General features: G+C 40.5%; 3 protein-coding genes across 4 annotated transcripts; 2 read left to right on the top strand and 1 right to left on the bottom strand.

Moving 5' to 3' along the window:
- Window positions 1-25,474: 25,474 nt before the first annotated feature.
- Window positions 25,475-54,290, top strand: map2 (microtubule-associated protein 2; the record flags this gene model as incomplete). Its single annotated transcript, XM_083908469.1, is given in 17 exon segments — window positions 25,475-25,685; window positions 32,001-32,090; window positions 32,831-32,905; window positions 34,671-34,886; window positions 36,630-36,950; window positions 38,057-39,969; window positions 40,522-41,110; window positions 41,454-41,696; window positions 41,879-42,010; window positions 42,760-42,821; window positions 43,882-44,023; window positions 44,389-44,445; window positions 44,616-44,917; window positions 52,233-52,314; window positions 52,676-52,767; window positions 52,769-52,789; window positions 54,069-54,290. Coding segments are annotated over 17 exon segments (4,770 nt in total).
- Window positions 54,291-56,011: 1,721 nt separating this feature from the next.
- On the bottom strand, window positions 56,012-60,677 carry myl1 (myosin, light chain 1, alkali; skeletal, fast). The gene is made up of 6 exons (XM_083908864.1): window positions 60,444-60,677; window positions 59,681-59,708; window positions 57,943-58,086; window positions 57,010-57,183; window positions 56,842-56,919; window positions 56,012-56,542 (listed from the first exon to the last, which is right to left on the bottom strand). Exons 1-6 carry the CDS (start codon window positions 60,579-60,581, stop codon window positions 56,514-56,516), a joined length of 591 nt encoding a protein of 196 aa, XP_083764990.1. The 5' UTR covers window positions 60,582-60,677; the 3' UTR covers window positions 56,012-56,513.
- Window positions 60,678-69,183: 8,506 nt separating this feature from the next.
- Window positions 69,184-107,342, top strand: cps1 (carbamoyl-phosphate synthase 1, mitochondrial). Of its 2 annotated transcripts, XM_083908929.1 has the most exons (38): window positions 69,184-69,401; window positions 70,308-70,417; window positions 71,104-71,248; window positions 72,017-72,106; window positions 72,205-72,261; window positions 72,355-72,447; window positions 72,556-72,645; window positions 73,317-73,445; window positions 73,725-73,831; window positions 74,047-74,188; window positions 74,433-74,510; window positions 76,494-76,592; window positions 76,820-76,915; window positions 77,470-77,659; window positions 77,818-77,975; window positions 78,122-78,250; window positions 79,394-79,538; window positions 79,658-79,868; window positions 80,240-80,438; window positions 80,549-80,725; window positions 82,457-82,575; window positions 86,425-86,566; window positions 86,880-86,945; window positions 87,167-87,230; window positions 87,331-87,512; window positions 89,931-90,125; window positions 91,266-91,333; window positions 93,485-93,560; window positions 94,802-94,879; window positions 97,204-97,311; window positions 97,457-97,546; window positions 97,707-97,877; window positions 102,261-102,335; window positions 102,446-102,544; window positions 104,134-104,193; window positions 104,281-104,393; window positions 106,469-106,598; window positions 106,701-107,342. In XM_083908929.1, the coding sequence occupies exons 1-38, from the start codon at window positions 69,279-69,281 to the stop codon at window positions 106,812-106,814; spliced, it is 4,518 nt and encodes a 1,505-aa protein (XP_083765055.1). In that variant the 5' UTR covers window positions 69,184-69,278; the 3' UTR covers window positions 106,815-107,342. The 2 variants fall into 2 exon arrangements, with proteins under 2 accessions (XP_083765055.1, XP_083765056.1); XM_083908930.1 differs by lacking the exons at window positions 106,469-106,598; window positions 106,701-107,342 and adding an exon at window positions 104,471-104,535.
- Window positions 107,343-144,179: the final 36,837 nt, after the last annotated feature.

Here is a 144,179-nt window from a genome sequence, read left to right as displayed (position 1 = left end):
GACGACTCCATCCACACTATATAGTGATGGAAAACGTCTTGCCTGGTACTCAAACCGTGTAGATTTGAGTTGTGCCAAGCTGAGTTGTGCTCATACTGTATAGTGGAAAAGTGCTATTAGTTGGTGTTGCTTTGCTCAAGAGAACAGACGTTTTCTGACATCAGGGTTTGGTTTCCTTGGTATTGTTGCATCAGTGATGTCTCTGTGCTGAATTATTTCATAAGTTGTTGTACTTCTGTCTTTTTACCATGTTGGGTAGTTCATAGAAGGATTTTATACCTATTCATATAGGAAAGAAAGGAGACGAGAACCTCTCTCTGATCTCCCGAAAAAACAATGCTCAGATATAATGGGTGAAGCAAAGGTTCGTCAGGAAACTACGGCTTGTGCAGTACAACAATACCTTTCATATGATGTATTTTTAGCCTTTTGTGCTCCAAATAGCTCTTTACAGCATCTGTTTTGTTTGGTGGACAGTGTGTTTTCCCCTGTGGTACGAGTGCAGACGGGGAATCTAGCAGAAGGCAACAGGAGAAAAGAGCGTTATGCACAAAGACAAAACAAGGAGCTCATACCTGAAACTGCAGATACATTTTGTCACGTTGATGTGGTTTGGACAGTCTAGCTGGAACCAGAAAACTAACCTTTCAAGAGTCATGTCGAACGGTACGGACAGAATCCACAGAGGAGAGCTACAACGGTACAAGTGGAGCGCTCAAAACATAAACTACACTCGCGCGTTAAAAGAGGCTTTAGCCTGCGGCACAACATATGGCTGAGCATCAACAAAGATGGAAGGATGTAACTGCTGTTGTGGCAAATTACATCTGCAAAAACATGGCCCCAATTTACACAGTCAGGAAAAGGTAGGAGAAACAATGTTAGAAGTTAATTTCTACTGCATAGGCTACATGTTCGACCTCGAGTTTCATCCATAAGCAGGTTTAACAACGGAAAGTGTTGATCCAATTTCACTTTTTGTGTTCATTACAGTCATAACAGGTAGTAGACCAAGTTATTTCCCTTTTTTGGGAACAGTTCAGGTGTCTGACCTCGCCTCATCTTAACTGAAGTCGACGTAAAGCATCTCTAGGAGACACATTAGCTCAAGTTCGCTGGTCTTTAGTTTGTAGGAGGCTGTGATCAGTCGAGTCTGACAGACTTCTTTGTTCAGATAGAATTATTATTAGCCTGTTGCTTTTAGTCTGCATGAGGTTTTGGCTTGCTGTACCTGATGATAAACTGACAACTGAGTTTGATTATTCAGGCGTGAAAGTGTTTTGTGCTTTGGACGACGCCGTGGACATTAGGGTGGAAAAACTCTCGCTTAATGTGTGCTTTCTTTGCTTTATAGGTATAGGAGTAAGACGGTTATAAAAGGAAACCTTAAGATAATTGGGTTTGTCTGTCATTTAGGGGAAAAAAAGTACAAGAAAAACATTTAGCAGTAAAGAAAGGAAAGTAGTTTCATAATAATGAGCAAGTTGAATTTTGACTGTTATTTTCATTTGCTACCATTCTGATTTCATATATATATATGTATATATAGAATGAAGTGAACCATACACTCATCATGCAAATACAGTTCCACACAGATAATTAATACATATGATGGCCACCTCTTCTCATCACTCAGTCTGTGTGTGGGTATAATTGACAGTTTAATGTGATTGTGTCAGGTACTTTGAGATCTCATGACTTGTGATATAATGCCATAATCCAGTTTCTTTAAGCCTTCAGGTACTTTGTGTTATTTCTATATTTTGTAAAGTGGGCATAGCAATTTCATTAAATGGCTATAGAAACACACATTGCGTAGGATACATGTCTGTTTCTTGAGTTGAAGCACTATACTGTCACTATACTGACAAAGATTTGTCAGTATAGTTAAGCAATAATGTTTCAAGGAAGTAAATAGATTCATTTTAGAAAAAAGTTTAAAATAAAAAAGCATTTCTCACTAGGAAATGAAGAAATTAAGACAATTCACCAGTCAAACCTTCCACAATATCTTTTCAGCATATGAACGTTGCGAGACCTTGGGCCTACCAGGCTCATTATCCAGTTGTCAAACCCCCTGAGATGAACCAAATATAATCTAGGACGGCATCTTCCTACCACACTGCCACAATCCATCACATTCCACCCACCCAACACTTCTGTGTCCAAGAGCTTAAAAAAACGACTGAAACAGTCAAACATCGGAAATACCACCAATACGACTGACTCGGTATCTTCATGCACTGGTAACCGGCTGCAACAGCACAAGTCTGCTATCTGACAACTTCTGTCAATCAAGTATTCATTTATAGCTCGACTTTGGTGATGTCTACATAACTACATATATCACAGGAGGCGAGCAGAAAATCATCTGAAAACATGGGCTGTTACTGTTGGCCACCTGTCCTGCATGATGAAGAGTGCAGATCTGGAATCTATGAAATCACAAAAGTTGTCCAACGTCTGATTTAACAGTGTCAATTTGGAAATGCTGTGACTTGCTTTTCACATTTTCATAATTCTTTCAAAAGTCTGTTCAATAAATGTTCCATCATTTATAATTTCCTGGAATATTTCACTGGAAACCAAGAAAAAACAAAAATCTAAATCCTTTGGAATGAAAAGAGGCGATTCTTGAGTAGTGCCGTAGTGATTCAAAGTTGGCCATCCACCAAGCATTTGCCTGCACGCCTGTTGTTGCGCATGTTGGTTGTGTTGCCTAGTATTTTAGTTTCGTTTCACACAGCGTATATCGTGAGTCTTTTGTCCAGCTCGCGTACTTCATTGAAACCAAACCAAATTTACCAAGGTATTATGTTCTCATGTATAGAATAGAATCCATTCCTGACAGCATGAGCTTACATAATACAGCCTCAGTCTGCATAATTGCATCTCACGTCACTTTACTTTTGAAATGTGTTAATATTGCTACTCCGTCTTCCATTCTGCTACTCCTAATGGCTTTTCTTGATGGAGCCATAGAGGTTGTGACGCCCCCTTTTAAGGTTTGCGACACAGACCAGTCTGTGAAGTGACGGTGCTCCTGCAGACAAATAGCTTCCGTTTTCTCTCTTCACTCCAGAAAACAGATGAGAGAGCACTCGGGTGAATAGCACAATATGACCTTTGCACCGACAGTAACACCCTTCTTGGATAATGGCACTGTATTCAGAAAAAAATGCAAATCAGGTTTAAGGTGTGTTACGCTTCTTAAACAGATGTGTGTGTGTTTTTTAAAAGTCCATTTATTTGCATCAGGGATTGTCAGAGATGCATTTAATCACATTAACAACAACAGGGAGTTAATGACATGTCGGGCTTTATTTAGCTTTGGAACAAGCAGAATAAGAATCGTGTTGTAAATTAGAGAAAGCAATTTCTTCAGAAATTGCAGATGTGATTGCTGCCTTTTGCCAGAGCTGAAGTCATTCTGGCTCGCTGCATTGAAGTGGTATGAATGAGGAGTTGAAATTATGAATTGAAGTTTCTAATTGAATGTCTGAATGTAGATAAAGTTGAACAGTGGGGTTCGCCCTGGAGAGCAGGGCCAACATACAGCCATTCACTCACACACGCACCTTACAGGCAATTTAGAGTGTGCAATTAACCCACTATGACTAATAATCTGTTGGAGGAACACTCCATCCATCCATCTTCTACAGCTTTATATTCCACATCAGGGTCACTGGTGCCAATTGCAGCTGACATAGTGAGAAAGTCGGGGTACACCCTGGACAGGTTGCCAGTCCATTACAGGGCCACATAGAGAAAACTCACACCTACGGTCAATTTAGAGTGTCCAATTTGCCTAATCTCTTATCCCCAGGTTTTTGGTCTGTGGGAGGAAACCAGAGAACCCTGAGAAAAACCACACAGAGGCTAGAACATACCAACTCCATGCAGAAAAGGCCCTTGTATTCTTGCTGCAAAGGCAAGTCATAACTTCACCAAGTCGTTTAGTGACTTACTCGCAGAAAGTCAATGTCATAGAAGCCTCACAGCCACTGTTGTACAATTACAATAAAGGAGGAGAATATTAGAAAGGAGAGACGTTGAGGGAAAAAAAGAACTTAAATGAGCTAAATATTCGCTGGCACTGCATGCAGTCTAATCTGTTGATTTGAATCAGCCGTATGGCAGTTTGTGGTTGCTGTAGCGATGGCACCTTGTGTAAGTCGACTAAGAATTCACACCACTAAAGCACCTTTGGAGCAATTCATTGCCCAAAGACCCTAATATAGGTCTTGTCAAAAATGGCTGAGAAATGGCAATTTTGAAATTGGGGACTTTTGTGTTTTTGCCCAAAAGTGGCAGAGGTCAGTTAATATTGCTCTCTGTGGGGAAGCTGGATGGTTCTCCTAACACAGTTTAAACTCAATTCAAGTCACTGTGGTCACATTGTGTGAAAGGAAAACCATTGAAGGAATAGCACAATCTCTTAACGCTGACTAAATGCTGATTCATCCTTTGGAGACAGCTGATGTTTGATTTTTGTTTTTCATCGCCTGGCAATCCCAGTAGTTTTTTTTTTTTCCCCACTCCAGGGTTTTTTGGAAGTGTCGGCAGACATTTTGTTGTGTGTGATCTGTGATTGTGAACTCGCTGGAAACCTCTGGGAATCCCGCGCATAAACGCTTACAAGTTAGACATGAGAACACGAATTATTCTGTTGTTGTTTTTGAAGTGTTGAGTTTCATCTTTTTAAACAGTGTTTTGGGAAGCCAGTCATCCCTATTCCAGTTATGTAATAAATACCCATGCCTACACATACGCAGACCCACTCACAAGTTGCAAAACAGATGCACACGTTCACACACACACTCACACATAAAGGAAACGAGTACAAACACAATCTGAGTTTCACTGGATGTCATGTGGCAGACCTGTCTTCTTGACGGAGGCCGCCCCTTCGCATAACTTCCGCACGACTGTCACCAAGACCACGATTCACACAAACCCTTCAACACAAAACTTGTGAAGCTTTATTCTGAGACATCTATCAAAGTGACACTGTCAAGGATTACATGTGTGTCTGTGCTTCCTTCTCTAAAACAACCTGTGAGTTGAATCTTCAGGACGTGGGGTAAAGCAGCTGCCCTCCTTCAGCGTTAATCTTCTACCATCTGCTCTGCACAAACACTGTTTTAATCACACCTTATACAGTACTGCAGCTCACTGTACTGCGCACTACAGAGTATCTAAGGCAGATGAAAGGTGTGCATACATGACTAAATTATGACTTTGTGTTTGTCAGATTTTAAACTCGAGTATATCTCAGTGAGCTAGAAAGCTTCCTCCTCCTGCTGATGGAAATTGTAATATATGATGAGGATAAAAGAACATATACAAATACTCAAATCAATTATTTATCGATTACTAAATTAATCATCAACTAATACAGTAGATTTTTCTGCTTCTTATATGTGAAGATTTTCTGGTCTTTTAGGTGTGAGCTGATACAATACTGTACTGGCCAAAATCACTGGATCGGATATTGGACGGATCAAAATGTAACATCCGATAAAATCCTATGTATCGCATGTGTCACTCCACTCTTAGAAATAAGGCTTCCAAAAGTGTTCTTCTACAAGGGCTGAGGTTCTACCTGGAACCATTTGTTTTTCCAAGGGTTCTTGGTCACGCTACTGGTTCCAGTAAGAAACATTTTGATCCAGAGAACCCTTTAAAACCCCTTTGCTGAATTAGGGTTTTTAAATTGGGTTCTTGGTTACACTAAGGAACCAAAAAGGGTTCTCCTATGAGGACAAGCCGAAGAACCTTATATGGTTCTACTTAGCAATTTTATTTCTCAGAGTGTATGCGCCAGACAAGAATATCTGTTACGCATTTTGAGAATTATGTTTTTAAAATAGCTTGAAATGACTCGGCACAAATGTGTTGTTAAAAGCTTCAGTTTAGTTTAAAAATGTTTAAAATGACTGTATCGGACTGATATTGGTATTGGTGGAGTTTGTGATATTGGTATCAGACATGATGAGTGGTAAAGTGCTGTCCCTATTTTTTGTTTATTTTTTTCTCTATTTATAATCATTTTGGTTTGTGGATATCTATCGAGTCTATCTATTATGTAGCATATCATCGCCCAGGCCTGCACTCTTAGTGCCAACTAGAACCATATAAGGTTCTTCGGCTTGTCTTCATAGGAGAACCCTTTTTTGCTCCAGGTAGAACCTTTTTATAATGGTTCCACCTGGAACCCTTTTAAAATCCTTTATTCAGGAAATGGGTTTTAAAGGGTTCTCTGGATCAAAATGGTTCTTACTGGAACCATTATTTACCAAGAAGCCTTGAAAAACCCTTTCTTCGGGAAAGGGATTTTCAAAAGCAAATCCAGGTAGAACATCAGCCCTTAAAGAAGGACCATTTTGGAACACTTATTTCTGAGAGTGTAGTAACTATTGATGCATAAGTCAATAGTATGATGCTTTGAAATAGCAGATGTGGTGCTCACGCATCCAGTTTCTTTTGTCAGCATCATTAATCAGCTCATGATAGATCCTGAATAATACAGAGAGCCGTTTTACTTGACCTCAGTGCAATATTAAGTACCTTCCAACATACACTCGCTTCGCTTTTATCAACGATCTTTTATCTTCGCTTTTCTATGATTTGATCGTTCCCAGTGTCCTCCCCATGTTGCAGCACATGGGTTTATGAGCCTGCGTGTCTCTTGTTTGAAGCAGCAGGGGCTGCAAGGGATGGCAGAGCGGCTGAAGGAATCATGGAGAGGGAGATGTTGGAACACTGCCATTTTTTCTTCTTCATATACACACTGTGGTGCTGCTTCCAGGGGACACACTTGTAATTGTAAATATGGATCAGCATGATCACACTTCTCATTCCACTGACGCTCTCCTCCTCGGCTTGTTTTCCCGTAAGCCATGTTTGCTCAGCTGCACCTTTTGCTTCCATGGCAACCCAGCACTATTAATCCAATTGTGATCTGGAGATGACATTCATAATCATTGCTCACTATTGGATGTTTTTTTTTTTCTTTTTTCATATGAACATGGAGAACTCGATAGGAAAGCAGGCTCACAGGTTGTTGACCATTCCAAGACATCAGCTTTCTGTTGTGGTGTTTAGAGCCAATCATAAATTCCATTGCTCTTGACACAGCTGGGTTGGCTCTGTATAGCAAATATCGTATTTTTTTACAGTAAGGCGGAAAACGTTTTTCTTTCTATCAACACATTTTTCCACGTGGTTTCAGGTTGACTAAATAAATCCTTTTGGCATGATTTATATTGGCTTTGATGGACTTTATTATATATTTTTTTATAGCCGTCTCACTTCCCTACTCCACAGCCCAGGAGTACAGTATACAGTATATATACAGTTTTGTGATTACATGCGAGGAGTGACCAGTATCTGCCAGACGTTGCTGTAGCTACCTCAGTGTTGTCTCTTAATAGGCTCCCGATATTCCTTCATCCTCTCATTAAGTTTAGATGGATGTTCTTATCTTTGCAGCGTGTCTGTAGTGCCATTAGCCTTTATTGGGTATTTGTTTAAGCTGCTCTACAGTGCAATTCCCCTTAATATTCTTATACAATTCTGTGTTGATTGCTGCTTTTCCACAATTACATTTCAATTACATGTCTTTGGCCATTCTTAACTCACTCATGGCTCTTCTTGGATTTCTATTCATTAAAAGGTTGTATGCAGGGCTGTAAATAAGGATTCTTTTCAAAATGGATTTATAAGTCAACTAACTTGCATTCCATCGCAATACTTTTTGCGTTCGCCAAAATATTGTGAGGAATCACCAGGTTATTGTCTTTTATTACTGTATTTTATTCTATTTTTATATTGCAATTGTGTGTTTTGTTTGTATGGCTACCTTGAGTGTCTGAAAGGCGGCAAACAAATAAAATGCATTATTATTATTATTGTTATTTGAAGGCAGGTTATATTGTGAGGCAATGCAAAATTACCTCTAAAAATATTTCCCACCATGACCGTATCCAGACTCCGTAATTAAATGTAAGAAAATGCAGAAAAAAATTGATTTATTTTGTTATGTGGTGCAAAGAATCTAGAAAATATTCTATTTTAAGGAGCTGAAAAATCAGAAAACTTGTTTTAATTATGAAAAAACCCACTAAAACTTTGGTTATCGAAATATTTCACGATCAGTTTAGTAGTCGGTTAATTGTTGCAACCCTAATTGTATGCCTAGATAACATCTGACCTAGTGTTGCCATTATTTCTTTACATGTTAAAAACCTGCTATTTCATGCATTTTTCTGGAATATTGTTAATATTGACCCTATTTTATAGGATTTAAGGACAGAAACACTCAAGCCAACAATGACACAGCGCTAACATAATCATATACACACTGCACATGGGGCTGGTTATAGTAAACCTGCTTAAATTCTAGTTTCACATGAGACCAAAGAGACATTTTTACACTTAATTCCCGGAAATGTCATCCAGTGGCTTCAGCCGCCATCTTTTGAAACAAACAAAACAAAACCAAAAAAAAAAAAATCCAGTTCCATTTGCTGTTTTTGAACCTTCGCTTGCACAGAATGAGCTAATGCCGTTATCAGTTGCCATGGAGACTGACTGAGTTAGTGTTGCCGTGGAAACAGAGAGGCTGCTCATTACCACCCACAGCAGCCCTCCTCCCCCCCTCCCCTCCCCTCCCCGCTCCCTCGAGTCAACCATTCGTATAAAAAGAACACTCACCTATAAACGCACACACAGATGCAGTTAAACCCGTCCAAATGTGTGTGTTTTCCTGGTGTTTCAGTTATTAAGCAAACAGATGTGATTTTTTTTGCATTCCGATACAAATGAGCTGTTAAGCAGTGAGGCCTAAATTGATTTCGAGACGGGGAGGAGGATGATTCATTGGTCGGCATGACGACATGTATTGTTGCTCTCATCCCAAACTGTTACTACACTTATAGTTTCAATGAAAAGTGCAATAATTATTTATATTGTATACGTATGTGCTACACTTGTGTGTGTGTGTGTGTGTGTGTGTGTGTGTGTGCTCATGGCTGCTTTAACCCTTTAACACCGAGCGTATCGCAGACGCCGCGTTTGCGTAACTGTAATTACGCGACAGTTTGTGCTATCGGAAGAATTCCAAGGGTTCCTGAAAGCTCTGAATTCACACGTCAACGCCGATACGTGGTTATCGTGGCAATTTTACTCGCGCTGTTTAAGGAAGGAGTCTTAGTCACCCGAGAGGTAACTTTAAATATATTGTATAATGTTCAAATTGCAAATTTAACACTCAAAAGCTGGTGTTCATGTACTACAGTGTTTCTACAGTGCTTCATTTTAAATTGTTAAAACAGTATTGAAAGTTATTGTGGAAAAATGGTGTAAAAGCACTTTACATTTAGTTATATGGGCATTTTCTGGCCCTTTTATGGTTAAAATAATAAGAAAAGAAACATACTGATGCTTGGGTGTTAGGTGTTATATATGCAGTTAGTTTATCGTGGTTATTTATATAAATTGGCGGTGATTGCACAGGCTAAACAGTGCGCTGAACGCAACATAACAATAATTAATGATAATTACTGTTTTTGTTAATGTTCGTCATTCGCTTGTGCAATAAATCCTGATTTAGCGAGTTAAGTGTGTGATGTTGGTGAGAATGATACGTCTTGTCTGTCAGTGTTGAGCACAGCAGTATCACTGGTGACTCGTGACTCATCTTGAAAAAAACAACAACACAATATGAAGGCCGCTCTTGACAAACTGGAGTCTACAATGGCAGTGAAAGCTGCATCCACCTACACACGAAACATCAGTGGGGATCACAGCCATAAGCTGTCCTTGTGTCTTTGTGCGCGTGTGTGTGTGTGTGTGCACTGGTGATCACACACACACACCGGGGGAGTGTTCATCAGCTTGTTGGGCAATATAAGTGAGTGCTGCTGTTTATACGGACGCCCATGTAAACTAATAAAGAATGTGTGAAAACACAGCCGCTGCAGATCCACAGCGTCTGAAACATCCGATGCCATGAGGGCGAGTTTGTTTCGTGTGTTCAGAGACGTATTTGTCACTGTTGAGAAACAAAATAGAGGAATATAATGAGGCAAAATGGGGAAGAGTGAGAGAGAATGTGAAAAAACAGTCACTATGACTTTATTCTCAAAATTCTGACTTGAATTTTAGAATTCATTCGTTATTATTAGGGCCATGCCAGGGCCAACTCCATTTTTCTCCGTTGCGCTCAATTTTGAGGGGGTTAACATGCATAAAAACTCTTGACATTTAGCATGGAGGTCGGGTAGGCAAAAATTGCGATAGTGGCATATGGCCCCAACCTGTGCCTAGCCCCAGGGCTCTATAGCGCCCCCAGAAGTCGGGCTGTGGGCAGACAAAAGTAGTCCGAACTGGATGAAATTTGGTGAGTGTGTGTAGAGGCTTAGTCCAAATGTTTAATTTTTTCTTTTGCGCATAAGTCACACATAGTTGGTACCGTTGTTGCGCTCATGATTCCAAACAAATTTCTAATGTACTTCCATTAGCTCCGCCCACCCAGAAGTCAGCCATTTTGGAAAAAGTCTAGTCTATGCATTTGAAGGAACTGAAATTAGGGCTTTTTTTGTCACACAGCTTCAGCAGGATGTTTCCAGTCACTATTTCTCTTCCGACATATTGTTTATACCGTATCTCTAAATTGTTTCCATTTATTGGAATCGAATGTCATTACTTGATATAAAAACCCAGAGGAGTCGGCGTCAGCCAACCATTCGATACCAACCATTCAAGTCTTGCTTCATTTAATAATAGGGATTTAATAGACTTTTATCTATTTCCTGTTAGTTTCGCGATTAAATACTTTTCCACTCACTTAACACTTTAACCCCTCCATTATAGCATTTCCCAGTTCTTTAGTGGTAAAGTGATGACCATGCTCTTTTACTATCTCTGTCTCAGCTATCTACAGTATTTCTGATTACCCCTGACGGAGTCATTTCGTAAAAGGAAAGCGGCATGTTAATGGCCTGTGACCATAAATACACTATATTGTTTAAATCCCTCCTCCATTCTGTATTTTACAGGTTTGAAGCCAGTGTTGTAGCAGCACAGTGAAAAAGGTTGTCAATAAACACAAATAAGATGCAGTTTAAACATAGAGATGGTGTACATTTGGGAATAGATGATTACTATGAGTTGGTTTTTGTCTAATTAGTCTGCATTTGGATGGCGTGTCAGTAAAACACACTGTCTTAGTGATGTTTGAAAGTAATGATGTGTGTTTTCCTAACCTCACCCAAGAGTAGAGCAACTTATGTGGGTTCAGAAATGACCACAGCCTGCAAATCTGGGAATATTCATGTTGAAAAAGTCATATACAATCATGTCAAACTGCCATATCTGTGCTTTAGCAGCTCCCAGTGTGCTTGTTTAATTCTCCTGTGCTCAGAGTGTTAGTTTTCAACCATTTTTTTATCTCCACAAAACAAAGTCCATCAATCAATTGACTGGAACGCTAGACTTTATGAGTCCCAATCGCATCGCCCTAACAGTGTATAATATGCATGATCTCAGGTTTCAAAAGGTGACAAAGTTCTGTTTGCTGAATATTAGCGAATGTTTTCATGTGGTTGTGTTTTTCTGGCAGATTTTTCCTCTTACTCGACAAAGCTGTAGGGTAAAAAACAGGCGTCTGGGTCAACAAAAGTCAGTGTGTCATCACTGGAAGCTAAAATAGTTAGAAAAGGTTCCTCCAAAGTCACAGGTGATGTAGTGTGTTGGGATATTACATTGCCATGTGTTCTAATATTTACATTTTGTCATGCCTGCCTGTCTTTCTTTTGCCATTTCAAGGATTTTCTCAAACCCACTAACATGTTTATTTTTTATTTCCTTTTTTTTTAGAGAGTAAACCTGTTCAAACTAAGTGAGTAAGTTGTAATTGTGGTTGCACTAGTAGAGTCACTGTGAAGTTATTGTGCCGTTTCTCAGTCATGAAGTCACTATAACACACATTCACACTTATATGTTTTTTGGTTACCGTTTCCTCTAAGTCTCTCTGGGTATACGGCAATGACCGTAAATCAGTTTTGCAGCTGAAAGATCACAGAATTGTAACGTAATCATGTAGCGACAGACTTGATCTACATTCTACATAGAGGACTACACCAAAATAATACTTAGAGTTAATGTAATGTGTCAGGTGGTCACACTTCTTGTCAAAACAGAAGTTAATGCAGAGATGGTGTGATCGCTGTATGGTTACATATCTTGTGTCACATGGTTCTCTCCATATTTATCTATATATTTATTTTATTTTTCTAAATGAAGCGTTGTGTTGTATTCGGCGTCTCTGCTTAAGCACCAACAGCCGGGACGGTTCTTGTGAATGAGAGCAGAGCAGAGCAGCCCGCTGAGGTGTCTGCGAGAGTGTTAAGTTCCCATTCATCGGGAGAAGACTGTGGTGCTTTTAGGTAATGAGAGCGACTGCCACCTGTATCGCTAAAAAAGTTGTGTGAATGTTGTACCAAGAGAAACACCGTCAACGGTCCTTTAACAGCTAAACTAAACAGGAGATCAGATTGACACGCTTTTTTTCTTACAGTTGATTTGTCAAATGATGCAGGAAAGAGGTTGAATTCCAGTCATGAGGAAAAAAGGTTCAGTAACTCATGTCTCTCTGCAAATGATGACAGAGATTCTGACAGTTTATGGTGCAACGCCTCACAATTTTTTCTTTTGTGAGTGGCTGTCTGTCGATCAGCTGCAGAGTGGCATTTGTTTATGAGCACGGACGATAAATGAATTAATTAATGAATAGATGCATGACAGATTGACTTAGTAGCTCATAGTGTGTTGATAATTATGGGTAAATGAGACGCTATACTAGACTCTAAGAAATAAGGGTTCCAAAAGGGTTCTTCTACAAGGGCTGAGGTTCTACCTGGAAACAGTTGCTTCTGAAAAACTCTTGCCCTAAGAAAGGGTTTTAAAGGGTTCTTGGTGGAACCATTCAAAAGGATTCCATGTGGAACCTTTATAAAAAGTTTCTACCTGTAGCCAAAAAGGGTTCTCCTATGAGGACAAGCTGAAGAACCTTTTATGGTTCTACTTAGCACTTTTATTTCTAAGAGTGTATGTCTTCCTCAGGCTTTTGATAATTGAACAAATTGGTATGAACGCAAGCTTCTGGGGTTGACCTGATTAAGCCTAAGTGATCTAGAATGCATTGTTTAGTTTAAAAATAGTAATGTGTTGAAACAAATATCTGTAACATGATATTCAATTAATGACAAAAGCCGCTTAGGACAAGTCCTTTATTGTTTTTTTTGTAGAGTAAGTATTTTATTTTTTTCACCCTCGCATCCTTTCCGAGTTATATATTTACCCTCTCAGAGGTCATTTTCATTTATGCTCCTTGTAGCTCTCCTTAGGAGGTGTGACATCATCTCAGCCTTGACACTGAAGGCTATTTTGCCATTCAGTTTCAAGTATGAACACTGTTATTTATGTACAGTATATATAGTACAGGCACCTCAGGATATTATGACACAGCATCTTGAGAGGAGAATATTAGACATTTGATATGGGGTATTGCATCTTTTGAATTGAATTTGTGAAGGCGATGAAGGTGGCTCAGGTTCTTCCTGTGTGCCCTAAATCTTTGTATTGATTGTACAAAAAAAGTTTCCTCAATGGTTTGTCTGAGTGAATGGTTTTGGCACCTTTGCCGGTTTTACAGTTTCAGGATAATGGAAATGCTATTGATCTTCTTATTATGAGGATCCAGGAAGCTTATAGGCACATAATATCATCATGACATGAGCTGCTCTCTGAAAACATTCTCCATGTGGGGGACGCTGGTGCCAATCCTGGCTCATATAGGGTCAATTTAGAATGTCCAATTTGCCTATTCCACAACTCTGCATGTTTTTGGACTATGGGAGGAAACACAGGGAGAAAATGCAAACTCCAAACAGAAAGGTCCTTGTCCTTCGATGTTCTATGCACCAACCGTGTGGCCTAAAATGGTCAAAATTGTCTTCAAATTGTTATCAAAATGGGAAGGAAATGAACAGAAATGCATGCAGTGGACTCCTTTGACGTTGATTTATGCGTTCTTCGTCTTGTCGTGAACTCATTGCCCTCTTGCTGAGATGCTCTGTGTTTACATTTCACCAGTATGTTCAGACTGTGGTGGTTGGACTACAGCCAGTTAGTGTGTTTCAGCTCTTGTTTTTGACTGTGTGTGTGTGTGTGAGAGATAAATGGAGCTCAGGAGCTGCATGGTTGGGTTTACCCTTTCATGAGGTGTTTCATTGTGTGTGTGTGTGTGTGTGTGTGTGTGTGTGTGTGTGTGTGTGTGTGTGTGTGTGTGTGTGTGTAGGAGAGCGAGAGCTACTGCATGTGGAAGTCAATGCTGTGCATGTGGCTTTTAATGAGGTACACACACACACTGTTGTTTTATCATGTCGTTTAGCTTCACAATTGATCGACCACACAAGCTTCTTAGCACATGCTGTAAGATATAGTGAAGGTGTGTCTCTGTGTTTGTGTGTGTGTTCACTACTAGCAACTAAATCTAATCTCTTTCCCCCCTCGCCCTGTCTCCCACTCTCAGGTCTCAGATGTTATCCTTTTTTTTTCTGAGGCACAGACAACATCCCATCTAGTCAGGTAAGTGTCTCAATCTCTGTACAACCCCTCCTTTTTTTCCCTTTTCTCTCCCTCTTTGTTCCCCCCCCCCCCCGACACTCTTTGTGTCTCACTCTCTCAGTTGTGCTGCAAATGCCTTTGGGTGCTGCTGCTGCTGCAAAGATGCTGCGTCACTGTGCCACTTTCACATTGACACTTTTGCAATTTGACTGGAGGACAGAAATAGCAAAAATACTATAGTAGACATAAAAATAGACATACTCTTTTGTCCTGTCTCTCTTTCTTTTTTTCTCTCTGGGTGTGTGTGTGTGTGTGTGTGTGTGTTTGTCGGGACATGTCTAGACACTCCCAGACCAGTCATTGTGTTTCATAATTCAGGTGCAGAGCAGAGCAACACTGTAAACACAGTGAATCTACGGCGTCTCAATTCGTGTCCCCACTAAATTGAGACGCCGTAGATTTACTCCGTTTACTTCGTCACTTCTCGGGCCAAGTGGAAGTGATGCATCAAAAAAAAGGGGGTGAACTAAAGGAAAAAAAAGATGATAATATATTGCCTTGTCATGTCTGTCTGTATTTGGAGTTTACAGATCTCCTCGCAGGCGTTTAACACTTAGTTAGAACTGATAGATGAGTTCACACCAAAGAAAACACTCTTTTACTTGAAGTTGTCACTGACACGTTGACGTCTAACGAGCTTTTGTATTCAAGTGAATCAGACAAATATAATACGAGTTGTTTTTAAGTCATATATATATTGATTACTGAAGTTAATATCCTATAATAACACTGGGGCATCACAGTAGTTTGAGCCAATATGGTTTTTAATCCTTTAAAAAATAATACATTATAGACATATGAGTTGGCCAAAGAAAAGACTGCAAGTACAGTAAATATTGTATCACCAATATCATCACACAATATTAAATTAAAATAGTAAAATAACTAATTATTCTGTCATTACTCACTATAACTGCTGTGTTCCTGTTACTGTAACTATATAATGAAGGCTTGGTGGTTTCCTGAGAAGCCAAAGGGCAGAATAGAGTTCTCCAATACAGAGACTCCCTGGGATAAGCAGCTTCCATTATTCCTGTATTATTCAATTCACATTTTAAGTGATTATAACAGACAATTCAGAGTTTTTTTTCCCCTCCCATCATATGCATACATTATCTAACAATGTGTGCATGTGCTCTGCTACCCCTGCCCTCCATTCCAACCTGGTGTTTTAGAGCCCGATTGATAAATTATAAATCACAGCGCCAAATAAGTAGTGGGGAGAGGAGGTTAATGAGCAGAGCGGTGATAAATGAGATAAAGAATAATCACTTTTTTCGCCTTAAACTCTGAGAAAATGATATTGAATAGCTCATATTTTTTCATTTTAGGTTATGTGTCATGCAGTTATTACTGTTCTTTTGCCTTGTGACTTAAAATTCTCCTCTCATGCAATTTCTCTTTTTCTTTCTTCAAGAGATGTTAAAGGTTCTCACTTGAATAATATAGTTTTAGTTAGTGTCTTGTCCTCTGCCGTTTAAAAAATAAACCAACATCTCTAGCGATGCACCGGCACTGTGGAGTTTACCTTGCTATCACGTTGTGTTGCACGTCGCACAGGCAACAGAGCATTAAATATTAAAGCTTTACATAACCATATGATTCAGAATCAAAGCCGCGTGCTGAATACATTTCACACTCTTACTTCATAATCCCAAACTTCAAAGTTTTTTCCATGAAAAGACCTGGAGGACTGACACGCACAGAGTATACTGTTGTTCGAACTCCTCACACGCCGTAGATCCAGTCACACTGCAAATGAATACTTTCCTTTATTTTTCAAAGCAGAGGAAAACTAGTGAGGGAAATGTACTCGGTAAAAAAAAAAAGTCAATACAGATTATGGCAGAGTGATATAAAGTTATCAGAGTAAACTCTGACTTCCCTGTGTGTTGCTGTGGGATAAAGAAGTGAGGTTATATTTCTTACAGTGTGGAAGAAAGACAAATAAAAACACTGGATGAGTCATTTTTTTTATTACCAAAACACCTGCTCTACAAGTGCTATTTTTTTTTTTTTACAGTAATTAAGAGAGTGTCACAATTAATGAGAACAGTTTAGATGTTTATTTAAATGTATTTTGCAACTGTAAACTTGTCTGTAAGATGTCTTTGTGTGTATGTATATATATGTATGCATATATGTATATGTGTATATATATGTTTATATATATATATATGTATATGTGTATATGTATGTATATGTGTATATGTATGTATATGTATGTATATGTATGTATATATGTATGTATATATGTATGTGTATATGTGTATATATATATATATGTATGGTAAGATCACACTGGAGTAAATTGTTAAGTGTGGCTGCCAGACACTGATCATGGCTCCAGAGTTTCACCTGACCTTGTTTCTGGTTTTCTCTCTGCTGCGTCAGCACAATTTTAATTTGTATCGACTGAAGCCGTCCAACAAAGACATTTCATTCTCATGTCGAGTCATTTCAATTCAAAGGCGTTTGCTTTAACATCCGTTTTTACCTATAGCTGCTAATTCTCTTGTCACATTATGTCCACAGTCCCCCACAAACCCCAACTTTATGCACTTTTCAATTTGACAACGTTTGCTCCTATGGATGGGTCAGCACATGTGAGGTGTTGTGAGATAACCTAAGCTGCAGAGATGTGCTCTCTGCCTGAGGTGATTTGTTACCTGTTATGCATAAACCATCACACACACACACACAAACTCCTTTCAAAGGTCCTTGTCTAATGACTCACTGCTGTTTCTTTGAGGCAAAACACAAAAACAAGCGTTTTTCTATTTTTCTATCAAAGCTCTTTCAGTTCAGGCCTGTCCCTCTGTTCTATAAGTCCTGTATAATTCTGTAAAGGTATAGTTATACATGCAGTATGTGCTGCTGATTACTGAGATGCTATAACCTGCTGTCACTGTTGACAGAAATGTTAGAGGAGGGTGAAATAATATGTTCCATATCTGCCAAATATGCACTTGAATGTGCATAGCTAATTGGATAAGCAAAGGAAAAATCATTAAATTATATTTTTACTTAATACATCTGCAACATCTTACTGCACAGCCCCACGTCTGCAGCTTCAAATCACCCACATCTTCAATTTATTCAGTGATTTCACAGAGAAATTAACTCGCAGTTCACTGTGATTATCGACGTGCCGCTTCATTTTCAAGTAATACGAGAGCCCCAGGTGTGCAGGCATCATCGTCTTCTTCTTGCTTCACTCATCCAAAACTCCCACTTTCCTTTTTTTTTTAATTCAGTGGGACTTAAGAGCGTAACTCCACTTTTGTTATATGGTACAGAAAAGATTTATGCTGCTGCTGCTGCTGCTGCTGACTCACTCAGCTTTGAAACCTTGTCAGCAAAGCATAACAGACTCTGCTTTTAAAGATGTGAGGAGTATCTTTTTTAAATGTTACCTTTTTTTTGGGCTGTTTGAGACATTAGGGCTCGTACGAGTATATACATCTTCAAGTTATATCACTCAGTTTCTCTTTTCCCTCCGTTGCCGAATAATAATAACAAAAGATGACTGTATTAATGTTTCGATTTGCTCCAGAAACTACAGAAATACATCGCTTTATCCTCCACAAGAGGGCTGCTGGTGCTAATCCCAGCTGACATAGGGAGAAAGGCTTGGCACCTGGTCCATCGCACAGAGACATGGTTGTTGGTCTCTGTGTGTCCAATTAACCTCTGCATGTTTCTGGACTGTGGGAGGAAGAAAACCCACACACACACACGCGGGGGAGAACATGCAAACTCTGTGCGTGCTCTTTTTGCTGCAAACCATCAACGCTAACCACTACACTGCCCATGTGTGGCCCGTCTAATATATGTAATTCAAACGTTTTAAAGCAATATGTATTGATCTTGTTTTTTTTTTAATATATAATTAACAGGTGCAACTACAAGGCTACCCACTCTTGGTTTTCAGTGACAATCTTGACGTCAACCCTGTGAGATTTGGAGAGAGGACTGCTCGTCTCATCGTCCACAGACCCAGACCAACTGAGCAGGTCAGTTTTGCTGCTTGTGTTTATCAGATTTGATTGTGCTTTTCAAGCTAAATCACAGAAAAAAGCATTTCATCTTTAAACCCTTTCACAAGTCTTTCTTGTGTATTTTAACCATAAAAGGGCCAGAAAACGCCCCATGACTAAGTGCTTTTGCCCAGTTTTCTAGAATCTCTGGCAGTTTGGCCCAATTTACTAGGTTACTATGTCAAAATGGTGTATTAACAATTTGAAATGAAGAAAAACAAAACGTTATATTGAGATGAAAGTGCTGCAGTGTTAAATTTTAAATTTGAACAGTTTAAAATAACATTTGTTTGAGTTTCAATGTTCGAAAACAGGCCACAAAATCAAAACTATGTACAGGCATTTTTCCAACTCTCTCGTCTCTGGTGACAAAAATGCTAATTCACCGGCTTCCTGCAACAGCAGGAGTGAAATTAACGTAATAACGACATGTTGAGGGCCCACGTTTGGTGTTGTGGTTAGCACTCTCGCCTTTGCAGCAAGAAGACCCTGGTTCCCTGGGTTCGAGCCCTAGTTGGAGCAAGGGCCTTTCTGCATGGAGTTTGCATGTTCTCCCCGTGTGTGTGTGGGTTTTCTCCGGGTTCTACGGCTTTCTCCCACAGTCCAAAAACATGCAGATTTGGGGATTAGGTGAATTGGTCACTCTAAATTGACCGTAGTTGTGAGAGTGTGAGTGAATGGTTGTTTGTCTCTATATGTGGCCCTGCGATGAATTGTGATAATGCAAAGTTTGCCATTGGCTCGGTGTTGAAGTGTTAAAATTGTAATAATGTTATGGCACAATGACATCACATATTTGCTCGAACTAAGAAATCTATTGTCTATTTCTAACCTGAGGCACATGTAGCAGTGTTTATTAGCTATATCCCAAAACTACGACTTCATAAAATACACATCTGTATATTTGAGGCGTTCTATCAAGGTGAAATCATTTTACCATAGAAGCATTAAAATTATTCACAGTATGATGACGTGAGTAAAGCATTATTATGAACCGGGTGGCTGTGGGTGGACATCCATACCTAAATGAATGATGCCAAAACCTCATCAAATGTCAGTGCTGCTGAGCCTGTACAGAACCACATTCATTTATCTGAAACATTTGAGATGTGGTGAATATGTGTCAGAGAGAGAGAGAGAAAGAAAACATTTACAACAAGAGACTAAAAGTACCTTCACAGATGAAATGGCTGTGTGGGTGGATGTACATGTGAGTGCAGGCTGCTGGGAGCTGTGAGTGGGAGGTGGGTATTGAGTGGGACAAGAGGAGCTGCTTTAGTGAGACAATCATCACCAAGGTCCACTGAAAGGCAGTCGTGCTTTCATGGCTTCTCTTTTGTTTTCTGCACTGGCACAAAGACAGAGTGCAGGTAGAGAGGTTAGTTAAGTATTATCTGTAAAATTAAGGTCAGTAGCTATAGTGTTGCCTTCTATTATGTTCATGCAGAATCGCAGTGTGTGTCGCTGCAAGACTGGATAGTACTGTACATGATGGTCAGACCATGTTACACCTATATTTTGACCATTCTTTCTTAAAAAACAGTGTGAAAATAAGTAACAACAGTGCTGTTTCCCTCTGCTTTAGTTTAAAATGTAAGTATTGTGGAAAATATCAATTCATATCACTTTATTTAAAGGTGCATTATGTAATAAATCTAAAGCAACTGGGCATAAAATCCTCCTAACATGTCACAGAGACTCAGGAATAATGTTCATATAACAAACTGAACTCACCAACAACAACAGTACAGACATAATATTTGCATTAAAAAAAATATTTTGCAGACTGCAAATCATGTTTGTGTTTTGAAATCATGTTTTGGCATGTCTACCAATCATTGCGGTCAGTAGAGTCTCAGCTGCCGAGCAACCACGGGTTGCCAGTTACGTCAAAAAAAGAAACCTAAAAGACCTCGGTATTTTGAATTTGAATAACTGTTTTTGGCCACTTTCTTACATATGGCACCTTTAAGTAATTATAGAATTACTTTGTTGGCCTCAGGACTTTCCTACTCCATGTTTTATAACCTGATCATTTGGGAAATGCATTTATTTACTCTCCAGTCATGAGTTAAAGGTAAAAATGTTGTGTTTGATAGATCAATATGTGCAGTAGGTGGAAGCGCTTGGGAAAGGGAGGGAGATCAAACAAGATACCATCAAAATATTACCTTTAACAATGCAATGCAATGATAAGAACATGGATATAAATAGTTTCCAGCAAGTGTGTATTACACTTTTAAAATTGCCCTAGAAGATGGAACAATAATTAAGTTACAGCCTTTGTGATTTGCTAAATTGTGTTGTTTCAAAGTGGGATTTTGACTTAAAAAAACGATGAGTCATTCAGCTCTAGACAGATAATACACTAGCTAAAAGTGTTTGGTATTGCAACATCTGGATGGATATGAGTCCAATGACCAAACAAGAGGAGGAGGAGGAGGAGGAGGTCGGTGTTTGGAGATGTGGGCATGCAGACACAGGCTCAGAACATCCTGGCTCAAGAAAGTCAACACCATGATAGATGATGCTCTGCGAGCAGATAGCCAGAAGAAAGATGACCTAGAAAAGCTGCTCATTCAGGGCAAGATGCCGAACAGGGGCAGACCACCTCAAACCAGGCTCACCAACTGGACACAGCAGAACATCAAGACCCTAACCCTAACCCGTTTAATCCATTCAAAATCATGACCATCAGTAGTTTCCAGACAGTTCAGTTTGTAAATGTTTCTTGTCTTTATACTCAGCTGTCGTGTCCAGTTTCATATTTACCATGAGTGGTATTGATTGAGTTAGATTCTTGGCAAGAAAGCTAAGAGATTTTAGTAAAGTATTTAGCAAAATGTCACACACACACACACACACACACACACACACACACACACACACACACACACACACACACACACACACACACACACACACACACACACACACACACACGCACACACTCGAGCATGCATCTTGCTTCCTTGAGTTCCTCTCCTGGTCTCTGGCTGGAAGCAGAGCCCTGCAATGCAGCATCTGTGTGACTCACATACACACACACAATGGGAAACGGTGGCTCGTGAAAGCGCTCAGAACGTAGGAGGGAGATGAGGGGAGAGAGAAAGAGAGAGCAGAGCAGAGCGAGGGGAAAGATGAAGCCTTTTGAGAGGTGATGGAGGAGGAGGAGGAGGAGGAGGAGGACTGAGTAGGAGGAGAAACGGCGATGGGAGGAGGTGGAGGAAGGCGAAGAGAGGGAAGAAGAAATAACAGGTGGGAGGAAGATTTAAAAGGTGAGAGGATGCTAACAAAATAATTGGAAGATGGTGATTAACAGCCATGTAAAATGCCTTCTTCTTTTCCCTCCCTGCACCTCAAAGTGAGCCACTCAAACTAGTTAAAGCTGAACTTAAAACGACAGAAATCTCCTAGGGCTGTAGCAGTTATGGTATTTTCACTCACTCACACGTACACACACAGAGAATAGCTGCAGAGATCGATCTTGTTGCATATTGGAAGTCCTTTTTTTTCCCTCTCCTTCCATCCTCACTCTAATATCTCCTCCTTCAGTTTGACATTGTGCAACAGTGGCTGCTGTGGTCACAGTTGTCTTTGACTGAGAGGGAATGGAGAGGCCATCACTGCCAGGCTATGACCATCATATGTGTAACACAGTGAGTTAGTGAGAGTGTCACTTAAAGGCCGATGAGGGATGTTATGAAAGCGGGTGTTTGTCCGGTGCACTGATGATCGCAGTCGTTAAAAATAGCTACATTATCCACGTTGCAGAAAGTGGAAGCAACAAATGCATCGTTTACAAAGTCGAAATTTACACTTTTACTCCATCTTGGACTGTACCGATGTCTATGCCAGACAGACCACCTGCTATTTTGAGGCCATTTTATTTCAGTGGGTGTGAGAGACCGCAGTCCTTTAAATGTTATTGATCGCGGAAGTTCAAATCTGTGAATATATTTCTAACTTATGAAGGATTTTTCCTGCGTGGTCATGTCTTACCCTCTTAATTCCAGCAAGAAGTTGATTTGCAGACGGTTTCATCGTTACTTTCTGGTTTTGCATCCTTTGGGTCAAAATCCCCACAATTTGAATCCTGATATTTCAGTTTAAAGGTGAAGTAAGTAGTTTATAGTGACATCTAGAGGAGAGGCTGAAATTTACAACAACGAACACAAGGAGCACTTAATATGTATAAAAAAGTGGATTTTGGGTTATATAATATATTATAAACCCATAAATACTACGCAGTCTCCCTTTAAGTCTTCCAAAGTGCATGCTCCTTTTGTAAATGTCCAGTCACAGCTGTGTCTAGCTTTCCTCACTATTCAATTCCAGTCTTCACTTGCACAGGGAGAATGAAATTAACGCTAACATCCCTCTGGTAAAGTACCACAGGCTCAGTGTCGAGTGCAACAGTCGATCTATGTCACAACACCATCTCATACAGTCTCACTCCCTGTTGGATTTCAATGCCTTGACAACAATCTATCATCTGGAGAATATATACTGTATATATTGCTTTGTGATCCACACTCAAGGCCACTTTATTATGTTACACCGCAGTGGTTCAGTGCATTCGGCCATGTAGACGTGGTTAATGTGATCTGCTAAACATAGCATCAGAATGCTAATTAAAGTGACACTGACATGGCTGTTGGTGTCAGACAGTCTGGTCTGAATGTTTCAAGAAACTGTGAATTGGATTTTCTCAAGACCCAGCATGCACTTTTGTTATCTTTATTCTTTCAGGCTTCGACCCAGCAGGTGGTGCTGTTTAATTCCCCCCCCCGTGCAACATTCCCTTGCTCACAAACAAACACAACACGATATTTTATCTTAAAACATTGTCATCAGTCGCTCAACAGGTCTCCAGGAGGCCAGGGACCACATTTCCTCTCTTCCTCATGCACCACCACTGACATTCAGTGTGGTCTCGATTGGGTCTGGATATCCTCCACAGAGCAAAGTGACCTTCATCATCATCATCGGAGTGATACCACAGAACGGCGGGCTCATCTCTTTATTTTATGGCTTTTACCGTTGGGAGTGGAGCTGAGCAGGGGGAGGGACACAGTGGCTGAACAAGAAACAAGGAGAGACGATGACAGCGGTGTAAAATATATACGGCCGGGGCTTCGTGGACGGAGACGTAATGAGTATTATGTCCGGCGTCTGTTCAGTGTTGTGTGCCGTGTGAAATCTCTCAGGCTTCATTCACACTGATGTTCCCTTTCAGTCTGAGTCATGCGAAGCTTCGTTGACCCCAGATTTTGATCCATTCAGGCTGTAAGGGTTTACAGCCCCCACATATTGCACTGTTCTATTTCTCCTGTCTGCTGTTTAATGCAGTGTGCAGACGGTGAGGAGACTGTATAGAAAATGTAGTGCCCACCAGTGCTCATTGTAACACTGACTTGGTTCTAGGCTGCAGTTATTGACTCCTATTTTCACCCTTTTTTTTTAGCCCTTGGGTCTGATGTGAACTGCTTTCTGTCACATTCTCTTATACACAACCACATACAGTAGGCTGCTACTGCCCTCCTGCAGAAAATACACCCCACAGTCAATGCTTGCCACTGGGATCGCTCATCCCTTTGATTGTCTCTGTTAATCTGAGGGTTTGAAAACCGTCTTTGATGCTGACACGGGTAAATCTGCACTGTTGATGTGACATTAATCGCGGAAAATATCTCGCTGAAAAGCGTCTGGAAAACGTAGCAAAATATAATGTTTCGCAGGAGGCGGACACTTTGGTGTATTGAGAGCGTTCAATGAAAAATGATGATGTATAGGAAGTCACGACTCGAGACCTGGCACTCTCTGGGGGGGGGGGGGGTTCTGCTCCAGAAGAGATAAGAAGAAGAAGAAGTGGCAGCAGGCGAAAATGTCCGAATGGCAACATTTTGTGAAATGATGTCACTGTCACTAAGCTTTCCATCATCTTAATACTAGTACATTCGTGTGATTGGCAGCCTCTTCTTCTTCTGCAGTGGCAACAATGGCATCGGACTGGAAAAATACCACCCACGGCGTATTAAAATCAAGCATCTTCAACGTTTATGATAGGTTTGGAAACGTGTGGTTTTGCAATTTGTGATTATCAGGTGAAATTATACACAACATGCGTCTCATTTTCTAACCAGCATCTGAAATTGAACTGGCTCTTACCAGATTGATCAGAATCCACCTTTTTTTTTAGCTGCTGGCATCAGAACCGCTACCTCGTCCTTCACTTTCCATAACCTCTCTTTTCTTCTCTTGATCAGAGCCCACCTTATATATTCCTGCAACTCTCTGTCTGACAAACTCAAAGTCTGCTTCTATCTTTTTTTTTTTTGACCAGTCACGATGACCACCTGGGCCACTGGCTATACTTTACTGTATGAATAATCAATCGGATTCCATCTAGTGAGCTGTCACCTGTCTGCCAACATCCAAAAAGACAGTGTTTCACACAGTCACCTACACACAAACTCCCACGAGCACAGATGTTCGAGCTCAGTGGAGCTGCAGCACTGATGATGGTGACTTTACAGAAAGAGATCCGTGAGCATGATTGATGCAGCATGTCTTGCAGCCTCCTCTGGTCTGCACAGTGAGGGATTCTCCTTGATATTACAGTTAGTACGATTAACATTCTGAGCTTTGTGTCACCTTCTCTCCTCCTTCCTCCTGTCTCTTTATCCAGAAGGAGCAGCCCCTTCCATTGCCCACCCTCCCCTGCTGCTAGGACCAGCATGGCAGACAGCCGTAAGCCAGAAGATTGTGCCCCCCAGTGGGACCCATCAGGAGGGCAGGAGCCCACCGGCACTCAAGGAGCCAATGGCTACTCTTCATCAGCGTACCGGACTTGTCAGACTGGTGGAGCACACATGGCCACGGCCGCCTACACTGCCAGGGAAAATGGCTTCAATGGGGAGTTCACTGGCGCCCACGCTATAACTGCAGGTAAGAAGACCTTTTTCTGTTGTATGTATCATCACTGCCTTATTTGGCACAAATGATCCACCGCTCAAATGCTGAGAAGTGATTAGTGCGTGCTTTACATTGCAATCACTGTAGAATAGGTGGGGAGTTGCCAGAGGACACAACTTGACTTAGACTTGACACTCATGACTTCAGACTTGAGTAAAATGACTGGAAATGACTTGACTTTTGGAGTAATTACACATTCACAGCCTTTCCGTAACCAACCTGGCAACCGAGCGACACCAACGGCGCTATGTGAAATTTCATTTGAAACTGACGGTAGTTAATGTCTTGTTGGGTCAAAAACTGGTTATGATAAGTGCATGAAACGTGCCGCTTTATTTAGCTTCATATTTGAAGCTAATGGTTTAATGTAGGCCTCATGTCAGGGTTCTTTAAATTTTAGGTTCTGTAGTTGTATTGTTAATTATATAGAAAACACTAGCAGTTTAAAATGACTGTCTTTTTTTTTTATTTTTTTTTTTAAAGCATATTTGAATGTGAAACATCATCTTCATCTTCCATATTCATATAATTTGACTTGCTTGCAAGAATGGCTTCAGACTTACTTCCATCTCTGGTAGTTGCACATACTGTATAAGACAAAACCACAAAATCTTGCCTCATGTTGACTTAAAATCTATTTCAGAGATATTTGACAGGGAACAATATACAATACAGTAATGTCCCTGGAAAAGCACATGCGAGCTACATGTGGTCTGTGCCTGCTGCATTAAAGCCCTATACCACCATAATACTCTTACATGTGCCTCTGTGTGGGTCCATCAGTGTAAAATACACCAACAGTTGGCACCTTGTGTTGCACCGGCATCCCTATCAAAGTAAAGGGTGAATTTGTGAATGAGCTTTGTCGCATGATTCTGCAGAAATAGCTGCTGTCACTCATGGAAAACCACATGTGTGTGTGTGTGTGTGTGCGTGTGTGTGTGCGCGCGGGCATGTACATATATGTATTTGTGTGCCGTTTCCTTGCAATATGCTGAGTCCTCACTGCAATCACGTACTGTTATTAGCAATGCTCTAATTAACACATAAAATCCGTCTCCCTGCCCCTTAGCTCTCCACCATGTCCTCACTTGCGACATGGAGAAGAGAATTATAATTTACCAATGGTGTAACCATGGAAACAACTCCCCTACAATTTGCTTTGCCATGGTTTTTGTTCTTTTTTTTTGCCTGTAGCTTGCGACCGACAATTAACCACCCATATTCTTCATTATTAGGGTTCAACCAATGCTAGTTTTGAAGATTGATAACAGTATTTTTCTGTGTAGCTGCCAATCAATATATTTTTTTCCTGCCTCAGTGTCCATCCATTGTTATTCGTAAAATACAGTCAGGGACCAAAAGCAGAGATGATAATTACATCTTTTTTAAAGGAACATTTCACTTTTTGAGTTAAAAGTTGAGTTAAAAGTGTCAGATCTGTGTATTACAGTACGATTACAGAATTTCAAATCGAGGCTGGTATAATAATTATATCAGCGACTGGGCCAATTAACTGCCAGTCATTGTTAAACAGGATAAGTGGTAGAGAACTAATGAATGAAAGAATGAATTAATGGTGTTTCTTTTTCGTGGAGTTCATGTTGTGAATGTGACATTTACTGCCGTACAAGTGTCAAAGTGAAGGCATGCTGCGACGGCCTTCATTTGAACAACATGCATCATTGATTCCTTCGAGTCATTCTGTCGCTAAGAAAACTGTATTTCAGAGCTGAACTGACTCCAGTGATGAAAAGGATTGTCTAATCGTGGTGCCTGCGCGTCTACATTTTATCAAAGCCCCCTTTTTTCCACCAACATTTCCAGCAAAATGTATTCAAATCTGTTGTGGTCCTTCAGCTTCTTAGAGTCCTCTTTAAGTTTCTCTAATTTTTACCCGGACTTGTTTCTTGTTTAGCTCCACCAGCCTGTCTGCTATTCAGGTATAAACTTGGTTGTTTCTCGGCACGGACTCAAAGTCCTGCTGAAACTCCTCCAAGAGCAAATACACACAAAAGAGCTTGGACCTTGTCGTGCGTCGTCTTGTTGTAGGTCCTTCTTTTTTGCTCCACATTTTTAAATCATCCTTATAAAGGTCTTGTTTAAATGTGGGTTCCTTGTCACGAGTAGGTACTTCTTTTACCTGGGGAAATTTAGGTGGAAACGGGCTGAGGTTGTTCAAAACCCTGGGTAAAGAAATCTCTGACAGAACCAGCCACAAAGATGTGTGGCCATCTGCCTCGACCGGTTGGGGTGAAAGGAAAATGGTGGACAGAGGAGAGGTGGGGGAGAGAAAGGACAAGAGGGAGGTGAGATAGAGATAGAAGACCAGAGAGTCAGTTGTGATGTATTTATAGTACTACAATGTCATTTATACAAGCAGCAGCAGTATATCCATTAATAACAATGTAGAAACGGTGATAAATATAAAATAATCTGTTAAAGTCACCTCTGAAGAAGGCTGTAGAAAAAGGTTGAACTGGTATGTGTTGGCGGCTGTCTGAAATATCGAGCATGTGTCCAATCAAAGCGTTCTCGTGAGTGTGGCTGACAGGTCAGACCTAATCTCACAGCAGGAGCACAGTACTGGACTGCACAGTATTGATCCGCTGCACTAGATTGACATTTAAGTACAGGAATGTATACATGAAGGCTCTTCCTTTTAAAGTCTTATATGTACCGTGTGTTGGTTTTTTTTTTTTTTTTAAAGGTGTGTTTTAAATATGGCTCGATGACACGACACAAAAACCCTCAGCGTGCTTTATCAGCGTGTTTAACCTTTCACTTGTGAGTAATTGCACCTTTTTCCTCCTTCCCTTGGCTGCAAAAACACACAGAAAAAGCTCTGCCACTTTAGTTAGAATTCCTAAAGATGAAAACAGAGAAGAGCTGTGAGGCTACCACTGAAAGAGAGGAAAATGGAGAAAGAGGGAGGAGGAGCTGCAGCTAAACCAGCCCTCTGTTTGTGCATTGTGTTTTTAATCGACAATAAAACATGATGAAAATGTCACTTATATCTACATTTATGTGCATTTACGTTATTATTTTGTGCAAACATGGCAACATTTAAGAAGTGAATAGACCAAAATATGTGAGTGGCAGTGAATTAGGAACAGATAACACACATTCACGCAGCATCTATATTCTGTAAAAAATAACAACACAACAAAAAACCTTACAAACAGCATAGACCAGTATATGTGTGTAAGTGTGAATTTTACATGATTTGAAACCACATTTTTGAACACCCTTTTAACCTAACCTTAGTGCTCTATATGGACATCCTGGGTGTGTGTGTTTATAGGTCACATCTTCAGGCTTGACAAAATGCATTTTATTCCGTCTTCTATAATGTGTTGTTGAGTCAAATTGAGCGACTACTGTGCAAAAGTCACAAAATAGAGCATTTTTTGTCGGTTTTACTGGGGTAAAACAGGATATAAGGTACTCTATATTGCACATTCTTATCACCTCTGTATATGTTTTAACATATTAATTTGTAAAAATGTGTACCACTTACAGGGATTATAATACCCTACTCATACTCTAATACTAGTAAAAATGAAAGTATTTTGTTGTATTTTCTCGCAGATGAAAAATCTGCACCAGTACGTATGTTATAAAGTCTGAGACCTCTTCAGAGTGAGATGCTGAAACAGCTTTGGCACATTATTCTGTCTGCAGAACTGCATATGGACGATGGAAGTCAGTGGCCACCACCAGTCTGTTGGTATGGCAACCAATTGCTGTACACATTTTGGTTGCTGGCTGGTATCATACCACTGACACTCCCCTTCTCTCCATGCCCTCTCAGTCCTGCTGTGTGTGTGTGTGTGTGTGTGTGTGTGTGTGTGTGTGTGTGTGTGTGTGTGTGTGTGTGTGTGTGTGTGTGTTTGTGTGTGTGTGTGTGTGCCTTACAGCCTTGGCTGTATGTTGTGTTGGTTTTGGGCTTTCAGTCGTAGCCTCTGCTCAGAGAGAGTGTTCTCTCAGCTCCAGTCTTTCTGATCAGGTAATACACATTCTAATTTTAATGGGACAGAATTCCTGATTATGATGTGACCTTTGATTGTTGATGTACAGATTGTGTAGATTACACGTATACAGCCTGTGTGCATGTGTCCATTTGTGAATGTCTGTTGCCGCTGTCAAGTGAGATCGTTCTTTTCCAGACAAGCAGTCTCCAGGTTTGTCTCCAGCTTTGTGGCTGAGACAAGGGCATTTTTTTTTTTACAGCGTTGAGAGAAAGAGAGTAAACAAGCGGTGACGTCTGAAGGCAGTGACCTTGATTTTGCTTCTGATGTCACTTTATGTTCGCGTCTGAAATCGATTACGTGTTTTGTTTTTAATGCCTCCAAAAATAGAAACCTGGAGATCTCAGCGAGCATTGTCGCTCTTTTTTTTGGTGACGCACACTTTCCTCATTCTCCACCTCTAATACTGCACTTCTTCACCCCGTGCTATTGGTGTTTAAGTTTGAATAATCAAGCTTTAGCGTCACTATTTTGGTTTGTTATAGCGTTGATACATTACACAAACACTGAAACTCATACTAAAATCTAAAAAACTATATTTGGGCACTGTTGCACAATATCCACTACTTATATTGCACTACTAGAAGAAGTGGTAACTAAGCTGTACACATTTTTATACACGGAAAATAGGAAATGGCTGCTTTGAGTTGGTGAGTGGGCTGTGTTAAGTGGTCTCTGAAGAGGTGTGCATGTGTGTGTGTGTGTGTGTGTGTGTGTGTGTGTCTAACAAAATAGCCTTAAAAGAAGTAAAAACATTATGCAAATGTGTCGTGTCATGTTCCTTGCACCCCGGCAACATTTGAACTGATTTTTTTTTTTTTCAAACACTAAGATGAAAGACGAATGCTTGTTTCACACAAAGAGACCATTAGGCATGATTAGGAAATTGAATTGGTGAATAACATTGGTTAAAAAGATGCATTTATCACGTTAGAACACAGTTAAACAGAGTCATCTACTTTTTTTTCTTGTGGGGGATTTCAGTGTTGACAGCATCTTTCATATTTACTAGAGAAACACAAATGCTAAGGGAAATAAAATGACAGATTAGAATTATTCTTAATTCAGTGTGTAACACCAGTAATAAAAATTAGGCACTGATGGACAGTTTTATTCCCTTTATTGATGGTTAATATGTCATTTATAAGTTATTTTTAAATTACTCTTTCTGTAGCACAGATTATATTGTATATAAAGTATGGATGAGCTGATGCAAGACTCAGTATCGGTATTGGTCCGACACTGGATCGGATTCTGGACAGATACCATCCAAGCATCCTATGCTTCATGCATGCTTCAGTATGCACAGATAGACTGTAAAAATGTTAATTAAAATCAGCAACAGCATTTTAGCTGAGTCATGTTCATTTCTAATTTATGTGAGGATAATATTTAGTTACAAAGCTGGAGAATTGTGTCTTTGAAATAGCTTGAAATGGCACAAATGTGTTGTGAACATAGTTTAAAAGGCTCTGCAATGACAGACAGATATCAGTGTTGGCAGATACTTTGCATGATTTTGGACATTGGGAGGAAACTGGAGAAAACCCCAGTCTTCTTGCTGCAAAGGCAAGAGCCTGAAATACAGTAAACAATATTTTTTTAAGAGATGAAATGTCTCTCATCTTAAACACTTCACTCCTTTCTGATCCAGGCTTATTTTCAGTCTACACTTTTATCAAGGATGCTGGGTTTCCATGGCGACACTCACAGCCTTCAGAAGCCGCTCTTGCCTCCCTGCAGTCACTGGCTTTCAACTCGGGTGTTTGAGTGACATGATTAAGAAAAAAGTGAGGTGAAATGGACGGAAGATGAACGTTGAGAAACTTGAAATGTATTAACTAAGTTTGCAAGCCCACTCTTTCATCTCTATCAACTCAAAAGAAAGACTGGCGTGTTATTCAATATTATTATTCTCTCTTCCAACAACAACTTCAAATTATGTACACAGTTATTTGAAAGATACAAATCTGGAAGCTACATTACAGCTTATTAGCGCAACTAATAGCAGCCGATTAAAACTAAATAAAAGCCTCAAGGGAATTAATTTTGCGGCACATGCCCAAAGTTAGCATTAAGAGCTGTTTGTTTACAAATCAGGAAGACATGTTGGGATTTCAGCATCAATTTTTAACACTGGGTAATTTCAAACTATTGCAAAAAATAAACTTTTGTCTAGCAACCACCACGACCACCTGTGGCTCAGAAAACCTGTCGACTGTTTGACTGACGGTGTTTGTTGTCTGTGTATTGTCAGAGCAAGTGTCCGCACGGATTGTGCAAGAAGTAACGGCAGAGGCCGTGGCCGTGCTGAAAGGTGAACAGGAGACTCAGAGGCTGCCATCAGGTAAAAATTCACGCACACTCTCGTACACGGTATCGCGCTGCGGTCACAGGAGGCTGCAGCCTTTTACCGCTTGACCTCTGTTTTTCACACATCGTGTGTTTTACGAGGAATCGGATTATTATCCCAAAATGAACCTAGACTCACATCCTATGTATGTCAATGGGTGCAAAATGATACAGCGGGGTGTCTTTTTGAGCACTGCAGCAGCAGCATCTGCAGAAGCAGAAGCAGCAGCAGCAGGGCATTGTTAATTTGTCAAACCCTGCCCTATGTTAAACATTAAGCCACAGTGAGTCGTGTACATGTCATGTGAAATTGTCCCTGAGCAAACTGATGCAGTTACATTTGTTTTGCTTATCTGACTAAAAGGGTGTTTTGCTAAGGAGGATAGATGATGCAGGAAGAGAGGAAGAGACCTTCTTAATACAAATTAAAGATAGAGATAAAGATAAATCCTTTGTCTCTGGCTCCATTGTGATATCATCTGATAATTGTCTCTCTTGATGCCCTAAACCTCATTTCTACTTGCAACCAGCTGCTACAAGCATAGCTACTACACATTTCTAACTGGACTGTCAGCATTTAAGTTGCATTCTGGGTAATGCGGGTGCCAGGTTTGAAAGAAAGAATAGAAAAAAAAAAACCAAACATATCTCTGGCTGCAGATGCTCGAAGTCCTTTGCCGTATGTGACTGACATGACTTTATCCTTCATCCTCCACCCTGCTTCCCCATCTGCAGTTGAAGACACCACCAATTTGCCCCCCTCCCCTCCCCCCTCACCTGCCGCAGAGCACTTTGGCCCCCTGGAACAAGGTAGGACCAATGTGTTCGTCGGAGTGTGTCTCCAGTGGGGGGGGGCACACTCTGTAGCTTCTGGAGGTTTGTGATCGACACCACATTCGGGCCACTTTGTGTGGGGTTGGTCTCTGTGGGGATATACTTTCTAATCCCTCTCAGGACCCACATCTGAGGGGACAAACCACACATACTGTACACACACCATGAGATGATGCAAAAACGCAGGAACATGCATTTCCATTATTTCAGACATTCATTTCCTCTAAAAACCCTGCTTCCTCCTCATCGTACACGTGGTACGGACACAGTTTCTTCTTCATCTTCATTTTCATCGCCATTTATTTCTAAAAGACAGAAGGGCGATCACCTTGTTGGTCTTAATTTCCACCATCTCCTTTCATTTCCATTCCTTTATCTCCACTTACTGTCCACACACACTAATATGACAGCCACTTTAGGTAACCCTCCAACTTCCTGTTTCTGTCTCTTTTTTATTGTGTTTTTTGCATTCTGCATGCCCGGTCATTGTGTTGTGTTGTTCTCGTTCGCCGTCAGTCCTTTTGTTTGTCTGTGCCGTGGCTGTGGATCATAGCTGTATCTCTACAAACATTACTTACACAGCTAGCCCTCGCTGTAACTGAAGCCCAGTAAGAAACAGAATGTGTGGAAAGAGACTTAACAGAATACAGCAGAATTACACTGTGACGCATTTTGTACTCCCAGATTTTTAGATTTTCGTGCAGCTGCCTGCAGATGTTCAGCCTCACAATGACCTCTGTGTTTTAATGTGTGCTCAGTCTGCAGTAGCAGGGATGTAAGACGGGGGTTCTTTACAGTAGGTGGGCCAGCCCTGAATTAACACACATGTATTACAATAATCCAGAATGATTTTAGATGTTGGACATTTTCTTGTTCACAACAAAAAGTCTTTTTAAATGTGACTTATGGAGGTTTTCATTCGTGTCTGAGGGTGTCAGATTGGCGTCATTTATTCATATGTGAAGCAGTTTGTGTTCCATCCTTACCAAACTTAACTAGTCGATCTCAGAGTACGGCTGGCCCCCCCTTTCCCATAGCTTGGCCACCTCTGAGTTTGCCCGTCATTGTCTTTTTGTCAGTGTCATTATGTGTGTGTTCCGTTTCTCTCGACCTCACTCAGGCCTTACCTTCTTCTTGCATTCCCCTATTTGGTGACTCTGGTTTTTGTTGCCTATTTTACATTTGTATTGATTTAAGCTTTGTCTCCTCCTTTCACTGCAAACAATATCCACTGTAAAAGGTTGTTGAAAGATGTAGCAAGTAAAAAAAAAAAAGAAAAAAGTATGGATCAACTGAGCCCGGTTAAGCCAATGATTTAGAGTTGCCTCAATTTAGTTTACTTCAATATCTTTTTATAGCTATAGGCGAGCAGAAAAGCCATGACTGCTGCAAGAATCCTATTTATTTTTTGATGATGATGCAAATATACAGTGTAGGTTGTTAAATAGCTTTTTGGTAACACTGCCTCTGTGTTTAAAATTAACTTTTTTTGTGTTGTAACCTGTTTTTGACCAACATTTTAGAAAATTAACAAGAAGTAGCATTCTATTAATGTTTCCAAAGGCGCAATAGTGTGTTGCATCGCTTTTTACAGTGGATATTATTTGGCATGTTTCCCATTTTCTGCTGTTTTCTTCTTTCTTCTTTTTTTTATTTCTTATTCTTCCTCCTCACTCACTCTCTTTCAGTCTGTGTCCAGATTTCCCTGCAGTTCTTCTCCTTGTGTCTGTCTTGTTTGTAGATGTAGGGGACGAGGAGGAGGCGGGCCCTCTCCGCCGCTTCCAAAATTCTCGGGAGAGGTGCAAGTTCCTCGCCCCCTCCATCTCAGTATCCGTGCCTGAGGACGACCCCTACCACTCCGACGAGGAGTACTATGAGCACCCATTGTTCAGCCCAGAGTGGACGCACTCTGGCTCTCGCCCCACAGGGCAGGCCGTGGCCTTTAGACAGATTGAAGGTGAACCACGCATGGTTCCTTTTTGCCATTTCCCCCTCCATCTTGCTCTCTTTTCCTCCCTCCTCTTTTAAACACCAGTTTCCTCTTCTACTTCTGTGATTTGACTCCCCTTCATCCCTCCCTCCTTTCGTCCCTCCGTCTCTCGGTCCGTCCGTCCGTCTTTTCCGTCCGTCTTTTGTCTGTGTTTGTGTGTCCTTGTGATGTTTTGTGTGCTCAAAAACCTGAGCAATTCCATGTTTGTTTGACAGTCGCATTGCTTTAATTTCTAATTATTTTCACCCAAAGCTGTTGCTACCTGTGATTGCCACGCCATTAAGTCCCAACACATACGAGCGATGTCTGTAAGATAGGACTATGTTTCATCACGCTTCACTCAATGGACCTGATACACAACACTTACCATGACATCAGTCAACATGATTTAAGGCCCAACTGCCTTTTATAAGTATCTCACTGTGTGTGACTGACATTCTCTGTGCATTCATATTTCTACCAGTCATCACCCCGGGCTCTCTTTGGGTTCATTCCTCAGTATTTTCTCTCATTTCTTAAATGACCTGCAGTGTGTCACACCCTCTATTCTCATTCTTTTGTCACTATTCTCACAGTTTGACACTGAGGCAACAAGGAAGACTTTCAGCTCCACACACTCACACCGCATCTGCACCTTCATAAAACCTTAGAAAATTAATATTTTAATTGCATTTATCCTCTTCAGAGACTCACTATATTTTCCCTCAGCCCCAGAATAGAACTCATCTTTGCCTGCCTCTATTGTCATAAAAATAAATCTGAAAATTTGACTTCTCAGACTGCGTAATGCATTATCCGACTGTGTAACCACGGAGACCCCTCGACCCTTCATAGTTCTCCGTCGTGGTGCCGGATACGCACTGCAATTTCCCGCCTGATCAGTAGGGGTTGCTATGCAAGGTTGTTGTGCTTCTTGCTACAGTGAGCAATGGCGTCCGAGAGAGAAAGACTGTTGCAACTGAGTAACATTGAACACTGTGTACCGGAACGCAGTTTTAAGATCAGTTGAGGAGAGAAATTGGCCATTTAGAGTCTAAACATGTGGTTTGTGTATTAAAGGTGCCATATGTAAGAATGTGGCCAAAAACGGTTACTACTTTCAAATTCAAAATACCGAGGTCTTTTAGGTTTCGTTTTCTGACGTGGTTGCTCGGCAGCTGAGACTCTACTGACTGCAATGATTGATAGACGGCGGTAGGTGGCGCCACATGCCAAAACATGATTTCAAAACATAAACATCATTTGCAGTCTGCAAAATATTTTTTTTAAAGCAAATATTTTGGCTGTACTGTTGTTGTTGGTGAGTTCAGTTTGTTATATGAACATTATTCCTGAGTCTCTGTGACATATTGGGAGGATTTTATGGCCAGTTGCTTTAGATTTATTACATAATGGCCAGTGATTTCAGAAGTGCTGGATCTTGATTATATTGATAAAACAGACAGATATTTCATATAATTATGTAATAAAGTTATAAAAAAAGTAGATCATATGCGCCATATCTTTCCTTACATATCAAGTACAGGGTCAAGAAAATCCTCACATACAATATTTGACCACATGACTAACTCCAATATGTGTGAACAGATAAACGCTGAGTCATCTTTCCCAGAGCTGAAAGTGTCCCGTCATAAATTGTGTTCTCACATAACCCAAGTCTGTGTTGCCTGTAGTCTTAATGTGTCCCCCTCTCACCCTGTTTTTGAGAAGAAGAGACCATGGAGGCTCTTACAGCTGAATACGAGGAAGAGGTGGAAGAGGAGGAGGAGGAGGAGGAGGAGGATGAGGAGGAGGAGGAGGAGAGTGCAGAGGCAGCAGAGTCCGAGGCAGCTCTTGATGAGCAGCAATGGAGTGGGGAGGAGCCTGAGCTGGACAGCCCCCAAGCTGAAACCTTAGCGCAGGCAGGGGCCATAGACGAGGCTCAGGACGTAGACCTGGAGCCGTCCGAAGCAGTTAGTGCTGCTGCAGAAAGCTCTATGGACAGAGAGGAGGAGGAGGAGGAGGAGGAGCAAGCAGAGGGTGAGGCGACAGGTGTGTCCTGCCCTCTGCTCTCCCTGCCTGCATGTTACTGCATTGCCAACTGTATGAGAACACTGCAGATGTGTCAAAAGGATAAGCATAATATGATAAGTGTTATAAATTAGACGGAATGGCAAGTGACCCTCTCTGTGCTCTGCTGCGGCTGCGAGGCAACACAGGCTTGTTGGTGAAAAGAGCCACATTCTTTTAACTTGTGTGATATCTTTGCACTTTTGCATTTCCTTTTTTTTTCTTTTTCTTGTTGTGGTCTTTGGGCCGGGCTTTTCGTGTTGGTGTAATCAAATGCTATGAGCTTACAGGTTTCTCATTATGTCGTCACATGGCTTAAGTGCTTTTATGCTAGTGCTTTTGCACTTTTTGTAACCATTAATAGTCGTACTTACTAACCATAGATCACAATATTCAAAGTGCTCATAGTGTTATCCTGATTCGTTGTAAAGAATTTGCAGGGAAGTTTTTTGTTGGCTGTTTCATGTTCAGTGTGTTACAGTTGTTGGTAGTGGATCCATCACCTCATCAAATGCATTACATTCTTCATTTTATTTTTGTCACCGTTAGCTGGTGACAGCGTGCAGCATTTCTGTGCCATCAGCAGCGAGGTGCTTCTGTATCTGCGCTAACATTCTCTCGAGTTATGCATTTACATTTGGAAGTCATGATAAGTTGTCTGAATTGTCATTTAAAAAACAATGTGATGAATTGTTAATGGACAAAATCCCAGAACACCAAAGAATAACAGAAATGCTGTTTCTTTTCGTATCTGATGTTTTGAATATCTGCATGGATATCCATCCTATCTGTTATTGCTTGTTTTTTTGTTTTTTTCCATGAATCAGCATCACAGTTTCTTCATACCGGTTCCGTCATATATCATGCCATATTCTCATCCATCTGTGAATTGGTGGACCCCATACTCTCGCCGTACTTCTTCAGTGATGGCCGTATCATTGTGCTGTAAGTTTTTGAGGACAGCTTTGCCTGTTTCAGTAATAATGGCTTTTCCAGTCCCTGCCTCAATATTGTATCCTACTCGCAGCATGCCAGACCGTTTGCTTTCTATGTTGAACAAAACAGCCAACTTACAGATGTCGTTTCAGCTTTGAAGATGGACTCGGACAAGCAGGCCAGTGGGTCCATGAGTCCAGACAGCATTGGATCGGAAAAACGCCCAGAGGAGTTTTTTGAGCCCCAGATGCAAGGATTCTTTGCTGGTGAACGAGTCGTACCAGAGAGCCCCACCATGGATATGCCATCCTTTGTACCTCAAAACCAAGCCAAAGAATCTCCCAAATCACTCACACTTCAGCCTCTGTATGGCGAGCCAATCACAGTGTCGGAGAAGCAGCCGTCAGTGGAGGTGGTGGAGATCTGCAGCATAGGTGCACCATCTGATTTCTCTTCAATGGGAGTCAAAGATCAAGGAGGAGACTCGACGAAAGATGCAACAGACAGATCTGGCATGTCGGCGTATTTTGAAACGTCAGCCGCAGAGCCCGAGGAGGCGCTACAGTGTAAGGGAGAGGGTTATTACGAACTGAGCAGAGCTGGTGAAGAGAAGACTACAACCGAAGATAAGTCTGAAAATAAGAGTACAGCAGAAGCCACTGGAGCATTCCCACTTCCTGATAGGAGTAATGAATGCAGGCTTTCTCCAGGTAAACTGGCCCTAGAGCAGAGGAGTTACTCACTTAACATCACAATTGGAGCAATGGATCAGAGTGGCCAAGGTAGAACCAAGCACTTCTCCCCATTGGCTACAGATATAATGTCATATACTAGTGGTAGCCTCGATGAATCGGCAGACTACCTCCCAGTCACTACCCCCTCTGTGGATAAGCCTCCATCCTTCCCTCCCATGATCCTGGAGACTGCAGCTTCCGTCTGTTCAGATTCCTCATCTCCTCCGAGATCGACTGATGGAGTCTCGAAACCCAGCCCTGAACCAGAGTCGCCAGATTCACCTCAGCCCAATAATGGCACCTATAAAAACGGCACAGTCATGGCACAAGACTTGCCCGAGATGCTGGACCTTGCCGGTACCCGTTCGAGACTGGCATCAGAAAACACTGATCCAGAAATTACCCGTAGAAAATCCATTCAAATTGATGTTTCTGCTTTCGCTGATGACCCTCTGGCTAGCCTTATTTCAGGGGAACAAAGTCCCGGAGCCAGAAGAAGTGAAAGCCAGCTTGAGGAGATGGGCTATTGTGTATTCAGTGAATATTCGGGGCCAATGCCATCCCCTGCAGATGTGCTAAGCCCTACAAGCACGTCTACACAGGGGTTCACACACTCTGTTCTTGAGGAGAAAGTGGCTGCGCAGGCAAGGAAGTTAGCAGTCAGAGACTCATCTACGGAGGAAACGACACAGCTGTCAGGAGCTGCTGAGGTCACTGAAGAGAAAGATCAGACACAGGGAGACATTAAAGGTCCCGCTGAAGAAAAGAGCGAAGAGATTGTAGATGATCTATTAAATAAATCAGTAAATAAGGAGGAGGAGAAAGCACCTTCCCGTAGAAGTGAGTCATTTGTGACGCCAACCGTCACGGTGACTCTGGAGGAAGGCGGGAGGTCACTGGGCGAAACTGAACGACAAGGCAGCGGCGAAGGCTCGGCGTCGGAAACCGAGATCGCCGACTATGAGCGGCAAATCCGCAAATTGGAGATGGAGGACAGGCCTCTCAGTTTGGAAGAGGAGCGGGAATTACAGGAGCTCCGGGAGAAGGTGAAGCTGGTCCACCAGGAGGCTTACGAGGAAGTGGACGCTGAAGATGTGTACCAGCTGACTGGCGTGGCCAAAGACCGAATCGCCAGGCCCACCAAAACCTCACCCACTTCATCTGTGGAGAGTATTATCGATGATGACAAGCTGCTCTCTCCAGTGCTCTCACCTTCTAAGGTGAAAGAAAGGGATATTTATGGCTCACCCAAAAGAGCGCTTTCACCTGTGTTAGGAATAAACAAAGAGGAGAAAACTAAAGAGGAATCGGAACGAAAGTTGAGTGAAGACGCTGAGAAGAAAAAGGAAGACAAAGAAGAGTCGGAGACAAAAGAAAAGGAAATGAAAGCAGCAGAAGAGAGGGAAAGGAGAGAGAAAGAAGAGAGAGAAAAGGAAGAGGCAGAGAGGATAATGAGTGAAGAAAACGAAAGGAGGGAGAAAGAACAAAAAGAGCTTGAGATGAAAGAGAAACTGGAGAAGGAGAGAAAAGAGAAAGAGGAGCAAGAAAAGAAAGAAAGAGAAGTGAGGGAAAGGATCGAACAAGAGGAGAGAGAAAAGGAGGAAAAGGACAGAGTAGAGAAAGAATTAAGAGAGAAAGAGAAAATGGAGAGGGAGCTAAAACAGAAGGAAGAGAAAGAGAAAATTGAGAGAGAATTAAAAGAGAAGGAAGAGAAAGAGAAAATGGAGAGGGAGCTAAAAGAGAAGGAAGAGAGAGAGAGGGAATTAAAGGAAAAGGAAGAGAAAGAAAAAAGAGAGAGGGAATTAAAGGAGAAGGAAGAGAAAGAAAAGAGAGAGAGGGAATTAAAGGAGAAGGAAGAGAAAGAAAAGAGAGAGATGGAACTGAGGGAGAAGGAGGAAAAAGAAAAACTAGAAATGGAACAGAAACTGAAGGAAGAGAGGGAGAAAGTGGCAGAGATGGACAAAAATGTTCCAGACGACTCTGCAGATTTATCAAGACAAAGAGATGAAAAAGTGGCCTTGACACCTGCTGATCAGCAGCAAGAGGGAGGTGACGGAGACCTGGTGGAGAAAGCCGAGGCAGCGGCAATAAAGGAGATCTCTGAATCTCGAGCTGCCATCGAATCGGTGGTGACGGTCGAAGACGATTTCATCACCGTGGTCCAAACCATCGATGAAGCCGAGGAGCCCGGACACAGCATTCGTTTTTCGGCTCCTCCTGAGGTCGAGGCGCTTTGTGTCGGCGCTCACGAAGACTTAGAGGAGGAAGAGGAGGAATCTGTCGAGTTAGCCCAGGAGGCGGACATCGAGGCTGCCAGTCTCGATGAAATGGGTGATATCCCTGAGACGCCCGCGTCCCCTGAGAAGGAAGAGGCTCAAACCATCGAAACGGAAGAACAGACGGAAAGCTACGATAGAGATGAGACCACAATGGATGACTCCATCCTGGACAGCTCCTGGGTGGACACACAAGGTGAGATTATCAACTTCTTCCCATAGACTGTATATAAAAATGTTTCATTTGCAACTCCACTTTTGAAGCCCAGAAGTTCACAGACGTCACCTGCAACCAGGCATCTATTAGACGATAGCAGTTTCCTGTCATGTTGTTCTTCTCTATCATCTATTTTCCTCAGGTCCTGAAATTAACTTTATTAATGTTGACAATCAAGTGAGAAGTAGGCTCATTTTCTCATAGACTTCCATTCAAACAGTGTTCTGGTGGCCAATTGCAACTTCTGTTCTCCTTCCTTCTTATTATCTAATAAATGTTTTACTTGTCTTTTCTTTCCTTTCTTTTTTTCTAGAAATTGCAGATGATGATAAGAGTTTGCTAACAGAGCAATTTGAGCCTTTGCCCAAGGTGTCCAGCCCAGTCCAAATGACTGATGTGGTGGCAAACAAACAGACTCAACAGAAGAAGACGGACAAACCGGAGAAGCCAATCAAACCAAAGGCCAAGGGAGGCAGAGCTAGAGGTCGAATCTCCACACCGGAACGCAAACCTGCCCGCAAAGAACCTGTCTGCATCCCCAGAGAGGAAGTCAAGAAGAAAAAAGGTTCTTGTTATTTTGATTTCCTAATAATTTAGCTTGGTTTATTTTTACGCAGTAGAGTAAAAAAGTGGATTCACACCCACGGATTGTTTGGAATGTGAGATTGAATGGTAGTTCATCTGTGTATGTGAAGGATAATGCAGTAGACGCTTTCACCAATGGCCTTGTTTCCTCTGATAAAGCAGCTGTTTTACGGAAGACAGAGCTGACCAAAAAAATGGAGAATCAATCCCCGTCTAAGAGGACCGCGATGAAACCAGCTGTCCGCGAGACTCGCTCCACGCAGCACCACTCCTGCCCCAGAAGGAGACACACAGGTGAATCACATTGCTGTGGACTGTCCCACAGCTGGTGATTCAGAGGAAACCGTTTCCCTCTGCGTTTTACTTCCACCGTCTGCTTCCTTTTGGTTTTAGTGTCCATTTGGTTTTATTGGTAATTTGACTGAATGTGATTTCATTTGAATTATCTTAATGCAACGCGTGGCAAGTGTGGCCTCACAGATACACACGGTCTGAAAAACCCCTCCAAAAAAAGATCTTGAACCTTTCCGATCTCGATAAGAATTACATATCCACTCCACCGCAAGCTTATTTTAAACTAACTGTTGCCTGGCAACCAGTATCTATCTGTTTTTGTTTTGTGGAACTGCTACTGTAAAAGATGCTTGGTCTGTCCCAGAGGCGGTTTGCACTTCATACTCCCCTGGAGGATGGGATTCTGTGTCACTGATGATGAAAGCTCAGTGTGCTGCTGCACTCCTCCATTTAGATTATTATACCCAGAGTTCCATTATATAACACAGTATCCCCCATTCTGTGTGATATGTTGCCAAGTGTTTGCAGAACAGTGCTCTCATGGGGGACTCTCACAGATCATTGGATTTGTCATATGCCTAATTTTGCTCCTATCCTCTATAAACATATATATCTTTAAAGATAATCATTTGAAATCAATGACATTTACATTTTTTATTTACTTTACCCCAATGTATGAAGGTTAACACGTGTGTTCTCTTTGAGTATTTTGATTTCCCTGACATTCGGTTTCTCTGTCTGTCCCTCAGAGGCTCGGCCAGACTGTCGTCAGCCTCTCAGTGTTGCGCGACAGTCTCGTGACAGAGCATCGGTAAGTGTTCTCCATCGGTCCAACAGTGGCATATCATCTGGTGCCAGAACCTGTCAAAGCTTAAATTGCAAAAAGAGCCTGAATCCCTCATTAGGTTTGGACAAACTTCTATATCTTGCTTCCAATTAATTGCCAGTCAAATGAATCTGTGTATGATAACTGACACAGTTCACACCATAGAAACTGTGATCCATCAACATCTTAAGGTTTAGGAGCATTTTCTACTCCTAATCACGACAAGAAAAACAGTTCATTACGTTCTTGTATTTAATGAGAAAATGATTTATGTTTAATGGTTTTTTCTCGCTCAAGTAGATACAGATATACAGTAGCTTTTTGTTTTGTAACCGAGTGGGCGTCGAATCACCCTGTGACATTTCTCCAGCGGCTGTGGTCGTGACTCCGTTTAACTCCCTACCATGGTAATGACACTTACCGTGTCTGAAATAACCCGCTTTCTGCTTTTCTTAAATGTCACAGCGTGAAAACATACTGCAATTCTGTAATTTTGAGGCCCACACATGTTTTCACTTTTAATTGCAACTCTCCATTTACAGTTCCTACAGATGAGTTTAATTGGAATTCTTACATGAGCGTGTTGAATAATAATAATTATATGGTCCCCGTCTTTGAAAGGATGCACCAGACCTTTTTCATTTAAAATGCACATTGAACCACTGCTATTCTCACTTTAAATCCTGTATTTTGGTGCCTTGCTACTCACCTACATGGCTCTCGTCATTGTGCCATCTCTGTGCAGTGCCCATCATTTGGCACTAACAAAGATTTCCACCTACATATCCAGAGTGTCTCATTATATAGACCTCGGCAGAGCCTCCAGGCTCTCCAGCATTATGACTCATAAGTCAAGGTAGGTGGATGGTAGCGCGGCACCGATGCTGCAGGGCTTCTGCAAAGAGCATTGAAAAATATACCTCAGTTCCCGTAATTTTGAACATTTAAAACACTTGTTTCACAATGTGTTAAAAACAAATCAAAGCCATGTTACGCCCGAGGATCATCTCCCTTTATCCGGTGTGTGTGTGGTTTTATAAAACAGGACGGCGGATCAAGGAGCCCAGACAAGAAGTCCTCAGTGACGCGCCACGGCTCTATACTGAGTCGCCGTGGGTACCACGACCAAGAGGAGAGTTCCACCTCCATCACCAGCTCTGGCTCCACTGCTCCCCGCAGACCCACATGTAGGCTGACACTCATTAAACTCACTTTACAAAAGTAGCTGTGTTCAGTGTGAGTGAAAATAACACAGATTCATCACCATATAATATAACCTTTAGTTTGCCAATCAGACATACAGTACATTTGCCATTATAGTGTTTTTCTTTCGATTAAAACCACATTTACTACAGTCATTTTGTAGTAATTAGATAATGTTGTGTTTTTCCTTTTCATCCAGTGCTTTTCGCCATTTCCAATCCAGTATAGCTTAGTGTTTTTGATGTAGGTGGTTGCATGGTTGAATCTGACAGAGCTCCAAAATCTTTCAGGTTATCTTTTTCTGTTCTTGGAGCTAAATCGTAACCATTTTCTCTTTTGCCTTCTGTAGCATTTCACACTGAGATGAGGGCAGAGTACAGGACAGGACGAGCCCCTAGTATGACAGGTGAGATTGCAAAATATATGTATTTACAGGACTATTGCGTTGGGTGGTGTGAGATAAACTGGTACTCGGCTTTAACAGTATACTTGAAATAGTCTATACCTCATTCCAGTGTGGTCCTTCTCTTCAGCTGCAATATTAAACTGCAACTAACTTTTTTTTTTAAGTTACAGAATCAATACGCTCCCGTTCAGCTCGCAGCGGCCACTCCACCCCGCGCACTCCTGGCTCCACAGCCATCACACCGGGGACTCCTCCCAGCTACTCATCGTCATCAAGGACTCCTGGAACCCCTCGCTCCCTCAGCTTGATATCCCAGGACAGGAAGGTGGCCGTGGTCCGCACCCCGCCCAAGTCGCCTGCTACCACGCCCAAGCAGCTTCGCATCATTAGCGAGCCGCTGCCCGACTTCAAGAATATCAAGTCCAAGATCGGCTCCACGGAGAACATCAAGTACCAGCCCAAAGGAGGACAGGTGACACTTTTTTTCCCACACACAAAATGTTCACCTCTGCATGAAAAAACTATAAAACCACATTCTTTAGAAGTGGACTCATTTGGCCTTGATACAAACTGAATTGTAATAATGTGTTTTGTGCAGCATCTTTTGGCTTCTTCCTACAGCTTCTTTGTCTCCATGCTCACTGTTGGTGTCTCTTAGCTACTGCTAATCTACCAGTGCTACAGTCATCCTGCTGACTCACATGTGATCATTTATTTAAAACTTAAATAAATACAGTGTTTCTCCAGGCTTTTTAAATCCTTCAAAGGTTAAGAGAAGTATTTAAAGCCATAATTGTGATTTAAAGGTTGATTTAAATAGTAATAACACTGAAAGCCATTACCCATCTTTCTGCTGTTCTTTTGAAGGCTTCTCCTCCTTTCAAGCAGCAACTGAGGTCATTCACAGTAAATGCGATACCCTCTGCTTTCTGCACCAGATGAAAGCCAGATAAATTGGATGTAGTGTATACATCAAGAGCAACATTATTGCACCTCATAGTATATACACCATGGCTCTGTGACTGGGAATTTCAAATAGACTGTCTGCCCTCTTCTGGTCAGAAAATGTTCAAAACAACTTCATCTCCCAAATGTGTCTCAGAGCTGACATTTGGCCGTGTTGCATCCTGTGGATGAAAACTTACAGAATTTATTCTAAGAATAATAGTTGAGAAGATCTCAAGGACAAAAATATGGCCTGAACTGGAGACATAAAAAAAATCATGTTTTTTGACAAATACCTTACCGTAGCTCCATCATCAGCACATGACAGAGATTCAGCACTGCAACAGGAAGCACAGGAATGAAAACAGCGATGTGTCTGTAACCATCATTTCTTTTAAACCTCCCCTGATGACCTGATTACCGCTCTTGACATCTTTACGACTCGCCAGGTCTCCACTCTCTGCTCTGTGCAGCCAACCTCAAAATAGATGCTCCCTGCTCCCTGTCATCTGCAGGAGAAATGGCCTGGGCAGAGTTTTTCTGCATGTTTGCATGTGTGGGCTTTTGCAAGCATGCTTGCTGGGTCATAATCGATCAATGCACTACTAAAAACTTGCGATGTTGCATCTGTCAGGCAAATCTCTTTTTGGAGTAGAGCCGTGTGTTGAAGGTGAGACAAATTGGGGGTGGGTGGGATCAAGGCACATAGGTCAACTATGTGGAGCAAATTGAATCCTGATTGCAGTATCATTTAAAAACTATTGGCATAAAGATATAAACTGGAAGCAAGGGAGTTTATGTATAATCTTCTGGTTGTTTTTGATGCATCTCTGAGTTAGAAGTTTGAAGGCACACAAATGCATCTCTTGTGCTGCGTAGTGTCATGTCAGCTGTCATTTTCCTATGAAATAATGTAGCGGTTTACCCTTATGGCTTTTTATGATGGTGTAGTGGTTGAACGGTAATATGAATAATTTGTTCCAAGAGGTATTTGTCTCTTTTAAATAAAAAAAAAACTAAATATCTTGGAGGATAGTGAGATAGACACTTCATTAGGCGACTCGTGTTGGTTGTCTCTGTCCGTTTCAGCACTAACTTCCTGAAGCCAAACCATTTTCAGTGTTGTTGCATCAGTCCGTCATTTCCTTAGTGTGCTTGTGTGTCTTTTTCTTTCTTGGCAGCTGCATAGATAGAGGTGTTCAATAACTGCAAAAAAGACATCGCCTTTCTATCACACTTTTAAATATTTAAATATATAAAAAGACAGGTTCAGTCATGACTTTCTGGCCGTCTCATTTTGTCCCTTGTGATGGGAATACTGTATTTCCTGGTCTTGCTTTTGTCACAAAACAAGACATGTTCAACAAACAAGAAATGTAATCAGGTTTTTTGAGCTCAAGCCCCATTCACTTTATCAGTTGGGTTGTAGGTCATACACTGATGGTAAAATTCTCTCAATATGCAACTGGCGTGCAATAAAATAGGCCCATGTAAAAGTATCAGTAGGCATTTTCATATCACACTAATTTATTTCTCTCCTGACATTCGGATAACCACAATCAGCTCTAAGTGGTTTCTGTTTTAAAGCAGCAGAAGGACCAAAACATGCCGACACAGCGCAAACACAAGGCCACGCTTAGATGTGGAAGTCGGTGTTGCACCTCATCTCTGTTGCTCTGTATGTTCACCGTAACATTGTGTGGTTTTTAGAGCCTACATACGAGCGTGCCACTGTAAGAATCGTAAAACAATAATAGCAAATAAGGTCCAGTGTTTATTCGTCACATCTAATAGTGAGACTGAAGATTATTAGAACACCCTACCTGTCTCACGGAAATTTGTATTCCGTCCTTTGCACACCAAAATTTTTTTAATTCTTCTGGGCTTGCATAGAAAACACAAAATGCAAGTTATCACTAGTTTGTCCCTTAGAGCTGCTGTGGAAACATGGTGAATGTTGCCCAAAGTACATATTAAAGGCTTGCCCTGTGGTTATGAATGCACTTTTTAAAAAATATAAACGTACATGGGTAGTACAATGCATATTATAAAACTACCACTGAGGTTTGTTGAAAATAGAAGACATTTATACTAAATAGACATTTTTTATGCGTGTTTAGTGTTTAAGAGATTCCCATTTAGTGTTTCTCAGGTGAAATATTTATTGTATCATACTACCTTAATCTACCAGTAACTTGGTTAATAGGATAAAAAAGAGACAAAAATTACTTTTATATAGTACTTTTGATTATATCTCATATTATCAAACACCTTAAACAACAATTGCATCACTGAAATGACTGTATATGAATGACCACACAACCTCCAGTGCATTGTCACCATCACGACCTTCTTGTGTCCCCCCGCCAGTAGTTTTACGACCAGTATTTCAACCCCATCCTCGACGTTAGAGGTCCATACATCTGTGCATTTCTCCATAGAGTCATATTTCATACAATAAAGTAGACTTTTAAAGTCACTTTCTGTCAAAATGTAGCTCCAAGGAGAATCTGAAGTCCTCTCCTCATGGAGGCACTGAATGTACTGTATTCCCCTCCACCTTTACCCTCCTCGACTGAGGATGTATTTAATTCTAGTCTATCCAAAAACAATTCTCCCAGTGTATTTCGATTTGATTCCAGTGACATGTAACAAACTGCTTTAGCTTTTATAATTCACCTTTAATTTCCCCATTTATGACTAATCCCTGTGGTTGATAAATGCATATACTGCATTTTTACTTTTTTTTTGTTGATAACAAATCATGTTTAACACTTGTTTGTACAAAGGTTCTCTTTTATATTACATTTTTTACCCACTAACAGCTAGTTGCAGCATACCAACTGGCATGTCCACTGCTGTTTTTAGCCTCCCTCTTGTTTTGCGAGAGCTGCACCATAAACCCCAGAATAACTCTGTTGTACTAGAGTAAGACACTTTAAGTCCCAGCAGCTCTTTTCCGACACAGTTATCGTTCAGCTTTGGTCAGTTTCCACATTTCGTTCTTTGCGTCATATGGTGCCTCACAGGTCTGGTCACAGCTGTTGGAGATTGTCTCAGAGACAAAGTGTCTCCACCATTGAGTTAAATGTGTCACGTTAGGGTTTTTTTGTTTGTTTTTGGGGTGTATTACCCTGGAAATGACACTGATTCTACTTTTTAGTATCTGGTCATTTAATTAGGTCAAAAAAAGACAGTTTTTTATAATCTCAACAATGAAAGGATAGTTAGGTACACATTTTATATTTTATAATTCATTATAAGCTTTATTGTAATGTATTTTTATTCAGTTGGTTTCACCCCTTTGCTCCCTTACTTACTTACTACCAAAAGGAAAGAAAAAGTGTATTTCAAATGCCTTAGGGAAAGCAATATGGTACAATACACTAGAGAGCTGGTGTCACACTAACCTTTTAACCAATATTTTTTAGCTTTTCTTTATTTTACCTGACATAAAACTCCCAGGTTTGTATTTATTTGTTCTAAATAGTATGTGTTTCTTTGTTATATATATGTGTGTGTTTGTACAAACTCTGCTGTGTTTGCATCTGCTTTCTCTCTTTGCAGCCACACTCAACAGTTGACCAAATCTGCAGTCATAGGTTTAGAACTTTATGCAACACCTTGTGAACTCAAAATCCATGCAAAAACGCCATGTTGCCTACACGTCCTCACGAGGATAAAAGGCATATCGTGACTGTCGCTTTGGCTTTGTTAAAGATTAGCACCGTGTCTGTGTCTTTCTGTGTTTCACATGAGGTCAGTGCTGATTCCGAGAGGTGAGAACAGAAGAGGATTCGCCGACATGTCGCCACACGTCGCGCATTGTGGTTTATAAAGTAGCAAAATGGCAGAGAGTCAAAAGCTCATGATGTGTAGTGAAAGGAATCTTTTGTCGGGGGGGTTACAGCGAGTGATCCAAGTCGTTAGCGCCTGTATTACTGCCAAACAGAGTCACGTGGTTTAAAGAGAGAATAGTGGAAGGATGGGGAAAACCTGTGTTTAAGAGATGTTGAAAATGAAGTGCGATGCCAGAAAGCCCGAGCTTCATCCCACCTCATTCCTGACCTCCGCCCTTGCAGGTTCTCATCCCCATTGTTAAGCTGGACTATAGCCATGTTCAGTCTAGGTGTGGGTCCTTGGACAGGCGAGTCTACTCAGCAGGAGGTGGAAACGTGAGTCTTGTGACACAAGTCCAGTGTCTCAGTGTTAATATCAGTGATCATTTTGTGTTTTGCTTTACTGTATTGTGTGTTTTTTCTTTTCGTGTCACTCGTTCATGAGGGCAGCAGTGTTGATGCATCACCCCTCCCCCCCCCATTCGTGGTTAGTGTCTTGTGAGGAGGATGAACACAAAAGCTTGAATTTCTCCTTCAAAGCTTCACAGCGTTTGACATCACTTGCTAATTTAAAGTGAAAAAGACACAAATGATATATCAATGAGCGCTAATAAGACTGATGCCAGCGTCTCTCGTCCTCAACAGGTCTCACGCCACATGAAGCGTTTCGCCTCGTAGCCGATTAACTTTGATTACAGACATTCAAAGGCAGCAGGTACAGTGTGTAGTCCGTCTGCGGTCTCTAATTTGTCTCATGTGCATCATCAAAACGTGGTTATGCAAGCCTAATAATGATAATACTACTACTACTACGAATAATAATACAATTAAAACTTAATATTACTTCCCAACAGCTGTGTCTTCTTTGCTGACAAATAGAAGTGCAAGTACCATAAAAAACAAGATGAATATTATGTGCTTATTCACAGTGAGCGTTAGACAGCACATAGGCAACTTCAAACACTTTAAATCAAAGCTGTTCAGGGCGTTCGGTTCTTGCAGTTCTTTATGGCGAGCGCGTGACAGCGTTGAGAGCGCTGGTGAAATGGGTGACAACAGCATAAGGCCACAGGGCAGTCAATACACCAGTCATTAGACTGGATCCCCAAAGCTTCAGAGGTATGGAGATGGAATGATGGAGATAATGCACATTTCTCACTCGCTGGCACCAAAGTACTTGGAGAAAAACATAATTTTTAGCTTGTCTGCTAGGCTTGTGTCACATACTGTAGGTAAATTCTTCGTAAAAGTCCTAAAATGACACATTTGGCTTTCACGCTTCAGTCAGAAAAGGCTGTCGAACAAGGAGAAAAAGTGCATAACATAGGTGAGCCTTTTGTTTTCGTCGAGGGCGAATATCCGTGTCACGAGCTGGTTCTCAGTGACAACATGCGTGACGTCAAACGTTACGAGATTTCAATGTCATTGCAGGAGCAACAGCCTGATGTTCACCCACGTCGACACAAACCACGTCTCTCATCTTTGTCTGTGGTCTCATGCTCTCTCTGTGTGTGTTTGTGTGTTTGTGTAGTTGTGCATGTATAACAGAGGGTGGGCAGATGAGCAGGCTAACTTTGTGCATGTGATGATGTGCTGTTCATCGTTGTCTACACTTTTTCCGCTGAAAACAAAGAACACCAAATTAGTGGTTACTAAAAGCGCCATCAGCTAAATAAATGACCCGGCAAAGTGATTGCTGACCACAGTATGTGACGCAGTGTTTAATCCCAGGCTGTGGTGTCTTCTCTTCGTGTTCATTGTGCTGTGTCTAAATCCGTATAGCTCCGCTCTGTTTGCCGTTTCATTTGTTCTCTCCTTTTATTTTTTTTATTTATTTTTTTTTCCCCCCACTTTAAATCCCAGGATGTGTCAGATAATGGCACTTACAGCTGTGCCACTGTCTTTTGTTTCAGAATTAGAATCGCGCAGCTTTATTTGTCCCAAAGAGAATTTCATTTACAACAGTCCCCACGAACCACACGTGCATATAGGTTACAAATAAACAAGTGAACAACACAGAGGACAGGGCAGGAGTTGGCTGTAAATAATGGTAGATGGTGCGCCAATGCCCTTGTGTGGCCTCGTGTGTAAAGTGCAAACAATGCACTTTGAAACACAATGATAAATACTTAATTCTAGTGGTGGCCACTGGGATGGTGGGCTTTAATATAGCAGTTTATTTATTATAGTGGATGGAGCTATAAGAAGCCAACCTATGTATTTGAGGTCAACACAGGGGTCGCTCAGTACATGCCAACACTTCAGCACATGAGCAAAACATTTATAAGTGTATTTATAAATTACTTACTAATGAGTATTCATGCATTATAAGTGATTAATTCAATATTTATTAATGCTTAATTAAACTAGTGTACTTATTATAAAGTGGTACCAAATTTGGTGTTCAGGACATGGTCGTGTTGGTCAATAATAATAATAATAATAATAACCATGGCTTTCTGATAACATACAGTACCATAGAGAGCACAGGAGTTTTTTGCTGGTCTATTTATTTCGACCTTCAGAACCTTCACGACGCTGTTCATTCTCACCGTGTCCTTCCCACTCAGGCCGCTGAACCAGCCAAATAAAAAAGAAAGGAGAAAAGAGAACATGAAAGAACATTTACTGAATCCTATTATATAATATACCAAGACATGTATATTATACATGTCTTGGTATGGCTGATTTTACAGACACCAGCAGTTTTCTGCCCATTAGAACACAAGCACTGTTATGTCGTAGTCACTGCTACGCTGACTTGTTTTTCCCCAATAATTAAACGCAACGAGATCAACAATCATCATAATCATAACGTAGATAGTCAGTCATTTATCAGTTAATGCCCTCATAATGCCTCATCTTCAAACTAAATCTAAAGATCAGTGCCGATGACATGCACCGTATAATTCTCTATAAAGGGACAATTGGAATGAGGGCTCTCTCGTTGTGAATGTTAACTGTGACCTTGTCTTTTTTTTTTCCTGACTTTGCTTCCTTCAGGTGCTGATACAGAACAAGAAGATTGATTTGAGCCACGTGACTTCCAAGTGTGGCTCTCTAGACAACATCCATCATCGACCTGGTAACCTATATAATTTACACGATCCTGCTCAACTGACAGACACTGATGCTGATAAAGCATAAGGTGTTTGTATGTTAAAATTGTGTTCCCCCTCCACTATAAATCTAAAAATAATTTAAATAATAAAAGTAGCATGGCTGGTGAATGGCAGTATATGCGTTTTAACATGTTCCCAAAATGACTGTTTTGATACAAGGTGTGAAAAACCACCTCCCACTCCTGGGTTATTCTGTGGTGACTCCCAACAGCTGCAGCAGTGCCATCTGCTGGCTGTTCCCTGTCTAACCTTTATTCAATCTCTTGCATGTTAACAGACCCACATTCTTATTCTCATTTTGATACTTCCTCCACTTCTTCCCAGGAGGCGGACACGTGCGCATCGAGACCGTGAAGTTGGATTTCAAAGACAAAGCCCAAGCCAAGGTGGGTTCCCTGGACAATGCTCAGCACATTCACATGTGGAGGTCACGTCATGGTAAGCGTCGGCTTTATGTCCCTGATCCATGATTTAAAGGAAAACATCAAGTTTTTGAGAGATTGTCTTAGTCATCAATGTAGGTATAGGTTTATACTTTGGGACAACATACACAGGCAGGTTTTCTTCGTCAAGGTGTGCCAGTTAACTAGAAAGAATAAAACATGAGTAAATCAACCTACAATTATCCACAGGCTTACTTGTGGGAAAAGAGTAAAATTTCACACATAGACAAATGGGTTTTCCAACAAGGCCAATCTTTCAAAAACACGTTGTATTCCTTTATTCCTTCCCGTGGGGCTGAGAGTAAAGGTATAGTATCAAACGCCGCTACAAATTTAAAGGTTTTAACCAAATCTTTGAATGATGAAATATGTCCATCACATACTGTATGCAGCTGAGCTCTGATGTCAACACAGGACTCAGAGCAACAGCCGTTGCGTGAGGACGACAAAACAGACCAGTTTGAAAGTGAAACTCCTTTCTATATTTTTGAGCTGTCTTATTTTTAACCCTTTAAGGTACGCACCGAGAAAAAAGTAAAGGGAAAATAATTGCTTTGCATTTTTTATTCACTTGATAACAATCACGACAATCAATATATATATATATTTAAATTAGACCCTACCTATTTCAGATACAGTCCTCTACCAAACAGTTGAGACGTCTGTTCATAATAAAAGTACAACATTCAGAGAAGTCACATTAAGTGCAATTTCTTGATCAATAAATTAAAGTAATCATTTTAGCAACACTAAGTCCCCCCCCCCTAATTTTACCAACATTAGCTTTCTTCTCTACCTTAACCATAAAATGACAAGTCAACCGTTTGGTAGAGCATGCTTTGAAAAAAATATTTGACCATTATAAGACTTATTTTTGTTGAATTAAGATACATAATTATGTACAACAGGATAATATGTCAACAAAATAGTCTTGCCTTCGAAAGTCCCGCCGATATACGTCATCAGAGGACGAGTGAATTTCCGTTGTGTCACGTGCTGTTTGAAGGAATGCTGTAAAAGCTGTAAACTGCTCACAGACGCAATGGTAGAGATGGCTCATTCAGGTTGAGTTCAGCTTGATGCATTTTTTCAATGAGATAATAGTGACTTAAAGTGTGGTTGACCGAATATTTGAGTAGTACCTTAAAGGGGTAACTCTTTGCTCTTGCTTGAAGTGACTGAAAAATATGTATTAAATGTATTTAAATTGGATCCAAAATATTCAAATACTGCATTTCTTCATTTCCATCCATCAAACCATCCGCATTTATCAGATCGAGAGCCACAGGCTGGCATTGCGAGAACAAGCGAAGGCCCGAGCGGACCAGGGCGCTGACGCCACCGTCCAGTCGCCAGGATTGTCTGGATCAGTGTCTCCCCAACGCCAGCGTGACAGTCACCTATCCTCCTCCGGCAGTCTCAACATGACGGATTCGCCGCAGTTAGCGACCTTGGCTGAGGATGTCACTGCGGCTCTGGCCAAGCAGGGTTTGTGAACAGTGGCTCTGCTCTTTGTCGTCTGACTCCAGACACATCCTCACGCTCATCCACTTCAAAAAAAAAAAAAAAAAACTTTTCTGCCCACTCCTGCCACCCTGAGGCCACTCTCAGCTCAGCCACAGCCTCTGAACACGTTCCACTTCAAGAACCACGTCTCGACTCTTAAGTAGAGACTTGAATTAGGAGCTATTGTATGTATGGTCCTCTTGATTTCGTTGTCTATTTTGAAGCCGACTATGTGTTATTTCTGATTCCTTTTCTTGGCCTCTCTCTCTCTCTCTCTCTCTCTCTCTCTCTCTTTGGATGATGTTGCATAGAATAGTTCAGATCGATCACTGGCCACAGATTAGAATGAGGACCAGAGACCATGCAGCACGTGTTGTTCTTGCTCAGTAAACGTGCATGGACGCCAAATCCCCCCTAACAAACCAAGCATCCTTACTGCAAGTCATTCTTACCATCCAATATATAATATATTTAACGAATATATATATTGAAACGTGTATAAAAAAAAAACAAAAAAACAAAAACAGGTCCTTTGCCATCTAAATGTCCTCAAAACATTTTAAAAAGAAGTGACACTATGGCTATGAAATATTCCTGTAAAATTGCATTATTGCAAAAACTAAGTCTATGTTATGACAAGCATGTATTGATTAAGACATTACGAGAGGCTATTTTGTAACTAAACAACAATTTTAGTAAGTTATTTCCGCACTTATTGGATAAAACTCAAACAAAGTTCATGTTTTGTAGTTATTAGTTGTTGGTGACGGTGTCGGACAGCTGATTCGGTGTCGCTAAGGATTGCAGTCCTGTTGTCGAAAGAGCCATCACCCACTTGTACCTGCTCAGTAGTTTCATTATAGAATCCTGTTTATACATTAGAACAATATTTAACGCAGGAGTTTGTGCCACACGACCGCTGTCCTGAAAGGAAAACGGCGAAGAACGGAAACGATGTTATTGTCCTTGCAGCTGCAGATAATCAGCTTACGCGAATGAACGGTGCGGGGAACACGCTACAGTTTGGAACCTGAGATTTAGCAGAAGAGCAGCTACTTAAAAAATCTCTGCGTGAGAGTATGTGCGCGCGTGCGTGTGTGTGTGTGTGGATGCACATGCTGTTTTACCACAGATGCTGCCATAATGTGGGTGTTTTGTTGCAATATGTTGAAGAAGAAAGTGTTTTTTTTCCGGTTTTTTTTCTTCTTGGGGAGGGATTAAAAAGACACTACGAAGAAAAATAATAAAAACAGAGGAAACGTATTAAACTTCTGTTGCACCTGTTGTTAGGAAAAAAAAAGTGTTTGGGTGATCTAGTTTCTTTTTCAGACGCCATCTGTGGTATATCTTGCCTCCAGCCTAATTACTGCCCCTCACCTTGCGACTGTTTGTTTGCTTCTGTGTTTTTTCTGCATTCCCCATCTCCATGTGACCCCCTCCCTGCCTCCTGCGCCACCATACAGCAACTGTTAATGTATTTAAAAGGTCAAGTAGATGTACGCAGTTTTTCTCTTGTTGATATGACAACAATTACAATAAATAATGCCAATAAAAAGGACAAAAAAGTGATGCTGGCGTACCACTTTTTTTTTCAGATGGCAGATTCTGGAAGATTGAAAGGAAAGCACTACTAACATGCTCATTTTCAGAAACAAAATAAATCCTTCATGGCTTGCATCAAATAAAAATCAGGCACAAATCAGAGGTAAAATCGGAGTTTGTGAACATTTTATTGTGAAATGGCAGAGGATACAATAAGTTAAGACTCGGGGTGGGTCGGTGAGAAGTGGATTCATTTTGATGGCCAGTCCTGGGCCAAATCAAGTCACCTTATAACTGGCAAGATAGAGAGCCGGCCGGACAGTAATGTGACACGAGAGGATCATCATTATCCGACCTTCCCCTCCATCACTGTTCCACTGTGAAAACCAGTGACGATTTAAAAAAAAAAAAAAAAAAAAAGGAAACAGGAGGACCAAGGTGAAGATGATGATGGGATGGCTTCCCTAATGGCAGGAGGTGGAGGATGAGAGGGAGGGGAAAAAAACAGCACCAGTTGGAAAAAAAAATTTGGAACAAAACAAAAATACTTCAGGAAATGACATCTCATAGTCCTTTGTTCCCCTGCTTCCTCAGATGGTACCGGAAACAGTGAATGGATGTCGCGACACCATGGGGTCTGCACTTATACGATGATCCAGTGGCAGGGGTCCTTAAACTGACATGATGTGCTTGACAAAGGCTGCGGATGAAGACAAAAGGAGAGGAATGAGTAAATAATAATAGAATTGGTCGTTTATTCACTTAAAAATATCAATGTGAGGTGAAAACTGTTAATTCACTTTGTGGGTTAAGTGGTATTTATAGGGACACTGCAGAGTTTTAGTAGTGTATGCATATATAGATGGAGTCAAATAATGGGTCATATAACTATACTGTACATTTGTGATTTAAGATATTAAAAACTTTAATGTGGAATATAATTAACTATAATATTAGCGTGTAGTAAAGACTGTCATGACGGTGTAATTTGTGGCTCACCCTCGTAGTTGACACAGCCGTTCTCGTCCTCCTGTCCTGCCATGAGAGCGTCAATCTCTTGCTCATTCATCTTCTCTCCTGTAGGAGGAGACAGAGGACCACCACTGTTAATAACACACAGTGACACACACACACTGAGGAACACTTAAGGGTTGTAGAAGAACTCACCCAGTGTTGACAGGACAATACGCAGCTCAGCGCCCATCACTGTGCCGTTGCCCTCCTTGTCGAACACACGCAGACCCTCAACGTAGTCCTCGTACCCTGCCTTGTTTGGGCTGTTGACGACGGTCTGGATCATGGGCAGGAAAGCCTCGAACTCTACTCTCTTGTTTGCCATGTCTGCACGAGGTGGAGACGCAAAACAAACAATGTCACACTCATCCAGACGTGGACAGTCCGACGCAGGCAATGAAACAACAGGCACCACATGGACAAAGTCGATGGCCCTGGTCCCAATGTCACCCGAAACCCTTAAGCCCTGAAGCCTCACAGATTTTTATGATGGCACCTGTTAAGTTTCTGACTGGGACAACACATTTAATAGCATAGTCTTACCTTCGTCTTAATAAATTCTGTTTTTAATGACATGTTTTCCTTTTTTTTTCTTCATTGCTTTCAGGTGGATATTTAGCTCCTCGCCCACACACTGAACTGTGGGTAATTTCCTCAAGCAAAGTCTGCAAAGATGCCAATTTATGGAAAGTAGCCATAAAGTCGTGCTTAAAATTGCTACAGCCTCTAACACCTTCCTCGGGTTCTGATGGCTGTGGATAACGCATGGTGAGAAATCTGTTGCATGTTTTAGGTGGATTTTTTTGCACACTTAACCGACGACTACAGCCATAATGCTGCATAAACACAGCAGGGATGCAGTTTCTGCTGGATTTTTAACCTGTTATTGTTGAAAGGTGGAGATTCAAATATTCAAAGCACAGTGTTGATTTCAAAGAAACAGAAATCCGCTGATCTGACTGAACATGACAACTTCCAGCCACAAATTAGCCCTCTGTACAATTCACCAGGTCATAACAATACAAAAAAATCAGAATAACATAATTTATCAAGACAAGGACTTCTACTAGCTTTAAGTTTCCTCACCATCAGCGGAGGGGTTTCCCAGCATCTTGGTGACCTCCTTGTTTGTGGGGTTCTGTCCCAGAGCGCGCATAATGTCGGCGATCTGGTTGTAAGCCACCTTGTTGTCACCCACTCTGTCGAACAGGCCGAAGGCCTCTCTGTAGTCTGGAGCACAAGAGAAGAGCAAACATCAGCTGTTGTTCTTGTGTGTTTAAGTGGTTTGTGTTCATCAAGGTGTTTATGTTCGATAACCAAACTGTACATTGTGTTGTGAAGCCTTTATCTTGTACATTGTAAGGTGATTTTTTTGTATTCATTTGTATAGGAACAATTAATTTCAGGTGATTTTTTTATTATTTTATGTGAGAAATTATTAATTATATCCCAAAATCTGATTTTATATATATATATATATATATATATATATATATATATATATATGACACTGTATTGAACAGTGAATCAGTTTGGACGTTATATTAGTTAGTGAAAATGAATACACGTGTTTGTGATGTTGGTTAGTTAGTTTTACATTAACACCTTTAAGGTTCTACTCAACCATTTGGTCGACCACACTTTCACAAGTCACTATATCTCATTGAAAAAATGCATCAAGCCGAACTCAATAACACTAAATTAATGTGACTTGTTCTTAATGTTGTACTTTATGAATTAGGCAAACCAGGTTTATTATGGACAGACATCTCAACCTTATGGTAAAATAAAATATAATAAAATAATAAAAAATGCAAAGAATTTATTTTTCCTTTGCTTTTTTCTTGGTGTGTACCTTAAAGGGTAAACAAAAGGCTATTGTTTCCTCCTATATAAAAACTGCACCAAGTAAGGTTGTGGTTGTAGGTCTGCCAGCAGGTGGAGGCAGCTCCTCTTCAAACAAGGGCAAGATGTCCCTATAGGCTGTGGTATTATGGAGTGAATAGACTGAGCTCCTGCCAAGCTGCCTTCAACCTTCGTACTATTTCTATCTCATCTCTCTCTCTCTCTCTCTTTTAGGACCACCTTGGAATTGATAAACATAGCTGAGAATATGAGCCCCCTCCTTTTAAAGGCAGGGCCCTCTGTGGCTGAGCAGTTGAAGCAGGGGTGGGGGGGGTGGGAATGCTGACTGCAGTGTAACGTGTAGCTCTGCCCACGATGGGATGGAGCCCAGTCCAGGTTAGAATGGACCAGGTGTTTCTCCACATCAAACGCCGCATCTGCCATTTTCGCTGTTTATCCGTACTATCCTCCTGCGATCCCTGAAATGAGCTGCTGCTGAATATCTTTGGCAGCTGTGTGAGGAAATGTAGCCTCTTGGCATGTGGTTCAACATCACTGATCTTGTGACAGAGTTTCATGTTGCCAGGGGGCTGCCAGTACACAACCTGCAAGTTCATATTAGGACCCGGGGATTTGTTGATTTCATGAGTGAGGCTCTGCCCTGCTGTCATCCGTGACAATTTATCTCAGTTTTTTCTTAAATCAAGTGTCTTTTACTTGCTCTGGTAGAAAGTAATCATCGGTGCAATCAGCTGCTTCTTGTTTCCAGGTAGTGTGTGGTTGCAGGTGTTCAGCCCACACACTCAACAACAGCTGGCAACCACTTAGTGTGTGTTTTCAGTTTTCAGCCTTTCTTTTTTTTTAAATTATTATTATTGCATAAAAAAAGTTTGTTTTAAATTGTCAGGATGTTAGAGTAGATTATTGGCTTTACATTGTCAGTTACAGATTTCATGAGATGAAAATCCGGTTTACTTACCATCAAGTTGGTCTGGGGTGAACTCAATCTACAAGCCAACACAAAGCAGACATGTTGGTGTTCAACATACAGATACAGGAGGTTTGACATGGCATCTTCTCAACAACACAATCCCCCCCCCCCCACATCCCCATGGAAAAAGCCCGGCACAAACAGGCATTTACCACTTAATCTGGACTAAAGAATCAGGGTCTGAACCTGGATTAAACTCGTCTCTTTGCCAAAATTAGCTTCACCTGCTGGGGCCCTGATCTAAAGAGGTCCATCTTTAGCTACATTAACATGTCCACATTTGGCGTCACCCTGCCCTTGGCATCACACATTCGTCACCACTCCGTGCCAATCCAAGGGCGATGGGGGGCGTGGCCTGAGACACAGTGAGCTATCCATGGTTCTAGTCCACAATTCTGCTGCTGGTGATCCCTCAACTCTGCAGCTGCTTACCAGCTGCACATCCCCTCACTTGTGTCCCATGCAAGATAATGTAGAGTCAAACACACCCTTCATTATAAACAACACTTTGGTCTCATCTTCCATCAAAATCATCTGTACATGTGTCTGCCCTGCGCATAATCTGACTCCCACTATCAAAGTAGTAATCAGAGTTCTGTTATTCTTACATAATCCTTCTCTCAAATGTACAGGGTAAACAATAAAGAAAGAAAGAAGTGAAATCCCAGTTCTTCTTACGCAGCAACCAATCCCCTCTCCATCCATCCATCAATCCCTCCCCACTACAGAGCATCTTTCACGGTCATTGTACCTTGACGGCGGACAGGTTGACAGCGGGAGCTGCGGCAGGAGCAGGCGCTGGTTCGGGCGCCGGTGCGGGTGCAGGTGCCGCTGCCGCTGCGGGTTCGGCCTTCTTGGCGGGAGCCTTAGGGTCCTTCTTGGGTGCCATTTCGTTCAATTGAAGACGGAGACAATTCCCGGTTCGGGTGACAACACAAGGGGTGTAGCACAGAGTGGAGGGGACTCAAAGCAAGACATCCCTGTTTGGGCGTATATATATGGGGCTATTTTTCCTCCTGACCCCCGTCAACACTGTCCCCGTGTAAGGATTGGACAACTGATGGGAGGGGTGGGAATAAGTGTGTGGTTCTGACTCTAAACATGGAGTATAGGGCTGCGCACCACAACGTGTTTATTTATGCCATTTATCTATAAGCACGAAGGAAAACACTGGGAAGAGTGTGAAAGGTTATCCGACCCAGCGGTCATGTGATTTCCTCTGGATCACAGTGTCCAACTTTTACGCACAGCGTTGCGCTCCATTACGCACGAACGTTAACTCATTCCCGTCTATTTGAGGGGGTCCTTAAGAACGTGGACAGTTTGATTAATGGCTAAACAACACCAATCTGCAGCCATAGTGTGGAGGAATATTATTTACCCCCCCAAAAAAGGGTAAATAATACACATTTTGCTAAAGATTACCGTTAAATCTTTTTAATGTCCGTTTCTGTTTTTTTTTTTTTTTTTTTAATTAATTGTGATATTGCATTATTGGATGAGTGATGAGGATCCACTTTTCCTTCCACAACTACATCGAATAATAATATAAAATTGAAGTGAACATGACACTCAAGATAAGTAGTTGCATTAACACTTACTTCTTCTGGTAAACATGTCAGGTAATGGGACCAGTTAATGGTCAGAAATAAGATACAGGAAATGAATAGGGGGGTTTCTCAGAAGAAGTCTGTGGTCACAAGCCCTGAGCAGATCTGTAATGAGTCTGATGATTGCTCAACCAAAACTGTTTGCGCTCACCTTTTTAGTCAAATTACTTTTTAATCTATTCTTGTCCTTCAAGCAAGATATTCATGAATCAAAACTCATAAATAAACAGTGTTTTTCATTACAAATATGAAATGGTTGGAGGTTATGCTGGGATTTCAGCATAACATTATCATGATTAGACACTTTTTTCCCCCCTTTTTAAAATAAACTGGTGTAAGCAAATCTCTAACTGTGATCCTGCTGAAATTAGTCAAGCATCACACTGTATGCATTAAACTGAAGAGGCCAGAGCTTCCAAAAGATGCATCGGTCAACAATGCCGAAATATCAAATGATGTACATGTATGATGTAGGATGTCTCCGTCATAAAAACACCTTCACTTGATTATTTCATTCACCACAACCTTCCTCAAAGCTTCAGTGGAGGCCTGAAACCAGCTAGAATACAAATACAAGTAGATGAAAACAAAAAACATAGTCAAGTGAAAACAGATCAAATTAGAAGTTGCCAAAGAACCTTAAGACACTGCAGGCTGGGGGAACTGGTGGTCTATTAATGAATCCTTGTTTATTTCTAGTCTCTGACAATGTGGCCCAGCACCTGTGGTCATTTTAGGGCTCTTTGTCGGTGAGCATTCCCCATTGCTCTTGTGGTCCGGACGTGACGTAAAAGCACAGTGCTGGAGGTCTGCAGCGGAGCTTTCACCTGCTGATGCCAATAACCCAGACGAGGCTAAGGGTGCAAATTCTGTCTTCTTAATTCTTGTCTATATCTGTCTCCCAGTGCCAACGGTTGCGTCCCATACCCCCACCTCCGCCATGACAGAGCCTGGTGGTAACGGAACTGCAGGCATTCTTCCAGTGTGCAGGCCCTTCCCATCCCCCAATGACTTGCTTTAACTGACCCCCCGTGTCCATGAGGGCAAGCCAGAGAAAGCCTTAGTCCCTCAGCTGTCATCTGGGCTCACTCCACTGCACCTTCTCAGAGACCGACTTCCCCTCCATCTACAGATAGAAACACCGCTCCAGTCCTTGCAGCTGTGCTGCAGTCCAGTCTGGGTTCTCATTATAGAATCTTGGGTTTTAATGGTAGAACCATGGCTAAATTAAGATCTCAGGTAATATACTGCAGACATTAAGGGTCACTTTGTTGTGTTTATTCATCCAGTGCAACTTATAAAACACTGGAATAATAGAAAATAGGGGCCCATTTAAAATAGTTGTTACGCATGGTTAATGTTTCTACATTCAAGAGTCTTTTATTGTCATTTTGCAGATTTTGCAGAGACTCCCGGCTTAAAGGCACACAGTGTAGCCTGCTGCCACCGAGTCAGTTCCAAGTATCACATTAAAAATAAACAATTGTCTTCTTCTGACTAAACACGTAACCCTTCACTTATTCATCAGTCTCCACCTCATTTGGGAAAGCAATACTAAGATGTAAGGTCAAGAGAGAGGGGTCGGGGCTTCAACTGTGCAATAAAGGGAGTGGCATAGTAGTGACACTCACCAACTCAGATTAAATTTCAACAATCATCCCTGGTGACCACCAACTCTTATTCTAGTCCACACAAGTGGTGCTGTAGGTGACGATAGTCACTAAAGTTACATCATCTGGGAAAATGATAATGTTAGTACATCATTTTGTGCCCAACCATCTCGTTGATGTCATGCTATTTCCGAAGTTACAAGAACATCACCAGAGCATGGGAGGATGGGAAAATGCTATCAGCAGTAACAGAAGGAAGAAAAGAGCCCAAACTCAACATAGGACTGAATGATTTGAATAAAATATCTAAATTAAAATGTGACATTGTGATTTGATTTGCGATGGACTCCATCTTAATCCATCTTCAGTTCAATATTTACTGAGTTATAGATTCAAAACGAGATCAAGATCAAACCTCATGAGATACCATCAGAAATATTAACTATACTTCACTTTAGCACATCAATGGAAACTCATAAAGACTGTTTCTATTGATTTGAAAATTGTTTGAATCAATGTTCAACCAGTCACTGTTCGGCACCATGGATGTCTGTTCCAAATTGAACGGCGATCTTTTTAATAGTTATTTCAGTGAGAACCAAGCTGACCGATGCTCAGAAAGAGTTGGAGACACTTTACATTTATGGTGCAAAGGGGTTTGAGTCTTTCCCTTAATTGTCTGAGCTCAAACAATACTGATCTATAATTACCCTAGTTAGACTGTGAATGACAGCTGTCAGAGCTAATGATATTTTTTGTGCTTGACCCGTGAACATTCTTTGGCAGTCAGGTCCTCCAGTTGGCCAACATGTGCAAGAAAAATCCTGTTTTATTCTTATTCTAATTCTATGTATCAATAGTTTATAGCATTTTCTTTCTCTTTGCAAAGGTTTTAAGGTTAAATCATTGGTTAGCATTAGGGACTGTGGATGTTTAGGCATTACCAAACAGTAGTGATGAAGGTGGAGTCTTAAATTCAACAGAACAAACGAGTGTGCATGAGCACTTTGAGTTGATATTCATTCATCTTCTACTGCTTCATCCTCCAGGGTTGCGTTGCTGCCAATCCCAGCTCACATACTGTAAGGTGGAAGGCCGGGTAGACCCTGAACAGGTCGCCAGTCCATCACAATGCCACAGAGAACCCATCAAACAACCATCCACACTCACACCTACAGGTAATTTAAAGTGTTCAATTTGCCTAATCCCCAAATCTGCATGTTTTTGGACTGTGGGAGGAAACCGGAGAACCTGGAGAATTAGTTAATATTGCAGAGGGTTAATAAAATTAAACAGAAGGCAGAGTTAAACTTCTGAACATGGATGCTAGAGCAGCGTGACAAGAAGGGTTATATAGGGATATTGTTTTGCATGCTGGTATGCTTGAATCTATATTCTCTGTGTCTCCGCCTCACTGTCTTGCTTTGTCCTTGGGGGTGGGGGGTGAAAGCAGGGCATATATTACCTTCCAGTTTTGTTTCAGGACAGGGGCTATAACTGTTTCCTCCCTGGAACGACGGCGTGATCTGAAGCACCGATGCCTACGTGTCACTTTGCATTTCTCAGATTCACCGCCGTCCACTTCGCGGCGTTTTTCTCTCTCCGCGCGGACTCGAACTCTTACGTAACGGTGGAAACGGAACGCGTTTTCTGAGCAATTAAGTTTCTGCGAAAAGCGAAATGTCAGAGGCAGTGACCTCAAGACGCAGCACCTGTCCTACCTTTGGAGACCTTCTGCGCTGAGAAGGGTTAATGAAATGTGAGGAACCTGAGCTTAAAGAAAAAAAAAAAAGAAAGTATGTGATGAGTGCAGTGTGGTGTAAGATTCCAAAGATGGCACAGGCCTCCCGCTCAGTGGTATTTCGCCTCAGTGGAGGTACAATGTCAGGAGAGTGGGGCCGCAGTGCACTGGCAGAACTTTCTTTGCAATATAACTCACAGCAGAGGTCACACAGTCAGCCATCTGTGATGACTAGAGAGTAGATTGTGGACTCTGGGTCTGTCCACCACTTTACCAACCTCCTACAACCCCTCTTTTTTTTTCCACCGCAGAGTGCTTCCTTCACTGCCCGCCAACCATGCCAAAAGGAATGAGGCTGTAACTGAGCCTGGTGGGACAGATGGAAACTATTTATAGTCTCTGCAGAGAGGTGTGAAGTTTCTTGGGATTTCTAAGAGCGGGGGCCATGGCTCCTTAAGGGGGCTGATGCAGCCTCTGTGGCCCGCATACTCTCTTTACCTCCCATGCCCTGTTAAAAGGCCTTCTCTGGCTACACAGGGATTAGATGAGGGCAGGCTGAACAAAGATAGTCGCTGCCCTTTTTATTGGGGGAACTGCATCACTAGAGAGGAAGGGAAACCCGATATGGGGCCAAAAGGAACGGAATCGCTTCTGTCTTTTTCTTCGTCCAGATGATGACTTGATCTTCCTTAAACACTGTGGAGGCTTACATTGCGGTCACATTTCAAGACAGTCACTGTCATCACCCAAAACAAAACAAAACAAAAATGGTAACACAGAGGGAGGCTGCTCTTTGGATTTGACAGCACATGTTGCCGCAGTCAATAATTCAATAGATGAGAGCAAAGTATGGTTCTAAAGATGGTGGTCATGGTGCTTATTGATCCATTTTGTTTAACATCCAGAGGTTAATTGTATTAATACACAATTTTATATTACATTTTTTTTTTTTCAAAAAATCAATTTTTGACATCAATTACATCAAATTTTAGAACTAGACTTAGACTCTGTGGAGCCAGCCAACACAATCAAATGGTATGTTATTTCTGTACAACTAATATAGTTAAAATGTGCATTTACAGGAAAAAACATGATGGAAAAACAGGCCACTTTGGTTGGAAGTATAGGCGTCTGAACTTCTGATGCTTTAATACAAGTGGATCATTTCTCATCTTGAGCGGTTAAGGTCACAAAACGCTGAGAGGCAAAATGCAGTTTTGTTCTTCTAAGATATGGCTAATAAATTATTGGATTTATGAGATATTTAAACCTAATTCACGTTATCATAGCGGCATTTAATCCTATGCTTTGTAAATGTCCCTGCCACCAAAAAATGCTACACAAATAAACACGTCCTTCCTTAGAATTATAAATACTATCAGTCTCTAATGTCTAGTTTCTAATGTCAGTGTCCTCAAACTGCTAAATCATTCTGAACAGCCATCATAGATCATTAAAATGAACTAACTACTATTTCAACTGTCTCATCTCAGGACCAAGACTGCGCTCTGAACCCTGGCAAAGAGAATGGCGAGGCTGTCCGCCCGTCTATTTACGTCCTCCGTTAAGCTTCACCATCTGAAACGTACACTTGAAACTGCAGACAATGTGGGGTCCCTCCGCCGAGGACAGACACTGGAGCTCATTAGACTGCTCCCCGAGCCAATCAGTGCAGGTATTTCGAAGGCAGCTCATCACGGCCCCTACCAATGATAAAGGGCCACGCCGTGCATTGCACCGACTTCTCGTGTTGCCCAAAATCATCATCCAGCAATTTTCCATTGTATGTGATTCTGTCATTGCTCACAACAAGAAGCCAGGGCGTAACGATCTTTAAATACATGCCCCCAGCAGAAAAAAAGGAAAGAATGCATTATATTTCTAACAGACAGCAAGGTGATATTATGTGAAATGAAAGCTTCATTCACATGATTAGAATATGAGGAGCAATATTACAGTTTTAAATATCTAGATATGTCTGCAGATACAGGAGAGAACAGTGAGCGTATTTATTTATCTATTTTTAAAAAAGACCTTACATTATAAGACAGACACAACAGATAATGGTCACATCACATCTGTATTTGTTTTCTCATCATTTTATTGCAGGAAATAAGACTTTGGCGGTGACAGTGTAAGAACATTATTACCCTTAGTGTTAAATGGCTCTCTACATTTTTACTCTCTGTATATGACACTTTTTTTATGAGGCTTAGAAATATTCCATGTGAAAATCTATACCTAAAATGAGTTGCTATGAGACTGTACATGGATGGAAACAAACTCCAAAATCCAAAATTGGCAAGAGTTGAGGTGGCAAGAGTTAGAATATCGCCAAATATAGCCAAAGTGACACAAATGAACCTAAATATGCTACATAAATGACAGGAAAATTAGGCAAAATTGTTATGTCCAGGGTACTTCATATTTTGTTCTCATGCAAATCTATATTAAAAATGCACAAATAGAATAAAACACAATATTCTATTTACCTTTAAGAGCCAAAAGTGTCAGATAATGCACTTAACAAATTTAATCTCAAAGTTGATTTTGTTTTCGATTAAAAACTGCAAATATGGGACTTTTAACTTGAATTTCTCAGAAACTGTAGAGTAAAAAAATGTCTGTGATTTACGGCAAACTAGTCGTCATAATGTCCTAAAAAAAGATAAAGTCAGTCTTGTCTAGGATGTATGGAAACATTTGTTTTTATTACATCTCAAAGTTGATCTTCTTTTCCACTTAAAACGTGTGAATTTAGGACTTTTAATTTGAAATTTCTCTAAAACTGTAGAGTAAAAAGTTTCATTTACAGTATGTCTGGAACACAACCATGTCAGTCTTGTCCAAAATCTTTGTTTTTGTTATATCTCAAACTTCATTTATTTTATTTTTTTTAATTAAAAAGTGCAAATATGGGACTTTAAAAAGTAATAGAGTAAAATCTTCGTCATCAGAATGACGTGAAAATAAACTGCGAGCTGATTAGTGTTGCAGTCGTTACAATGACAAATACATGTTTAAAGTAAAGTGCTCAGCACTGCTCATTGTAAGGGTCAAACCAGTTGCTAAACCATTAAGACATCTTCTGCATGCTGACAGCTAAATGATATGAGGCCTTTCAGAGAGAGAGAGAGGGAAAGAAAGAGCTGAAATCCTTCTAAATGTCTTGAGCAGAAACTTACCACGGGGTGTCAGCAGTGCTCCACACATCAACAACAGGAGCTGGAGTTAAATTTAGACAAGAGGCACATGATCTCTAAGCAGCACCTGCAACATGTCTGAGGAAGCAGGAGTTTTAGTCAAATGCACAGGGAGCTTTAGCGCCCAAATGCTGCAGAAGTAAATAAACTTGGCTGTAACATAGTGCGGGCCATACGTGGATTTAAATGTGTGGTGCGTCAGTGACATTCTGTGGGCTACATCCACAGACTTTTTTTTTAATGCTGGATATGTGCACGTAAAATATCACAGCTTTTATGGGTGACCGAGTTCGTCTTGTGAAGTTTCGGTCGGCATTTACTGATCTGCAAAAGTCCCATTACTCACACCCACTTTGTTCAGACTGCTGAACCCAGCACAGTGGCGGTCAGGCAGCCTTCTCAACACAGGAGCAGTCTTGCAGTGATCAGCAAATACATAGGCCACTCTAATCCCTCCACCATGAAGCCTGCACATGGTCAGTTTGCCTTTTTTTTTTTTTTCCCTCCTGCAGGCAACTGACCTCAAAGAAAAGGTTGTGAAGAGAAAGCAAAACGCACAGCATTTTTTATACGCAGATGCTGTCATTCCAAGTCGAAAAAGCATTTGTACTTTAGTTTCCTTTCAATGCCCTAAAACTGAACGTGTACGTTTAATCAATATTTGCTCTTGTGTAGGCATTTTTTAAAAAGCTGATGCTGTAGCACTTTTATGGAGTGTTGAAAGAGGATAAAGTAAAATAATGTGATTTTTTTTCTGGGGGGAGGGCTGATTGATGTTTAGTGCCTTTTTAAATAATAACATACACAAACCACCAACTAAATCTTTATTTTTTTTAAACTATCATTCTACTACTAAATGAAAAATACTGGGCAAAATCAAGTAGGAAGCCCGTTTCTGCCACTTGAAAAATAAAAATGTATAATCGTAATAATAATAAAAGTAAGTATTTTTTTTCTCAGAATTCTGATTTTACTGTGATATATTTTTATTTTTAAGTGCTAAAATGCTGAGAACTGTGTACAGAGTAGAACAAAAAAGTAATAATTTTAACCTTTTGCTGCAGCACAGACTATTGGCTCAGCAGAATACTTTATTGTCGACACGTTGAATCTTCTGTTTCCAAAGTTTAAACAGACGTGAATCTCCGTTTCATCATTCTCATAGGCGTTTTCCAGGCGACCAATCGCAACGCTGTGCGCGTGCTGTGTTGAGAAAAACAACGGCCCGGCGGCCAATCACATTCCACGTGTGAAATCTCACAGTCAAAACGCGTGAAGACACGAGGAGGGGGGTAGTTTAGTTTGCAACCTATCCATTCATGTGCTTTTTAAGTTACCCAAACTTTACTCGTAGTTACCGGCGTTGAAAGGAAGAGTGCATGTTTCGGCATACTTTGTAATTATCGGCTACTTTGGGCTAACATGGCGAACATTCTGTTAGCTTACAGCGTTGTTAAATCCCTCAGACTAGGATGTGTTGTTGGCAGACGAGTGGGAAACACGTCGACCTGGCTGAGGCAAACTACCAAACTTTTTAGTGTGAGGGTAAGAATAATGTGGAAAAGTACTCTTTTCACTTGTTGAAGTTTAACATTTCCACGTTTACATGTGATGCAATTGATAGCTGACACGCAACAGTGAGCCTCTTACCGTTACACCGAACCCTGTAGAAAAATATGCAACTTTTACGATGCTTTACTTCTTTATTGGCTATACAACATATTTTAAAAGTAATTACTGTCTTTTATAAACGCAATTTGAAGCTGTTAATCAATTCGGCATGTGTTACGTTTGATAAAGATTTATCATTTGGCCACAAATTTAACGTAAGCTGTGTGGTATCATGTGGGGTGAAAGCGCTCTTGCATCAGAAACCGAATCATGGCCAGAACTGTGTTGGGCTGTGATCCTCAATTTAGAAAAGGGAAGGATTGAAATATTTTGTTTGTGCAATTCGGTTGTCCACAGTGAAGTAGCAGCCTTTTAGTGATGGTGAGCTATCGTGCACGTATGTAAATATTAAATAACAGGTGGAGTGTTGCATGATGATGCACCCATATTGCACACAATTTTTTCACATCACTTGAAACGATTTAAAATCAGAGGTCAAAGTAAGAGTTAGATAATTATCTTTATGGTACTAACTCATTTTGATTTTTTTTCCAGCCAATTTCAGTGGTATCTTTAAATCTGGTAATTCTACTGACCACCGCTCATGTGATGGCCAGCAGCTGGAGGTCATACTGGGTCACCACGCCGCCTTTATATTCAGATGTTGAACACGCTCACAACCAGACAGTGCAGAAGAACAGATTTGTGTGTCTCAGCATTCACAGTGGCCTGTATTTCAGCAAGAAGTGGCCCGCTGCTTTAATAGTCGACAAAACATTATTTCAACATTTTTTCTGAGATTATGCCCAGCATCTGTTTGTATGCTTTTTTACCTACCAGGCCCAGACGGCCCACCTGGTCCTGGAGGATGGAACCAGAATGGAAGGATTTACCTTTGGGCACAATACATCAGTAGCTGGGGAACTCGTCTTCAACACTGGCCTGGTGGGGTAAGGATGAGAAATGCTAATGCTGATGATCAAAAACACTGAGGATGAGACATAATAGTGCACCTGAACATGTGCAAATCAGATACCAGGAAAAGAGAAAAGAAACCAGAGACTAAACTGTAAATACAGAAGGAAGGAGTACTGAAATATTCTTCTTGAATTGTCACGCCTGTGTCGTGGAACAAGGATGATGGGAATTCAATTTCAAAAATTCATTAAATCAAATCCAACTGTACAAGGTGGCATACATTGTGGATTATACTGTAGAGCATCCTTGTTCTCTTCACCAAAAAAACCCAACCAACTATAGTCATAGGACTGGACATCTATCATCAAAATGGGTCAAGGTCACAAGTGATATGACTCTCCCCCAAATGACCCAAAGACGTCCAAATTCTTAAGTATCTTGGACCTTCGAGATGTTTTTTTTTTAATACAGACTGCCATTCTTTGATATCAGGCAGTCAAATGATAGTCCATTATTCATTGCAGTAGTTTCCATAGCAGTAGATGGAAGTGGAGATTCTTTCCTTGTGTTTTTCCACGCTTTCTTTCTTGTACATGTTTTAAAAAGCAGCATATTACAATGCTTCAAGCGAAACATAGTTAAGTAAAATTAAAATTCCAGATTTTCCTCATCAAATAATATGGGTATACTTTTTTTGCTACCATCATGGTTTTTGTAGGTATCCTGAGGCCCTGACTGATCCCAGCTACAGAGGTCAGATCCTGACCCTGACCTACCCAATCGTAGGGAACTATGGAGTCCCCAACACTCAGGAGCTGGATGAGCTGGGCCTGATGAAACATGTGGAGTCAGAACGCATCCAGGTGTGGTTTAGATGTTTCAGGTTTTGTGGACATGAAGGTCCTTTTGTTCTTAAAAAATGCATGATGCATTTTGACACTTTTTTTCTGAAATAATTTAGAATATTTGTTTTTAATTTCCCATTTATTTATAATGTCAAGTTTTGTCATTCCTCTGATGCTTCACATCGCTTAATTAAATAAACTGAGAAGTTCAGCAGAACCGTTTATTCATGTCATTTAGTGCAAGTTTCTCTCTCAAGTATAAGCCTCACAGTTTGTTCCTCCTGTTTATTCTCTTCACACTGTGTCAGAGCCATATCAAGAGTATTAACTTCATAAGCCAACTGAACATCGTACATCACATGTAAAGCTTTAATGATGACTTTTATTGTAAAGTAACCACAGGAAATCTAGTGTGTTTGTCACTCTTTTCAGCACATGTCATATACAATAAGCTTATGGGTTTATTGTCAGCAAAGCTGATAATCTGAGGATGAAGTTGTCCGCTTAGGGAATGTAGTATTATATTACATTGGTCTTTGGGTGTTACAAATCAAGAACCGAAATCCTTAACATTACAAATGCAAACAACTGGCAAATAATTCATTAGTAGTAAGAAATAGTCATTAATTAGTGTTGTTGAATGTAGATCGAATGAGAACTCTCTGTGTTAAGTGTCCTATCATGGCTGATCAGTTAATTGATTCTCTTTGCAATTAGCAAATGAAAAAGCTGCTGCAGATGCTTTTAATCCAATATGTTTTTTATTTTTGATGTTGGTGCGGAAAGGTATCTGGTCTCCTGGTTCAATCCTACAGCCATGAATTCAGCCACTGGAACTCTGTCAAGTCTCTGGGTCAGTGGCTCCACGAAGAGAAGGTTAGAATTCAAGTTACAAATTATTCTGGTAACATTAGAGTAGTAAATGACACTCTGCTGTTGGCGATTTTCCAAATTTTCCTTTTCCTTTTCCAAAGGTTCCTGCACTGTTTGGGATAGACACAAGAATGCTGACGAAGATCATCCGAGACAAGGTAGTATACATTCTTATAAATGTAATTGTATACATCCTTTTATAAATGGATGCTTTGACCCCCCACTGTCGTTAACTTCCCTTTTGGTTTCAGGGCACAGTTTTGGGGAAGATTGAATTCGATGGTCAACCTGTTGAGATATTTGACCCCAACCAGAAAAACATGGTAGCAGAGGTCTCAACCAAGGTAACGGCTGCTACCTATTATGTGTAATTATTATTGTCACTATTAAATCAGGTAACTCGGGGTACACGGTGCAAAAATTTTGATTTCCTACTGTGCTGTTGAGCGCAGGAAACAAAAGTCTTTGGAAAAGGGAACCCAATCAAAGTGGTGGCCGTCGATTGTGGCATAAAGCACAACATAATTCGCCTGCTGGTTAAGGTAAGAATGAAAAGATTTATTCGTGTTTATTGCACCCTCATCATCATCAGATTACTTACTCATAAATTGTATTTTTATGGTTGACCGTCTTAAACCAAATGGAACAAATCATTGACACTAAAGCAACATGGTTTCTGCATCTTGACCTAGAATACATTATATATTATATAAATGATCATTCTGTGTCAATTGACTGTAACAGAAACTAGGTTTCTCATGTTTTTTATGCTCGAGTTAACAGTTTGATATTATTTATATTCAATTGTATTGGTTGTTTAAAAAAAGCAGCCACCGTTTTACTGACGTCTGTTTTTTTAATCTATTTTTTAATTGTATATCACACTTTATTTTTTGTGTTTTATTATTGTAACATTTCAATTTGTCCAATAATTGGTAATATTAGCAATGATTAACAGTGAGAATGGCTTTTGGCTTCATTGCTCAAATAAAATGCATTTTCTTTGAATTTTTTGCTATGAGGATAGCGACAACATAATTCTGTAATAAATTTACATATAAGTATTGTTATTGTCTGAGAACATCTGTGAACTCTGGCTTCTGTTCATAATAAATACAGAATGTTTGTTGAAGCTACAGAAATTATATGCAAGTATTAGTTTGAGTGACTCGTCATCGCTATGATCCTCATAAATCAATGTCTGTGCATGCAGAGGGGTGCAGAGGTCCACCTTGTGCCATGGGACCAAGACTTGCTCAGTCTAGATTACCATGGCCTGTTCATCTCCAATGGACCCGGAGACCCAGCTTTGGCCGGGACACTCATCGAAAATGTCCGCAAGGTAGGAATAGTCCAAGTATTACCTGTATTTTTCTGTACTGTATCGGGTTGCTGCTCTTTCATAAGTCTGTATTTTAACTTAATCGTAAATACATTTAACAGTCTTTTTTATTTATTTATTTACTGAAGGTAAAACTACAGGAACTTGATAACATTAGTTTGAATTTTACCTACAGTGCTGTTAAAGCAAAAGAAGGAAAACACTACTTTCAGATTCTTTGTTTATTCTGATCTGCCATCCTGACAAATTAATTATTTTATATAATTTTGTCTTGTGAAGGTGCTGGAAAGTGATCGTCCCCAGCCTGTGTTTGGAATCTGTATGGGAAACCAAATTACTGCTCTGGCTGCAGGAGCCCAGTCATATAAACTACCTATGGGCAACAGGTACAGTTGTGTCACTTATATATTAGTTCAGCACAATTAGGGAACACAATAAGTCTAAATATTTTAGCCAATTGGGACATGAACACTGTTGTTGTTTTGTATTTTGTTTGCTGGCATGTTGCAATCTTACCTGTTCTCGGGGCTTTTGAGATGATGTTTCCCATTAACAAATGATAAACACGGTGTTGTTTGTGCATGTGTGCGTGGTTGTCCAGAGGCCAGAACCAGCCAGTTGTGAATGTGATGACGGGCCAAGCCTTCATTACATCGCAGAACCACGGCTACGGCATAGACAGCGAGTCCCTGCCCCCGGGATGGAGCCCACTGTTCGTTAACGCCAATGATGGAACTAATGAGGTTGGGTTCAGTCTGTCTGAATGTTTTCGAAGGCATAGCATTTTACTATTTTTGTTATAAAGGTAAATAAAAAAAAAATAAATAAAAAAAAACTCTCTCAAAGTAAGTTAAAGCACAAAGACGCCATATGTTGTCAAAAAATCATAATAGAAAGACTTTCATCCGAGAGATGTTCATAAATTAAAATCATGGAATGTAATATATTGTTGGCTTTCTTTTAGTATCAATTTTGCATATTTTCCAGGGCATCATGCACACCACGAGGCCTGTTTTCACGGCTCAGTTCCACCCAGAGGCTAAGGGCGGTCCCACAGACACAGAGGTAATTAAAAACTTTGATAGCGATGCATTAAGTATCTGAATACTATAAATAAGTTAAGGTATGTTCACAGGATGCAGCTCAAGTTTCAGTTGAAGTCTTCCATTTAACAAGTCCTCTGTTGAGTGACTGGAAGGCAGGAGAAGCATCCATCCAACCATCCATCCATCATGGTCTTTGAAACGGGGGAAGCTCATTACAGGCTCAGTTATTTATGCATAAATTCTGCAAAGGAATAATTAGAACAAGGAAACATGATCATTTTGTAAAACTGAAATGCGATAATAGTGTTTGTATATGTACAAAAACAAGGGCTGTGTCACAGAGCAAATAGCACACAATGACCAGCTCTTCGTCTATGGACTTCCCTCCCAAAATCCACACAGGACTGAAGCAGAAAAAGGCTCCGCTGTCCTCTATGTTTCGGCAACACTGTCAATCAAACACTGGCTCCGCCTTTCAGACAGTTCCTGCAATCATCATGCAGAAGCCTGGTTTTCGCACACCCGCTCACTGCTCCATTTACTCAAAGAGAAGCTGAGCTTCCCTGGAAGCGATGTTTTTCCCAAATTTGTCTAATCACCGTCAATCTCACAGCAGTGAAAATAACCTATTCTGTGCCCATCCCATAGAGAACAAGTAGTAAGTTTAATGCGGAGGCTGCTACGGGAATACAAAACTCCATGATAAATGGCTGATTCTGAACAAGTGACACGTTCTAATTGCGTTTTACCGCACCTTTATTATTGAAATATAAACAGTACACATTTGATGACATTTTAGAGGAAACTGAGATTCCCTTGCTGTCTTAGAGCAATCACAACTGATCCATTCATCCAAACATATCCGCTTGTGCGTCTTGTCTGACTGCACTGGGGCTCAGATGGAGGACTGCTAATAGTGTCTGTCCTTTTTCCCCTGAAATGAAGCATTGGTTTTCCTGTGCTGCAGTTTCTGTCTTGGGCTGCCATGTGGAAGACAAGGTTCAAGTTCTGGTCAAAGTATGTTGTAACCCCTGTCGTGTTAAGGTGGAATAATAAGACCTGTCACAGCAGCACAACATACAGTTGACAGCTCAGCTGGAGATTTCTTTACTTCCACCTTGGTTTGACTCCAGGAGATGTCACAAAAAATGTGCACGGTGCTCGTGACAAATAATTTACCGACAGGGATGTGCAGTGTTTTTCTTTAAAACAGCAATATTAGTCATTGAGGAAATTATAATATTTTTACTCTCTTCATAACATGACAAATTAGGCAGATTAGGACGTGTTTTAATAAAATGTCATAGTTAATTTCAGTGATCATAAAAGCATGTATAACTAATAAAGCAGGTATGTACCAGTGACAGCAGACACAGTTACCACAGCCGTCTCATTTCACTGCAGTCACTGTTTATGGAACATAACTGATGCCAGAATCAGAATACTTTATTAATCCCCTGCGGGGGGGAAATTGGGTACATTACATTTGCTCCTTCAGAATAAAATTAAATCTCATTAAAGAAATAAGGAAAAAGAAAATACGATACTATGGATAGTGACAGTTGGCATATAGAATTAGTCAATTTCCACAGTTGTTCACAGTGTTTGACACTCTGAGGGATGAATTAAACATTTTGATTAAAGCATTGTTTATGAATTTACAACTCTCATGTCCACTTACAGCAAATCTGTTGTCACGAACACTTTTTGGCTCAGAAACCAGTATTGTAAAAGAATAACACATTGTTTTATGTATTTAATTATTTTTTTGGAGTATTACAGTATTAGATAAGTTGTCAATGTTTTCCTTTGTGTGCGTTTTTTATAGATATAAAAAGCACTGATCCAAAAGCTTCATAGAAGCACATCAGAAGCAACATATGCAAAAATATTTCACATTTCAGGCAGAGCTTGGTTTTTCGATCAACAGGCACTTCAGTATAATAATCAAAATGATAGTGGTACTGTAAGACTAAACACTCAAAGTACTTTTTCCTTACAGTTTCTCTTCGATACCTTCATGTCCTTGATCAAGAAAGGAAAAGATGCCACCCTGATGTCAGTCATGCCAAAGAAACCTCACATTCCTCCAAGAACTCAGGTACAGAATGTGACTCGATTAGATCAGATGCTTTTTGGGGTTTTTGGGTTTTACAGCAGGGGATCACTGCTGTGTTCCACAGGAACATTCAGGACTTTAAGATGTTGTAAGATATTATTGTAACATTAATAAAATGTTACAATATATTGTATGAGTTTTGCACCAGGCTCACAAGATGAGCACAGAAAAAGTCTTTGAATGTCATCATGTGCTTTGTGTTGATGCAGGTGTCAAAGGTGTTGGTGCTGGGTTCTGGTGGTCTGTCCATCGGTCAGGCTGGAGAGTTTGACTACTCTGGATCTCAGGCCATCAAAGCTATGAAGGTAAGAGAGGACAGCAACCAGATTTTGGCTATTTTTTCTTGTCTTCTCATCAGTCTCAGATTTTCTTCTGAATTATGATAAAATGTGTTGGAGGATATCGACAGGCTGGTTCACCGTGTGTAAACCTGCAGATGCAAATGGCTAATTATTTGTGACTGTTTTTTAAGACTGATATAACCCCCCCCCAAAAAAAAGTGTTTTGGTGTTAATGTAACTAGACACGTTTTCCATCATACATTTTTATTTGCTCTACTAATGGATAATTCTGTCCTAATATTTTGCAGAGAGGAGACCAAGCTGAATTTTCCAAAAACCTTTGAAAATTATTTAATGCATAAAAAGTTTTAAAAGCTTGTGTGCACTATGTTATACATTCAAGATCTTGAAATTAATAAATAACCCTTTTTACCATGTCTTATCTGCTATAAGTAAGTCTTTTATAAGATTTGTTGAAAAATGAATGCCAATGTGACACAAAACGGATAAAAACATGAATGTTGTCACAGTTAAAACTCACATTTACAGTAAAGATTAATGTTGTGGACATGTTGTAGGAGGAGAATCTGAAGACGGTGCTCATGAACCCAAACATAGCTTCTGTTCAGACGAACGAGGTGGGCACCAAGCAGGCCGATTCCGTCTATTTCCTGCCTGTCACACCACAGTTTGTGACTGAAGTGATCAAGACTGAGCGTCCAGATGGCATCCTGCTCTCCATGGGTGGACAGACTGCACTCAACTGTGGCAAGGAAGCACTTTTTTGTTTAGATATGTAGAATTTCTGTTTTGTGGTTGAAGGGAATGGGATTCAAAATGTATGTAGTGTATGCAACTTTCAGGGACGGTCAGTTTCTTATTCAGTAGTATTTATGACTTATTTATGGCTTTTGTGTTGTGTTTAGGAGTTGAATTATTTCAGCGTGGCATCCTGGAGAAGTATGGGGTGAAAGTCCTTGGAACTCCGGTGGAGTCCATCATGGCCACAGAGGACAGACAGCTTTTTGCAGACAAACTGATGGAAATCAATGAAAAGATTGCTCCCAGTGTTGCTGTTGACTCTGTAAGGATACATCATCAGTCACAAACCACGCCCCCAACCAAAGAACATGAATACTTAAATCATTGATTACTATATCATGTATTAAAATGTTATTTCCTCTATTTTTGTTGTTGTTGATGGAAGTAATATTTTTGTACATCTCTCAGGTGTCTGCTGCCTTGAAAGCAGCAGAGAAGATTGGCTACCCAGTGATGCTACGATCAGCCTATGCACTGGGAGGCCTGGGCTCTGGTCTGTGTGACAACAAAGACAAACTAGAAGAAACTGCCCATCAGGTCAGGATAAGGATGCATCTGGATGCAATTGTTATTGTTTAAAAATTAAGCCTTCCTTTGCTAACGTTCTTTGTTGTGGAGAAAATAATTGACAAGGAAGACAAATATGAACTATTACAGCATTTAAGCGAGGCCGTGGAACACAAGTCAGATCAGCTTGTCTCCAAACGTATCCTCTAACTTTCTGTAAGTGTTGCAAAATATGCATCACAAATCGACTCCTGGCAGCCAAGCTCACTCACTGAAAACACAAAAAGGTCATCTTCCCCTTGCGTTACGTTACTAGTCAAACATTAACACCAGCCAAAAAATCTTGCACAACCGTTTAGTTGATCTCCCTAACAAGATTTTCAAATGTTCAAAACATTGGAGCCAGAACTCTGTTCTTCAGTCAACTTCAGTTCTGTTGCTGGATCTCACACCTTTGACCTTTCCCTACATAATTTGTCTACCACATCTAAACTGTATACAGCATATGTGTGCACAAAGATGGACTTGAAATTAGTTTGATTTGTGTGTTTGGACCTCTATCAGAAATGGAATAGTGTGCTGTTGCTTAGCAACATTATTTTATGCTCATCCAGAATCCAGCATTTGTGTCTAATCTGTGATCATATAACTGCATGAACTGTGTTCTAGTCTCTTTTAGATTGACATTCTTGCTATTACGTCATGCAGGAAGTCGTACTGCTTTTCTCATGTGGCTTTTCTAATGTATAATCATTTGAAATTATCATTGTGAATTTTTCTTTTCCAGCTGTGGCCAGTGTCTGTTCAGCTGCTTTGTAAAAGAAAAAGTTTAGTTTACAAGGTCTTGGTCTCATCTGTGCCAATAATACAAAATGGAAACCCAAGGCAAATGTATTTTGCTTCAACCCTCATGTCCTCAGTGTTTATCCAAACTTTAGTATACTTTGAAACAGCAAACAAACAGTATACATACATTGTCCTGTAATCATTGCACATTAACAGTAGGTATTTTTAAGTGGTTTTGCTCAAAGTTTAATCTTTAATTGCAGATTCGCTGTATTTTATTGAATTAAATGTCACATGTCTCCCTGTTATTGTGTTTATCCACTATGTAAAAAGTTAATGTTTACATATTAAAGCATCTAAATATATAATATTCTGTGTGTATTGCAGGCCCTAGCCTTGAGTAGTCAGATCCTAGTAGAGCAGTCGTTGATGGGCTGGAAGGAGGTGGAGTATGAGGTTGTGAGAGACATCGCTGATAACTGTGTCACTGTCTGCAACATGGAGAACTTCGACCCACTGGGCATTCACACAGGTGTCAAGCTTTACATTCTATCATTTGTACCAATGTGTTCCCCCAACTAGGACAGTTTGAGACAACTAAAACTGGATAAAGCCTCGTCTTCTTTATCCCCTCCTCTTCTGCCTTTTTAGGTGACTCCATTGTGGTGGCACCGAGCCAGACCCTGTCCAACGAGGAGTACCACATGCTGCGTGAGACGGCCATCAAAGTGGTCCGTCACCTTGGTATTGTAGGTGAATGCAACATCCAGTACGCCCTACACCCGTCATCGTTGGAGTACTGCATTATTGAGGTTAATGCCCGGCTTTCCAGAAGCTCGGCTCTGGCATCCAAAGCCACTGGGTAAGAAAATGAATATACATAAATGCAAGATGCTCACTGCCGATATGCTTCAAAAGCATGTTTGTAAGCAAGTGTAAAATACTGAACAGCACAGTTCTGTATATAAAAAAGTGTTTGTGACATACAATACAATATTATAATGACATTTAAGTTGCAATACAACATCATCATGATATTGCAATATACTGACTATTTGCAAAATCATATATTGCACAACAGCTTTAGTGAGAGCACCATCTTAAATGTATCTTAAATGTGGATCACATCCCCCATGCAGCATTGCCAGCGGCACTGTGTTGATTTAATGTTTAATGTTATCGTTCATTTTATTTTACAATATTAAGAAGGTGTTCTTGGTGCTTGTCTCACAGGTATCCCCTAGCATTTGTGGCTGCTAAGCTGGCTCTGGGAATCCCCCTACCGGAAATTAAGAATGCTGTATCTGAAAAGACCACAGCCTGCTTTGAACCCAGTCTGGACTACATTGTCACCAAGATCCCCCGTTGGGACCTGGACCGCTTTCAGGGCATGTCTCGTGAAATAGGCAGTGCCATGAAGAGTGTTGGGGAGGTAGGGAAGGATCCATGAAAAACTGCCCCCACCTCACTAAATTACCTGCTTATTCAGTATTTGCTCACATCCATATTGTCCTGTCTTGTGTTCCCCTCTTCTGCATTCAGGTGATGGCAGTGGGCCGGACCTATGAGGAGAGTATGCAGAAGGCCCTGAGGATGTGTCATCCATCAGTGGATGGCTTTGTGCCACGACTGCCACTCAAAAAAGCCTGGGCTGACACCCAGGACCTGCAACAGGAGCTGGCTGTGCCCTCTAGCACCCGCATCTTCTCCCTCGCCAAGGTACACTAATCGTTCCTAGCATTAATAATGAATGACACCAACTAAAATTTCTCATTAAAATCACATTTAGAAATGTCAAAGAAAATGTATCATGGAAAAAAAAAACATGAAATATAGTGAAGAAAAATGTGTCCCTGGCCTTCCTGCATGCTTTGCTGTGCCTGATGCCTAATTGTGTGGAAATGTCTTTTGTGTGTTAAATAGATGCAAAAATGTAGTTATAAATCCTGTAAACACACACTGTATCTAAGGGTCAGAAGGACTTTATCAGATAATGTGAGTTATCATTTGGAATCTGTTTTTGCCAAGTCTGCTTCTGTGCTTGAAGAATCAAATAATGCTTACTATGGTACGACACACAGTTAACCTCCATCATTCAAACACAAAGATGGTGCATGAACTAATCTAAGGTCAATAATATATACAGGTCAAGCAGTGCAATAATCTTTTATCACCAGCGGAGGTAAGAGAAGAATGAAGTTGTGTCAATGTCAAAACCTCCTTGGTCCTAGACCGATAATTTCCCCTAAATATGGAGTGAGATCATCAGAGAATGCGATGTTATTTTGGATAAATGGCCCATATCTCATCGCCCAGGCACACAAAAACCAGCTACGAAGTGTTGGTATCCACAAATCACTGAAACAATGCTTTATTCTCCCATAAAAGTGTTGAAATTAAAAGCATTTGTTTGCATAACATTCTACATTTGGTTTGCCATTGACTGAAACAGAAAATTAAAGTTCAACAGAAAATTATTGAAAAGAAAGAATGGATCATAGTGACATTTCAAGTAGGCTTTTCATGTAAATCATTATAAGTGCTTTCTCCAAACCTGTAATCAGTCATTCAACATGTTTAATATGGAAATGATATGTGCTCATTGTCCATGGTCTCTGTGAGTTCTCTACAGGTACACTGGCTTTGTCCCATTGTCCAAAAACATACAGATTAGGTTAATTGGACGCTCTAAATTGACCGTGGGTTAGAGTGTGAGATTTAATCTTGCAATTTGGCGACCTGTCCAGGCTGTATACCCCATTTCACCCTGTATCAGTCGGGTTTGGCTCCAGCTTCACCTCACGACCTTCATGTGGAGGTTAAAGCAGTAGACAACACTCACTGAGTGTGTTCATTGGGCTGTTTCTTAAAGAAATGTTTTCTGAGGTAAGGTAGAAAATAATCAAAGTGAAAACCAGAGTTTTGAGAACTTTGTGGTCTATGGAATTGCAGCCAAGTTTCCTGGAAGTGTTTGCCTTATTAAAAATTTACCCCAGATTAAACGGATGAATAATTCAAATTATAATAAAAGGTCCAAGGGAAACTAGCAGATACAGGTTGACCTCACAGATTAAAGTACAACCGTATCCAGTGGCTGCATACTATATGTTACTTTCTGAACGAAGGTGGACTGCATGGAAGGAAACCCAGCCTGCTAGCCTCAAATTATTTCTCTAAACAAATCAAAGTATTTTACTAACCATTACAATGGCAGAGGCTGTTTCTTGTAATACATATTGTGAAGTAATAAAAATTGTAGCTGCTGTCAGATTTTACAGGAAGGCATGATGGATAAATAACACAACTACTTTGAGTATTCTGCATACTCTTTCCCTTGATATGTAAGTTGATTTTAATTAGAATCTGTTTGTGATACCTACTGGATGTGTGCTGTCAGAATACTCCAACAAGGGCCATGACCATTCAGCCCGTTTGATGTCTGTGTTGCAGGCACTCCACAGTGGTGTGAGTGTGGATCAAATACACCAGCTGACAGCCATCGACAAGTGGTTCCTCCACAAACTCCACAGGATAACACAGCTGGAGCAGCACCTAGCAAACTACAAGAGGTAACACACAAACAGATGCATACCTTTCACAAACAAGGCAGGTTTTTGATCAAGTTTATACCCGTCACATGCTAGTTGGCTAGATTTTTGTGCTTCTAAAATATGAGTTGAATTTTTGCCTGCGTATATGCCTGTTTTCAGTGTGTAGAACATATGATTATTCTGAAGTCCAAGAGTAAAAGCTTCCCTCATTATATGGCATCCATCAGACTGTGTTTATCTTTGATGGTTGAAAGTGGAACAGCCTATGGTGGTCATAAAATCTGCATTGCAGCTAAGGCATGCTGAAAAAACACAACCAAACCAACATGTCCTTCAATACACACAACATATCCAAATAGACAGATGTGTTGCAGATGCTCATTTATTCATCTTTGAACACCAATGATGTGGTCTTAAAGCAGTAAAGTGTTTTTCCAGCCAGGTTCATCACTCATCTGTCTGCCCTGCTTACATATTTGCAGCACGGTTTCTGTAATTGTTTCTTTGTGAGTATTTGTATTGTGTAGAAATATATATCTATAACTTCAACCAGAAAAGTTTTGGTCCTCAAAAATGAGAGGAACCCTAGCCTCTTCACGTCTCTCTTCCTCTCCCTGTCGTGGTTCACCTCTCCTCAGCTGCTGCACTCTCTCTGTCTCTCTGCCCTCTGGCTCTTACTTGGACAGCTCAAATCAAAGCCACTGTGAATTTTCATGGCTCAGGCACAGGTAACCTGCTGCTTCCCTCTGACTATGCTGTTAAATAATTAATGGCTGACTGTCTGGTGGGCACCCGCCTCTACACGCTGACACATAGAGAGAGGGCTGTTGTCGTCTCCACTGCCTCTGGAGATGGGGACATTGGGATGGGGACACAACAATAGGCTGCTGCCAGACTGATGGAGCGTAGCGTTGAGTACAGGTGGACTTCAGGCTCTGCTGGTCAGCTCACACTTTTTGAGCGCATATCGGTGTGAGTTGTTTGATTACTGTAGTATGGACTGATCTATATTTAACATTTTAACTTCTCTTTTAAAGGTTCAGTGTGCATGATTTAGGTTAAATATATATACATATTATTTATGATTTATTTTCATTACCACAGCAGTGGGCCTTTTTAAAAAAAAAAAAACAACAAGTTCGAACAAATATATATAATGACCCGATAAGTATACAAATGAAGTTATGCTGCCGTACACACGGCAAATATAAATATTATAGTTTTGATAATTGTTATTATTATTCATAACATGGAGCACTCAGTAAAGTAGGATGGAATAAACACTGTCTGAATGGTAAACCACTGACAACAGGAGGAAGCTCCCACAGCTTTAACTAATTTGCAATAGAGATAACCTCAGAAGAAGGTGTTAAGTTATCATTTAAGATCAAAGTGACACAAAGTCGTCTTTATAAGAAGTCACCTACATTTTTTTCTCATACTTAAACAGTGGCTGTTGATGAAAATACTCCTTGGTCAAGTGGCGAATATTAGATCCAACAGGTGTGGTGAAATCATTGTATTACTGTGCGGTATATACATTATGTAAGCCGATTTTTAGAGTTTCTGATCAAGTCCTGGCCCTGTTCAGACTTGGTCAATTTAGATCCATTTACATGTGATCTGCAAGTGGACAGCTGTAAGTGCAGAACACATTGAAGGTTAATTCAGGATCCAATCACTTAAATTACTTTTAGGAGCTTGAAAACAAAGTGCCCTGAGACACACACACTGAAGGACCTGCTAATCAGATGCAGTCCTCTTAGCTGTTATGTTGTTAACCAGAAATATTGTTACACTCCTCAGGGATCCCCCATACTCCACCACAATAGTAATACAACACATACAGTATTTTTTTTTTTTTAGCTCTGCTAAAACTGGCTCTGGTCTCTCAATTTTGCTCTCACTTTGCGTACATTGACGTCAGTCACATCTATTAAGTCAGACATCATATTATGATATTTTTGTGTACTTGGATATATAAAGGTAGGGAGTGAGATGTGGTCAAAGGAGACGGATGCACAGATGCAATCTAATGCCAGGTGGAAAACTGAGATAACCAGAGTGGATGTCTTGAATCATGGGTGCACTGTTTTTTATACCTGCTGAATATCACACAATCTATTTTAATACACTAAAAGATGTATAGTCATGACACAACACCTGTATATGAATACAAAGGTTATTAGGTGTATAAGCCTTGTGCATGACATGAATTACAATTAAGAGGACAGCAGTTATACAATACTCAAAAGTACCATTCCAGTAATTTCCAGACTTAATTGACTGAAAAATTGACAAAATTAAAAGTGTGCAAACACAAAAATTGGTTCTCGTCATTTTGTGGTTCAGTGAAATTGTGAGTGCCACTCACAATCCTGTTTCCTCTCTCTGTGCTCCATCATGCACATTATGCACACAACACACACTGTGTTCTCTGTGGGCGATGGAGTTCATGTACATATGTTCATGGAATGCAAATGACATATAAGGTAATTGTACACAAGATAGCCAACCTCCAAGAATGAATAGCTTTCTTTCCTGTGTCTCTTCCTGGGGTTCGTTATTTTTTTCAGCTCGACCATACACAGTGGTTGTTAAAATACATTTGGCATTTCTGAAATTGTTACACAACAAGTTCATAAATAATTCATTTGTAGGCTTGAGGTTTTCCCCACAAACAAGAATTCCTTCCTATTGTCTCCAACTGAGGAGCCAAATGAGAAGATCAATATCAATCTCATCCCCATGCATTCACTTGTTAAGTTTAACTTGGAAAGAAAAGGGAAATTCAAAGGGAGACATTTAGAAAAAGTCAGTCTTCCAGCTAGAACTCACGCCATAGCACTGCGGTTTCAAAAACCATCTAACTTATGTACACAACCTATTTTCTAGGTCACAAACGTGCCCTGTCCTCACTGTCGTGTTGCATATTTTGCTAAATCTGAGCGAAACCCAGCTGGTCTTTTTTCGAAAATACAATACAACATGAAAGCAATTTATTATTGAATTTTTGCATGAGCTGTACCTTTTCACACATTCAATGTATAACATATCTTTCTTTCAATGACACACTCCAATTACTGTACTCTCTTTTTCATCCCCAATATGCTGCCTCAAACTATTTTGTTAAAATCAAAGCAGAATGAAAGGGCTCTGGTTTTGTTATATGAAGTATGAAAAGTTGATAAATAAGTGATTCATTGTAAAGTTACATTGCATTCCTGATGCTTTGAGGCTGGAATACTGGCATATACATGTACATCAACTATTTTAAAATACGCTCTTTATTTTCATCTGCTTCATTATAATGAAGGAGTTGAAAAACATTTTTTTGGCTGCTGTTGGAAATACATAAATGCTTTCTTGTTCAATATCACCCCTTGATTTAGATATTCTTTTTTCCTGTTAAAGCTCACAGCTTGCATTTAAGTTTTATTGATTTAATAAGTTTATAAATGGTGCACTTCCCAACCTTGTGCTCTGGCACCTTGGCGCCATATTTGTTGATGTGTTATTGATCACTCTGAGCTGGGTTGTTCCCTGCTGTCCACTGACGGGTAGGGAAGCCAGTCATGATTGACATTCTTAGTCCAGTGGAGTAGAAAATATCACAGACAGAAAAACTAACACACTTGAAAATAAACTGACTTTAGTCTTCCTCAGTGTACATCATGTTCCTTACATACAACATACTTGAATCTTGCACTTCTCTTTGCTTTTAGCAGGGAGAGCACCAAATTCTCCAGTGCAAACTGTCTTTAGTAGGTATAAATAATCAACCAATTGTAAACTGGGGAAGTAGTATGAAGTTTGTAATGGTTAGCAAATCCACCACAGTGTATAATTGTTAGTCTTCTCTTACAGTGGCACAGTACCAAAAGACCTACTGCTGCAGGCTAAGCAAGATGGCTTCTCCGACAGGCAGGTTGGTCAGATTCTGGGATCCAGCGAGAACGCAATCAGAGAGCTGAGGCACAACCACGGCATCAGACCTTGGGTCAAACAGGTGAGCTTCACTTTTCAAGTAGATGTGACCTCAGTTGATAAAAACACATTGAGCGATGGGTGTTTGATGTCCTGACTCCTCCAGTTTGCGTTTTGAGATTACTCGGGCTTTACTGTGTGTAGTTTACATGTTCTCCTTATATATTTACATTGGTTTCCTCACCTTTCTGCCAGCTGTGACATACATAAATCTTTAGCATAAACCATAAACATGTTTATCCCATTTTCTTGGAGGCAGATAACCTTAATACATTTTACATCTGAATGAACAAACGGCTCATTTAACCTTTATTTGCCCTTTTCCTGCTTCTCAGATTGACACCTTGGCAGCAGAGTACCCAGCTAAGACCAATTACCTGTATTGCACCTATCATGGTCAGGTATGATGTATTAAAAAATATATGCATATTATATCATAATGTTTATAGATGCTTGTAATGTGTTTATGCAATGTATAATGTCCAAACAATCACTACATTTTTATATTTTATTTGCTATGAAATTATTGCTAGAAATTGGAATAATAAAAAAACCTATAGACTTACTGACATTTAAGAGTGCATTTTGAACTATGGCTTTGTTGATGTATCCACTTCATTAGGAGCACGATCTGGACTTTAACGAACAGAGCATTATGGTTCTTGGTTGTGGGCCCTACCACATTGGTGAGTCCCAAGAACAAGTTTCATGCCATTTTCTTGCTGTTCAAATAAACAATTCAGAAATTCCACTGCACTGAAATTGATTAGTGGTTTGATCCATCAGGGAGCAGTGTTGAGTTTGACTGGTGTGCAGTGTCGAGCATCCGGACTCTGAGGCAGATGGGTAGGAAGACGGTGGTGGTCAACCACAACCCCGAGACAGTCAGCACCGACTTTGACGAGTGTGACCGCCTTTATTTTGAAGAGCTGACCCTGGAACGCATCCTGGACATCACCCAACAAGAGGTTTGCACACACACACGCAAACACTCATTTGACGAATAAACATTTACATTTATATTTCTGTTGTATCATTTAAATGAACACGGCAGTTAGTTTGTCGTATGACTCCACATCGGGTTTTAAGACACCATCTTTTACTGGAAGACAGATCTTCCAGTACATACATGAGCAGGAAATCATTGGCCATGATCAAGACAAGTAAAAAAACATGGATTAATTCCATTATAAGGTACTATTATCAGTATTGTACAGTATTGTTATAGTCCAGATATCAGCAGCTCATTGTTCCATATACTGAGTAAATTATTGAAGAAAACTTCACCAAACTCATACGTAAGTCTATCTGTTGCCCTCCATATCAACATATTCCATAACCACGCTATAAATGCTCTCTAGGCACAACTTTTTATACCCTGTGTCCAGTAGAGTAACTTGTTCTAAATCACTTTTCTAAAAGTGAGACAGCACATCCATCTATCACAGGGTTTTGTCGATGTTAATACATATTTGTTTATTCATGTGTATTGATCGGAATTTGAATGACATATTGAATTTCAATCAATTCCACGCTTCCCATAGGCAGAGTGTTATGGATCATTTTCACATTACACACATAATAAAAGAAATACATCATGTCACGCAGGTCAGAGGTGGGAAACACGAGTGCAATATTAATAAAAAAAATAATATTTACGCAATATTACAGAGTAGATTTATTGCCCCAGGACTGATGCACATGCACACACATAATGGTGTGCAATTTCTCCAACTTAACCTCTCAGGGATTTTGGCGTGACTGTACAGCTCAAGATGAATTTTTTATTAAAAATGTAGGAATGAAACATTAGCTTGGCTGTGACTTATTATCATAGAGTTTCCACAGAGCATGGCATCCTCTGTGCTGGGGGAAAACATTCACTGCTCAGAGTGGCATGAATGAAACATAACCAACAATATTCAGAAGTTCTCTGGTGATTCATATTTACATATAAGCCCGACTGCAGAATCACTTGCAGCTTTTTTCTGCCTTATCCTGCAGCATAGTGTCAGCCATTAAAAGCAGCCAAATAATCCCCTTTCTCTGTCAAAGAGAAACTGAGAAAACAGAATGGGTCCTAATGGGGACATATATTATGCAGCACAATTGGCTCATATAACATTTAAGAGCCTGGGCCTCTCTAATTACAGGTGTGATTATTTTTTTTCTTTCTGTTTTTAGTTTTCACTGACCTTTCTTCTGCTCTCATACATCACTGGGCTGTATTCGCTACATACTTTTTTGGGGTAAATATATTCATAGGTGGTCATTTAACAGGGCTGTGAAGCTTTTAGGGCATTATATATATGGCTAACTGAAAAGATGATCTTAGTCACGGGAGCTGTATAAATTGCTTGAATTTATTTTTTTACATTGCATTGTAAAGAAGCATAAACGTTTAAGTTGGATATGAAATAACATCAGGACACAAAAACAGTGTTTGTGGAGTTCCTCTGTTGGAGTTTCTCCAGAGATTCTCTGGAGAATATCTCAAAGACGTTCAAAAACAGCTTATGTTTCTGGCATGGAATTGCCTTTGCTGAAGTAACTGTAATCCAGGTAAAGTTGTGTTGGCACCTGAGACTGATTGTTTGTTTGCTCAGAGAGATGGAATTATACAATCAGTCCCTCTGTCAGAGCTACAGTCCTATCTTTCTTTTAACTCGTATGCATGAAGATAAAGCCTGGACAGAAACAGAAGAGCAGGACCATGAATAATGAAGATATACAACCTGGCATTGCCATGGAAACAGCATCCCCCTGGATGAGCTAGACAGGAAAAGGGGCTGCATTCGGTTATTAAAAGGAGCATACACGCACGATGCATTTGCAAATATTCAGATGCCTCATGTTTTCAAATTTTGTTTTGTTTCAGCCTTATGCTGAAATAATTAAAATATATACCCCCCCCCCCCCCCTTACCAGTCTATACACAACACTCGCAACACAAATGAGAGATAACAGAACAGCAGTTTGGTCATTTCCACACCTTGATGAGTGTCCACATGTGGTTAATTGAGCATCCCTGCAGGGACCTGAACATGGCCATTGCCTGACAGTCCCCATCTAACCTGACCGAGGTTGAGATGATCTGCAGGGAGGAATGGCCCAAAAAAAAATCTCCAAACCCAGGTGTGCAAAGCCCGTTGCATAAATCCTAAGAACACTTGAGGTTGTAATCACTGTTGCAGGTGCTTCACTTAAGCACTGAATAACCGGAATACTAATGTCACCAGTTTTTTTTCCCGTTTTAAATGAATGTACAAAAAAAAAATCCTATTAGAATTTATTCAGTCTTTATGTAATCTTGTGTTTTGAATATGTAGGAAAAATATGATAACAAAAGGTCCTAGACTTGACGGTGTCTTTCCTCTCCTCTCCAGGGTTGCTCTGGTAGCATTGTGTCAGTCGGTGGCCAGATTCCCAACAATCTGGCCGTGCCATTGCACACGAATGGGGTGAAGATTCTTGGTACGAGCCCCCTGCAGATTGACCGGGCGGAGGAGCGTTCCGTCTTCTCCAGTGTCCTAGATGACCTTGGCGTGGCCCAAGCCCCATGGAGAGCCCTTAGTTCTCTGGTGAGAGGAAACATACATAATGAATAGGAACATTAATGGTATATTTTGCTATGTTTTGTTAATATCTTCCTTGGCAGAGTCCAGCTACTTCGACCAGTGATGTTTTGTTAAACCTGATTTTTAAACCACATAAGGACGAGTTCCACTTGCTAATTATATTGGTGTTTACATAGAAGTTCATTCATTTTTATCATTATTGACTATTTTCTGAATGTGTATAGCTACAAAATTATGTTTTGGTTTTGACATTATTCACACCTTCCCAAATTAAATAAAATAATCCTTATGTTCCAGCCCTACAGCCGTACATTCATTACATTACATTCCCCACAAACAGACCAAAAAAAATACAACTTTCTTATTCTCTGGCACACTCTACTTCTGTTTGGTCTATTCAAGTCACTTATGGCTGGAAGAGAACATAGCACTGGTGAATCCCTCTGTGGAATGAGCCGATCACTGAAATGTCTGCAGTCCGTGCTGGAATATACCTTTCCTTTTCCTTTCCTAACTGCTGCTCATGTATTCAGTTATCACAGAGGAGCGATCAGCTGGGACACGCATGGATTAGGGCCTGTGTCTCTCCACAGTCTACTCCATCTCCCATTTCCCTGCTGATCTTGACGAAACTGTTTGTTTTTATTGGGCCAGAATAACTCAGAAGAACCGCGGGGAAGCCTCTTGTGTGTGTTTGTTTGTTTGCTTGTTGGTACTCCACTTCTGGCAAGTGAACAGTAGTTAATGATGGAGGGGGGGGGGGCTAGAGAAATGATGATGAGGAAGAAATGGACATACTACTGCTTGATTCATTCCACCACAATGTTCTTTCTTTTACTCTTTTGATTTGAGTTCTTCTGTTTTGGGTGGTATACCTTTCATTTTTGCAGTCTTATATGTTTTATATGATGTGTGGTCGAACTGGTAATCTAAATAGAGTTTATGTGTGAAGGATTACTATAACAATTACAGATTTTTTGTAATTTCTTACAATTACTACAGTGTTTTCATGGCTAAATGTAATCCCAACAAGATTGTCCCAGATATATTAAGGCATTTCAAAGAAAACACTCAACATTTTAACTTATTCATCATGAAGTACTATGATTGTCAATCAGTTGTCTTTTGTTGTGCCTTTCGCAGGAAGATGCCTTGACATTCGCCGACCAGGTGGGCTATCCTTGTCTACTCCGCCCCTCCTATGTACTCAGGTGAGTGTCAGCATTGTTTACTGCTTAGATGCACATGCCTTTTATTTAATAGATTTTTAATGGAATATGTATGCGTTATTGTATAGTTTCCTTTATTCGCAATGCAGTTCATATACATACATATCTTTGTTCTTCATCTTTTGCATATTTATGTATGGATAAACTTTTCTGGCTGCAGTATTATCTGAACAGCACAAAACACAGGGAAGAAAACAGTGCAGTGTACAAGAAGAAGAGAAAAATCAATGGATATTTTAATAGCGTATTCACAAACCTATTAACTGTCTAAAACACAGTTTTAGTTATGATGATTAATTAACTCATCCGAGTGCTTCTTCAGTCATGCAGTGACACTTCTGTCCAGCAGATGTCATGGTGAGACCCTGTATTTAGCTGTAAACTAAATGTAAAATGAAGCTTTAGACTTTAAAAAAAATGATTTTACATGCAAATTAATGATGCTGTTCAAAATGGAATCTTTCTGCGGGTAACATTCAAAACTTAGCAAGTAACAAAGTAATTACACAGCGTTTAAAAATTCACTGTCAAAGTGGCCATAATCATTCTATACGTGATGTGGAGCTTATGAACACAATTTTGTTTAATCTCTTCCCATTTCTAGAGAATCTTTCCCCTTCACCGTGGACACACTTGATAACGGTTTTTTCAATGTTGTTCCCAGCATTGTACATAGTGCACAAAGCCACACTTTCAAAGATTTTCTTTATCTACCACTATTTACATATTTACCCTAAGCTTGACCAGTTCCTCAGAATTTAGGCTCTCATTAGAACCAGATTTTAGTCTCCATGAAGACTACTGGTCCTAACACCAAGGCAACACTTATCATAATAATAAATACATTTATGCTATAACTGTTGGATTGTTTTTTAACCTACTCCACATTTGCATACAAAGGTCCCTTATATCATTTGGTTATGAAAGATTTCGCATAAGAGCTGCTGCAACCACTAAACACTGCTGTGTACAAATAATTAGAGAAGTTCCAAGTTTCAAACTCTGCACAGTTGAAATGACTCACAAAATAATAATGGTTTACAAGTTGCTGCAAAAGCCAGTGTTGGCGAGACGGAATGAAATGCAAATGCACAGTCGTCCACGGTTTCTGTGTCCAATCAGATCCAATAAATAAACAAAAATATTAATTTATTTTCATAAAGAATTTATTGGGTTTATTTTTGATTCAATAGGTATATTATACGTGTTTGATATATTGAATTCTGGGATCAAGTTAATGAAACCAGAACAATAGTTGTGTGAACATGAAGTACTATGAGGTGAGATAAGAATATCACACATACTCATCGACAAATTGACTTTAAGTTTGTTTTATAGTTGAATCACTGTCAGTCTTGTTTCTTTCTGATTTCACATCTGTTTTTATTTTCTATTATACGTGTATATTATTTAAATTTTAGAGCAGAAAAAGAGAATCCTCATATGAAATTAAGTATTAAAATAAGAAAAATAAGAACAAGCATTTGTCAAAGTTTAAGAAGGCAATCTGGTGTGATGGAGAGAACATTTATTTTTACATTCTCACACTGGATTGAGTATTAACTTTTCCATTTAAATTATTTTCTTTAACATGATGATCAGGACAGTGATGCAGAATCTAGATGGCCTCAGAGTCGAGGGTGTGACTGAAATAAATATGCATCTTTTAATTCTTAAATAAAGGTTCAACATGGAATTGGCGGTTGGACATATTTCTACCTCTGAGCCACAGACAGTAAAGGAATAAACCTCTGATCCAAGCCTGTGACCCCTCTGTCCTGTTTCTCTCAACCACTCTTCTTCAAACCAGAGGAAAAAATAAACCAGCCTTAATCTGTTGTTTTTTAATGACAAAGTTCTGAACTTGTTTTCAAGAGCCTGGAGTGCTTTTCGACCTAAATAACTGCTCTCCTCCCGCTCTCTTTTTTTCTGTCTTTCCCTCTCATGCCTCATTTTGACTGTTTCCAGACCGTGTTCTCGATGGTAATAGTGATGCAACAGAGAGATAATGAGTGTTTTGAACAATCATTAGAAGCTTGTATGTTCTCCTGTTTGCCTGCCTCTCTTCCTCTCCCCTGGCCTTGTCTTTGCTCCCCCTCTCACTCTCTCCCTCTCCTGCTCGCATCTCACCAGCGGTTCAGCGATGAACGTTGTGCATGGAGAGGAGGAGATGAAACGTTTCTTGGAGGAGGCCACTCAGGTGTCCCAGGTGAGTTTGGTGTTAACACGCCTGCAAATGAGAGATACATATTGTCAGAACATTCCTTCAAAGGTGTCATCATGGCCCTCATTTTTTCAGTGTCTTGAATTCAAATTATCTAAGGACAAAGGGTCTTTCTTCAAATCACGCACACACAGTCTGACTCTCTATTTCATGTTGTTTTCTCCCTCTGCTTTCAGTTAACTGCTTATAGCAGCTGCTATGTCTGTTGGCTACAATTGTGTGCCCAACTCTTTCTCTCAGGTCGCTTTGGGACAACAGTATCACAACTTCAGTGCATCAAAAAGACTATTGATGGTGGTTTAATGTGTAAAATATACTCTTGCAGGGTCAGAATCACGGGGGATAAAAAAAAATTGACAAAGCCCTCAGATTCTTTTAAAAATATGTTATATGATACTGTGTACGACCCACAGGCACTATCACATTGATGTATTGCAATGCCCAGGCCGTACTGTAACCATCTTCAGCTTTTCTTTGTTATCCGTCTGTTTTTTTTAGTTTGATAATGTGGAATACAAACTTGAATCCATCAGAGGAGGATCAAATATATGTTTCAGTGTCTGTGGACACCAGGAGACATTTCTAGCCACATGAAAAATGATCAAACACCGATTGTACTCATGACAATATCAGTTGTGAGCAATAATTTGTCAAGGTATGAAAGAAAGTTGAATATTTCTGCCCCGTGACTCAATCTGCAACGACCCCCTTAATCACACCTCCACTTTGAGCTACATCCTGTTTGCTCATATTTGAGATGTACAGTATGTGGCTCAAGCAGATGCCTCGATTGTGGAAGGTTTAAAGTTTGTTCCCAGATCATTCCAGAAATATGCATCTAAGAGAAATCTAAAATCTTCTTTTGTTGACCCTCAAATTGAAATAAAATGGGTCGCTTGTTCAAATGAAACTATAGAGAATGAGTACACAGTTCTGCAGCTCCTCTCAGCTTTACAGGGTTTGTACCGTAGCTTGAGCCTATTGTTTATCTTTCTGAACCACAAGTTCACTGTGCTCTTTCTTCTCTTGCTGCTTTCATCATGATGCTTTCAGCTAACAGTTGGTTGTCTTTAGTGGAAAAAGCTCTTACAAAACTCTGACATACAGCGGGAGATCAAAATGGAACATTTAGAGAGAAAATAATATAATTTTAACATCTTTTCACCAGAACCAGAACTCTAAATACTTAATAATGTAACCCTAATCTGATGCTTTCTTTCCTCCAGGAACATCCAGTGGTCATCACCAAGTTCATCTGTGGTGCCAGAGAGGTCGAGGTGGATGCTGTGGCCAAGGCTGGCAAAGTGAGACACTACTTATGTGTTCTGTGCATTTATACAAGCTTTTATGTTACATACAGTTCTTCCCGATATAACCAGCTGATTACTTTGGCAACCAGACTCATGATGATGTTCTTCCTGCAAAAAAAAGATCCATACTTTTGAAAAACACAGCAGCCTGCATCACATAAATACAGCGAATGTGTCTGGTGGTACTGACTGACAACTTCACATTGCACTTCCTTTTGGTTCTGAGCAATACACCAGCACACTTAGCATGGCTTATATTATAAACATACCACATATTGCAGTAGTACTACCGAAGGTGATGTTGCATCCAGAGCATGTGAAGTAGACGGAAAAATGCTACGCTCCAGGGGTGCTTTTAAAAAAAACAAAAAAAAACAAAGCAGATTTTACCTTCTGGTTTGTTCACAGTTCTATCAGCAACATATCAGAAATGCGAATTGCCAACTGCTAACACAACACATAAAAGAAAAGAGAAACCACACACATTTTCTCTGAAATGGGAATTGTAAATGATGTTACAGTGACTGTTTCAAAGGGTTTCACATTTGTTGCACTGCTCTCAAGGTGTAAGTCTGCCTTTTATTTCACATAAGTCACATGTAGAAAATGTGATATTTTCAAAGAGTTGCATATAGACAAAAACGCTCACAGTCCTCAGCAATACATTGAACAGGTGTGAATTTGAATATTATAAGCAAATGCAAATCATAGAAATACAAAAACAGTTGGAGATGGACAAAAATACCTCTATTTATGAATATACTGGCACCATATTTTGAATTAATAACAGTTAAACATTATCTTTCAGCTAAAGTTTTGTATTTGAGCCCAGAAGATGACTTGAGTGGAGTTAATTTTATTGATCTTCAATGAAATGTGAAGACACATAATCTTTATTTGCTTTTAATACTTTTGATGTAGTTTTTAGGCATACTGATTTAATGAGATTTCCATGCTTCAACCAGTAATAATAACTTTGGAAGTTAAAGGTTTGAATGTCACGGAAGAGTAGTAGTGCCACAAAAAAAAAGAAAAAAAATCGGGATGTATTCTGAGAAAAAAGTCATAATTCTGACTTTAGTCTCAGAATTCATGCCATTATTCTTTTTTTTCTTTCAGTTTCATTGGTTTGAAAGTTACATTAAAGGTAAATTCCACAAACACTCACAAACACTTTGACATGACGGACCACACGGTGGAGCAGTTGCTAGTGCTGTTGCCTTGCAGCAAAAAGACACTGGGTTTGTGACCCGGTGTATGTTTGCATGTTTTCCCAGTGTGTGCGTGGGTTTTCTCTAGGTACTCGGGTTTCCTCACACAGTCTAGAACCATGCAGAGGTTAATTGGACACTCTAAATTGCCCTTAGGTGTGAGAGTGAGTGGTTGTTTGTCTCTGTGCTTGGACTGGTGACCTGTCCAGGTTGTGCCCTGCCTTTTGTCCTGTGTCAGCGGGGATCGGCACCTGCAGCCCCTCGACCCTAGTGCGGCGGATAAAGCTGTAGATGATGAGCGCTGACATGCCTTTCAAGATGGAAGTTTTCCTAACTAACCGTGAACTGGACAAACTTCTACAACTGTATAACTGTTGGCACCGAAACTTGAAGCAAATGATGGAGCCACCACGGTACTTGTCCTGAATGCCCTGGCTGTTTTTCCATTGTCTGGCCTATGGGAGTCATTTCAAGGGTGTCACCGTGAACGTGAGGAATTCAGTTGTATGGTAGATTTTCTCTCTACTTTCCCTGAATATAGCCCCTCCTTTATCTTCAGTATCACATTAACAAGCTCTCCATTCATTGAATACCAAACAGGCTCCATTATTACTGGCTGGTTTCTTTCTGTGTGTGTGTGTGTGTGTGTGCGAGTGTGAGAGAGGGAAAGTCAGAGATAATACGTATTAATTACAGGCTCTATCTGAAGAGTGCTAATGAATGCTGTGGTTAGCAGCAGTTTTAACGAACTAATGACACTGCAGCTCATTTACAGACACGCACACAATTGCAGCGAGTTGCTCAGTGATACAAATCTCCTTTCCTGCGGGTGAAATGTTGGAAGTTGTTCTTTTGACTCTGCATATCCACTTACATTGTTACTTACCGGCTCTGTCTACAAATGCACAGTCTTTGTACTCCTCACAGTTCACCATTTAATGCTATTTGAAGGTTGACACTGCAGGAGTATAGGTATAACAGCATACAGTGTGGACATCATCTAAATCTGAAGATTCTCATAAAAATAAGGAAGTTTAGTCTACTATGAGCAGGGATTTGTATCACTTATAATCATGTAAGTGACAAGATGACTGCACGTCTGTCCAGGTTCTTGTCCATGCCATCACGGAGCATGTGGAGGATGCTGGCATACACTCAGGAGATGCTACCCTAATGTTGCCAACTCAGACTATCAGCCAGGGTGCACTAGAAAAGGTATGTCACCTTCAGTTATCCTAGAATTATTGTGACTCAGGCTATATCACTATTCATTTTGAAACACCTTCTGTAAATCTTAATTTACCCAGACAACCTCATATATCGTGTTAATGTTTTCATGTTTTTTTTTTTTAAATTTCAGTTGAAGATCGCTGTTCGCAAAGTAGCACAAGCATTTGAAATTTCTGGACCATTTAACACTCAGTTTTTGGTGAAAGGCAATGATGTCATGGTAGGTAATACTTCACCGAGTGCTATGTATACTAAGTGTGCATCTTTTGATTGACCTTAACCCATGTGGATTTGGTTTGGTGCACATTTATTAATCTGTAAGAAATGCTGTGTCTTTTCTGCAGTGACAATCTTCCCGTTTGTGTTGTGTATCTGCAAAGGTGATCGAGTGTAATCTGCGGGCGTCACGTTCCTTCCCTTTTGTATCAAAAACGATCGGTGTGGACTTCATCAACGTGGCAACCAAAGTGATGGTGGGTGAGCCTTTGGACGAGGCGAGCCTGCCCTCGCTGGAGAAACCCATCATTCCTGTAGACTACGTGGGCATCAAGGTGAGAAAAAAACTCAATTAAATGTGAGCAGCTCGGGGCTGTTAGACTGTGTGTAAGTGACTAAGAAGTGAGGACTTTTTCCACCTTGTGGCTTACACACAATCATGCTGTGCCACTGCCTGCCCTGTAAATAGACCCAGCTATAATAACTCCAATAGGCCTTTTTCAGTGAGGTTATTTTGACATTTCACACTAGGAAAAAGCACGTTTTTGTAACACAATTTTTCTACTAATAATCTAAAAAGATTGTCCTATTCTCTTGTGAAACGACTTCCTCCAACTTCCAACTACGGTATAATGCAGGTGGTTGATCCAAGCCTGCCAACAAATGATAGTAAAAGCAGATTTTTTTTTATTTTAAGCTTGTATTAACATCTTTCTGCTGTGACCAAAACAGGCGTTTCTAGGCCGTCAGACCTGAACAGTAACACTGCAATCATACAAGATTACTGATTATTTTACATGCATGTCAGACAGGAACATGTATTCCTTAACTAAATTGCAGACTTTAAAGCACAGTGATGACTATAGCGGTTATAGTTATGTGATAAGTTTTATAAGAACCTTCGAACCTGTTGAATAAAAGTTACTTGTTCATTTCTTTAGAAGTCTCTAATCATGTCTCTGAACTTTTGACAATCTAAGGTGTATTTATAGTTGGCAAATTAGTTCCGATGTAAAGAGCACTTCATGTATGATCTCTTAATAGCTAGTGCTCGACCTGGTATTGCAGGTTTCATAGGATCACATGACAAAGATAGCAATTACTGTTCCATCCCTGTACTTAGGCACGATGGCAGGGAGTAATGGGTGCTTTCACATACTGCCTGGGAGGCTTACTTTTACTTAGATTGGGTATGAGAGAGTTTATGTGACGCCAGATGTTCTAAAACTATTTTTCCCAAAGTAATTTCTCCCTCTAATTACAATAGAGCTCCTGTAACAATGGCTGTAGTTTGGAGCCAATCACGCAGGTATAATCCCCCACTCTTCCCTGCCACCTAAAGTTTTCAATTTCTGTGCTGCACAGTGGTGAAGAATATTAATCAGAGCTCTGAATACTCCAGGTGCTAGGCTTAAAAGACTTCTGGAATTAACTTGGAGTCTATGACACAGGCTTCGTGTACACTTAAATGATATGGGCCGTGCAGGAATGAGCTGGAAAAACGCTGCAACAATACCTAACAATTGCGACATTAAGTTGCGCTAAATTCTTTTTGTTTGACATAATTTCTGCGCCATAACATAAAGTTCCCAAACACACTGTGATATCTGAAATGTAGTCCTCGCTAAGCCTTTATTTTCATTGCACACCCAGAGAGACTACCTTCATTTATCTGTCTCATTCCTCCTCATCTTCACTCACTCACTGTTACTCTTACTGTCTCTTCTTTTTCTGACAATCCCTCGTCTGAGGCCGTGTTGTTTTCCTTTCACTAACAAGTCCCCGCTGTGTAATTTCTGCCTCTATGTACAAACTCATAGGAACAATATTGCAGTCATATTTATGACACTAAGAGGAAGAAGAGCATGAAAACAACATTTGAGGTGGAGGAAACTGATTCGGTGCGTGTCCCCAGTGTACTCTTAATGACTGGAGGGGGAAAAAAACAGGAAAAACCCCACAAAAGCTTCCCGCTGTCGGATGTTATGTCCCCTTGACCATGGCATGCAGGGCATTATGGCGACTCTTGAAACAGACATGTTTTTGTGAGCCTAATAACCCAAGAAAAATACAAGCTTGAAACATCACAGACATCAACACACTATAAAGTAAGAAGACCAAGTTTAAACTAAAGTGTAAGTATATACACTCTACTGTTCTACGCTTTGTTGATGCAAATATCAGTCGGCTAATAATCACATGGCAGCACAACTCAATGCGTTTAGTCCTGCTCAAAGTTCAAATGAGCATCAGAGCGGGGAAGAAAGGTGAATAAAGTAATTTGGCGTAGTCGTCCGTGCCAGATGGGTTGGTTTGAGGATTTGAGGAACTTCAGATATACTAGGATTTTCATGCATGACCATATCTAGGGTTTACAGAGAATGGCTGAGTATAAAGCAGCAGCAGCAGCCATGCCAGAGCTCAAAGAAAAAGACTGACTTGATATCACAGAAAGGCAGCAGTATCTCGAATAACCACTTGTTACAGCCGAGACCACTTCTGAATACTTAACACTTTGATCCTTGAAGAAGATGGGCTACAGCAGCAGAAGACCACACAGATTGCCACTCGTCCCACTTTATTAGGGGATCCTTTGCACCTGATGTTTAACTTTACCCTATCTGCTGATACCACTAGGACCAAAGTACCCGCAATTTTTCTGTGAAGTAAGGGTGCTCACACAGGAAACCTTAGGAAACACGGAGCAATAAAACTTTCGCCACTGCCCAACAAGTACCCAGTACCTTGGAAGTACCATCATACTATTTATTAACTCTTTGGAATTCTCATAAGCAGTCACTTGTCATCTAAACATTTTAAAGCTGTCACTTTAGCAAACGTGCCACGTTTTGATTTTTTTTTTTTTTACTGAGCATTAGTTCAGTAATTACTCTTGAGCTTGCTGGACCCTGATTATGGCAGTCATTGACTATCATTAAGTCACACACTTCTCAGTGTTTTCGCCAACCCACACTTGACAAAATGATTCCTCTCCTGGATCCGTTGTATGGATTGTATCAAAAATACCCATCTGGAATGACATCAGTATTGTGTATTGACGTTCAGTACAACTGTTTATTTCAATGGAGCTGTAAGTATGAGAAGACATTTGCACCGACTCTGGAGTCTACTCTGAACAAAAATGTTTCTTTTACTATATTCACCCCCTTTTAAACCAGGAGTTCTGCTGGTGCCCTCAGATAACATTGTTCGTGTTGTGGATCCTCACAGTTGTAATGTCTTTAAGGAGTGGGCGGCCAGTGTGGGATTGGGATTTAATGTGTGCGTGCTTGTAGATTGTTTTAGGTTTGAGAGGCTCAAATGCAATGGTTTACATCCATTTTGTTCCAGAGACACACCGATTTCAACTGGAGGACACAGCATTTAAATGGCACCACTGAGTTTTCATCAAAATTCCACTCATGAAGCCTTGTGACTTGTTTCTCATTTTCAGAGCATTTAACTCTCCCTGGGTGATGGTCGAACCTCCCCCCCTCCTTTTTTCTTGTTATTTTTCCACTTTCATATTTCAGTTTCATAGTTTTAATGATTAAGAGGAGACTCTGCAGTTGTCTTAGTGGGGAAGGAGTCTTTTTCATGTGGATTATTAAATTGACTGTCCTGGGTTTGCATTTACTCACAGACCTGCAAGCTTATGTCTCTGAGCCACCGTTTGAGTCACAATTGTCTTCTTTCTGTCATTTTTTTTTATTGTGGTTCCTTACCGGACATCAAAAGTACTCTCTTGCTGTTTTTCCCTGTCTTTACAAGTTCCACTCCCTCTACTTGGTCTGCTGTCTTTCTCGAACTCTTTGAACAAAGCCTTGATAAGCGATGCTAGTTCCCTGTGTGCATTCCCCTCCTCTCCGTCCCCTCTTCCATTAGTATGCCAACATTACATTCGGCTGATTAGATAGCCCCCTTCAAGGATGAATCCCTCCCTTGTGGCCCTTGCCTTTATGAGTGTGTGTCTGTCGGTGTGTGGGTGTGTGTGTGTGTGTGTGTGTGTGTGTGTATGCATGAGCCATCCAGCACCACGCCACCTGTCCCTCTTCTGGATAATGTGGGTCGTGTGTTCTTACACGGAGAAATAAGTTTTAAATGTACCCATTCACATTCCACTGCACTCATTTTCTTATTTATTTGTTCCTTTCCTCACTGTCTTCACTTCTTCTAGCTTTCAACTGTCTTTTATTTTCTATTTTCTCTCCTCCACATGCCCTGTTGTCTTCTGACTCACCCTTTTTTTATTTTTATATCAGACTACCTACCTTCTCCCCCTCTCCAGCATGGAGACACAATGTTAAACAGGCCGTTAAAGCGTCTGATGTCTTTCTTTTCAGATTTCCACTTTTAGCCTGTCTGCACCAGCAGACCTTTCTCCTCTCTTATTTTCCTAAAGCAGAAGTGGTGGTTGGCATGAGGATAATAATTGTATTTATTTAACACTGAACAGACATCGTTTTTGTTATTTATTTTTCCAGGTGCAAATTCAACTTGCGGACACTTGATCCACCTGTTACTGTTATAGCGAATACATGCACATTTCACCCCTAGGTGGCAGTAAATCCATAAAGGGATTTCTGGTATGTGGTAACAAGTGGTTTATGATGACTATAAAACCAACCAAGTGCTGTTTATAGATACAGACAAGAGTTTTTTTTTATAAGAATGAATAGAGTTTTCACTCTCCCATCACTCTCCTATTCTCTGACCAGGCACCCATGTTCTCCTGGCCTCGGTTGAGGGACGCAGACCCTGTGCTCCGTTGTGAGATGGCCTCCACCGGAGAGGTAAGTACATTACAAACGATGCAACGATAATTTTGATCCCTTTTTTTTTTTGGGGAGAGTTGGCATCGACGGTTACTCATGTTGGGTCTGCACATGTTGTTTTCTTGCAGGTAGCTTGCTTTGGACCAAATATTTATTCAGCCTTCCTGAAAGCTATGCTCTCCACAGGCTTCAAGCTGCCACAGAAGGGAATCCTGATCGGGATTCAGGTAAGACTACAGCCATCTGGAGGTCTACTTGCCTCCTGTTTGTCTTTCCTTTTGTACCTCCTGCCGCACAAGACGCCAAATGCGATGACGCTTAGTGTTTTAGTTTGCTGTTTCTCACAAGCTCAGCGTGACACTACTCAGGCATGTTTTGCAACAATTTAGACCTTGATTCTTGTGACCATTAGGTTTCACATGACTTGAAACTATCATCAGCTCACAAGTGAAAACATGTGAATAGGCTCCCAAATAGTTCAGAGTGGATAATGTCTCTCAAGTCATAGAATTTATTTGATGATGTCATACCTGAATGAATACACAGACCAAAGTAAGGCTATTCAAAACATGATTATCATATAAAAACGTTGTCCTAGGTGTAAAGGAGTATCTCACGAAAAACAACCATGTTTATGTCAAAATATTTTCCTCATCAACCAAATGCCTTATCAAAAGAAGTTTTGAGTTATTGGGAAAAAAAAAATCCCCAGCTACAGAAAAGAACAAAATGTAAGCCAGGATGCTGTATTCTAATTTTAATGACACCACATTACATGAATTTAGTAATTAAGTCTTGCAGCCGCCCTAGGTTGCCAAACTGCGAGGTTGACTAATGCAGCCTGAAAAAAACAGTCACAACACAAGCTGGGTAATTGGTGCTCTTGGGGAACAGGTCCACTTCAAGGCAAGTGCCTGGGGTCACATACACACGATAAAACATGGCTGACAAGCGGCAACATACAAGGCAGATGTATTCAGAGCACACAGAGAAGCTGTGAATTTTTAAAAATTAAACTGTTTTATTCAGCGTTTTACTGGCTTTAATCACAGGATACGTTCAGTTTGCAGAGGAGGAGATTTCTGTGGATAATAAAGCCTCCTGAATGATTATCCACCAATCCTTTCATTACCTCACCGATCTTCAGCAGTTGTTATTGTTTGAGATACTGCGAGAAAAACGGAAAACTACAAACTGGCAGTTATAAATGAACTGAATATAGATCGCTAAGCTGTATTTATGTCACAAACTAATGTGGGTATAGTTGTCAGCCTTTGTCTATAGGTTTTCTAAATTGTGAGCTCTTTCCTACAATACAAGTACAGGCAGGAAGTGTCGAAAATAAAAAGTACAGGAAATATATACAAAATTGAACCGCTACAAGAGAGATGAGATATATAAAAGTGGTATTTACAGTGTTAGAATTGTTCATGAGTGATATCATGATGATGAGTAACACCATTGTTTATCTGTATATATTTTTTATTATCGTTTTGTGCCTACGTGCCGTCTTGTTTTCCTAACGATGATATAATTGAAATCTCAGTTTATATCTCTCGTTTATGTTTTTATACCAATTAATGATTCAGTTGCAAAAACAAATGTATAACTTAATGCAAAATTATGATAATTCTCAAACGCCATGAATTTGCAGTAGGAAGAAGGATCAAAAGACGAGGGCAGATTTAAACTTTTAGTCATGAATGATACCTAATGAATTTAAAACTTGTGTATGAGCAAAATCCACCGTCAGTGCAATTTATCTTCTGGTATTTATATCCCGTTTCATTTTGTTTTATTTCTGCCTCTCTTCTAGCTTTCGTTCCGACCCAATTTCCTGGCCACAGCACACCAACTGAAAGAGGAAGGCTTCAAGGTGAGTGCTTAAAACTTAGAAAAACAAACAAACGCAAATTAGACCATCTTCATTATGCTGTAACGTTGCCTTATTTCTGTTTTCTAGCTCTATGCTACAGAAGCTACTTCTGCTTGGCTATGTGCCAATGACGTGCCTGCCACTACAGTAGCCTGGCCGACAAACAAGGGAGAAGACACCAGTTTGCCCAGTATCAAGAGGTTTGGAAATGTTCATTTACACATTATGCAAAAAGAACTTTTTAATCATTTAAATCCTTATATTTGGGACTCTGTAGGCCCTATCAGGCAAAGTGTGAAAAAAGATGACCCACTCATGTTTTTGTGGTCCTCCTCCAAGTACAGGAGATAAAACATGCGATGTTGACTTCGGCGCTCATTGGGACGTCACAATGCGCTAAATTCCTGGAATTGTTGTCTCGCTAAAACACGCAAGAGTGCTGGCGAGGGCAGCAGTATTCGAAAACCGGATGTCTGTGAAAAATTCTATTCTTGGCTCCACAGTGCAGCACAGAGTTCTACACAAACTTCCAGCCTCGGAGGATTTATCTGTCCAGTGGATACATGTTATATATGACGGCAATGTGCCTGCTAGAGCCTGAAAATGATCACTTTTCCAAATGCCAACTGCTGTTAGCTCCCAGTAACCTCTGTGGCTGATGTCATTTCCTGTCCCTTAAGTTTCATTTTACTTTTTTCTTTTTTTAAAGTGGACCTAAAGTGATACTACTAAACAGAGCGTTCTGAACAGGGCTGTTATTGCAGGGTGATTGAACTGCTGTGGTGCTTCATCCTTATTGTATTTTGACCAAAGCATGTCACAGACATGTTCATTAGGACACCAGGGAACTAGGTTAACTTGGAGAAATAGGGTATAATATGACCCCTTACTACAACAACAAACTAAATAAAACTAAATTCACATTTTATTAATTTTTCCACAGATATTTCTGTCTAGATAATGTGTAACTGCAGCAACATTTTTAGGGTACAACTTTTTTTCTTTTTTTTTTATAAGTGATATGTAAACTATGATTCATAAAATCCAAATTTGGAATAGTTAAACAGTGTAAGATCTAAGGACATATCTCCCTTCATTACCACCATTAAATGCTGCCAACATCAAAGATGATGTAGCGCACTCTGAAGTCCACAGTGATTACGTGCACCAAGACTAGGGCTTGAATGGGAGGATGAGGAAAGTCTTATGTCAGTGATGCCAAGTCAAATTTGGAAATATACATAAAAACAGCTCTTGGTCTTCATTTCCCAATTTTAATTAATTGTCCGCATAGGTTCTCCGTCATCTTCCGTAGACTTAGCTGTAGGCAACTGGACTCGATGGAGTTAAGTTGCAGACATCCAAAGGCTTCTTTAAGTTCAACGTTTTTACGTAACTGCACTTAAAGCGAGGGTGACCGCTTTTCTTGCGGTTATTTTTAATACGAAAGCTGCATGCAAACAAGGATGCAACATATTCAGAGGCTCGAGCGGCGCAGAATAATTATAGAATGCTGACGGTGGCTGAAATTCTTAGGTAATTATTCCACAAACAAGTCATGATTATCCCGCGCCGAGGCCATCTGGACCATATGTTTGGACGCGAGCGAGTGACAAAGAGGATGTAAAGGGAATTTAATGGGGTCTGGAGCAAAACAACTCACACACGCACAAGATGGCATCAGCTGTGCAAGGTGGCATAGAGGCCAACCACTTATAAAGAAGAACATGACCTTTGTCATCACTCATGTCTGTCCTCCATATTTTCTAAGAGAATTCGCCCCTAATTCAATGCTGTCTGTCAAAGGCCTTCAAAGCAGAAAGGCTTTTCAGAAGTCAAGGCTTGTGTGTGTCTGTGTGTGTGTGTGTGTGTGTGTGTGTGTGTGTGTGTGCTCATGTGTGAGAGAGTGAGGGAAACGGGGAGAGTTGCTACAAGTGTAATATAACGGAGGCAAACTAAATGAATTCAACTATTGTAATATTAGGTTCACAGTTGTCTTTTATTTTGTCAGCTCCCTGACACATAAGATAATCACTGCTAATAAACAAAACTTGAAGGTTTTTTTCACATCATTAAAAATGTGTAATTCTCCTAAAAGTGTAGCTTTTGTGGCTATTTAAATATCAGCTTTTTGTGGAACCAACTCCTCATCCAGCCAAAAATTAAGAAGTCGAGTAATATACTGCATATCTGGGCCCTGCATCAAATTAAGATGTTTTTTGTGAGTGTCACTGTGGTTTTTATTATTTTATTTTTTTAATGCTTGTTTTGATAGACTGATAAACGAGGGTCATATTGACCTAGTGGTCAACTTACCCAATAACAACACTCGCCATGTGAAGGACAACTTCCTCATCCGCAGGATGGCGGTCGACCACGGCGTCCCCCTCATCACAAATTACCAGGTCTCGCACCACATTTCGCTTTTATTCGCACAGGTTACATTTACAATACTCTCACGTCAGACTTGATGAACTTGAACATGATGCTTTTGATTTGTTTATTAGGTGGTGAAGCTGTTTGCAGAAGCTGTTCGCTACGCTGGTGAGCTCGACACCACCAGCCTCTTCCACTACAGGCAGAAAGATGAACAGCAAAGAGGGAGAACCCTGCAGGGATAGAGCTTCCCGTCTCCAAATCAACTCTCCTTGTGTATGTTGTAGAAGTATTGAGACCTACATATAGTTTCTTAAAAAAATGTTTACTATTGGTTATCATTAGCACATTTCCATTCAACTTTGACGTTGCCAGGTTATGATCACTCAAGCAAACAACTTGCTTTTACTTGTTAATAATGGAAACGTTTGCAGCTTTTACTGTACATAACCTGTTGTTGGGAAATGGGCAGTGGACCAGATTCGGTGTAGATATGTTGTGTAAGATCATTGTCAAACTGGTATCCTATTGCAGGGCAATAAATACCAGCCAAACAGATTCTGGTAGTCCAAAAGATTTTCCTTTACCACACAATAAGTCAGAGATAAAGCATTTAATGAATTGAATTTCGGTACAACCTTCCACAACATAGAGTATCAGCCTCTTATAAAACATTAGTTATTATAAAGTGGTACCGTTGCAGTTTTTATGTACGATCAGCTGGCATATGTACATTTGCAATGACGGCTATCAAACTCTCTGCTCTGCACCTGAGCTACATTCAATATCAAAAGACATTGGTAAATGCGTTTTTTACTTATTTGATCTCATTCATCTAATTTTTTTTTTGTTTTTGTTGAAAATGTAATGTAGATAAAGTACTTGTAATTATGGTAATCACACAGATTGTATCGTCTGACCCTTGTATGCCATTCTGCGGCAGTCCAACTCATTTTTTTTTTAGTCCTCTCAAAATAACAAAAACGACTGATCTCCCTCTCTGTCACGTTATTTGGTTTTTGTTCGGTAAAAATCCACTCTAACAAGTGAAGCTTTCTTTCACTTATCTGGACATACTTGAAATTCATACACAACACAATATAGCAGCATTGGATCATGACATGTTGAACTTTGTGCTGAAGTATATGACAGCTGAGCATCATTGTGTTTACTGTTGTTGGACATTCAGTTAGCTGATTGCAATCTTTAACCTTGATGCTAAAAATGACCTGTCGAAAGTTTCTATCAGAAAAATCTACTGATGCCATGAATAGTCGGCTTTGGCCATTTTTCAGTCAAACCTTTTTGTATTGGGAACTTAATTTGGGGATACACAAAGTACTGTTAAGTACTTGAAGTTGTATAAAAATCTTGTTTTATAATACAGGAAGTAAACAGTTTATCAGATGCACATTTGGAAAACCTTAGTTTTGTCTTCATTCTACAAAGCTTTTTCCTGTTTTTTTGCTGTTGTTGGAAACATTGGAAACAATGTAATGTTATTTGACTCTTATCTGAAATTGGGCTCTGTCAAGCAATACTATCAGGTCAGACTGAGGGAACGTTTGTGGGAGGGAGATCTCAACACCACTACACTGAGAAATTCAAAGAGAGGCATGTTGATATATGATTCGACAATGGTTTGAATTCAATAGCTGTTTAGTTTATATTTTGAAGTTATGTACTGCAGTTTTAAGTCCAGGCATGAAGGTCTAACACCCCACTTTTGTGCATACAGCTGCTTCCAACCCAACATGAACACTGGGGGGGCCGTCTCAAACACAATGCTTTACACAGAAATAAACCATACAAACTGAGAGAAACACTCACCGACCGACATAAGGCACATGCCCGCTCGATGGACACGCAGCATACTGGTTGCATAACTGCTTCAGGTTCCATTTACAGACACAACTCCCCAAAGAGTGCTAATATTGATCTCCCTGCAAATCCTTTTTCAACCTTCCTCGAGCAGTTTTACACCGAGCTCACCTCTTTCAACTCGACTGCCTCAGCTTTGAGAGCAGGGGTATTCAATTAAAGGTCAGAGAGGTCCAGCTGGGGAAAATTTCCTCAAGCAAACGAGAAAATGGTGTTGCCCTCTGGTTCTTCAGAAAGCTGCAGTGTCCCTGCGGATGGACCAAACATCCGAAAGCCCCGTTTCAGATGAGCCTTTTGTATGATGTTGTGCTGCGCGAGCGCGTGGCGGTAATGATGATCAGAGGATGCCCTGCGAAAAGTTGATTATACTCATCATTGTGTTCATCGCCTTAGCAGGGGAACACGGGGTTGATGAAGTATGCTATCATAAAAGAGGAGCTCAGGATTTTTCCCTCTTTCGTTCTCACTACAGCTCCCTTCTCCCTCCCCCCCTCCTCCATCACAGGTCCTCCGACTGTGGCTGTTTCTACCCTGTTCTAACTTCCACCTTTTAGCTCACATTTCCTTTATGACCAGGTCCACGTCGGCTTCTCTTGTCTGTGTTGAAGAATCTGTGGATTTCCTTGCCTTTTCAGTATCTTTTTGATTGTTTTTTGACCCGAAATCAAAGCAAATTTATGTTTAATTATAATTCATGTATGCTCAAAAGAGTTGTACTTTGCAAACTCCCAAGTTGCTGATTTTAATAATCACCAGTCTTAGATTGAGAAATACTAGTACTAAACTGAAAATTACTTCATATCTGCCATGCACGTGCATCTCACATACGCACGTGCACATCAGAAGTCCCTAAAAAGTATGTTAAGTTACAAACACACACATAGTCGTATATACAATTTCCAAAGTTCATGTTTGGCTCCGTCTCTCTCGCACACACAGAATATCAAATTCTGTATCAACATAGTCTCAAATCCTGTTCAGTTGAGCTAATTCCAACTCAGCAGCCCAGGGCCATCGGAGTCACGATTCACTGCAGGCACAGTAACCAAGCAACAGGGCTGCATGTGAAGTTCATTGCATACTCCAGAGTGGAGCAGACCCCCATGTCTCGGGCAGTATGTCTGCAAATCCTACTTTGATTAAAGTGTGGTGTAGTGAAAAGCTGGTTTTCTGTTGTGGATCTGCTGACCTAGGTTCTAGTTTCTGCAAGGACACAGTGTTCCTTTGTGAGCAAACACGGGCCTAAGGTTAGTTCCAGACTAAAATGTCAACTTGAGCTGTCAAAACTCAAAGCGAGTGCACAGATTCAGTCAGAGTTTTAGACTAGTTCTTCCCTTGGACCGGGGCTGTCGTAGCACGTGGCATATTAGCACGTACCAAGCGTATTATGATCCGTTTGCACAAGATTTTTCTCAGCATTACCGTAATTACGCAACGGTTTGTGCTATCAGGAAAAATTCCAACGGTTTCTAAAAGCTGAGAAGTTGTACGTAAAAGTCGGCATGTGGTTGTTGCTGTCATTTCACCTGCGAATCAGCATCTTTGTCACCAGATAGGAGAGAGTTGGAAAAACACCTGTAAATTATTTCTAGAATCAAACAACTACAGTGTTTTTCCTCAGTAAAACCTTTTATTTTTTTCTATTTTAAATTGTAATTACACTAATTTAACATGTTGTAAATTGTAAAAGAACTGCCAGACATTGACACTTATTCTGGAGCAATGGGTAAAGCACTTTTTCAACATTTTCTGGCCCTTTTATTGTTAAAAATAAGCAAAACAAAAGCCCAGACGTACATTTTAAGGCTTAGGGGTTAAAGGGTTAAAAACATTCTTATGATTTAACACAGTTAAAACACTAATCAAAACCAGCGGGTGTAGAAAACGCAGTGTAAACAGAGAATCAGGCTGATCATGCAACACAGTGATGCTTATACTTTGTTCTCTTTGCTTTGATGAAGATAATTCACATAGAGGTTGCAATTGCAGAGATATACTATATCATTTAATTTGAGCATCTCATTTTGGAGCAGGGGCACCACAAACAGGAGCAGGGAGGAACTTTATTTAGTCATTTTTTGTGAGGAAACATTTACCATTACACAATAGGAGCTTTGTAATTGAAGGAGGTTATGGAGAAGTTTTATGATGTCACAAAATTTGGATGAAAATGTAAAAAAAAATTAAAATCCACACGTGATCTCCAGCAGAATCATTAAACTGAAACCTCCCTTTCTAAATTCACGACTGTGATATAACAACAGATCCCCGAAAACTGGTATTGAGCAGATGACGATTGAACCAGACTAAACGGTTACTGTCACAGACGCAGACCTCCATTAAAAGTTTTCTGTTGGTTGTGGTCCAAAACTTCTGCAGAGTCTTTCTGAGAGTGACTAAAATTCGGCAGCAGGCCATTTAAAATTAACTTGGACCTCTCCCTAATCCACTGCAGTGAATTATCACTGATTTAATTACAGATTAAAATTGGACCAATTTTACTTATTATTAAGAGAGGCATTATACTCCCACAGTTTTATCTACATTATATCAGAAGTGTCTGGTTGGCTGTGTCTTACACATACAGCAATATATATATATATATATTTTTTACCACTTTCTCTGTTAAATGAAATGAATCTGTAGCTTCTTGGTGATATCGTTGGTGTCATTATGTTCCGACAGAAAAAGATCAAGCGAGGGTCCTTGACGATCGTCTGTAATTAAACTGCATTCTATTCAGCAGCTCGACGTGGATACATAGAACATGAGGGCGTGCAAAGGAAGAACAGAAACTTAAGTCGATCACAGCAGCAGCAACCCAAGTTTGAACCTAACCCCTATGATTAAAAATGATGTGCCTGCTCAAATCTGTTGCAATAACTAAGACGGTCAGACTTTGTTTCTTCTTTTCTTCTTTTTTTTTTTGTACACGGGAAGATGATGCATCCAGGAATAATAAATAATGCACTTTTTCCTTTTTTTCATTGCGTTGCTCTGACTGGCATGAAAACAGAGACCTGCTGCTTTTTTCGTTGGAGGAGAGAGAAAAAAAAAGAAAAGAAAAAAAAGCTGGCTAATTGACATGCGTTTTTCATGCTGCGCTAAATGAATTATTTATGGAGGTGAGGACCAGACAGACTTTAGAGAGGACTGAGCATCCATGTGGGATGAGTCGCACGCTGTAGTGTTTGGAGGCCAATCACAAAGTGTGCAAGCGAGTCTCAAAAAAAAAAAAAAAAAAAAAATCAAGGAGCAACGTACTGTGAATTCATCCACTGGTTTGTGAAGTGCTGTTTCTTAAGCCTTAAGCTTGACATTCTGGAGGTCACCGTTTAGTTCTGTGACCTTGATGCACCGGTTTGCGTCCGTAAGTTGGCGTCCGTGTGACATCGCTGATTAGCATTAGCTTACTAGTAGCCGTAAATATCAACTGTAACCCATAGTTTTTTTTAGTCTTACTTACATACATTAACTATAACAAAAAAATTACATTATTACAATTATAAGTGAATGTTACACCACAAATTAGAACAATGCTGTGTGTACATTAAATATAGTTTCACATTATCAGTGTTTATTAATAATATATTTTTTCCCATGTGGTCAAATGAAGAATAAACTTAAAATGATTGTGATGCTGTTGTTTGTTTGATTAAATTTGACCATATTTTACATTAATGTATTTGACTTTGAATTTTTTATCTGCCTCTGTTGTTGTGCACTCTTAGAAATAAGGGTTCCAAAAAGGTCCTTCTACAAGGGCTGAGGTTCTATCTGGAACCATTTGCTTCTGAAAAACCCTTTCAAGGGTTCTTGGTAACACTAATGGTTCCAGTAAGAACCATTTTGATCCAGATAACCCTTTAAAACCCTTTCCTGAATAAAGGATTTTAAAAGGGTTCTTGGTGGAACCCTCCAAAAGGGTTCTACCTGGAGCCAAAAGGGGTTCTCCTAAGATAGTGGGAATGAGAGACATGATCTCAGATCCACTGTCTGATGATGAAATAACACATTTATCTCTGGGAATTAGTACAACATTGTCTATATTTTTGGCTGAAGTGGCCCTTTAATGGTTTTTTTTTTCTCTCTCTCTCCCTTAGAGTAATATTGCAGCATGTGCAGGGACTGACCACGGCATGTTTAACCACGCGAAGCCAATGAAGTAAGAATTGTTTCCATTGTTCTTTAATGTGCAACTGTTTTGTTTTAGTCAAACGGCGGAAACTCGGAAATGTGATACATTCTCTCTCTATTATTATTATTATTTATTTTAAATGGATCATGGAATAACAGTCATAACCTCACTGCATCAATGGAGACACACCTGGACCACCTCCACCTCCACCTGCAGAATCCGCACACCAAGGATACGCCATCTTCTCTGACATCAGGGCGATTGACTTGCAGGTTTGTGAACAGTTTTATAGTCACATTATGTTCATTTTTTCAAGCGGCAACATGGTACATCACCCTCACATAAAGTTTGAGGCGCCTGTTTCTGCATGATGGACTTGATTTAATCAGAATGGTAAATCATATTTTTAAACAGTTCTCCTGAAACCGTGTTCAAACCTAAATTAAGCAACAGAAAAATGTCCATGCGCAGCAGTATTTAGCCCACAGTCTTTTATGTGAGGAGTACTGTATGTACACCAGTATCCATAACACTGGTGTACATGACACAAGTGTTAATTCAACTGCACTTTTATTGCTGGAAGTGGTGGTGCACTACTCCAGGTGTGTTGTAATGCTTCTTTTTTTGGGTTGGGAAGTAGAGCATCAAAGCTTCAGCTCCTCTCTTGTCCTGCTTTGCTGTTAAATACCATTCAGACAGCAAAGACACTAACCATTACCTGTAATGGCACTCCTCTCTCCGGAAATGATTGTGCAGACTAATCGTTTCCCCAGCCCCATCTCACAGTGTGAGTTGCCATTTGTGCAGACATGATTGCCATGATGTGGCTACAACACAATCTCCTATTGTTTAATGGTCTCTGTTCACCCCGTGAGTTTAAGACTCATTTACAGTGAGTTATCATATGGCCTATACATTTATGTACACCTGAGTCTAGAGCTATGGCCAAACAAAGCTTAAAGAAATGCCTCCGTATTATGGAAATGACTTAAGTGTTAAGGTACGCTGAGTTTTCCATAAGCTTGCTCAGTTTAGGGCAAACTGAGCAAGTCGCCCTCGTCTCTTTAATGTCCTTAATATCCAGTGTTTGCTGAGAAAATGACTGATATTTGACATGAATCTTATTGTTTTGAAGGTATCATAAACTAAAACACTCCAGTACCAAAACATCCCTTCATTTGAAAAAAAATAAGTGCCATTAAATCACTGATTTAGAACAATTTACGATGCACAATCTCGATCAAAATCCACTTAACGTGTTTTACTCTTCAGAAATAAATACATAATTAAAATGCATGAATTATTAATAACCGCTGCAGCCAATTGTGAGTCGTCGGAAGTAGAACAACTTACTTTACAGAGCTGATGGTGTTCTGAGTCTATTTAACATGATGGGCGGTATCCCGAAAAACCCGAAGGCGGGTTCGTCTAAAACGGTTGGATCCTGTCTCCGTCTGAACAATGAGGAATCTAGAGTTTCAAGCAGTAATCAGTGCACTCCTAAATCACATTAAATTCCCCACATATGTAAGCTGCACCTTGATGAGCCAACTCAAATTACACTTTTTTCAAATTACGTCCTTGTTAACATACAATTAAGGGCACTTTGCGAGAGAAGCGGCGGTGATGGCAAATTCCTATTTGTTATGTTTTTACACCCCAGGTTTCAAGGGAAAGACTTTGAGGAGAATGAGGCTTTTAATGGTATGTTTTACAATCAGCAGAACAAAACTTTCACTCAGCTCAATCACACTCCTTGTTTAACGAGAGGGGGGGGTGGCAATTAAATGTTGTAATGGATAGATGTTAGTATTTTGGTGGTGTAGGGAAAAAAATCCCCCCCCCCCCTGTATATTCAGTGACTTTTGGAGCTTTGGTTCGGCCCAGAATACCAAACACGAGGTGCATAATATGACCTGGCTCTTAGCTGCAAATGGCCTTGACCCTCAGGACAGAAAAGACATGATGGTCGGTCTTTTAGCCAGCAGTTGTACTAAGTTTAAGTCAGGAGAGGCTGCCTTCTGCAGTCATATTGCAAGCGAATGCAACATCCTGCCTGAGGAACTGAGAGACGCTTATAAACTATAAATCTGACTCTTAACGGAAGCCTATGATTAAACTAGTTGTGGTTTTTTGTGCACTGTATGCAGGGAGGGATTCACAACTTCACCAACACGTCTGTCTGCATACAGTGTTTAATAAAAATGTATTAGACGTTAAGAGAAAACTTGTTTAAAATTAAATAAATAATGTTATTGTTCTTTATTTGGCAACTAACCAACCCCAAAATTGGAGCCGACTCACAAGAATCAAATTTGAATCAATGCTAGTAGGAATACAAGTAAATAACTAAAATTTGACATCTTAATCAAGACATAATAACTATTTATTTTTTTGTAAAACAGTCATTTGAAAATTCATGTATAACAATAATAACTATATTTCAGCATTACAAATATAATTTTGGCTAAAGAGCTTCTACATACCAGTGTATTAACCATAACAGAAACATTGAATATTACCGAAGCTGGGTGGTGTTCTAATACATTTGTTAAGCCTCTATATATGTCTGTATAATATTGTAACTCTTGCAATTTTAAAACTATTTGTTTGTGCATGACTTTAGAAATAAATAAAGTCAAGTAAAGTTTGACTTGACTTGAAAGAGACACAAAGGATGGTTTGAATGTTAGGAAACTTCAGTGTAGGTGGAGTGCGTCAATCTGTAATATAGATGTGGATAGTGAGGTGTCCAGATCCAGTCCTTTGCTTACATCAGGGTGGCGGATCTGACCTTAACAACTCCAAATGTTCTTAAAATGAGGTTAGGCCTGGGTTGAAATTATCTATCTATAAAGCAAGTTGCGTCTGACTGTGACTGTGACAAGCATATCTCGATGACCGTTAGTCAGATCGCCCTAATACTTTGGATATGGGTTGAGCATGGCCCGACGGTGTGCATCCTTGATTTTCAAATTCTTTGGAGGAATTTTAATTTTCGCTGACACGCTACACCAGGCAGGCAGCGGCGTCTCATCAGCAGTAGCTGCGCTGTCTGGGGCGGGGGGTCGAGACATTTTCACAGCAGAACATGGTGTTATATATACTGAAACAACGAGGTGTTCATTCACCAATACGCAAGGCTATATTTATTTGCCACCGCTAGTTGCGCTAATGCTAATCGAAAATGAAAACATTTGCATTGTGCCTTTTTTTCTAAAAAAGGGTTCTATGTTCCCCGCTGTTCGCCCCCAAAGGGTCCTATATTTCCCACTTTGTATGTGACCGGGGAACACAGAACCCTTTTTTTAGAAAAAGGGTCTTATATTCCCCGCTTTTACCCAAAAGAAAGCGTCTCTGTCACATACAAAGTGGGGAACATAGGACCTTTTTTCAGAAAAACGGGGAACATAGGACACGGGGAACATAGGTACGACCCCTAGGAATACATACTTTCTACGGGTACTGCACTAGTAGTATACAATTGAAATAGCACAAGTGTAAACTCAGACACCAAAAACAACTGATCTCATCTTCTCCCAGCTCACTCTTAGTGACACGGACACATTGTCTATGCATAAAAAAAGATAGAATCAAAACATCGTTAATGGAACTGACAGATTTTATTGGATTATTAGGTTGATGAAAAGCTTTCCCACCAAGCTGGATTATTGTATTTTTATCCTTGCTTCCCCTCCACGGCCTCAGGTTACAGATTTGCACAGATGAATACTTTAGCGAGTTTCCTAAAGTACAGTACTTGAAGACGAGCTTCATGAATCAAGCTGGTATACTTGCAGCTAATTAGACATGTGCACGACGACTCAGTGCCGCTCATATCAGCACACACAGCTCCCGCCGAAAAACAGGCTTCGTCAACATATGGAGCAAAAACTTCTAAATTATCAGGCAGCCGTGGAAGTCCGTCAGACATCGCGTAAGTAAAAAAAAAAAAAAAAGCAACAACACTGTAAAACATCTGAAATCGTTCAGCAGATGGCACATTAGAGGGGGAAAAAAAATCCTGAGTCTAGTGTGACACGGCAAAACTGATTGATTCAGTCAAATTAGTTTCAGATAAGAATTATTTTCATAAAAAGGAAACCATATGGAGCCAATTTTACTCTTTTCAAGGTCTCCTCAGCTCGCAACAACACAACATTAAACATTTAACGCCGAGTCTGTTGCATAACACGGTTTCTTTAAACTCATTATACATGAATCTGGGGCGAGTAAATATTTCACTGGAGGCCACTGTTATGTCTGAATCCTAGCCTCTATTCTGTTTTCTAAAAAAAACCTCGAAGTCTTTCCATTTAAACGAAACAGTGTGTAGAGTTTTTTTAAAAAAAAGGTGGATTTACAGCACTGCCTAATTTAATTTTCTTTTCTCTTTGGCGGCAAAGCCATCTCCTGTTTGCTGTCCAGCGTCTGCCACTTGATTAAAAATGCTCAAGGCCTAGACAGTGACTTCTGTTGTGCAATGTCGGGGCAGCTTGTGTCGGCCATTTTCAATTTAACACTCCCCAGCAAAAGAGGAACAATGGTATTTATTATGTCTAGCAAAGTCGGGGGAGTGGAAGAGAAAACACCAGCGATGATAGTGTAACATTACAGTATAGCAGCAGTGTCTATTTGGTAATGGCTGCTTTGGAAAGAAAGGGAATAGAATAATGACATAAGATTGCTCCATGATTGCCCGCCGTTACAATAGAGATGATGACCGTGTTTAAAAGTCAGTGGACGGGGCAGTTCTCTTTTTTGGTCGCTCTCCAAACTTTTAATGTGACACATTTAGGATGTAGATGAATATGGCACCTAAACTGTAGCTTCAAGTTGGAGGAAACTGGCTTCACATAGAGACTATTATTAGTGTCAGGCTTCTATTAGATGTGTTGTTTTAGCACTGTTTAACTATTTCTCAGTCACTTTTCTGGAACACACACACACACACGCACGGCTTCAGAGAGAAGCCATAATTTGTAAAGGTCAAGAGTGTTGTACACAACAATGATAATATGCATTAAATAAGCCTGAGGCATGGAGGCTCACGCTCACTGAACGCATTCAGCAATAATATATAGAGAAGAGCAGCATGTTAGCTACTTAACAAAGGCTCACATAGCAAAATCTATGCCAGGTTAAGTCTAAGATTACTTAATGTGTTTGTCACTTATCACAGCCTTTAAAATCAGTGAGGAAATGGAGACATTTCTCATAAATGGCAGCACTGGATCCACAAGTCCTGCGTGCACTGATGTAAAATTGCAGATTTTCCTCTGTCAACTATAAAGAAACTTCAGTTTCAGACTTAAATGAGCAGTACAGTATCACTCACTGTCTAATTTCCAACTAGATGCATCGTCACACGATGGCTCCCCTTTTGCAACCGTCGGCAATGACAACATCAGATGTCGCATCAGCATGTGATTGCATTCATGTCGCATTCATTTGTCTCATTTGCAGCGTTAAAATGCTTCTTTATTGGGTGCGATGAAATACAAAAAAAACGTTTTTTATTCCAGAGTTGAAATTGCACATAACGTTTAAACCACAGAAAAAAATGACAGAAATCAAGTGCAGTGATCCTGGATCTGGACCATCTTTTCCTGGTGATATCACCTCGAGCCAGAGTTGGTGATTGGGAAGTGGAGCAGCAATAGAGTTATACCTGCTCAACCTTACTCATATACTCTGACATTGGACACATATGATGTGAATCTAAAATGACAAACACAATTTTTTTGGAATTTGACGTATATTTTGATATTTTACTTCAGTCCGTGTCACATTTGCTGACATGGCGGGGGGGGACGATCAAGATGTTTTTGCTTCACATTTGGGAGCTGTCATGTCACCCGTCTTAAAACCCCTGTGAGCAAATCGGCACGTCCCTGTCCCTGAAAACAGCAACCTTCAAACATGAGCCGAGTGTATGAGAAGATGCAACCATTTCCTGAGCACACGTCATTATAAAAGCAATCGAATTGTGCTGGAAAATAGTCTCTTGAAAGCCTCAATGGGAGCTGAGAAAGAACATGGCTTCAGGGTCGCACAAAGAGTGCATTTGTTTTAGAGAATGCAAACCATAGATGGTGAGCCCGAGAGGCTGTTGGGTACAAACACACAATTTCCTCAAATGTTTCAGCTCACCTTGATGGTGGAGCATCTCTGTTATACAGCGGGAGTTCAGCCTCTCTGCATCCCTGCACTTTCAAAAAAAAAAAAAAAATGCAGTTATGATTCATTTTGTTTTGGAGAAATTTTGTCAAGGACCCTTGACAAGCATTTTCTTGAGCAAGGCTGCTTTTGTACAAAGACGACCCAAATGCAGGACTTGACGCAGGTGAAAGTTTTAAGCAAAACACTTAACCTGCAAAGGTCCAGAGAATCAATTATTAATCGATTACAAAATTAATCAACTATTTTGATATTTGATTAATCCGTTTGAAGCTATTTTCTTTATTAAAACAACATTTGTGATTGTTTTATGCTTGTTAAAGGCGCCATATGTAAGAATGTGGCCAAACACGGTTACTACACTCAAATTCATAAACTGAGGTCTATTAGGTTTCATTTTCCCTGCCATTGTAGCTCAGACGTAACTGGCAACCCGTGGTTGCTCTGCAGCTGAGACTGACTGCAATGATTGGTAGACGGCGGTAGGTGGCGCCACATGCCAAAACATGATTTCAAAACATAAACATGAGTTGCGGTCTGCAAAATACTTTTTTTATGCAAATATTTTGTCTGTACTGTTGTTGTTGGTGAGTTCAGTTTGTTATATGAACATTATTCCTGAGTCTCTGTGACATATTAGGAGGATTTTATGGCCAGTTGCTTTAGATTTATGACATAATGCACCTTTAAAGTGATCATTTTCTTTAACAAAGAAATCATTAAAACTGAATCATTTTAATTTGTGGACAAAACAAGATATTCAAGAACATTGTCAGGTTTGACAAACATTTTTGTTTTTTTGGACCAAATGATTAATCGAGAAAATAGGCGACAGGTTAATAGATTGCGAAAAATAATTGTTAGCTGCAGCTCTTTTTTTTCCCTATTAATTAAGGTTCTGAGTGATCATATATACAGTATATCGAGTGGAAGCTTTCAAAAGGATATCAATTCTTTGTAAGATAAACATATTTTTATGGGTTCTCTCTAATGCATGGCATAGTAATAACATGATTATTTCAAAAATAAGTATAGTACAGCAGCGGTGATTATATGACTACAAACGTTATTAATAATAATAATAATCACTTGTGTGTGAAAGTCAGGGTCAGCAACAGAATAAAATGCCAAAAAATTGTACATCATCTTATATCACGCCTGGACTGTCCACTTCAGTTCTGCCCCTTTCGTCGCTCAAGGTTCCCTCTTCAAGTGAAAGTCACTTTTCTTCTGTGAGTTCTCTTAACCTCAGCACATCGCTCGTCTTTTTTTTTTTGAAAAGTCGCAGCCACTCGGTGAGCCAACACTTTTAAAAACGAGCCTTCAGTCAATCATAAAACATATTTCATACACATAGTTAGTCTGTGTGAGGGTGATATTTGTGTGCTTTCTCGGGCCACTGAGAGGCAGCACAGTTGTGCGTCATACTATACTATGTCGTTGACCTTTCATCCAAAATCTGACCATTTTTTGAAAAAAAAAATGTGGTCCAAAATTTGACAAAAACGTCAAACGTCATACTATGTCGTCCAAAATCTGATAATTTTTTCGAAAATTTTTTTTTAGCCCAAAATGTGACCAAAACGTCATACTATACTATGTCATCGACCTCAATGTCATACTACACTATTTCGTCCAAAAGTTGCACAGTTCCAGCATCAGACTAAAGGCTAAAGCTACAGAATACACGTCGGAACTCGTCCTGCTTCATATTCACACTCGATTCAATGCTGACTGAACAGTTGGCCATGAGGAGGCAAAAAAGAAGAGACAAAACCCTTATGTAGGCAGGGTACATTTGCATAAAAGTACTTGAAGGTACTTCGGACATATATTTCATTGGAAATCAAACGACCAAATGAAGCTCAGGCAGACGGTGAAAAGACTGATTAGAAATGGCTCAAAGAAACATTTTCTCAGGCTGATCTAAGTTTCTCTAACTAATCAGAGATCCTCCATTATGGTTCTTTCAGTTGAAGGTTGTTCCTTGTGTTCATCATTATACTGTTAAAAAATTATGCTTTAATGTGTTTAGGTTCATGCCACACACTCCAGCTATCATTTAAAATGAGTGCTCAAGCAGAGGCTCGTTGTTTATGGTTTTGTATATCCCTCTAAAAGCTAGTCAAGCACAGCTTAAGGTGGGCCCATACTCCATATTTATGAAATTGGCTCTGTGTGAAATTGGTTTTTGCCTAATGGATCCCTGCATGGTTGCTCCGCCTGATACCTCTGCCTTAGATTATTGCCCGAGTCACACTGAGGACAGAGAGACGGGGACAAATAAAAAGGAAAAAGAGGGTGATATTTTTTTTTTGTAAGGAAAGATCATAGCATAGAGAAAAGAAAGAAAATCTAACACTACACTTACACTTCAAACATTGTCAAATGTACATATGCTGTACAACAATCATCCCCATGGAGAGAGATTTATTTAGTGTTAGTGTTGCTCTCTTGTCATTCATCTATATTGTGAATTGAGTCGTAATAGTTTGTCATGTTTAAAAAACAACTGCTGTACGTGTGTGTCTTAAAGATCCCATTTCGTACCCTTTTTCTCCGAGTTAAAAGTAAAACGAAACTTAAGGGACATGAAATTACATCAGCCACAGAGGCTACTGGGCGCTAACAGCAGTTAGCATTTGGAAAAGTGATCATTTGCAGGCTCTAGAAGGCACATTGACGTCATATATAACATGTATCCACTGGACAGATAAATCCTCTGAGGCTGGAAGTTTGTGTAGAACTCTGTGCTGCACTGTGGAGCCAAGAATAGAACTTTTCACGGACTTCTGGTTTTCGGATGTCGTTGCCCTCGCCAGCACTCTCGCGTGTTTTTACGGACGAAGCGGAGCTCTGCGAGACAACAATTCCAGGAATTTTGCGCATTTTGACGTCCCAGTGAGCACGGAAGTCAACATCACATGTTTTATCTCCTGTACTTAGACTGAGGAGAGCCACAAAAACATGAGTGACTGGTAGGGCCTCCAGAGTCCCAAATATAATGATTTAAATGATTAAAAAGTTGATTTTGCATAATATGGGACCTTTCATTTTGAATTGAATTAATGAAAAAAAAAAGTCCTTTAATGTCGGCTGTTGGTCTCTACACGAGTGTGTCAACCCTCAACTCGTTTTGCAACCATGAACCGGACCACAGAGGAGACGTTCAGTTCTTACTTGAAGAACCTTCACACTGTGTCAGCGCCCATCAAATGGCTAACGAGGCTGAGTTTTCTTAACACTGTGTGACACTGAAAGCCTGCACAGATTTAAAGAAAGAAGAGAAAACAGAGCCATGAATAGCTGAGTGACCCCGTAGCTCTTTCTACAAATCTTTGTGTCACGTAATGAGAAATTAAAGGATTCCAGCATTAAGTAAACAACTACAAAAGGGACAAACCTTGGACTGATGAAGCCAGGTTTGATCAACCTTTTTTTTGTGTGTCCTTTCAGTGCTGACTGAACTGTGCTGAGGCTGCAGCTGTTACCCCCAGTAATTTCCTCCAAAACCTGGACTGGCCCAGAGGTACATCAACCTTCACAGTGAGTCCAGAGACTTGTTTTTGAATCTGTAAAGTAAGTGCTGATGACTCACACGAGCAGCCACAATAAGAGCACTGTAGAATCATTGTAAAAGCTATAATGTGACATGATCACAAGCCATAACATCAAACTTAATCTATGCAAATACTTTGCACGTGTCCAGTACGATTTTAAGTGAAACACAAATGCCCTGCATTTATAATATATGCATAGTCTGCATGTAAGAAAGTAGGCTTAATCAGTTTCTGACCCCTTTAATCACACATTAGCTCGGTTTGCATTGGTTGTATCAGGGGTCACTGAAGCTCTTAAAGGGCTATTATAGTAATGTCTTAAAGTATATGACACTATCTCAAGTATCAAAAGTAATTGTCTGATATAAAATGTTCTTTTAGAAGTAAAGGTACTAAAAAAAAAGCAGTTAAAGGTTAGAGCAAATTGTCTTTCAACTTGGAGGTTGTGGGTTTGATTCCCGGCACCGATTTGCTACACTCTGTGTTAGCGTGTGAATGCACTGTATGAACGTGTGATTGGGTGAATGGCAAAACTGTAGGGTAAAGCAGCTCCGAGTGGTCGTCAAGACTACAAAAGCGCTATGTAAATACAGATGCCAGCTCTTCTTCTTCTTCTGATTTTATTTGGTAGTAATGTGTAAAGAAAGATCATCAGAGGAAATGGATTGAAATATAAATATATAAACAAAGTGAAGTACAGATCCTTGGATTTTGTACCTCAGTCCAGTCGTTACATGACAACATTGCCGACAACCATTATTAAATGTTTCTGTTTTCCAACGAGCAGCGTAACAAGTTCACGCGACTTACTAATTACAAATCACATTTACAAATTTACAAATTGCAAAGTTAATCACACATCACAACAGTGTGCCATGTTTTCACGCCTGCTCAATTTATTCAGAAACAAAAAACATAATCGAATTGAGATTTATTTCTTGCACTAATTTGATCTCACTTCGTCACTCAAATGGCACATTAAGCAAGAAATCTATTAATTGAATTAATGTAGTTATATATTCGAGCCACTAGGGGGGGCACTGCCCTCCTGCCACCACCCAGAATATATAGTTGTTGTTTTTTTTTCTACCAATATCCAGAGATAATGTGTTATTTGATCATCGGACAGTAGATCTGAGATACAAGTCTCATGCCCACAACAACAGAGGAAGTTGGGATTAAAAAATCTGAAAAGGATCTGATAAAAAAAATACATTTTCAAAAAAAAGGGTTCAATTTAATCCAACTCTCTAATATAATGTGAATTAAAAATGGGTATAACAGCCCTTTAATGACACCTTGTTAGCCATATCTGTGGTTACTGAATAGCAGAAAATAGAATGTAAATACTGACTATTCCCCATAAAATCTGATACAGCTCAGTGTTTCTATGACTAATCTTTAAGTTTCCTCGGCATAGAATAAGTTGCATTTAGTGAGAATTTCATATGATTTCCCACACGGCATTAAAATCCCTTTAATAAGGCAGAAAAGCAGTTGCATCTGTGCACCTGCTCTCTGTGAAAGACCAAGGATTTTAAGGGAGATGCAGACGGAGCATAAAAGCGAAGGAGGGGTGGATGGATGGATGGATGGATGAATGGATGGATAAAGGCTGGCTGGAGCTGTCAGTCTCGTCTCTCTCCTGTCTCTCCTCATCCATCCTCTCCATGCTGACAGCAAGCTTCCAAGCAGAACACTTCATGCCTGCCAGGTAATTCATATTCCCTACCTGAACAGCCAGCACCACCACCACCACCACAACCAATACAAGGACACAGTCGTGAAGGGAGGGGAAGGAGGGCCTCTGTGGGAGAACAGAAATGAGGATTGAGAGGCGTGATGCGATGAGAGAAAGACCGTTTGCGATGGCGTTATTCAATAATCGAGACGTCGCAGCTGAAAGTATTCTAATGTTGATGCGAGGATGCAGAAGGGAACGGCACAAGGTTTTTTTTTGTTTTAGACTTGAATACAGACTGAAATACAGTCCAGGATGTGTTAAAGGAACTCATTTTGATTGATATCAGTGGAAGACAGCAGACAGAGCAGGCGTTCTATCCATCTACCTCCGCATGCTATCCACCCTTTTCATTTCCCCACCTTATTGCTGCACATTAGCTCCTACATCAACAGTTTTTTAAACGTCATTAATATGAGTTTTATGAACATTTCTGAACACATACATTCTAACAATATTGTACCTGATTTCCTTTGCCAAGGACGGCATAACATGATTAAAAGAATAGCATTAGATTTTCTGGGGGGATGTAGGTTATGGTCCAGTGAAGAAACAATTTGATTTTTGGTGTGTGATCCTGACACAGATCCAGATTTAGGATAGATAGAGGAGCTTATTGACACTGTTAGACATTTAGCAGCCTTAGTGGAGGTGTGTGATCACAGCTGAAGCGTTTTTTTTTGCCGTCTAATGTTAAATCTCTCCTAAATCTCACCTGTCTTCCTCTGGATTCGAAAACAGTGTGAGTCGCGTGTTGTGCAGCACTTTGTTGTCTATGCACATGTTTTATGTCTTTTATTTGGATTGGATCTCTAAATGCTCTCTGTAGTTATGGAACAATGGGTGATGTTGATCTAATATCAAGTAAAATAAAGTTAAGAGACATGACGGCACAATTGTGCCGGGGGTATTTTGCAATTAAGTTTCAAACAGTATTTGAACAGAAACAGGGTTTTTTTTTTTTTTTTTTGGTGAACGTTTCTTATCAGTTGATGACAAATACCAAGTTAAATGGCTGCACTTTGCGAACGGTTTTCCATTTAGTCGATGGTGTTGAGAATCATTTTGGACAAAAGAATCTCTAAAAAGCCGCCGAATAAAGATTGAGATGTGACAATCATCTCTTCGCTTCTTTGAAATATCTAAAAAATCAAGTCAAATTATTTCAATTTATTTGGTAAATTATTGAATTACCATACAATTTTGAGAGGAGAATCAAAATTGCCATTTCCTTTGTGGTTTGCCATTTTTAGACTAAGGCAGTCACTTTCCCCCCCCAAAAAAATCTAGTTCGTACAAAAATGTAATTGTTATTATATATTTTATGTCGTCAAACTGACTCATCTTTGTCTGTCCTTTGCCCGGGACACAGTGATGAGTCCAGAATTCTCAGGAACACTTCACAATTCTTATTTCAGCCACCAGACGAGGACGGCTTTTGTGAATATGTAGTGTGGCTAATCTGATAAGTGATTGGACCGAGAATTATTCCCTATAATGATGACACCAGCTCAAGGCTGTTAATGTTAATGAGAACACTGTGCGTGTGTAAAACAGAGCACTACACACACACACACACTGACTCACACAGATGGAGAAGCATACAGATCCTCATACAAGGACAGCCACTCGTGAGAGGAGCATTGTTGAGTTGCATCTCAAGGATTGATAAATACGGATTGAGGGCACTGCAGAAGTGCACCTTTATATATACAGAAATTAAACATTGTCCCTGCATTATGTTGCCGTTATGCGTTTTTGTCTCTTTGAGTACAGTTCAGAAAATATTGAATTCATGAAGGACATTCACTTCATCCTATTGGTGGCTGTTTCTCTGCTCCGAAACGAGGCCTGTGGAGTTGGCACGGCTCCACTCTGGTGCCTGGTGCTACAAACTGGCACATGCCGGTTGGTGTGTCGCAGGCCACCTACCGGGCACACATGTTACACGCGTGTTGCCAAGAACGGCTCTTCCGCACCCCCGCTGGACATAGTGTGGACGCAGCCGAGCCTCCCTCTGTCTACCTGTCTCCCCGCCCCGTTATCAATTTCCACACAGTGCAACACACCTGCAATTCACAAGGAACCCCACACACATGTACTTAAATACAAATGGATGCAGATGTGCAGGCCCACACACACACATGCACGCATAAGGGCACATGCAAATAAACACCCACTCACACACACACACGCACTCATTCTCAATCACACTCATAGCAGCAAGCAGATTGTGTATCATGGAATTGGGAGCCTGACCAAATGATGCATGGCCGTGGTTCTGTAATCATAAAACTCATCCACAGTCTCTTGTGTAGGAGTCACAGCAGAGTGTGTGAAATAGTAGCACTTCATAGGCAGCGCGTAATGACGGACTGCCAGATGCTCAATGGAATGTTCAGTGGAGCTGATCACTGCTGAGTGTTATCATGAAGCTCCCTGAATACCTGCTATTCCCACCTCCACGAGCGGGGAGACCACCGCCGGCAGCAGTCAGGCAGGTCGTTCCCGTCTCCAGAGCCGAGCGGGAGGACAGATGCTGATCTCTTCATAACCACTTGAACATCCGCCAGCTTTATTTCTTGTTCAGCAGTTTAGCTCCTTCCTCTCTGGGAAATTACATCAGCACCTGACTATTAGCGATTAATTCTAGCCCGGCTCACTCTTAAATTTGACATACATGGTCGCATATTTAGAGTGAAATGACAAGATAATTTGGTACAGATCATTTGTGCTATATAGGTCTATCATCTCCCCATTTGTACATTTGTAATTTAGCTCGTTTTGGTTTCCCGGTCCAAACTCAGATGTTTTTTTAATCACAGTCCCTACAGATATCACATTGTATTCCCACCATCTTTTTTGCTCAATGTGCCTCAAATCCAGAGGGGGGAGCTATTGCAGCTCCTCCAGATAGGAAGAGACCACTGAACCCAAGAGTTGATTAATAAGTGTGTAAAAAAAAAACACTCACTATTCACACATTTAAGTGAAAAAATAAGACACAGAAATGTCATGTTGCCTCACAAAAGTGCTGTGACTCAGCAGCAAACCAATATAATTGTCTCAGGAGATTCGAGTTATAGTCATCTTCAAGTCTTTTAAGCCTGGGAAACTTTAAAATGGAAAGACTTAAAACATGTGCATGTTAGATAAGAGTGTAATGTGTTGTATTTCTTAACCTAGAAGCACAAGGGCGTAATATTAAGTATGGGTTATATCACTTACCCCTGCATTTATGCAACATCCAGATTGTCCTATTTTAAAAAAAATATATTGAAATGAACTGCATGTACAAACTCTGATCAAATATAAATAGAATACATAGAAAGCTCCTTTGTATCTTATCCCAAAAGTGAGCTCCGGATGTTTGCCACAGATTATTAAAATAATGAACTATGATGAGCGTGTCTCATCAGTTACCTGCTGTGACAGCGGTGAGCAGGGAATGATGCATATTTAGTAAACATATCAGAAATATTTGTTATAATGCAAACTGCTACAACTGGTTTTACACCAACTGATTTATGATTATCAACAAACTCAATGCATCCAAACTAGCATCTATTACTGACTATTAACTTCACTCTGCAGAAATACCTTTACTTTTTACTCACATTTAAAATAAATGTGATGAGTCATGAGTCATAATCGACTGCACATTGTCAATAATCATGTTTTATTTATTTTATTTACTCTTCCTGTAATTTTTTACCACAAGCAGCCATCGCTCTGCAGTACATGGGCCTAAAAGTCTTCTTTATATTGTCTTTATGCACAACCATGAATTCACAATTCACACAAGTCAGTCTATGAATGGATGAACAGCACATGACAGCACAACACAACCTGAAAGTGGAGAATATAGTTGTTACGTGGGGAGATGGTGGTCGAGCGAGTCGTCTTTCAACTGGAAGTCCGAGTGCTTGAGTCCTGGCTCGGCCTGGATGTTGATGTGCTCGCATGTCAGCAGCAGGTTTTGGTGACGTGTGCGCACTGTGCACACGTCAGCCAAACTATTACGGGTAGTACCACGGGTATGTGCCGCCTGCGCTTCGCCTTGCACTGAGAGTAGACCAGGTTGGAGCTGTACCCGCTAAGGAAAAGCGGTAAAAAAATGTCCTATGTTCCCTGTTTTTTTCCAAAAGATTAGGTCTAGGTCCGCTTTAAGCGATATTTATTGCCAGCGGCCCTGCATTAAAATATGTTGATAAATATTAACACATGCATTAATATTAACGAAATAATAAATACATTTATTTCACCTGCTTATTTCATTTTACTTAATGAACTCACTCCGACTAGGCCATGACATGATTACATTGTGCAGCATCCTCACGCCTGCAGTGCGGAACAGCTGCTGTAACATGGGAACATACAGCAGCTTCTGGAAGAAGCTTGTCTGCAAAATAGAAGTGTTTGCATACAACAAAGGACAAAGTTCATCCGTGGGCTTATTTATCAGTGAGCAAGTATTTATCTTTATTTTTCAACGAGAATTGAGATTAATGGCATAAGCACCAGCAACAGCAAGCCAACAGTCCAAGGAATATCAACGCTGCAGTTGCTGCTGTTGTTGTTGTTGGATAAACTCTTAAAAGTCATCAAGGATGAACAAGTAATAACAAAGTTCCTTAGACATTTGAGAAAGGTCCATGGGCACTTTGAAAGTTAACAGAACACAGATTGGTTTGTTTCTTGCTTCCTTCAAGTCCCTGTAAAGCAGAAGCAGAGATCATCCTCTTCACACATGATACAAATGTGAAAATAGTGGCTAAGAAAATGTGAAAGAAATTGAGTGAAAACAGTGTCCCTCTAGTCCTCTGTTCTGGCTCAATGGCTGGATGATGCAGTGGAGCATAGTGTAACTGTAATGATATAAAACCCCTCAGTGAGCTTTTTGAGCAGTTTACTGGTTCACTCATCAAGTTACTGCATTTGCTCCTCCACTACTGCCTTTGGTTTGTCCCAAAAAGTGTGTTGTTTTTGTCCCAAAAAGTCTTATTTAATGACTTCTTGCCTCTATGTGTGTCGTGAAGGACAGCATAATAACAAGATGCTAAATAAAATGTGTGTGTGCTTGAAGTAATATAATACAATATACAACTCCTTATATGGACTTCCTGGGGTGTGTGTTTATAGGTCATATCTTCAGGCTTTACAAAATGCAAATTGTTTCATCTTCTTTATGTGTTGTTGAGTCAAAGTTATGATACATTTGATATTACTTTATTTTTTTATTTTTTTTTAAGCAAAATAGACAGTTTATATTTTATTTTCGAAATTTGAATTTTGATGTAGAAACTCAATCCGATTAAATGGGTTGCCAGTTAAGTCTGAGCTACAAAGGTGGAGAAAATGAAACCAAAAAGACCTTGTTATTTTGAATTTGACTGTAGTAACCGTTTTTGGCCATATTCTTACATATGGCACCTTTAAGGATAATCTAAAGAAACAATATTCATATGTATAATGGTGAGTTTTCCCTACTTCACACACTGGTTGCCACTTAAATGAGTGGGTCAGTTTTGTGTGTGTGTGTGTGTGTGTGTGTGTGTGTGTGTGTGTGTGTGTGTTTGGCTCCCCCAGCCTCTCAGACCAGAAAATGTTGAAACCTAATTTTTAAACACTTGTAGACTTTTTAATCATTCAAATTTGTTGAGGCGGTTAGTAACACATTTTCTGTGGGTTGACAAAGTCGGAAGAGATATTTTTATCACTTTGCAGGGACTTTAAAGGCTGCAGAGTTTTCTCTCTCTTTTATTTATTTATCTATTTATTTATTTTCCATTTCCATGTGAATGTGAAATTTAAATAAGGCGGCTGCAGGGACTAGGATGAGGTATAGGGCTATACTGGAGGGTCTACCTCATTACTGGGAGCAAGACTTGTAATGAACATTTGTAAACATACATACATTTTATACTTACTCACGTTATGTTTGTGTGGCATTCTTTAACTCACGGGATGCATTCCCCAACCCCATCACAACTAATTGCCTAACCCTTAACCTTAATCCAATTACCACTAATCCGAAAACCAAGTTTCAACCCTTTAAAAGCCCTTTAAAGTTGCGAGAACGGGTGAAAATGTCCACACAAATTTTTCAGATTTAATCAAAGTTTTTTTAGACATGCACACACACACGCACCTGCACAGACACACACAGATATGTGTGAGGTGTCAGCCAGCGCACAGTTTAACTGCAGGCTTTTCCTCTATGGGCTTAACTGAAGAGCATATTTTAATGTTAATTATCCACTTTCTGCAGCACTGGTTGTTCTCTGAATGCTCTGTTAGAATCGCTTGTTTCACTCACTCCCACCTGTCACTGAGAAAAGATGAAAAGATGAAGAGACGGATAATGGAAATGGGTATGAACAGGGCAGCTGTAATCCCTGCCTCTTTTTTTTTTTGTCATTCTGAGGAGAAATCCAGGAGTCACCTCAGCTGCCTCCTCCATCTTGGCACGTAGGCCTGCTGGTCCACAGCTATCACATAAACCAAGTGAAGAAGATAATTAGGAAAGTCTGCAATTGGCCCCTGATCCACTCTCTGAGGGTATCCACATTTGCTGCTGCTGCATGTAATATCCCGAAATAGGGAGGGGATTGTCAGAGCTGCTGCAAGAAAAGCACAAAAATGACCTCATCCCTTATTTGAAATGATCTCGTATTAATTTTTCAAAATGTTGGATGTGCATGTGCCTTTGAAGAGATGAGTAGCATTTTCCCAACGGAGAAGCGGGAGCACGATTTTGAGTTATGTCAGAAAAGGGAATTAAACAAGAGAGTGAAAAAAGAGCTCTGTCTTACAAAAAAAAGAAACTATCCTAATCTTACCTGCACAGAGTAGAAACAAGAGAGCATGCAAAGTGGTAAAAAAAAAAAGACCCGAAAGGTAGAGGAAAGTACCCTAGTGCTAGTGTCTCCGTCATAAGTTCTTCACTTTGCAAACTGCCAAGCCAGTTACTTAATTTCCCTTGTCGCCCTTGACTATGACAGAAGTTTAAGTGAGTTAAAAGCAAACCTGCAGAGGCTGCTTCAGAGAGCTGTGATTAAAAAGCCAAATCAAACGATATCAGTTTTGAAGTATGGTCCAAGATACTACTGGTTGTTGCGCGTAATCAGCCCAAAGTGCAGGATTCTACTTATAATACATCACACTGATAGTTAGTCACATTTTACATCCTGAAAAGCCCACAATGTGCACACACACACACACACTGAGACACACGTGCATGCACGTACGCACACACAAACAGACATATTCACAAATAGAAACCATTCCTCTTCTAAGTCACAGATGCAGCACTGTGGCTTAGGAGATTTGTGAGCTCATTTGCAGGCACATTAAAGCTCCGCTCACTCCAACTTGAAAAAAATATCTTCGCCCTTTTGACAATATTTTATTGTCGAAGTGCAAAACTCATTTCGGCGGTTGACACACGGGTATAGATATCAGAGATACATGTATTTTTTTTTTTGGAGAGGAGCTGGTGTGTGGAAGCGAGGAAGTGCTGGAAAATGGGATGTGCAAGCAGTTTTGGTGGCTGAGGTTGGAAGGATATAGAAAATAAGCTTTAATTATAAGAACCAAAGTGTATTTCACAAAGCGAGTGAGAGAAACTTCATAGGTAATTTCTCTGACAGACGTCAATGTGGAGGTTTTCGATTGTTACCAAGCAGAGAAATGTGGCGACATAAAAGACTTCTATTGAGTTTTTACGTCCCTTTGACTCACCCATTCTCTTTCCACTGATGAAACACATGGCGGAAGATTTAAAGGGATGTTTTTCTCAGCAATTAGTAAACGTATAAGTAAAATAAGTGCAAACAACACATTTGCAGTATATATCAATAGAAAGAGTAACAGCAGGTTACTGATATGATGAAGTATTTTTGCTTTGCTACAGTCGCGTCATTCTGAATTCATAAAAGACCTTTTCTGCCAAGCAGCCCCGGTAAATGATTAGCAGAGACAATTACCCACCAAAGGCCTGCCAGCGAAATAGAGCAGGCAAAAAAAGACCCATTAGCTTGTGGAGTGCACCTCAGCTCCACTGGGGACTTGATGCACTGGGTTGCTGGCAAATGTATACAGACATAATGGGATGTTTTCATGTAGCCCCACATGTAAATTTGCCACCTTGACGTGTTAACAGCCAGTCAAGCTGACGTACTTGCTAATTAGCAAGAATCAAACAGCCATGCAAAGAAATATACTCCTGTGAAGGCTGTTGCAAACATATCAGGGCTGAAAACCTATGACAAATATGCCAGTTTTTATTATATACAGTATACAATACTGATTTATTATTCATATTTTTAAAAGGATAGTTCTGCGTCATCTCAAATGTGACAAACAACATACAATGATGTAATGATGAGGCAGGTGCAGAGATAAATGTCATTATTTTGGCCTTATACCAATTATTAAAGGTGCATTATGTAATAAATCTGAAGCAACTGGCCATAAAATCCTCCTAATATGTCACAGACTCAGGAATAATGTTCATATAACAAACTGAACTCACCAACAACAACAGTACAGCCAAAATATTTGCATTAAAAACGTTTTTTTTTGCAGACTGCAAATCATGTTTATGTTTTGAAATCATGTTTTGGCATGTGGCGCCACCTGCCGCCGTCTACCAATCATTGCACTCAGTAGAGTCTCAGCGGCCGAGCAACCACGGGTTGCCAGTTACGTCAAAAAAACTAAACCTAAAAGACCTTGGTATTTTGAATTTGAATGTAGTAACCATTTTTGGCCACATTCTTACATATGGCACCTTTAACAAATTCATTAAATGAGTAAATGAGAAACCAAGTTTCTTTATGGAGCACTGGATTTTGTTCCATTAAGCCTGGGACATAACACCCTGATGGTCGACCATAGATGTGGATGATGATCAATAACCTTCATTGGGGCTGTGTGTGCAGCGCTGCATTTGGGGCATATATGCTGACTGCTGATGAGAAAGATCACTGTGATTCATCAGACGATGAGAAGACACGACAAATCATAAGGGAGATGATGATTTCCTGACTTAATTTGAACATTTAGACTGAAACACGACCAAGACGTGACCATTTGGAGCGAGGCTCTGTGTGGTTATTGAGTGAGAAGATAAACGAAAATGCTGGAATTTAGGTCCAGTTTCACTTTTCAGTGACGAAGACGAAGGCAAATCATTTCCTTTTCACACAGGTGCAGAATAAACGCGTTGCTTGTTCATCGCTGTTGTGACTGTGGTGTGTGTGTGTTTTTTTCCCCCCCTGACATCTATTAATATGAGGCAGCGCCACATTTGTTAGTCATTCTTTGCCGTCGGCCAACTGTCGGGGCAGGGTGACCTTGGCCTTAGGGTAGAGAGACGAGTTGGGTTCGAAAAAAAGAAGCAGCTCTCCAAACTAATGAAAGAGGTTTGTGGAAAAAAAACCTGACTTCAAAATAAGTTGTATAAGTGTCACCCATGTACTGTTTGACATGAAAGCCTGTCTAATTTCATTTTTGTTGTGAAGGTCTTGCAGTCAAATTAAAACAGAAATAAAGCTCAGCCTAGAAAAGCCGTTTGTGGTAGTTCTCACTTAACATTATGGAAACACGGACCTAATAAAAAATTCAATAATCAAGCACAATTTAATCTGTAGGATATAAATCTGACCAATGTCAATGGACTATTTGTACGACTGCATGGAGGATCTAAACCCCAAAATATTTCTAAACAAGCAGTCCTCTACCCCCTCAAGTGCTGAGCATTGTATATAATCTTATTGCATATAATCTCTCTTAGTTACTTTTATATATATATGTTACTTGCATGTTGTGCCGTGCATTACCGTGTGTAAAGAAACATCTGAATGTTTTTTGCGGCACTGAAAATCACAGGCTATACCAGTTATCGACTTTGTGAGTGTTGCCTCTCCAAGCAACAGAGAGGGACAACTTAGAGACCAAGCACTCAGACCGTTAAAACCTTGTCTGTGTATTTTGTTGCTAAGAACAAGTCAGGCGAACAAGAGGATGCATGGATTTGAATTTGCAGTATTTTTTTTTTGGATTGGTCATGTTTTGCTATTGACAGACGCACATACTTTTCACACTGTAGATATTATGGCACGGTTTAGCAGGAAAAAACGTACTGCACTGGACTTGTGTTTCCTTTAAGCCCAATTTATACTCCTGCGTAAAGTGCTCTGCGTAGCTACGCAGAGTCCTCTGCGTCGACGCAGAACCTGTCGAAGAGCCTCTGCGTCGTCTCCGGGTGCACGGAATCTTTTTTAAGTGTCCGTCACTCCGTCAAGGGACTACGGAGACGGCAAGAGCTGCGATTGGTCCTCAGGACATGCCGAGCTAAGCTGCTCTGTGCCGGCTCACAGTGAGCGCCGAGCGCTACAGAGGGCGGAGCTGATCCCCGCCGATTTCGTCGCTGCCAAACTATAAATACGTCATATCTTAACACACACAGCACATGTTTAGACTCTAAATGACCAATTTCTCGCCTCAAATTATCTTAAAACTGTGTTGCGGGACACAGAAAAGTGAGAAACGGCCGCTGTTTCAACAACAACAGTCTTTCTCCCTCGGACGCCATTGCTCACTGTAGCCAAAAGCACAAGACCTTGCGCAACGACCCCTACTGATCGGGCGGGAAATTGCATCTCCTATCCGTCACCACGACGCAGAAGTATAAATGCTCGAGTGGTCTGCGTGGTGACGCAGACGGATAACGCATACGCAGTCGGAGAAGTATAATGTGGCCTTTACTGTCTGTCTGTTGAACCTGTGTCTGGTATTTATCCTCCAGCTCACAGTCATCTGTCCCAATTTGTTCGTTCTCTGTAAATCATGTGCCCCCAACACTTCTCGGCACCTATAAACCGCCGTGTTGGCAGCCTGAGATGTGACAAAAAAATGAACGGGACAGGTGCTGAATCCAGCTTGTCAGAAGTTCACTGTGCACTTTAAATCCGCCGAGATCAACGGATAACGTCGCCAAACTTCACAGAGTGAATATATCTGACCCTTATGATGCCCCGGCGTACTTTTATTATTCCAGACCTGCGGTATCCTGACATCTTCAACTACCTGATTAACTTCCCTTCATATTTCTCCAGAGAGTCACCGAAAGTTTTACGAGAGCCTGGAGGGAAACAAATGGATGCGATCGGGCTTTGTGACGAGGATAAAAAATAGCATTTTTGTGTCACTGGAAGGATAAGTGGATACATTAGCATAACGTAGCATTAGCAAAGGGCAGCGTAATGTAAATAATTGCAGCGTTAACGGTGCCGTGCAAACTTATATGTCAGTTAGACTGAGTCCATTATCTATTTGTCTGTTCCCATTGCTCTGTCTTGTTCTGCTCACTATGGACTATGTTTCACAGCAGGGATTCACCTCCACTGTTTCTCTGGATCTGTAGGGATCTTGTAAAATGCTCACCCGTTAGCTCGTCTCCTGTTTTGGCAATAACAATCTACAATAGTCACTTTTATGGTGAAAACAGCCGGATTTATGTGTTGTCTAGTATATAGGTCTATAGAGGTGAACGCCATACTATCTTGCAAGGGGACGTTACCTTGGTCGTGTGTGATGTCAGCTACCAGAGCTCTATTGACTCTCGGGTAAGGTTAGGTTAGGTTTAGGATAGATATCCGGCTAAGGCTTAGTGGATATCCAACTGTTGGCTCACACGGTGATCTGAGCGTCTTAATGCACCACCTGGTGCGTCTGCTTCAGACACAGAAGGATACCTTGTGCACCTGTAAGGCAATGCTAAGGGACAGTGACAGCATGGTTGTATATGGCACTTAAGGAATGGGAACGGGCTGGTGCTCCAAAGACCCCATGGGTCCCTCCATGATTATTATTATTTTACTTACTGGTTTGGCTTGTTCCCCTGGGTCCTCCTTTGTTGAATGTAAGACATTGTTTGTGATGCTGTGCTGAGAATGACTCTATATGCACAATGTGTTCTAAAGCATTGTTCTGCCATTGGTATGTCAGTGATTTTATTAACAAAAGGAAATCCTTCTTGACAATGCACACACATTTATTAAGGTGAAAGTGATTAAAGCAGTAAATTAATTCATGCTGATTTATGAATTGATTTGACAGTAGGCTTACTGTATGCAAATCATAAATGTAAATCAAAAAGCCAGCCAAGAAACCAGACCACTCAGCTCTTTTCTATCCTCTCATTTATACCAGTTTCAATTTGCCCCGACACTACATGTCACGTCCAAAACAAATCACCTCGTGACTACTGCATTGTCTCAGATTCTGAATGACATCAGCAGCCCAATATAGCAGCACCCCAACCGGGATCACCTTGGCTTCATTTGTGTCTTCTGTGAGTAAGTGTGTAGCTGGTGTTGTGCATCCTCTGTGCAGTCATTGTTACCAACCAGCAACGCTTCCCATTTGAACCTCAATGATGCCGAGGTCCAGGGAGTGCTGCGTGTGTAATGTCACAGCCATAATTTATTCATGTTGATGGAATGTTTGGGTGGCCCTGCTTGAGACTGGGACACAATCTCTGCTGCTGGTAAAACACCAATTTAATGGTCCTGACTGGCTGGGAAGAGCTGCAGCAGCTGGGGGAAGATGGCATATATAAGAAATGAACAACAAGGATGTGTCAGATACAAGCAAAAAGCAGCGAGGGGGAAAAAATTGGCAGCGTAGCAAATGTCTCCGACTAGAAAATGGCTAAGGGGGATGACAATGTGCTGGCGTGAGTTCTTGTAACCACCCCTGGGGTGTAGGTACTGTATGCTGAAATGCTCTGAAATGTGTTGGCCCACTTTGCCTGTCTGGCAGTGATACAGACAGAGTCACACTGGATGCTTAAGTCCAAAGTGACATACGTGACGATCCCAGAGGGAAGCGCTCACACAAGGGATGAAGGCAACTGATCGACCGGGGGCATCAGGAAACGATCATCGTCGATCATTCAAACAAATCGTACACTTGTAGAAACTGGACTAAAGAAACATCTAACAGCCTTGAATGAACTTCATTAATGCAAAGTGATCACTGTTAAAGATAAAGGCAAAGATTTGGACGACGAAAAGTTGTAAAGTTAACAGATCCTAGCAGAGCAGACAGAAACTCCCCACACTAATCTGTGGACAAGGACTGTCTGTGAATAGAAAAGGCTTTGACACTTTTGTAACTACTGAAAGAAAAACGAGCTTTCCTCTCCTGTTTTGTCGTGTCACACTGTGACGATTTAAAGAAACACACATAAACACGGTGTTCTCTTCTTTGGTGAAGCTTTACTAGTGTGACAGTGTTTGTTACCGTACAGCTCAGCATGATGAGTAACACTTTAGTGTGGAAGGAGCTGGTACTGTGCTGATAAATGTGTGACAATGTGTGCTCCTCATGTCGTCTCCCATTTTCCCTGTAACTTGTAGCCGTAAAAACCTGACGGTTTTCAAAGTCCCTAAAAAAAGATGGAACCAGGGAAAAGGGAAAATTGAATTAAAGTGAACAAAGCCCTGATTAAGTGGCTTGATGGCATTTGTTATTTAGAGTGTTAATCCAGAGCAATATTGCCCAAATAAAAGTGAGGGCAGAATGAGATGTTGCCTTTAAGCTAATAAGATCTTGGCCAAATCCTCTTAGCCAAAGTGTTTTGTGAGGGTTGAGTGGGCGAGTTCCTTTGCTGGCACTAATATGAATAATGAATTGTGGTTTTATTGAGTGCCAGGTGAAGGTGACTCAAGATGAGACATATTTAACATGCATGAATGAAGCCGCTTAGTTCCAAAACTACTTTCTAGCTTTAAGGGGTAGTTTGAAGAAGGGCCGCTAACAGATTCCTGACAAACCATCTTCCGTTTATACAATTTGCGATTCGTTGTGCAGGTCTAGACTATTGTATTCAGCCATTAGTATGTAGCAAAATGTGCAATGTTATTCAAAGTCAAAATTTGAAGGGTTTACCACAAAGGATTTAGTATAGACACAATACTGATAAACAAACTAATTTAAATGATGGTTTCTGACAACATTTTTAAAATAAATATTTTTCCTCTTTTGCTTTAAAACCTCCTTTCAAAATAAACCATCTGTCACCACTGAAACTTCATTCCAATGAGTTTGTTTCCTGTTGCGATTCTTAATAATAGGCTATTTATTCTGGCAATTGGATACAGTTTGACAACTGCGATATTCTCGCACATATATTGGATCAAAGCATTGCCGCTTCACCTTTTGATACTTGTAATGCCTCTCAATATTTGATTCTTAACTACGTTTTGGCTTTTCTTGGCTGCCGAATGTAAATCAAAATGTCAACAACAAAAAGACATTATAGTCGACAATAAATTGAATTATAAACTGAACAATCTCTTATCTATTTCAACCAAACAAGTGGAGTACTGAAGGAGAAGTCAACAGAGGCTTTGTGGTGGAGTAGGTAGGAGTGTGAGAGAGTGGGGTACCAGCCAATTCTTGATCTGAGATGCAAAGCTTATAATAGATCGCCATGTGGAGACCTGTTCCTTTGCCAAATTACTTTTTTTCTACACACACATGTAGGCTTAACACATGAGGTGATAAAGTATTTGATTTGTACACAAGAATCCAGTTAAATTACAGACATGATCTATTTCATGGTAGGAAACGGTAAACTACACTCAATTAGCACAAAGAGTGAGTTGGTTCTTCAGTGTCTGTTGATCAGAAGTCAATGAATCCTCTGCAAAAGCAAATAAGTGATTAAATATACTTTTTTTTAACATAACAATCAGTGCTATATACTCTACACTAGTCTCAGAGGAGCTCTGATTAAATCTGATGTTAATGTTTTCTCAGCTTGTTCTTCTGGTATCGTAAGATTCATACTTCCGCTGACTAAAACCCTTCATCTGCTCTGTTTGTAGTAAAATAAAACTGTAAATATGGTGTATAACTGGATACAATTACAGGATAGTCAATTCATGGGTTAGTCATTGTGAGCCATGGGCAAATGGTAAATAAGGCCACTGCAGGCGACTAAGTGAAGCTGTTAACTGGTTAAAACGTTCAACATTTAACCAGGTTTGAAAACCGCTGGAGACATTTGGGATAATGTAGAATATGCAACAAAGTAGAATAAAGTAGTAATACTACCACTACTAATCATAAGAATAATCTTAATAATTGCAATTATACAGAACATTCTCAATCTTTACACCTATAACTGAACTAGTATTTTTTTACCATTTGCCAAACAGAGCATAGAAACTGGTTGGTATGATCAAAATATTTAGTACTATCTCATAGAATTCCTGGTAATTCCATTCAGATACTGTAGTGACCTCTGTGGTCCTACTATGCCGGGGTGTGCTGGGCAGGGGGCAGAGACAGGAAGAGACTGAGCAAGCTGGTTAGGAGAGCCTGCTCTGTCCTGGGCTGCCCGCTGAACTCCATCGAGGAGGTGACAGACAGGAGGATGTCAGTTAAACTAACATCCATTATGGACAACACCTCCCACCCACTGCACCACACAGTTATGGCCCTGAGGAGGTCCTTCAGTGCTGCCGCAGGTCATTTATCCCCACTGCAATAAGACTATTCAACTCCACACAGTGATCACTTCATCACACTCTAATGTCGTGTGCAATACGTACACATTTTCTATTTTATATACTCTCTATGCGTATATATATTTGTGCCTACAGTAATTGTAATAAGTAATCTTATCTTCTCTTGAAAAGCTGTGAACCCTCTCACTACAGCCTGTTACATCCACTTCCACATTGTTTGCAACTCTAAGGGTTTCATTTTCCTTGCCTCCATCATTCAAATGGGGCTTTATATAAAGCAATCATGTATGCTGGTTATGATGCACATAATTCTCTGAAGGGATCAGACTTTCTTTATGTTCGCTCGTGAATTCTAAGGCCAAAAAAAAAAAAAAAAACACAACACAGGTTGATTTACAAGTTGACCCTTACCATTACAAACGGCTTCACAAACAGATTTGACTCCCTTGCACTCAGCCATCGAGGCAGACAGTGGGGGCAATCATATTCATCTTACTGCCCGCTCTCATCCCCGCATTTTCCAGGTCTGCCAGAGAAACCGCGGGGGTTGTGCGCTCACTGAATGAAATGTGAATAAATAACACACACACACACAGCGGCAGAGGGAGAGAGAGAGAGGAAAGGCAATACCATTAATTTCTCTCCTTCATTCATATTCACGTGGCGGGGCCATTGCTCTCAGACGTGTGATCTTAAACAGATTTCTTGGCGCTCACCCCCATCAGCGTATTTTCTTTGTCATGTATCAAAGCCATCACATATATAAATAAACCCCCCCCCCCCCGAAACCAACGTCACATCCTGCTGGGGTTGAAGCAATATCCAGGACAGGAGGGGGAGAGGGAGAGAGCGGGGTGCAAGGGAGCAGGGACCCTATAGTGCACATTCCCGGTATCGTGGCAGGAGACAACACCATACATCAGTAGGGACATAGGCTGTCAGAGCGTGAATGGGTTTTGTCATGAATGAATAACTACCCGAAATGTTGCGGTGAGGGGAAGAAGAGAGCTTTACTTGCTAAAGCCCTTTCATATCCTATGATCCACACTTCAGGGTTCGAGTGAAGAAGGAGGAGGGGGGAGAGAGAGGTTGTTGAAATAAACAGATTCCTCAGTGGGAGATGATGAGCAAGGAGTGGTGCCTCTTCTTCACAATGAGAGGGAAAGAGAATAAGAAAATGGATAAAAGTGTGTAACAGAAGGTGCAGCAAAGCCGGTCCAATAGTGGATGTAAATGGAATGGGCACTATCTGCGTAAACATCGTGTACTCATGAGGACTGTCCCCTCGGGCTTGTGTCATATGAAAGCTTTTGTTTCAGAGTGTTTGACTTCATTTCCCATCCAAAAGGAATTCTGTCACGAGGAATATGTATTAAAAGAAATTTTTCACTGGAACAATCTCATAGCCATTTTTTCCTTTCACCATTTTGGTCCCAGATGGCGACTTTCTTTAAACTGCTGCAACTATTAGGACCTAGATGATGCTAAACAAGGTAGCTGGAGAAATAAAAAGCTGATAAATAGAAAAAAACACCACAGAAATAGACGTTAAAAAAAAAAAAGACGTAGACCATTCACTGGGATAAAACGGTCTATTCTGTGAGGAGGTGGGTGAGATGGGTTTAAGTGGGAGGTGGGGGAATGAAAGTGTCGTACCCACCTTATAGGGTTTGTATTGTTGCCAGTGCTCTCCCAGAGTGCCACCTGCTGAGTTCCCATCTGCCATGGCACTGCCTCCCGTGGCAGGCTGGCATGGTAGACCCCCGCCCCCACCCCCCTCAAAGATTGGCAACTGTTGATCAGAGGGCCTAGTGTCAATTCTTCTCTCTGCCACTCAAACGGATCCACACTCCGGTTACCTTTTGACCTTTTTTTTTTACCATCGGCATGGCATCCTGATGATGCCTGTACATTTGCACTGACATATACTGTTTATTCATCCATAGCTGATGGAAGAGTCACAAATAGTGCTGGGTATCACCACCGCCTTCCCAAATTGATTAAATTCTGTGAAGAGACAGCACTGCACCGCTCACTCCCCCTCACTTTTCAGTCGCGGGAATTGTTGCCGTCGAAGTTGAAACGTGCTCCTGTTTAACGTTAGAGTTTGAAAGCCTTTATTGAGAATTACTAAAGTAACACATTTTACTGATCTTGTCAAACAAGAGCGGTTTTAAAGATGTTAAATGTGTCTTCGCTTTCTTCCTTAGCTCTTCAATGTCAATGTCATCATTTTAAAATCCATTGAAGTATGTCCTTACATGATTTTTTTCCCCCTATTGTGTCTAAAATAAGCAAAGCATGCAAATACAGCGGCTTTTTATATCCCAATGAGACATTCATGATGCTTCACATATTTGAGAATTTTCCACATCATATTCTTTATCGTATACATATGAGATTAATACAAGTTACCTAATCTGAAACATGTAAAAATAATCTTTTTAATTTTTGTAATTGTAAAATTGCCTTTGTTTGCTCCACTTTGTATCGAGTGTAGTAGTTGTAGTCTCTGCAGCTCATAGAGTGTTTCATCATTGCTCATTCACCTACACCAAGTTCACTGTTCTGTACTGTCCACCCTACCCTTGACTGTGCAAGCCGGGGGTGATTTATGAATTTACAGGGAGTGTGAACAATGAAAAACACTTATTAGGTGTCATGTTCTTCATCGTTCATGATCAAGGTTAAAGGAGGCTTTTAAACATGTGCTCTGCAGAACGGGAGCGTGCGTGAGTATCTGTGTTTTTGCCGATCCCCACTGGCCCAGTGGTTCCCCCTGACTAACGGTGTAATCGATCATAAAAAATGCTGAATAGCTCAGTCTGGACAGACGGGGAGACACAGAGGCAGCGGGGTATAGGGGACGTTGACTGAGATAATAGTGGTTTATGTGATGGTCTGTGTGTAGGTGTCTTTGTGGTCATTGATATGGAATCTGTTTTTTTTTCCCAATATATTCAAAGAAGGCATATCAATAGCAGCATGTAGAGTTGGTCAAATTTAGACATTGACCATGTGGCTTTTTTTCATACCTTTGTGCTATATTATATTGCAAAGCAGACACTCGGCTACACACACATATATCTAAAGCTTCAGAGAACACTCTGACAATTTAAGACACAACCCTTCACCAGAGCCTGATGAGAATAAGATCAGCGATCAAACAGAGATCAAAAACATCTCTCTGCATGCACAGCAGTGAGTTGTTTTTTAAGCTAATGGCTACCCCTTAGTGCAAAGACGGGAAATATGGTAAACAGTTACTCTCGATCACAAAAGGCAGCGTGATTTATCTCACTAAATAGCATGGAAGTATGGATAAAAACACCAGAGCTCAACTGTGGTTTGGTTCGGCAGTGTAACAGTGTAAATGGATGGCTGGAAATAAGGGTTCGCTTGAGGGGTTCACTCTTGTCCGATGAACAGCGTCAGTCATGTATTGTTATTACCGTCTTAATTCAAGATGTTAAACATTGAAAATGCACAGTATATCAACTTCTTTGCACTCAGAACAGCCACATTGATGGTGTACTGGTTAGCAGCAAGAAGACCCGAGTTTGCCACCCGGTCGAAACAAGGGCCTTTTTGCATTGTGTTTTCATGTCCTCCTTGTGTATCCATGGATTCTCTGGTTTTGTCCCACAAAAATTTGAGGATTAGGACACTCTAAATTGACTGTAGGTGTGAATGTCTCTATGTGGCCCTGCGAGGGACTGGCGACCTGTCCAGAGTGTACCCCGCCTTTCGTCCTATGTGAGCTGGGATTGGCACCAGCGACCCTCATACGGAGATAAAGCGGAAGCAGATGGATGGCTGGATGTACTCGGACCAATAAAACACGCACTCGATTTACCCGTGCGATCACCGCAAACCAGTCACCAAGGAGATGCATAAAAAGCAACAAGGATTTAGAAAACCCCTAAGGAATAATGTGAAGGTGCATGCAATGACACACAAACACATATAATCAAGCTGTGCCTCCCTCCCTAACCCAGGCTGGGATGGGGCCTGTAATACAAGGACTCATCCCTACTGGTAAACCCTGGTTCGTCTTTTATCTCCCAGGGGCTGTTTACTTCCAGTAATTAGGCCATTCATCACCCTAATGGGAACATCCCCCTCCACTAAATAACTTCTCTTTTCTCTGAGCAGGCTTACAATCCAAGCACTGTGTCTTTAGAGGGAGGTGGCACTAGTCTTAGGCATAGTGCCAAGGGGGGGGTAAGATGTCCAATCTGTCAACATTTCTTATCAGAAGGCCACACTGCACTGAGGCAGGTTGTTAAGGCCAACTGCGTAATGCGTTATCCGACTGCGTCACCACGGAGACACCTCGAGCCTTCATACTTCTGCGTCGTGGTGACGGATACGCGCTGCAATTTCCCGCCCGAACAGTAGGGGTCGCTGGGCAAGGTTGTTGTGCTTCTGGCTACAGTGAGCAATGGCGTCCGAGAGAGAAAGAGAGAGAAAGGCTGTTGTTGTTGAAACAGTGGCTGTTTCTCACTTTTCTGTGTCACGGAACGCAGTTTTAAGATAAAGAAATTGGCCATTTAGAGTCT

Source organism: Microchirus variegatus (genome assembly GCF_963457635.1).
Source record: "Microchirus variegatus genome assembly, chromosome: 22".
Taxonomy (NCBI): domain Eukaryota; kingdom Metazoa; phylum Chordata; class Actinopteri; order Pleuronectiformes; family Soleidae; genus Microchirus; species Microchirus variegatus.
The sequence above is the reverse complement of the archived record's forward strand: the minus strand, read 5'-3'. Positions and strand labels throughout refer to the sequence as shown.

Excerpts from the sequence above, each read along its gene's own strand:
- myl1 (XM_083908864.1), bottom strand. The coding sequence starts at position 60,581 with ATGGCACCCAAGAAGGACCCTAAGGCTCCCGCCAAGAAGGCCGAACCC. Across the intron at positions 59,709-60,443 it reads TCAACCTGTCCGCCGTCAAG|ATTGAGTTCACCCCAGACCA; the intron begins GTACAATGACCG and ends GTTGGCTTGTAG. Across the intron at positions 58,087-59,680 it reads CACCCCAGACCAACTTGATG|ACTACAGAGAGGCCTTCGGC; the intron begins GTAAGTAAACCG and ends CTTGTGCTCCAG.
- cps1 (XM_083908929.1), top strand. The coding sequence starts at position 69,279 with ATGGCGAACATTCTGTTAGCTTACAGCGTTGTTAAATCCCTCAGACTA. Across the intron at positions 74,511-76,493 it reads GCGGTCCCACAGACACAGAG|TTTCTCTTCGATACCTTCAT; the intron begins GTAATTAAAAAC and ends TTTTCCTTACAG. Across the intron at positions 106,599-106,700 it reads CCCTCATCACAAATTACCAG|GTGGTGAAGCTGTTTGCAGA; the intron begins GTCTCGCACCAC and ends TTTGTTTATTAG.